General features: G+C 36.0%; 2 protein-coding genes and 1 non-coding gene across 4 annotated transcripts; 1 reads left to right on the top strand and 2 right to left on the bottom strand.

Annotated features, from left to right (window-relative positions):
• The first annotated feature begins 22,566 nt into the window (after positions 1 to 22,566).
• Positions 22,567 to 42,832, top strand: Csrp2 (cysteine and glycine rich protein 2). Its single transcript, XM_003475954.5, has 6 exons — positions 22,567 to 22,704; positions 34,845 to 34,957; positions 37,680 to 37,848; positions 41,027 to 41,156; positions 41,821 to 41,914; positions 42,529 to 42,832. Exons 2-6 carry the CDS (start codon positions 34,846 to 34,848, stop codon positions 42,603 to 42,605), a joined length of 582 nt encoding a protein of 193 aa, XP_003476002.1. The 5' UTR covers positions 22,567 to 22,704; position 34,845; the 3' UTR covers positions 42,606 to 42,832.
• A 3,458-nt stretch (positions 42,833 to 46,290) lies between these two features.
• On the bottom strand, positions 46,291 to 129,660 carry Zdhhc17 (zinc finger DHHC-type palmitoyltransferase 17). 2 transcript variants are annotated; one of them, XM_063255183.1, is made up of 17 exons: positions 129,351 to 129,660; positions 103,502 to 103,605; positions 97,947 to 98,069; positions 96,945 to 97,022; positions 96,136 to 96,280; positions 88,237 to 88,301; positions 87,456 to 87,618; positions 81,221 to 81,346; positions 73,616 to 73,758; positions 72,170 to 72,270; positions 60,189 to 60,313; positions 59,352 to 59,414; positions 57,245 to 57,338; positions 51,632 to 51,715; positions 50,720 to 50,877; positions 50,062 to 50,156; positions 46,291 to 49,085 (listed from the first exon to the last, which is right to left on the bottom strand). In XM_063255183.1, exons 1-17 carry the CDS (start codon positions 129,441 to 129,443, stop codon positions 48,947 to 48,949), a joined length of 1,899 nt encoding a protein of 632 aa, XP_063111253.1. In that variant the 5' UTR covers positions 129,444 to 129,660; the 3' UTR covers positions 46,291 to 48,946. The 2 variants fall into 2 exon arrangements, with proteins under 2 accessions (XP_063111253.1, XP_063111254.1); XM_063255184.1 differs by lacking the exons at positions 88,237 to 88,301; positions 96,136 to 96,280; positions 96,945 to 97,022; ... (1 more) ...; positions 103,502 to 103,605; positions 129,351 to 129,660 and adding an exon at positions 82,579 to 82,688 and having other exon boundaries at positions 87,456 to 87,614.
• Positions 129,661 to 135,295: 5,635 nt separating this feature from the next.
• On the bottom strand, positions 135,296 to 135,431 carry LOC111753314 (small nucleolar RNA SNORA2/SNORA34 family). Its single transcript, XR_002788132.1, has one exon. It is a non-coding gene; the product is annotated as a small nucleolar RNA SNORA2/SNORA34 family (small nucleolar RNA).
• Between the last annotated feature and the right edge of the window lie 8,748 nt (positions 135,432 to 144,179).

Below are 144,179 nucleotides of genomic sequence, written 5' to 3'. Positions count from 1 at the left end.
ATAAAAACACTGTGATGTTCTCACAATAATGAAACTAACTGATGTCTCTTTTTCATGTATCTCCATCATTAAGCAATGTACAACTGTAATTGTTCACTGAGTTTTCATCTTATTGGATAGACAAAAATTCTTTTAGAAGAAAGGAGATGAGATGAGTTATTTATTAGCAGTTTTAAAATCTGTTTGCTTCATGGAGGGATTCGGGCAGCTTATTCACCCGCCCTCTTGGTAAGCACCTGCAGTTTGGGCCTGGAAGAGAACCATTACCTGTGAGCCAACTTCCACGGGAGATGAAAATCAAGCACCCTTCTCCCACCTGCCCCCTCCCCGCTTAGCTACTGGGGATAAATATTTCAACATCTCTTGGGAGGATGACCATATGCAGTATAGCAAATATGGGGGATTTCCTTCTATCTTCTGTCTGAAGGCATAGGTTGTTTTCACTTTTTGTTATATTTCTTTTGCTCTATTCAGTATTCTCAATTTGTTTTACAATATTCTATTTTTGGTTTGATTTAACAATACGTAATTGATTGGATAGCTATTGTTAAATTAAAGAGATATACCATATTACTTAGTACTACTATTCCAGTATCCTACTGTGAAATCCTGTACCAATTTCACAGCATTGTTTCGATTGGCTTTGTTCTGTCCTCCGCTGTTGCATAACTGCTACTTTCAAAATTAAAAAAAAAATACATGTTAAGACCCATGCATGTGTAGAATCTATGAACAGTTTATGAGAACTGATCTTAAGACAATTGATGAAATGAACAGATACTTTAAAGAAAAGGAGACACTAAAATACCCAGTGCTGATCCTGGAGTGTCATAATGTGAAACCCAGCAACAGTGTTATTCTTTTTCAGAGTGATATTAGCCTGCTTGGGTTTATTGAAAGTCAACATAATTGAAGATATGGGTAACTGCATATATGTTTAAGTGTATAGGATTGATAACCATATTTCTAAGTTTTTGTTGGATAGTTGAACAGAACTGGTTGCAATCTCACTGTTTGAATCCCTACTTTATATGCTCCAATTTAGTATCTTGAATAACTATTTTGTAAGAAGACAATCTGTAATCATCAACTAGTGATTTCTTACTGTTTATTTTTCTTTGAAAGTATGTATTATTACTACCCATTTTCTTTTTTTAGTCTTTCTTTAAATTCAGTTTTAAAAAGAAGACAGTACAGTACCCAGTGCTGATCATGGAGTGAAATCCAGCAATACTATTATTCTTTGTTCAAAATGATTTTAACCTGCTTTAGTTTGTTTAATCTAAACAATAAATGAAGATATGGATAACTGCATGTATGTTTAAATGTATAGGATTGACAACCATGTTACTAAGTTTTTGTTGGACAGTTGATTAGAACTTTTTTCAGTCTCTGTTTGAATTCCCACTTTACATGTTCCATTTTTGTACCTTGAACAACTATTTGTAAAACGACAACATAACTAGTGATTTATTACTCTTTTTTTTTCTCTGAAAGTATGTACTATTTCTACCTATTTTCTGTTTTGTTTAATCTTTCTTTAAATAAAAAAAAAGAAAAAAATCTATTTGCTTCTTATATAGTTTGATAACACATATTGGCTTGAGAGATTTGACCCTAAAATTGTTAGAGGAAACTAACAATGAATTTTAAAGTGCTATCTAGAAGAGGCAGTGGAATCACAGTTGGGAGGGAGCTGTGGGCAGGCATTTTCTTTTTATTTTGTATATTAGTTTCTTTCATTTTGTATATTAGTTTTCTAGTGCGGCTGTAACAAATTATCAGAAACTCAGTGGTTTAAATATACAAATTTAGCATCCTATGGCTTAGCTCTGTGTCATAGAAGTCTGGAAAAGAACCAAGAAGTCAGCTTGCCGTTTCCTTTAGCCAGCTGTGGCCTAGGAAAAGAAGTCTAACATTCGTCCCAGGGTGCTAAGATCAAGGTGTCAGCAGGCTGAATTCCGGTCTGTTTTTTTGCCTTTTCCAGCTTCTAAAATCCACTTCCTATAATTCTTGGCTCTCTTCATGCATTTTCAAGGAGAGTTCTGATGTTACCAGCTCTCCCCTTCTCCTTTCCATAGTCACGAAGGAGTCCCCTTGCCTCCTTCCCTTTCTTCTACTTTTAGGGACCCCTCATGAATATATTTGGCCCACCTGGAAAATCCAGTGTTCTCTCTCTACTTTAAGGTTAACTGCTTGACAAATTTACTCTGCCGGCCTCCTTAATTTGCCTTTATTGTGTGACTAAACATATTCATTTAACAACAGCCATGGATGAGAAGCTAAACTAGACTTTCAGTTATTTGACAAGCAGAGTTCTTCTTATCTCTCAGTTTAGTCAAGGTGGACTGTAATCCCAATTCCAGGGATTAGCATACAGACATCCTTGGGAGTCACAATTTTGCCTGCTGTATTTCAATTCATCCTGAAAAGCTAATTAGGATCAACAGTTTAGGTCTAATACAAGATAGCAGTAACTGACCAACTCATGCACTTACAAGGCAGCCATATCCCCTCCCCTCTATACTTGATCTGAAGCAGACGTCACTAATCACAGATCTAACCTTAAAATTGCTCCCTGGAGCATGTTGAGTGATCACAGCATGGATGAAACAGACAAAAATATAGTCCCTCCATGAAATCATTTATGTACACAAATTTTTTTTAAAAATAAGATATCATATTTTGCATACAACTTATAACACTTTTTCCAAGTGCGAGGTTTTTGAATTATACCTCTACTTTTGTAAGGCTTCGGTGGTAGGTCTTCCCAGTAGTGTGGACTGAACTAAAAGAAAAGATGATCCCTAACTGCTACATAATAGATGGTCCTGTCTGACTTCTCTTTTCCCAGTTTGTTGCTGTCTGATAGGATCTTCGTGCTGTGATTACCCAGCATGCTGCTGGGTGGGGTGGTTAAGGTTAAAAGTATGTCTGTGCGATTAGCAATGTCTGCTTCAGAGCAGGTATGGGGGCAGGAGGTGTGGTTGCCTGGGAGTGTCTGAGTTGGTCAGCTACTCTTATATGGCATTAGACCTAAACTATTGATCCTAATTAGCTTTTCAGGGTGAGTTTGAACCTCTTTCCCAAAGTAGAGAGCTGTGACTAATGTACATCACAAAAACTCTTTGAAGAATTAAAAAGGTTTTTTGTTTTTTTTTGTTTGTTTGTTTGGTTTTTTTTTTGGTACCAGGGATCAAACTGATGACCTCACGCTTGCCAAACAGGCACTTATGCCACTGAGCTAAAGCCACGGCCCAAAATCACGCCGTTTTCATCGTGTTTCTGTTAGCCATTGCTGCACAATGTGTCTCACCCTAAAGCTTAGTAACTTAAAACTATAAGAAATCATTTTACGACTATTCTAGAGACGTACAAGTCTCAGTACGTCTCTTGCAGTTTTTTCTCACACAGTTTGACAGCTTCTGTTGCCAGAAGCATCTTGAAGGCTTCCTCATTTGTTTATGGCTATTAGCTGGTAGCCAAAGTTGTACCCGGGAACACTGCACTTGGCTCTGTGTGTAGGCTTCCTCACAATGTGGCATTTGGTTTCGAGATCAAGTGTCTAGCGGCACTAAGCACAATCTATGTGATTTTTTGTAACTTGACCTGAGATGTCACATGGTCATTTCCACCATTGCTCAGATCTCTCAGATTCAAGGGAAGAGTATCAGCCTCACATCGTAAGAATAACACACACGGTGGGAAGTAGGACGGTGATTCTCTTTGGGGTATGCAATCTGGTATATATCTCTACTTCCTTATGCCTTTAATGTGTGGTCAAAGTCAGGAATCACAAATTTCCAAGGCCCAAACACAACCTTGCACTTGCCAGACAGGCACCTGTGCCACTGAGCTAAATCCCCAGGCCTTTTGATAATAAATCTCAAAGATGCAATGTAGTTTTTTTAAAAAATGATAAACAAAAGCTATTCTAATTCTTCTGTATTTATCTCATGGATTAACATGTAGAAATACCAGCTGATGATAAAATAGTTTAAGATTTTCAATTTGCAAAACTTGCCTTAGAAATTTTTGCCAAATATGAAGTATGGGAAGTACCATTAACTAATTTTGCCCTTCAAGGCTATTAAAATTATGACATAAGTTAACTAGTACTTAAATATAATGTTACAAAGCTGTTAAACTGGTTTCATGAATCACTAGGTAAATTGATAAGAAGGAATGCACAGTAAACTCTAACAGATTAGTCTTACCAAAAAAAGAGCCTGATACAAATTTAGAGGAATTATTTAATAAATATTTGCTTAAAAATTGATCTTTTATCATTTTAGTCAGTAACTAGCACCTATAATATATCTGCTACAAGAAATACTAGATATTCATTATATGCTAACTATTCAGGATTCATATAAAGAAATAAAAAAGGATTGATACTATATATTTTTAATAGCACAAGCAAAATACTGTTACAATAAATACTATTATTCACAATATCTGTGTGCTGTTGACCTGATTGTGATATACTTTTTGTATGTATAGAAAATTCTATACTATGTCTTTTAAAGAAAGAATTACTCGATGGTTTCATAATTGTTTCCTGAAGTGGGGGGAGTTGAGCTGGGGGAGACCTGAAAACCACACATCTCTTTTGTCCCGATGTCAAAGAAAGACTGACTTCCTCCAACACTGTATAAATTCTTAAATTCCTCTTTTAGAAGTTGGATAAAGAAGGGAGCATTTTCCTCTTTTGGCATTTAAGCCTTTCTCCTTGTCAATCCACCACAAAAGGAATAAATGCTAATTATTTCTTTCAGGCCTATTTCTAATCATGAGTCCTGTAAAATTAAATTTCTTGTTTTAATTTTCTAATATTCTCTGGAGTTCATTGTGGGAGTTGACTGGCACAGTTCCAACAACATTGGGCATTATTTGATAACCTCAACTTAAGAAATCTGGGATTTCTATCCATGACACGCTCAACTTTGTGAACTTCATGGATCATTTCATTGTCAGAGAAAAAAAATGACGGAAGACAATCATGAACTGACAAAGGGAACTTTTTGTTTTGTTTCCCATTTTCTTTCTCTTTCTCAGGTTTTAGTTTATCTTGTTGAAGAGGAATGCTTCACTTTGTATCAAGAACCTGCTTCCCAATACTGTCCTAACAGAAAAATAAGGCCTAGAAAAACCATGTCCTCCTGCAATCTCAGATTTTTATCCCTATCACTAAAGATAGTTTGAGGAATTCACAGCATCCAGTCTTTTCCAGAAAGTTCTATTTTCTTCATTAAATCATATACAATATTTGAACACAGAGAGAAAAAAGATGAAAAATTTTTCCTCCTGTTCTCAGGATAGACTCATTACATAGGTCTATACATGGGGATTAGACGCATGTGTGGGATTATTAAGGTCTTTACTGGATATTTATTTTTACTTTCTTTAACAAGTTAGAATTTTAAATGACCTAGAAATACAGCTTATGTTGTTTGCATTTCTGCCTCAGCTTTTGACATTATTATAGTTTAGGCTTCTTTTTCTCTGGATTTTGCAAATGTACAAACCATGTAATATATTAATCACTACTCATTTCCTTTAAAAAGTTTTATACACATAGCTTTAGACTATCTTAGATCAAAGAATTGTAAGAATCTAATAGTAAAAAGTTACTGTCCCTTTTGACAGTACAAAATAAGTAGACAAGAAAAGTAATTACTAATGTCTGGTTTGTTTCCAGTTTTCCAAATCTGTCCTAAGAACCAAGGTTCTATTTCACAGGCATTAAATGTGTGTATCTGGAAAGTCAGTTCATAAAAATGAAGTTAAACTGTCCTTCTCACCACGGGTACCATAATCCCTTGTTCTGGCTTCAAGTTATATTTTCCCCTTATTTTCTCATCCATTCCCCCAACATTTATGAACTACTTACTTATTAGTTTCCATTATTGGGACAAAATTTCCAATACACAAAACTTAAAGGAGGACAGATTTATTTTGGCTCATATTTGCTTTCAGAGGATTCAGTTCATAGTCAGACTGCCCTAAAACAGTGATAGAAGAAAGCAAACAGAGCAGAGGAACCAGGGATAAGACCTGTGCGTCCAGGTCATGGCCGCAGTGACCCACCTCCAACCAGTCCCCACGTTCTAACACCATGTTCAGCTCTGAATTCATCAGTGATTAAGCCAGTGATAAGTACAGTGCCTCCATAATCCAATCACTTCAGAAGCCCTGTCCTTGAATCCTTGAGATATTTAGGGGATAATTGATAGCTAAACCATAACATCTATTCTGAGCCTTGTGTTGTAAGCGATGCACTCGAGATGAGAAAGACAGTGCCAGGCATGGTAGTGCACTATGTAATTCCAGCACTTGGAAGACTGGGGCAGAAAGAATGCCACAAGTTCCAGGCCAACCTGGAATGAGTTGAAGGCCAGCTTGGCTTACATAGCTAGACCCTGTCTCAAAAAGAAAAAAAAAAGTGAGACCAAAAAGCCCTACCCTTGAGAAAGCACAAAATATAGTAAAGAAATAGACTAGAACCAAGCATAATACAATGTGTTGAAACAGGATGCATTTAATCACGTATTCAAAGACTACTAGGACTAGGTGTGGGAATACAATACAGGACAACAAGAAGGCATAGTTCCTGGCTCCATTAAGTTTAGTCATGAAGACAAGTCTTAATCATGGGTAACGCAGGTGTAAATTGAATGCTGTATAGTTTAGAAATTCATTCTAAGTGACCCAAACCCCTATTCACACTCATCTAAGCCAAAGGAGAAGAGGAGGAGGAAGAGGGGAGGAGGAAGAGGGAAAGGAGGGGAGGAAAAGAACGAGAAGGAAGTGTATTTATTGACTCATGAGGCCAAAGGCTAGTTGTGCTGTAGAGGGACTCGAACAGTGTCACCAAGGTTTGGTCCTCTCCTTTTTTTTTTTTTTTTGTCTTTTTCGGTACCAGGGATCGAACTCATGACTGCCTGCTTGCAAGGCAGGTGCTTATGCCACTGAGCTAAATCCCCAGCCCCTGGTCCTCTTCTTTTAATCCTGTTGTTTTGCCTTTGAGTTTAGTCCCATGGTCAAATTCTGGCAGAGCAGTATCTCTCTCTTCCCCAAAACTTTTCTTTATATGACTTTCATCTGTGCAAAATAGATCAAAGCACATTTCCAAACTACTCCTGGCCTGGAGAATGTAGTGGTCTGATTGACCAGTCCTTAAGTCACACATACTTTAGAATTGGGGGTGAAACCAATCCAGGAGAAGCCAGGACAAGGTCAGTCCCCAGAAGAAATTAGTATGCCCTACAAAAGAAGGGGGAAATGAACATTGGTATCTAAACACATCAGCCACGGTCTGCTCCAATTTCCACTGAGGAACAGTCTTTTTGTGTTCTCCCATTTTTTGAGACAAACATAGCAATCAAGATTCCACTAAAACAATTTCTCTCCTTCGTGTTTCTTTGTGAAGGTTGCAAACAGGATTCAACCCATAGCCTACAGAAACCAATTCAGGTATTCTTTTTTTTTTCGTTTTCTCTTTCATATCCCACAGTAGTCCCAATGCCACCCTGTGCACCCCGTTATCCATGCCCTATCAAAATCCTAACCTCAAGCTCATATCCTCCTGCTCTTCCCTCAGTTACTGCACCTCCACTCCCTCTTTCTGGGCCCACTTTTCTATTTAGTTCTTTGCATTTTCAGTTTCTAGGCTGACTTGTTTCTCAAGTTTTCCTCCACTGATTTCCCCAGCTTACATAATACAATTTAGAAAATCACTTAAAAGGAGGTGGTGGGAGGGACTCAGAGGCGGAAAAGTGGACTATTTTAATGTAAGGAGATAATAAACGCACTTAGAATGTCTTTGTGTGCATCTCTGCTGTGCAATCATACTCCACAGGATATGATTTCAGAATGCGATTAGAGTACAGGGTGAAGGGTAAAGGTGGGTCGGGGGCAGAGGCAGACTTTTTGATTAAGATGTTGCTGATGAATGAGAGTTAACTGGGTAGCAGGAGCTGCATGTGAGAAAGTGTTCTGGGATGAAGATGTATCACTGGGTAAGAGCTGGTACCACAAGGAAGGTAGGGACCAAAAAGAAGCAAACGTGTTCAGAGTGAGGACAGTGAGTGCATCACGGCTGAGGAGCTTTTGGTCATCCTCGGGCAGCAGACTACAAAAAACGAGACACCATCCAACAAAGCACGTTTGGCCCCAAAGTTCTCTGGAGTTTGAGTCTCAGGAGAACAAAGGAAAGTCCTTTTAATACTGTTTCTAAGCCTCAGCCTTGTGGGAGAGGGAATAGTTATTGCACAAATCCCTTTAAACACTGGGCCTGGGTTGTTTTGCTAAAGCAACCTGAATTATGTAAGTGCTCTGTGAAGGAAGAAATGAAAAGTGCCTTCAGCACAATGTCTCTTGGCTGAACTTGTTAGACATCTTTCTGTGATATGCTTAAGTCAGAAAAGGGATTCCGGCCAAGACCACTTTGCTGTTGTAACCACGATTAGTTCAGGTTTCTAATCTTCTGTTGTACAACTTTGTGGGAGAAATTTAATGCAGACAGGAGATCAAAGTTAACTTGTTTACTTGCCTAAGAGTTTCAGATATGCTTGGGTTTAAGTTCACCATCTTGCTATCTGCATTTTATTTGACCAATATGTTCTTTGTTCCCTGTTTCTTCTTTTGGACTATTTTTATGACTGCTTACTTCTTTTGCAGGCTTATTATTTATAACTATTTCCTTGCTTTAGGGTTGTATCATATACATCCTTAAGACAATCAAGCTTGAAGTAATAACATACCACTTCACACATAGTATAAAAACCTTACAATTGTCGTTCCCCACCTTTAATGTTTACACTATTGTCATACATATTACTCCCACATACATTGTGAACTCTGTAATGCATCGAATATATTGTTAGATTTTCCTTGTTAAACAGTTAAATATCTTTTTGAAATGTATGTATGTATATACATTTACTGGAGATTTTACCTAGGGCCTTCACACTGAGGTATTTTTTATTTATTTAATTTTTAAATTATTTTTTTGAAATAGGTTCTTACCTGTTAGCCCATGCTTGCAATCCTTCTCAGATTGCTGAGATTATAGGTATGTACTACCATGGCTGGTTAAACTGTCAAATATATTTTAAGATATGAAAAACATTCTATTTACCTACCATTTTCACTATGACCGATGCTCTCCCATTCTTTTGTAGAGAGATTGTTTTTATAGTATCATTTTCCTTTTGCCTGAGGACTTATTTTTAGCATTTATTTAAGTCTACTGTGATGAATTCCTTCAGGTTTTATATGTTGAAAACAATTTCACCTTCATTTTGTAAGGTGGTTTTTACTGGTATTTGAATTCTAATTAACAGATTTTTCTTTTAGTACTTTAAAGCTATTGTTCCACTGTCTAGTAGCTTACACTGTTTTTGACAAGCAGTCAGCCATCACTCTTACCATATACCCCTCCTCCCCATTATATATTATGGTGTCTCCTCCTGGCTATTACAATTTCATTATCACTAGTATTAAGCAATTTATGTATTGATTGGTGTTATTTTCATGTTTCTTGTTCTTAGAGTTCATAGATTTATAGTTTTCATGCTATTTGAAAAGTTTCTGAACTCTAGTTACATATTCTAGGTCATTTAAAATTGTCTCACAGATCACTCACCTTCTGGTCTTACTTGTTTATCTTTCTTTTTCCTCCCTGTGTTTTGTTTTGGATATTTTCTGTTTCTATATCCCTAAATTGTTTACTCTTGTATTCTGTGGAAGTTAGGTGATTGTATTTTTCACCTAGACATTGTATTTTCATCTCTAGAATTTGATTTGGTTCTTTTTACTTCCTATGTGTCTACCTAAATGTGGCTAAACATTACTTTCTTCACCTATGAATATGTGGAATATAGTTATACTTGTTTTAATGTCCCTATTTATTAATTCTATCAGTATCAATTTCTGAATCTGCTTATATTTACTGAATTTTCACTTCATTGTGAAAATTTTCTTGTCTTTTTTCTTGTCTTTTTTTTCATCCTGCTAAATTGTTATTTGATAACCACTATTGTGAATTTTCCTATCTATAGTCTTAACCTTTGTTCTGGGTTGCAGTTAGCTTGTTTGGATATGGTTTGGGTCTTTCAGGATTTGATTTTGAACTTCACTAGCTAGGATCAGAGAGTCCTACAGTTGAGAGCTAATTTTGCCTCATTACTGAAACAGTATCTTCTAAGAACTTTATCTCATGTATACATTACTTTTTACTCCATAGAAGATTAAGCCTTTTGTTGGTGGGACTATAAACTATCCTCAGCCCTGTATGAATTGAAGGGATTTTTTTTCTCTTCCTTTCATTTGCATGCATCCTCCTCAGCTTTGGATAGTTTCCTCATAGTGTTGGACTCCATTGGTCAGCCATGGAAGCTGCCTGTACCTTCTTATCTTGTAAATTCAGAGAAGTAACTCCTTAAAACACATGTAGATCAATCTTTTCCAAATGATACGCTTTAGAGCACTTATATGTACTAATAAGTACTTTATAATTATGAAAGTATCTACTTTATGAAAGGTTTGTACACCAAATTGTATTAGAAAGCTATAATATGGTCATATATTTTAGGAACTTTCCTAAGGGAAAGTAGAATATGAAATATTTCCCAAATTATTTAACAATAAAATCATTTTAGTTTATAAAACACTTATTAGCAATCTGAGGAAATCCAATGCCCCTCTGAAGCCATATATTACCAGGGTAGAGGCTAGCACTTGTAATCTTACCATTTTCAGTGTTAGCTGTTTGTCAGAAGAAGCTGCATTGCTGGTGTAATTTGTGATTCTGCTGAGCAAGCGGCACTCTCAGCTGACGAAGAATAAGCTCAGCCTGGTGCCCATAACACAAAGCCCAATGTGGCTGGCTAGTTTGTTGCCCATCATTCACTAGTTTTTGCATTAATAAAAATACCTGGCTTCTAAAAATGGCCTTGAGAAAATTTCAGTTATTGATTTTAGTTATTAAAAAAAAGTAAGAGAGGAGGACAATGATGAGAAAGAAGAAGAGGCAGGGAAGAAGGCACAAGAGGAGGAGGAAACTGGGAGGAAGAGAAAAAAGAAGAAGAGGAAGAGGAAGAGACCTTAAAAGTGAATCTTAGAAAAAAATAAAAGTTTGGGAATAAATTTTAAAGGCGGCTTCCTAAATTTGCCTGGAAATTGAATCTATGTGTGAATAAGCTTATCCTGCAGCTGTACATGAAAGCACATAAAACAATTCATGAACTGTTTCAGTGGCAGATAAAACTTAACAAGATAAAACACCTCCCTGACTACTGACTGGCATGTGACAAAAGCCTCTGCAGGTGTTTCTGCAAGGGTGCAGGTGGTGAAGACTCCGCAGGAAACATTTCAAAAATTTAAAGACATGACCTTGCGTATTGTAAGAGTAACAGGAAAGTGTGGCCTTAGCTGGCCATGTTCAAAGCAAGCGATTCCCCCTGAACTCATTACATCACAGAAGAAAACATCTGAGTAATGAATATCATGTCTTAGGACACTGAGAAACTTCAGAGAGAAAGACAGGGCGGGAGGGTCACAATAATTCTTTTACAGGAGTCCAAACTGGAGTTCTCTCATTTCTCTTTCACACTCTATGTAAGGATTTTCCCTGGTAATTAACAAGACTTATCTCGCATATATAAGGTAGTGTGATAGCTACAGAGGTTGTAAATGCAATAAAACAGTGCCCTGCCTGCCAAGCCAGCCTGCAAAGCACAGCCAGCCACCTGAGTGGCCTGATGGTTTCCCAAGGAAGAACTGATGTGAACTACTATTACCGGGCTCACCGCCTAGCTGACTTCAACAGTGTCCCTCTCTTCCCCTGCTAAAAAGTGTTATCCATAGAGGGAAGTATTTGACCTGCCCATCCTTGTACTTGTGAAATACACATTTGTTAATTGAATGGAAATTTCTTACGATAAGTTTGAAAAATAAGCTAGGTGTTCAAGTGCATATAGTATAGTGGTTAAGTGAAAGTTAACACAATGAAATACTAGACAACAATATAAATAAGAACTAATAGTAAGGGTGAAACAGAAGGCACAATTATACAAATTATGTTAGTTATCTTATGCATCCTGAATTTGGCCTTCTGAGTCTTTGTTCCAACTATTCCCCGTATTTGGAATAGCTTTTTCCTTTGTGTATTTCTTGACATCCTAAGGCTCAGTTGAAACATCATATCCTCCTCCCTCAATACTGAGTTTTCCACATCCCTCCAGCCTCAGAAGCAATCTCCTTCTGAAGCATACACAGGAAATCCCCACCCAGGTGCCTGCAAGTTTACCCTCAGGACTCACAAGTGGACTCCCAGCTGTTGGCTGCCGTCCCTCTCCAACTGAAGACCATTCTGCCCCATGCTTGGCAGACTAGAAGTGCTGAGAAGTAACTTCCTGCAGAAAAGACTTCGATCTAAAACTGATGAAGGTTGGTGAATAAACGCCTTGGCTCCTTTGGTCCAATGGAGAAATAACTTTATGTTGTGTTTGTATCATTTCTCAGTTTCCCTAGGGAATTAAGTACACACTCATAGTGGTAACTGGCTTGTGAATGGACCTTCTGTGTCATCTTCTTTTACTAGTAATCCCCTACCCCATTACCTTCCTTCCCGACCAAGCCAAACTGTCTGTTCTGACATCCTTGTATCAGAGTCTCCTCCACATCTGGGCTCCTATGTTCCCATGTTATAACATCTCATGTTATAGTCTGTATTGCAGGGCTCTATGAATGCCTTGGTTATCCTAAGTCAGCTGTTAAAAAACCTCTAATTGCTGTATCTCTCAAACCCTAACAGTGTTCTTGTATACAGCATGTACTTTCAAAAACTAGATTTAATCAAATTGAGAATTTTTAAAAACAAATCACTATATAAATCAAACACCAAAATAAATAGTTCACTGAATTTTCTGTGGCACTAAGTAAATCAAATTGTTGAAGCAAAAGTTTATGGATCATAATTATATATTGCTTTAGAAAGTTTATGTTATTGTCCCAAGTTCAAAATGAGGCTCCAAGTTTATGTGATAGATCAAATATGGTTTAGCATTTTCCTACTTGGAAAAAAAAATCATCACCCATTGAAAGAATTAAAGGTGATAAAATTTGGCATTACCAGCTGGGCGTGGTGGCTTACACCTGTAATCCCAGCACTCGGGAGGTTGAGGCAGGAAGATCATTGTGAGTTTGAGACCAGCCTAGGCTACAAAGCGAGTCCGAGAACAGCCTGAACTGCACAGTGAGACCCTGTCTCAAAAAGACAAAAAAAAAAAAAGAAAAGAAAAGAAAAAGATTTGACATTACCTAACACAGTATTCAAAGTACCATCTAGAAAAAGAAAAAGAAAACTAAAAAACAAAAACAGTACCATCCAGGCTAGCCCTACCTCTATTTCTGTTCTTTCATTCTGCTTAACCATTCCCATATGCTCGCTTGCATGGTCTTCATGCAAATAATTTGTGATTCAAACTGACCTTTGCCTGATTAAAAAACAAAGTGCACTATATCACAGATTTTACTTCATTAAAAAATTATGACTTTTCTATTGTTTTAATAGGGGCAAAAGGTGAGATATTACCCTGTGTTATGAAGAAGCATAAGCATATAAATAATAAGCAACATTCTTTTTATAAAATTATACCAATAATATTCATGATAGAAAAATCAGCCACTCCTGAGAAGCAAAAGATAAAAATACAGTAATCCTTCTTACTAACAGAAGTACTACAGCAATTTTAGTGCATACTTTTTCATACTGTTTTTTGTCAGTGCTTAGGATTAAACCCAAGGTCTGGCAAATGTTAAGCAAGTGCTCTACCACTGAGCTACATCACTGGTCTGATATATTTTTATATACAGTCATATTTTACATAATGGTGCTTCATGCAGCACAAGCCCACATAGACAATGATGGTTCCTTAGGAGTACACTGCTTACCACAGTGTAGCCTTCTTGGCTTGTTTAACACTCTGGAACGTTAAAACAATGAAATCGCCTAACCATGCACTTCTCAGAAGTGTCCCAGTCATTAAGGGACAGATGACTTACCCATAAAAATAGGCTCACAGTGTCCTGTGGTTTTTTCCTTCTCTTTTTCTTTTTGTACAGCAGTGTAGCAAGTTGTGCCACCATGGACATGCTTACTTAACACACACTTAATCTTTGAACATGGTTTCCTGTACTCCAAAGGAAGTCCTCTGAGAGCAAAACATTTCCAAACTACCTGGAATCTCAAGTTCTACATACAATCTAACCCCTGATGGAAGGTATCCTCAGCCAGATAGATCGGAAGGCAAGCGAGTGATGCAAGGTGAGGGCCATGGTCAGGAATGGAAGATCTTGTTACTGAAGTAGAAGGTGTATTCTCAGGCTCTAGCATAATAGACACTAAGTGGCTGACATAGCAAGACTGGTCTCCTTTAAAATTGTATCATCCTGAGGGTGGGTACTGATTCTGGCTGCATAACATTATTTACTTTCTCCAAAAGTCTCTTATCTGCAGCTGACACATGTGAACATCTCTCTTTGTTAAAAATGCACAATTACAATACCCTATAATTCCTACTATTGATAGATGCATAAAATTTTAGAACTAAGTGAACTTTACCAATCAAGTATATTTGGTTTGATGTGCCCCCACCCCCATATACATGAACACACAAAGTTCCTGTCTTGGAAACTTCCCAATGCCACAGAGAGATGAGGCATGATTAGACCACAGGGCTTTGCTCTCATGAATGGATTAACTCCACTACTTCAGGAATAGGTTCCTAATGAAAAGATGAATTCATCTTTTCAGCAAATTAACTTTTTAGGAGAATTAAGTTCAAAGAAGTTAAGTAACTCACCCAAATTTGCAAAGATACACAGAGGCAAAGGCAAGATTGCATGCTATCGTTTCATTTCTTCTTTGTTTAAGGAATTTACACCAGTCTTATGCCTCGCAGCAGAGGTGGACAAATAGCTGGGCTGTGCTCCAAGATATACTTCTGTAGTTCGGCGTTTAACACGGCATGCTCATCCATCATCTGGAGGGCTTTAGCCCACAGAAGACCATCCAAATGTGAAGCCTTCTTATGAGGCTGCTTTTCTGCACCCACTTCATCCTCCACCTCCCCTCGGCAGAGGCTTTATTCCAGGCCAGCTAGGCTGCTTCGTGACACCACTATTTGCCATTACTAGACTTCATTAAGGTCTGCCCATGGCATGGAAACCTCCTCCAAATAAAAAGCTTTATGTTTGGTTTTCTGGAGACATTGTCTCCCAAATCTAGCAGTACATAGGGTCTTCAAGCAAAGGTACTTTTTGTTCTACAACAATAGGAAACACTCACTACTGAAAGGTCTCATTTATTAGTAGAAAGAATGTGATGTTTAGATCCAGACTACATTTGAATCCTGGTTCTGCCACTCGCTAGCTCTGTTGCCTTGGACAAGTTACTTGGTTTCCATGGATCTCAGTTTTTGCCTATTTAAATGGAAAGCAAGATTATAAACTTACAAGGCTATTATATGGACCAGAAAAAAAATTCCTAAAATTTTTGATATGCAAAGAACATTCAGTACATAGTCATGCTATTTCACTGAAACATGATGTTGGACTGAAGAAGAGCCAATGGCTGTACTTTACACTCCCTGATTTCTGATTTTTTCCTGAATTTGGATGAAAGATGGATTCAGGACAGCCCTATTATCTTTCAAAAAGGATCCAGGTGGCTTTAGAAGTATATTTGCTATGGTTTAATGTGCTCCCCCTAACACACATGCACATACACATACACACATGGAGTTCTTATGATAGAAACAATTTGCAATGGAACAGCTTTGAGAGATGGGAACTTTAAGAGGTGATTAGGTCACAAGGGCTTTGCTCTCATGGATGGATTAATGCATTACCTCAGGAATAGATTCTTAGTGAAAAGATGAGTTCAAGTTATGCCACCTTCCCTTCTTTGTCTCCCATGAGTGTTTCTTGCCGTTGTATGATGGGACAACATAGCAGGAAGCCCTCATATGATGTGGTCCCCTTGAACTTGCTGTAAGAAATAAATCTCTGTTCTTTATAAATTAGCCCATCTCAGATACTATGCTGCAACAGCACAAAATGAATCAAGACACCAAAATGAATCAAGACTGCTCTTGGCTACCCCTTGTTTGGTGTCTTGGTTACTTTTCTCTCATTGTTGAGACAAAATACCTGACATGCAAAGTGTAGCAAGGAAATGTTTATCTAACTTACAGTTTTGGAGGTTTCAGTCCATAATTTGTTGGCTCCATGTCAGGGTGGCCGAGAGACAGCCATTCATGGCAGCTGCAAACAACAAGAGCAAAACAGCAAAAGAGGGAAAGCACGCCTCCCTCCAGCCCTTACACCAGTCCTATGCCTCACAATCTTATGCCTCACATTGTATGTCGGTTCGGCCCCTATGTGGGTGCAGCACTCACACTGCCAATCCCAGTGCTACACAACAAACCAATCACAAGTAGTAGACTCAGCTGCCTCCATGATTGCATGAGGCTTGGAGGAACCATCCAAACACAAACTGTAACATTTGGTTCTGTTGTAATATTCCAGTCCACAACTGATGTGAACACAAGGACAAGCAAACCAAAACCTTAAGTCTTTTGAGTATTTAAGAATTGCGAACGAGAATTCAGTGTCCTCACAACCTTTTCAGAACAGTGTAAGTTAATAATCTTAAAATTAAATCTAAGTCTGTGCTTTTTATAATTATGTAATTGCACAGTTTTTAGTAGACTTTTAAAAAAACCTCTTTCATATAGCTCAAGGTGAGAGCTACAGAAACATGACAAGCTTTATTTTCTTTTACAAGAAAAGACTGACTTTACAAATGATTTTTAATTCCATATGTGAGGATTACACAAAAATCCTTGCAGGTATGTGCCATAAATAATTAAACATCTATTAATTATAGCATTGTATATTGCTCCCAAAATCTAGTTAACTTTCCTTACATCATTTCCCGGAGAAATACACACAACACATACACTCTTTTAAGTGGAAATTTTTATGAGGTTTTCTCTGGAGCTGTGTTTCAGTGATCAAGATACATATGGAAATCTCATTAACTACGTTTGAAATGAAATATATGTCTAATGCTAATTTTTAAACCCTGAATTAGCATGATTTTCTATTTAGCCTTTTCCTGAAGCGGGCTTTTTTCTCTACTGTAACTCTCAAATGTTTCTTGAAATTTGATGGATAAATACACATTTCTTTTTATATTATCTTTAGCAAGAGCAAAAAAACTATGTAAAAATTAGAAAATAAATAAAAGAACTTTATCTTCCTTATGGTTTCTGGTGTTTCTAATCCAAGTGAGATTTCAAAAAAGTATTTATTGTTTTATATCCTCTGTTTCTCACATTACAGTATTTTAGGGGTAAGAAAGAAGCTTCCATGTGGTTGTGGCTTTGAGAATTCCATTTCACATTAGAACAGTACTTAAAGATAGACGTTAATATTTGTGCAGAACTGCAGAAGTGTGATACTACTTAGAAGATTGTATTGTGTGAAAGTAGACACGTCATATATTTATTTAATGTTGTACAATAACCACAAGGTCATGCAGGGTGAAAACTGAAAAATGGTAATTAGTTGGCACGTAGGAATTCTCTGATCACTACGTGAGACTCTCAGGATCTCTCACAAGGCTGCAAAGTGTCAACTAAGGCTGGAATCATTTAAATTTTGACAAGACCTTCGAGGTTCCTTTCAAGTTCACTCTTATTTTCTTTGGCAGAATGCTTCACGTTCTGTGTTTATTGGCCAGAAGCCTCTGCTCCCCACCATGTGAATCCGCCTGGGGTGCTTGAGAATCTCTCTCACATGGCAGCTGGCTTCCCCTAGAGCAAGTGGTGGGGTAAGGGGAGCTGATGGGGAAGGTAGCGGGCAGAATGAGGAGGAAGCCACCGAGCTTTCTTTGACTTAGAATCATAAACTTTATTTTCTAGAAGAAAGTCACAAAGCAAGGGGATGAAGTTAAATTTCAATTATTGAAAAGAATAATATTGAAAAATTGTGGGTATGGTTTTAAACAACCCCATTCAGTTGGGAGTCTTAACTGAAAGTGTTAGAAAATCCACCTCACACTGGAAACTCATTTCCTCTTGTAATTAAAGATCTTACAGGTAGGTGAACTCTGAGTTGTATGTTCTGAGTTCTGGCTCTGTTTCTTGGTCCTCTATGCGCTGTCGTTCTCTGGCCTGCTCCTGACTGCGATAGTAAAACAGGCCGTAGCAACTGTAGGCCTCATATACATCTTCTAGAAAGGGTGAGCATCACTGAGTCTCAGCACCTGAGCAGAGCTGCAGGCTTCACTCTGGTTGGATGGCCTTTGGTTACATGTACAACTAAACCCTCCTCCACCCAAACCAGTGGCTGGAGCATCTCCACGGGTTCCAGTGCCCCATCCCAGAGGCTGCATGCATGGTGAATCATTTCAGAGAAACCACACAGACCTCCAAAAAGAAACCCAGGCCTATAGGAAAAAGACAAATGGACCTGGAGAGGCTACCACAAATAACCCAGTGCAAGAGTCAGAGAAGTTTTTGTCAGCTTTTTTAGAACATGAGGTAGGTAGCATTTCTGTCATCCAAAAAGAGAAGAAGCAGTAGAGGCATAGAAATTGGGATTATAGCTAAAGAATATAGCAAAATAAGCCTGGCATCATGGCCCATGCCTGTAGTCCCAGCACCTGAGAGACTGGGATAGAGGGTTGCTTGAACCTGGGAGTTTGAGATCATCCGGAAATATAAGACCCCATTGCAAAAACAAACAAAAAAAAAAAAGGAACAAAAACAAAGACAGAGAAAGAAAAGAGGGGGTGAACCCCATGTCCGTCTTGAGACTAAAGACAGCAAATATAAAACAAGTGGCTTCCAGGAAAGTGGAGAAAGTTGGAGGGAATGTTGGCTGGTGGCTGTGGACGTGAATCAAGGAGGAAGTGACGTCACCAACTGCAAATAAAGGAGAAAAGTCAAATAGGGAATTCAAGGGGTTAAGATAACATAGGTGGAATGAATCAGTTAGAGGTTAAAGTTAATGGTGTTTGGCTGGTGGAACTTGGAAAATTCCACTATATTATAAAAGCATAAACAAAGCTATGAAAACTAAAAAGCTCTGATCTACAAGAAAACATAAATACTACTGTAATAAAAGAAAATAGTATGGAAAGAAAATAGTACCTGCTGGGAAAAGGGTAATAAAATAAATCTGAAGGATATGTCTACAGCAGATTTTTTAAAGCAATTTTGACAAATAAAGAATAAAATAATCCTTTCAAAATTTAAGCATATCTGACTTTTTTGTGGGGGCAGAAAAAGTATCACAGAGCCTGAGGGTTGGGTATTTCTATTCACATGCATCTGATTGAGTTGTGTTTTGAAAATGTGGTATGAAATAATAATGTAAATACTTAAGAAATCTAAGCTGGGAGTACAAGGTCATGAAGAAAAGTAGTCGTAGTTCAATTTTACTCTAGGACAGCGACCTTGACAGAGGATTTTGATTAAAAATTGGTTGATGGAGCCGGGCATGGTGGCTCACACCTGTAATCCCAGCACTCAGGAGGCTGAGGCAGGAGAATCCTTGCCAATTTGAGACCAGTTTAGGTCACAAAGTGAGCCCAAGGCCAGCCTGAACTCCATAGTGAGACTCTCTCTCTCTCTCTCTCTCTCTCTCTCACACATACACACACACACACACACACACACACACACACACACACACACACACGAAGATTGGTTGATAGGTTCCAGAGAAAGAAGGAGTTGTTGGAACTATGACACACATTTTGAATGGAAAAAGGAAACTTTCTGCCAGGCACATTTGACCTTCAATTGTGCCTATTACAAGGTTGAAGTGGTCAAATAGACAAGAGCCTCATGCAATTAAGAAGGGTTAATTCTTCTCCAAGAGGGCAAATTTCTCCCATTACCTTTTCCTCAGGCACACAAATTGCTTTTTACTGAAGACTTTTTTTTTTAATCGGTATTGGGGATCAAACTCACAACCGCCTGCTTGCAAGGCAGGTGCTTATGCCACTGAGCTAAATCCCCAGCCCTACTGAAGGCTCGTAATTGTTTTGGAAAACACTCAACACCTTCTTACCACTAAACCCTTGAGAAGATAACATGAGTGCTTAGCAAAGTATGATTTCTATTTGTTTCTTAAAGGGCAGAAAAAGACATTGAGACATTCTAACATAACAACCATTAATTTTTAAATGTTTACTATGTGTCAGTTGCTATCTTTGGCATTCAACAGGCACCATGTACTTTGATTCTAACAACCCAATCAGGTGTGTGGTATCAGTGTTTCACAGATTTAAAAGAACAGGTGCAAAGAGGTTAGTACTTACTGTAGCTCAGACTCCTATAGCTAATAGGTGACTATTAGTTTCCCTTATAAAAGAAGGAAGTGATACTATGGCTTAGAGCCATTGGAGTTTCAGGCAATGACAGACTGGTCCCATTTCTCTGGGTCTGTGACAAGGTAGCACGGCACATCATGGTGGAAGCATGCAGCCGGCAAAACTTTACTACCTCAGAGCAGCTGAGAAGTAAAGCAAGGAACAAGCGGGGCCTTCTATCCCCGGGAGGACCTGGGGCCTCTTAAAGGTTCTATCACCTCCAAACAGCATTATAGGTCAGGACTAACCCTTTACCGCATGGCTTTGAGGTCATGGTTTGCAGAGCTGTATGTTGAAACCATGTTTGATTCCAAAGCCATACTCTTTCTTAACACTCTTTAAAAAAACAAATGTAGATTCTTAATGTTCACAACTGAGTAATGGCCTAGATAAATGTTTAAATAAAAAGGAAACAAAATTTTTAAACAGTAAAGAGATGTACTCAAAATCAAACACTGTAGGTCGTTCCCAGACACCCTGTGAGACTTACTAAGACAAGTGCTGTACACAAGACACAACAGAAATACTTTTAGGTCAGAAACAAGCCCAGCTTCAAATGACGGGATGTGGCTATGGAATTTAAGGACAATATGCACCTGAGCAAATGCAAACGGGCCAGGCCTCAGAAGAACTCAAGGTAGGAGAGAAACAACACGTTGTTGAAAGCCAGCGTTGCAGTAAAATAATCTAGTCTCATTCAGGAGAAACACTACATAAGGAAAAAAAACCTAAGGAAACTAAGGGAAAAAAATGTAAGTGGCCAAGCTAAAGAAAATGTGGAATCTGTGGGACAGAGTTGCCGAGTCACTGCCATTAGCTGGCATTAGGAAAATAAGGATTGCCCGTATGTATTAAAACTCCTTCCACAATATCAGAAAATGTCAATCACCACTATGTGTTTTGTATAAAGCTTGGTGGACAGAGAATAAGGCTGCTATTATAAAGACTTTATCCTGGATCGTGATCCATCTATAAAATAAAACAATAATAAGGCCGTTCCGCACTTTGTCATGGAGATGCATACCACAGCGGTGATTCCCAACCACCGTGTCCTACCTTTACCCTTAGGGTGCGCTTGGCAATGTCCGCAGACCTTTTCAACTGTCACAAAGTGGGAAGAAGGGCGCTATTTTGGCATCCAGTGGGTAGAGCCGTGCTACATTGCACAGGACAGCCCCCTCAAAACAAACAATTGTCCAGTCCAGTCAGTAGTGGTGGAGTCCAGCAGCTCTGGACCAGACTCGACTGCCTGCCTGCATTTGCCGCAGGAGTCATTTTGGTCACAGCCTTTTTTGGGTTTCCAGCTCCTACGCTATCAGTTCTCAGAGATCATTACGGATGACAGTGAGGCCGGTCACCAGAAGGCCTAGAATGTCAAACAGAACAGGAATTGTTTTTCCGTTTATTTAAAACAATGAATCATTGCCAGTCTAGGTTTTAGGTCCCCACACTTTGTCATCAGAATAGTCATCCCGGGGCTTTTCTGACATCAACAACTTGAAACCAGGGCTCTTGAGCACTTTGGGTTTCTTTCCCCTCAGCAATGCGCGGCGGGAAAAAGCAAAACATTTCAGGGAGGAGGCGTTTTCCTAACGTCATTTATTTAGTCTACATGAGAAAGTTGGTTCTCTAACAGCAGGAAAGTAGTGGATTCCCAGAGGCTGGAAATGGGACCAGTGTATCTGGGCACTAGGGGAAGTCAATCACAGAGCTTTTACTTCCAAAGATAAAGGGAGGGCCAGGATGGCGGAAATCCCCCTAGGCGTTTTGTTGTTACTGCGACAGCCCCGGGGCTTAGGGCTGCTCGCGGCGAGGACGGAGAGCGGCGCCCCGGGTGGGAGATCCGCGCCCGGCCTCCCCGGGCACCGGGCCCTCCTCCCCAGGCCTAGGGCTCCTAGGGGCTGCGGGGCCCGCGGGGCGGCGTGGGGGGAGAGCCGGCGGGAGCGACCCCGGGACGTGGGGCGCCGCCGGGCAGGCGGGAAGCGGCAGGAAGAGGCGGGATTCCTGCCTTTTGTCTGCTGGTCCTCAGCCCGGAGCCTGCCGCCCGAGCAGCCCTGCGGCCAGACGCCCGGACCCTCGGAGCTGTCCGGGAAGCGTCGGGGCGCGGCGGGGCGGGGCGGAGACAGGCCACGCCCACGCGGGGGTCTTTAAAAGGCGCCGGCGCGGGCGGCGCGGCTCCCGGCTCTCCGCGCTCCCCGCCAGTGGTCGCGCTCTCCTGCTCCTCCCGTTGTGCTCCGCCTCCGACTCGAGTGAGTACGCGCGCGGGCGGCTTCGCGCCGCAGCCGTCGGGGCCAGGGGTTCCCAGGGCGTCTGGGGGCCTCAGGCCACCCTGGCCGCGCCGGTTGTGTCTGACAGCTCCAGCCTGGCCCCGGTTTGTGCGGCCATCCGTCCTACTCTGTCGCTGAGCCCAGTTTACTCCCTCGCCCCCAAGCACACCTGCTCTGCTCGCCCCTCCCCAGTGGCCCCCAGGCCCTGCCCTCGGCTCCAGCCTGAGGGGCAGTTCTGTAATCCCGCCTGATCTTTAATTTCTCCATCGCAGCTTGGCTGGGGCGGAGGCGGGGTGCGGAGTTTCGCGTTGCTGCTAATCCTCCTTCCGCGGCCGTGGGCGCCCACCTCCTGGGCCGGCTCTGTCTGCGGGGGCCAAGGGTCCGGCTCGCGGTGTGCGCGCCCGGCCGACCTTCCCCCGGGCCGGTGCCTGGATGCAGGGAAGGGAGGAGGCTCCTAAACCCGAGCCCGGAACCCTTTACCAGTTGCTGACTGAGCTCCTGGCATTCCTATTGTTTGGTAGTCTCTGCCCAGCAAGCGCTGAACCTTAAACGTGGAAGGAATAGCGGTGAAATAAATGTCAGGTGATCTCTTTGGCTTTTTCCGGAACTTTCTGCCATTCAAAGTATAGACAGAGATGCATGGATACTTGGTTGTGAAATTCTGCAACAGGTTCTAGAAGTCACGTTCTGGGGTCAGAGCTGGATTCAAAACTCCACGTAGGCAGCCCTGGGGGTGGTGCGCTGTAAACCAGAGGTTCTCCTTTCCCCTTGGAAGCCAGAACGTTTGTGAATGATGTTTAAAAGGGTAACCCAAAAGTTTAGCTTGTTTTATTTGCAGTCTGTAAATGAAGCACATTTTTAGTGTATAAGTGCCTTTCAATGCAGGACGTCTTTTATTTGTGGTAAGTTTTTGATTGGGAAGTGAAAATGGTCTTTTCCAATTAAATTATACTTATAAAAAACAAAGAATTCAAATGGGACATCCACAAAGTTGGTTATCCTTTCCTTGTGTTCAGGAAGAGTTGGTGATAGGTTTTAAAATGAAGGATTTAACACAATTTGAAAGCTGCATACCAAAGTATAAACGATTTTTATGAAGTGGTTGCGGTTTCCATCGTTCTCATATTGATTGTCATTGAAGTTTTCGTCTCGGATTCTCAGGGTTCGTTTTCCTCTACATTCTAGTTGAAGTCATGGTACCAGAGGCAGAATCTGTATCCTACTAGTCTTTGAAACTGTATCTGCTTAGGTGATTTGAACATAGGTGGTCCAGAACCACTACTGGTTAATCGGAGAAGGAAGAAACGAAGTGAGGGGATTAAAGATTGAAATGAAGCAATAGCTAGTTGTTAAATTTTATGTTATTTTTAACAGATTCTTCCTAGTGTACTCAGTACATTCTGACCTGGTATATGCCAGGTACTGGCTGGAGGCAGTACTGATTGGAGGCCTGTTCTGATGAAACTGCAGAATCACCTGGTTTGAAGGGAAATTGTATTTTATCCTCAAACATTAAGGATGTTGATTTGAAGAGAGGAGAGCAGCAATAAATAAAGAGCTTTCAAACTAGGGTCCAGAAACAACCATGTCACTAGCTTTGGTGATCTGGGCATCTGATTTTCCTTCTACATTAAAAATGTGAAATTTCTCCTGAGGGGAAAGAGGGCTGATGCAGCAGGAAGGGTGGAACTAAAATCTATCAGGTCCTAATCAACATCCCAAATCCAGCACCCGTTGCTTTGACTGTGGTCCTCAAACAAGTTAATTTACTCTAGCTTAGTTGCTTTGTCTTGTACATTTGGTGTAATAGTACATACGTTGCAGAAATGTATATGCTTGCAATACAAAATGAACTGCAGCCTGGGAGGAACTCCCATGTGATTAGACTGCATTCTAAACTTTTCTGAATATACGGGGGAAATGGCCATCAGTGAAAGTCTCTTCAGGACACAGCTGACTCAGACTTAACTGCATCTCCTAGGCCCTGCCATGAGGCAGCTTTCCTCCTTTTGCAGCTCTTCAATGATTCCTTCAAAGCACCATGCCTTTGCCTGGGCTGACATTTGCAGCCACCTCTTGGGTTCTCTTTGGCAGGCACCACCACTCCCCTGGGGCCTTGATTACCTCTCTGTAGGTGGGACGTTTAATGGCTTCTCTTGTGTCACAGACCTCTGGACAGTTCTGTGAAGTCTTTGGACCTCCTTCTTTAAAGTGTTTCAAGTGCAAAAGAAGAAGGAAGTTCATTTATCCCCAAAATTTAAGGGAATATGTAGACCTGATTTAGTAGAGTGTTTTTCCACCTCAGTTCTAGAGCAGTGAGGCAGTTTCAGATTGGTAACAATTTTATTGTTGTAATCATAGAAGATGAACTGATGGAAGTATATGATGAATCATTTGTAGGAGATACCAAGTTCTTGCAGTTTTGTTTATGATCTCATTGAGCCAACAGTGCTGATTGTCTTTGACAAGTAAGTAACGGATAGACGTGTGATACCAGGATACTTTGCAGTTCACTATGGAGAGCAGAGTTTAGGGTGGCTTACAAAAAAGAATGAAGAGAGAACTGAATCAGTGCCCAGCACACAACTGTATAGAACATACCTGACTTGAAAGAAACTGTTTCATAGCCATAGAGGTCAGTACTACTCTATTTGTGTTGCTACCACCAGTTTATTTTTAGCAAAACATCAGTCAAATAATTTTGAGTTGAACTGGTTCATTTTTAAGTTGAACTGGTTATTTTATTTTGGATTCACAGTTATGACTCACTTAATATATTTATGCCTTAGGCTCCCTTACTCATAAAACAAGAATAATGAGAATCTGTACCTTAGTCATTATGATTACATTAATGAGCAAACTGTTTAACATAAATGAAGGATATAGTAAACTTTATGGAAGTATATAGAACTAATTATCATTATTTATGTAGTGTCTTAAGTGTTTTGCATGTATTGTTTATCTCAGAATTGCCTTACAGTACAAGCAAGCATTATTTCCTTTTTTGTCTTTGTCTTTTTGAGACAGGGTCTCATTATACAGTTCAGGCTGGCCTTGAACTCACTTTGTAGCCCAGGCTGGTCTCGTACTCACAATGATCCTCCTACTTCTGCCTCATTATTTCCATTTTTAAATTAAGAAAACCAGCAGATCATGGAACCAATCTGTGACCATTTGGCAAAAAACAAACAAAAAAACCCAAAACAACAATCTAGGCATTTAAATCTAGGTTTCACTCCCTGTGGAAACCATGCAAATGATAGTGTTTGAATAATTAAATATCTTACAGTTTGCACAGATTGTGGATTGCTATGGCAGATGCTGGAGGTAAGGATTACCAAGTTTATATCATAGTTGCATTTTAATTACTAGATGTGATTTGCTAGTTAGTGGTCCAAATCAGTGTCAAGGGTTTTGCTGTGCTCCAAGTTAAAAACATAAATGGTAACATGGTACAGAATTAGAATGGTGAAGCTGAGGTGGACACAGGAAAGTTTACTAGGTAGAAAAGAGGTTGGACTTAGGAGAGAGGACTGGCAGAGACTTTTCTGGTGGGAAGTAGCAGTTTGGGTGTGGAATTTCCACAAAGAATCCACTTCTAACTGCTTGGTTGGAGGGATGAATCCTGAATGAAAGAGAATGCATTCTTGTACACATAATTTGTCAGCTCAGGATTGGTAATTCTCACTGATTTAATCGGTCTTCTTTGCAGAGCATCAGATATGAGAATTTGGGCAACAGCTTGTGCTTTTAGTCAAAACATCAGCCTGCTTTGGAGATGAGGGACCTTTGAAGTAGATTGAACTGGATGGTCACATTATTTCCAGTAGTCAGTCCTGTTGAAGGAAAAAGGAAGCCAACACTTTTGGAGGCCTGGCATTTTCCCAGGTACTTTATAAATGCTAGCTCATGAAATCCTTATAAACACCCATGAGACAGTTCTCATTCATTTACAAATGGAAAGGAAAGTTGATGCTCAGAGATTAAAGACCTTGGCCAGGATTACAGAGCTGATAACTGGATTTCAGACATGAGCCTGCCTAATGGTATGTTCCACATTCATTCTGTTATACCAGAAATGTCTAAGAGGTAATATGTGTACTGCAATTTCCATGGCAGACCCTGTGTTCATCACAGTAATTAATCTTTAAAGTAGAAACTGGACTGAAATCACTTTCTCAACATAGTTCTAGGAATCTACTGTCAGTGGATCTGTAAAATAATACATTTGCAATTCCTGTAAAATTAAAGCCATGAAGAATTCTGAAGCCCTTTCTGCATGACTCTGTAGAGTTAATTACGTTGTATTACCATTTGCTGTAGTTTGGGGTTGTGCAGAGAACAATTAGAATCAGGAAATGGAGTATATATTATTTTTATGATGGTTACCCAGAATTAACACAAGAAAATGAGGGAAATCTGTCTACAACACTAAAGACAGAATATTTAGCCAAGGGCCTGAATCCCACAGCAATGTCCCACATGAGCGCAGATGAAGACTCAGAGCTCATGACAGTGCCTCCCATGAATCCAACTGGAGGTCTAGAGCCCACAAGAAGAACTCATGCCAGTCTGTTTTATGGATCTGTGCTGGGAAGGCCCAAAGGTCAGCAGTGGAAGCCAGGAAGTCTATGCCAGCAGGGTGAAGGAGCTGTGCTGGTAGGTTGAGGGTTCTGCGCTGGAGCCGAGAAGTCACACTCACAGCAAAGACCAGGGCTGTCCTGAAAAGCACCACAGCCATCCTCAGTGACATGGAGGCCACGAGCTCCTCCTCCCAACAAGCACAGTTGAGTACATGCCAGGAAGCTGGTGTAATGAGTTCATCCTGGAGACCAAGCGGCACACATCTTCCCCTCCAGAGCTAGGAAGCAATGCTCGGTGTGAAGATGGGAGCTTTCTCCAGGAGAACCTAATGGCTCAAACAGCAAGACATAGGAGAACTCACAATGACTCTACACCTCAACACATCTCAATGCATGACTTCTTCTCCGCATCTCTCTATGCTGGCAACTTTCCTCAGGTGGAACATCTATGCTCAGCACCATGCTAATGTAGTCCAGCTGGCATTAAGTTGCCCACCAGTTTTTAATCCATAACACCATTGTTTACATAATTTCCCCACCAAAGTAGAATACCCTGAGAAACAAGTACTCTTCCTTGTAACCCTTTTATCCTAATTCAGTATATGACTTGTAATACTTTTTTTTTCTTTGTGGTGTTGGGGATCAAACCCAGAGCCATGCATATGCTGACCTATTTCCTCAGCCTCCAGTGTGTCTTATAAAATTATGAGAGCTTCATAAATAGCAAGGCATCATACAGTGTTTATAAGCTGTCCCTAACCTAGAAAATGACTGAGATATGAATTCAGGAATTAGTTGGATGAAGGAAGGAGTTGCCTTGATGGGGAAGAATTAGCAGCATAATGAGAAAATAAGTTATAGGAGATGAGAGGGGGGAAATGAATATTGATAACAAAAGTTGGACGTTACTGAATACTTATGAAAAATATTTTTTGAGCATCTACTATGCAATCATTATCATACTAAATTCTTGTAACTGTATAAAAGACCTCATTTTACATGTGAGGGAAATGTAAAACCCATGTTCTTAATTCATGCTGAGGCTGGGTAGAAGATGTGGAGCAAAAGGTGAAGCCAAGTGGAAGATGGATCACCAAGACTTGAAGAGCTCATGCATGGTTCAGTGGAGTTTACTAGTGAAGTAGATCAACCAAGAAAAATGAGGCACCAAGTAAAGCTTAATTTCTAATTAACTACAACTCTCAAACTCTGCCCTCGTTAAGAAAAATCATTGTAATTGAGGACAGTGGTGCTGATGCTCATAATTTAACAAATGTCTCTTTTCTGGATGTGGTACAAGATGCGATGAGTTTATAACCTCTTCCCATTTGAGAAACTGGACTATAACCAGGTCCTAGTGATTAAAAAAAGCCTTATATGTAGTAATAAAATGTCTCTGGAAGCGTTTAAAATCTAGGTACATGAACACATTTATTCCAAATTTGCAAATCAGATGACTTAAACCAGAAGTGGTGACATGTAGACTTGAAATGCATGGCGTTAGGCGAATCATTCGGAGTGAGTGAAGACAGTAAATGCGGCACTGGTGGTGTGACAATAATCTGTGTAGTCACTTCGTAGCTCTCAGTTGGTTGTCTAGAGAATATAGTAACTTGACCACAAAGTGAATCACATTTAGACTGCATTAATTTCCCTGAAGTGTAAGTCTTGGGAATTTTGGGTGGTGCCCAAGGCTGGGGAGAAATGCAAAAGAATGGCTCGTAGGTGTTCACATGAAAACCAAGCTTTTAATCAGTCTATCACAGTGGCTAAATTCTGTGCTGGAACTCTGTCAGACACTGAAGGCCAAATAATAAAACTAAAAAAACAGAGAATAGCCTGTTTGGCCTATTTTGTGATACATGTGTAAAGTGGGATTTCATTTCTGCTCTACCATTCTGTAAATTAATGCACAAGATTTGGAAAAGGCATGCAGCCCAGATCACTCAGTTCAGATCCAGTCTGCTGTGATTAATGCCAGCTGTTGTGGAGTAGAGTGGCCAAAGGCTTGTAAGAAAAATGAAGCCTTGCACTTTTTTTCTTAGTATACATAACAATGCCAAGACAGCAAAAGGAGATCATCATGTATCTTTCTGCCAAATTCAGGAAAAATCCATAAGGTTTCAGCCTAAAAGTATAAATTTGACTTCATTTCTTAGCCATCACTGTAAGTGGAGCTGTTTTACTTATAGTACATTTTTATTAGTGACCAATCAGCTGTGGCTTTATTTTGTGGCTTTTGGTTTTGGGGGTTCTGTGAATTTTCCTAATAGAGTACCAATTTTATCAACACTGTGTCTATATGGTAGCAAGGGACCACAAGATGAGAAAAGTAGCCAGGTGTGGAGTTGTATGCCTAAAACCCCAGTACTTGGGAGGGCAGAAGCAGGAGGATCCCTGTGAGTTTGAGTTGAGCCTGGGCAAATAGTGAGTTTAAGCCCAGCTTCCTTACATAGTGAGACTCTAAAAAAAAAAAAGAAAAAAACACTAAGCCCAAGTTTGCACAACTGTTTTAAATCTGTCTAAACCCTCTTTAAAATAAAAAAAAATCTGTTTAAACCAATCAACTTACCTACGCATCTTCCTTCCTTCCATTATGAAATATTTGAACCATTCAAAATAGAAAATAATATAAACACCAAATCACATCTACCCATTCTCCATCATGAAAAAGAAAGGATTAATCCAACTAAAACTTTCTAAGGATATGTGGTATCACATTATTTGCCTGTATCACAGGAGATGTTATGCAGAAACTCTTAGGCGCACCCTTAAACTGGATGGAATTTAAAATGGTTTGATATAAGCCAAAGAATGTGGGAGGAGGTAGTAGGGCGAATACAGAAATGACTTGACCCTTGATGGGCAACTTGGTGGACCTTTGATAGAAATGGCTTTGTAGCTATATTCATAAATTGAACTGGCTTTCAGTTTAAGAAAGAAAGAAAGAAAGAGGCTTGTATAGCATATATAGTAGAAATTAGACCAGACTCTCAACAGTGAATTTAAAGTAACCTTGATTTACATTTAAAAAAGGAAAATACAGTATTGCCATTTTTTTTAAACAATCCATGCTGCTGTTCATTGGCAAGAAAGAAAATAACATAAAGTAATTAGGTTTTTTTAAAAACGTATTTTCAGATGTTGCTTAGGGACAACTTAGTCTAACCTTGGCCTTCATAGAAATCTGACTCCGTATTAGTGATTGCTCCAAAGTAAATATGTGTGAAAATGAGGTACTATGTTGATACTAAATAGTTGACTTTTTTGGGTAACTTTTACTTTAAAGAGAATAAAACCAAGTAAAACAAAACAGAACAAAGCCAGTCAAAACAAAACAGTGCAAGACACAGGACCTCAAAACAAGACAACAGGAAATCAACAATGGTCACCACAGTGCCTCTTGCCATCTTCAAAATAGCTGCCCATGCCATCAGACAAAATAAATCAAGACAAAACAGAATAAAACCCAACCAAACAAAACAATGAAAATGATACAGGAATTCAAGATTATAGGGAATCAACAATGGCTGCCACCCCCAGAAGGAGATGCTACACTGCCTGTTGTTATCCTCTGAATAGATGACCAGACCACTGGCTTTAGGTCTGCAAAGTCGGTGAAACACTAAACACTACAAGCAGTAAGTTGTATTTTACTTCAGTAGTCATCATTGCAGCCTGTGTTTCTCTGGATCAGCCAGTCACTTACGGAGTTGAGGGGAACCTTGCTCTTCTTGTCTCCCAGCCTGCATGCCAGAAGGGGCTGGTGTCTGATTGTCCCCCCAGCTGCACTGACTGGCAGAGAGGGCTTGGCTCCCCTTCAGTCTATAAATGGCGCCAACTCCCAGGAAAGGGGTGGCATCTGGTTCTCCCTACAGCAGCCTGCATATGGCACTAACTTGCCAATAGTTGACTTTCCAATACAATAAGAAATGTCTTGACAGAAATGTCTTAATAACAGCAAAGTATTTTAGAGCCAGTTCATGCTGGGCCCCAATATAAGTGATTGTAGTGCCATTTTCCACAAACCTGGACTCAGCCTTTACTTGCCTTAGGATTTATGAAGGAACCTCTGTTGTATCCATGAGAATTCCAAAACACAAGTAATATCGGGGTGAGGCACAAAGTCAGTATCACTGATTGCTCTTCTAACTCAAGCCAGCACAGGCTGTGGGAGCCAAAGCTTTATGTCTTAGGTATCAAAGTCAGATTCAAGGTTCATTCTAGGTTTAAGCAATGAAGCATTGACTCTAGGAATGAGAATAAAAGATTTATGTATCTATAAAAGGAAAGCTTGCAAATGGGCCCTGTTGTTGCACAATATTGATCCTAGGTGGTTATCTTCACAGCAGTTTAGTGGTAGCTAGCCGTTTTAGTCAGCTTTCCCTGCGTGTGTGGGCTTGTGTGTTAATGTTGTTTGTTTCAAGGAACAGGAGCTCTAATTCCAAGTGGCTTAAAAGGGGAATTTATTGGCTCCCATAACTGAGGAGGGCAGAATAAGATGAAGCACAGCTGAAAGGGGCTTTAAAGGATCTAAGCATCTCTTGAAGTGTCATTGTTTTCCTCTGCTCTATAGTAGGTAGACTGCTGCCAGTTCCTCCACTTCTATATTAACACAGTTCTACGTTAGAGCTCTGAGTTTAACCTTATTGAGTTGGAGTGGGTTATGTGTCCCTTCCTAAAGCAACAACGTGGCAAGAAGGGGAGATGCAGTGAACTGACTGACCATGAGTGAGTCCTACGTCCATTCCTGAAGCCAGAGTTGCTTTGATTTGAATGTTTTTGTCTCCTCCAGAACTCATGTTGAAATTTAAAACTAATGCAGCAGTGTTGAGAGGCCAACAGAAGAAACTGAGAAATGAATGGATTTCTGGCACTACAAAATGGGCTTGTGGGAGTGAGTTTTGTTCTCTGCTCTTCTGCCGCATGAGGACAATGTTCCTTCTTTTTGAAGGATGCAGCATTCAAGACACCATCTTAGAATCAAAGACTGGGGTCTTATTGGATGCAGATCTGCTGGTGTCTTGATCTTGAACCTCTCAGCCTCCAGAAATGAGAAATTTTTGTTATTTATAAAGTACTGTCTCTATGCTGTTATAACAACAGAAAACAGACTAAAATGGGAGTAAAATGAATACCATCTAAAGCAGTGCTTTTTATATTATTTGTGGTGAAAGAATATGTAGGAATCTAGCTTGATGTAACAGTGGCCATATTGATTATAAATTCCATTTTGCAATCATCTAAATTCCTATTGGGGGAAAAAGTCATAATCAGCTGAGCTGGCCATTGATGTCTGGACTGTTTCTTGGCACTGGACATGCTAATAGTTTTTAAGAAACATTCTGGTCCATAGCCCACTTTTATCGACCTTATAACTAACCTGCCTCCTCGGTCATAGGGATCCTTTTTTTTTTTTTTTTGCTGTCATCCAATACATGCTTCGGTCCATAATTCCTGTATTACATTTTATGCAGTCCTGGACCTGTCCACTTGTTCAGTCTTTTGTTCCCCTTCCATATTTGGTGGCTAGTTCTCATATACTAGGACCAGGTTTTGCAAAACAGAATTTTTTAAAAAAAATTTCTAAGTACAGACTGACTCACTGATGCTATATTCAATAAGGTGAGTCCACTGATCATGCCTTTAATTGTGGCATAAAATTATTAAAAATTTTGTCTTGGGACATTTTCTTTCACTATAACACAATATCTGTGACTACGATAATTTATAAAGAAAAACATTTTGTATTGGCTAACAATTCTGGAGGCTGGGAAGTCCAAGATTGAGCACCAGCGTGTGCCTAGCTTCTGATGAGCAGCCGTTAGCTGCTCCATGCATGGTGGAAAAATAGACAAGTAAGCACCAGTGACCAAGAAGAAAGGCTAAAGGGTCCTGGATTATATATAACAACCCTCTATTATGACCCACTCTTGAATGAACTACCTTAATCCTTTCATGAGGTGGAGCCTTCCTAAGTCAGAAATCTTGTATGAGGCCGCAGTTACCAACATTGCTACACTTAGGAATTAAGATTTTTATGTGTGTTTTCATGCAGATAAATTATAGTCCAGCCATAGCAAATTTCTAAATGTTCACCTGAATGTTGGTTTGATAACAAGCATGGTGAACCAGCACGAGGATGCTATATTTTAATAAATACGTCTAAACCACCTGAACTAAGGAGACGGTTATCTGGGAAAGTATTACCAGAGGAAGGGCAACATGCCCAACACAGCGATTAATTTTACTAATTTTTCTTTTGGAAAGCTTCAGTGTTCAGGAAATTGTTGGATTCCAGACCATCTTAATGGGATAGGATGGGAATTCACTCTTCTTATGTTAAGATTTCTTCAATCCTTTCCACTTAGAAGCCTTCCTTTTTTCTTCTTTTATAGTCCTTAGTGGGAAAGTCTCACTTTTCTTTTCCAGCTATTTCTTAGGCAGATAGTTCATCCAAAGGAATTTAACAGGCAGGGGCTGTGAATACTGCTTACAGAAAGGACATTTCAAGAGGATGATCAGGGAAAAAAAAAAGAGGGATTATTTTACAGTGTTTTTAGGTAGCAGCAGTGAAGGGCAGATATAACACATCTTAGTAAGGTGATTGTATTGCTAAAGGCAGCTGAGGATGCAGGCCATTTAGAAGCAGTTGTTTAAATGTCTGCCCAGCAGTTTTGTTGAGAAGGGAGATTAGAAAATGTTCAGAATATTAAGCTAGTTTAGGATTTAAACGTTCTGCTCAACCATTGTATTAGGCCATGTTGTTCCAAGGTTGTTCCGACATACTCTTACAGACAATTCATGTTGCTGGGAAGGCCTTACGGCCTCACGGTCCTTTTGGTGGGGAAAGACACTTGTTGGCTAGACAAGTGGACTGTGGGAGTAGTGAAGCGTAGAAAGTTGTCGAAGTCATTTGGATGGCTGTTTGTTGTGGTTACCACAGGACTCTTGCATGTAGTTACTCTAGTCACATAGAACTACGTCTGCTTTAAACTAGCATAATTTTAGCAGACAAATACAAAACTTGTTCTTGCAAGGCAGCACTTTCTTCCCTAGAAAGTGTTAGAGCTTGTAGATGTTAAATGTTAAGAATTCAGTGTTGTTACTATGAACTAAGCATGTAGTAGCGACTTTCACCCAGGAGCAAGATATTAAGCTGAGTTAAAAAAAAATTCATTACAGTGTGGGGTGTAAAGGAGGGGGCAGGGTTTGCCTTTCCATTCCCCACACAACCTTATCTCCTGTGGATTCTAGTGGCATAGTTTGTTTTATGCCTGGCGACCTGTAATGTTCCATTGAAAGCAACTCCTTTGTCTTGTAGGGGGAAAAAATCCTTTGCATGATAAACCAGAGCTTCCTAATGAAAGAGCTATAATTTGGGAGAAGAGATGGTGTTATTTTGCAGGAATGCAGGGCTTCAAAAGATGTGGTTTGAGTGGTTCATAAAGAAACAAGATCTGCAGCTGTCTCCTGAGTTTATAACGCTACAGAGGAGCACGGGGGCCATTCTGACTGAGGAACGCTTTGTTTCTGCAGAATGCCGGTCTGGGGAGGTGGAAACAAGTGCGGGGCCTGCGCCAGGACTGTGTACCACGCTGAGGAGGTGCAGTGCGATGGGAGGAGCTTCCACCGCTGCTGCTTTCTGTGCAGTAAGTATCTGCCATGTGTGAAATGCTTCAAGTTTGCCTTTTTAAGGAAAACAAATTGGAGTTTTGCTACCAAAGATTGCATAAGTACAAGTGTTTTTACCTGTCTGAGACATTGTAAGTGATCAGGCTAGCGGCAAGGACAGGACTATGGCCCTAGACATTTTGCTTCTATCTGGCTTTTCCATTACCTCTCTCTTGCTTCACTGAGAGCTTATTGTCATATATTGAAGCCTGGCACCTGGCATAGTTTTTTTTTTTTTTTAAATGAACTGTCCTTTCTCCACCCAGTTTTCTGTTTCAAATGGGCCTCCTCTTTTTTTTAACCTTCTAATTTACATCATTCTCATAATTGAACATCAGATACCAAGAATTTCTGTGTTAGTTCGAATTGTTTCCGTGGTGATAAATACCTGGAGTTACTTCTGATTATTGATAGTCTAAGTTTAAAAGAAAGCAGCATAGGATATGCTTACATGCACATCGGGAATTACTATTGCTGCTAGATTTCTGCTGCCAAAAGGAAGCAGGACATAAAAACAACACATGCCTACCTGCTCTAATGCCAGTAAATACCCAGTAAGAAAATACACAGAACAGAAGAAAAGCTCCCTTCACAAGCCTCCTCTATTAGCAACTAATTCTTCAGTTTTAAAACAGTGAGGGCTGAGGATTTAGCTCAGAGGCTCAAGCACTTGCCTGATAAGTGCAAAGTGGTACCAAAATAAAATAAAGTGCCAAAGTTCATTAATTATCTTCTGATTTAAATGATATAATTTTTTTCAATGAAAGATCCATTAGCTATAAAGAACCTCCCCATAGAAGATATTTACCTTATCTATAGTATTGAGAGGTGTAAGTTATTATAAAAAGCAATATATTAAAAAATAAACTTGCTTACATAATCTTCACAAAAAATTCTTTGGTAGGAGCCAGCATTCAAGGTGTCTGAACCTCTTTATACTATAACTGCTTCACATATTAACTAGAAACTGATGACAGAAAGTTGCATTTATGAAAAGTAATACATATAAATATTTGCTATATATACTATGATAGCTACTATTTCTCATAAGATTTGGTTTAACTATTCTTTTAGAAGTTAGTGACTTTAAAACATTTTAAAACCTGCTTTTCAGTATGGTTACAGCCAAGAAAATATGGAAACAAAAATTCAAATACTTAGAAATGGTTCAGCTTCATTCAAGTTAAACCATGATGTCTACACTGCAATTAAGTTAATGTTTACTGAACATCAAGTTCATAGTCATCATTTTTACTCCTTTCAAATTGTCTCTGCTGACTAAAATCTTTTAAGGAAATAATTTAGTGTAGTTTACAGAGCTTTAAGAATTTACTGTAGAAAATTAGGGATGAGCCCTGAGGAAAGGAGGGATGATAACAGGCTAAAACTTCATACAACTGAACTTGCCTTGGTTAACAAATGCGCTTCAAAAATTTTTACATTTATCTATATTCATACTGTTAAGAGTAGTAGGTGTTTAGCAGATGTTTCAGTATTTGGAGCTCAATGATTAGGTTCCAGAGTAGTTGTTATTTTATTCTAAAATAATAAAAACAGTAGTTTATATTTTTAGCAACTGGCTAGTCATCTTTCCTTCTTCCTTTTGTCTTCCTTCTATTCTTCTTTTAAATATGGGGTAAAATTCCCTTTTTAACTAAACTTCTCTTTGATTTCCAGCTGCACGGTTGTGCTACCAATGAGTTCTTTCACAATTTACTTTTTTCTCAAGTTTAATTGAAGTTTTAGAAAGTGAAATAACATCTGGATAAAACATGATAATATTTGGCAGTTTTATGAAGTGGGATACACGGAAATTTCTTGTGGCAAGAAATCCATCAAGGAGGAATGTACTCTTCCTTAAGACAAAGGAAAACAAATGCCAACTTGAAACCACTTGATGATTTTCAGACATACTTATCACTGCTGGAGAGGCTGGTGGGGAGGATGAAAAAAATAATGTTCTCTCCCATCCTGCTAGTGATGAAAGCTAGAAGGCTAGACTTAAAACTTTTTTTTTTATCAGGGCTGGGGATTTAGCTCAGTGGCATAAGCGCCTGCCTTGCAAGCGCATGGTTGTGAGTTTGATCCCTGGTACCGGTAAAAAAACAAACAAACCAAAAAAACCACTTTTTTTTTTTTTTTTTTTATCCCAGAGGGTGCTTTTTGAGTGAAGATGGTCTACAGAGGCACTCCACCACCAAAACACTATCCTTTCATTCTTTGTCAGGTTGTGATGTAGTAGTATTTGGTATGAAAAGGTTGAAAGGACTGAGAGTTGAATGTTGAGACAAGGGTTTGGGTGTAGGACATTGTTTTTTGTTCATGTAATTAATAGCCATCTCAGAAACTCCTCACCTTCCTGCCATAGAGGTAGACTATTTGGAAAAGTAGACATTTTGGGTGTTAAAATTCTGATACTTTTTTAAAAGCCATCTTTATTTTTTTGGTTCTAATTTAGGTATACATAGTGGTAACATTCACCACAGGGGCCTTACACATTTCTTAAGTAACTATCATGGTATCATGGAGTAAAGGCTTAAAAAATTTCCAAATGTAGCTGATCTAGATGCTCTCATAAGTTTTGGCAAACCATAAGCTAAACTATGAATGAGATAGCTTGCACTTTTACCATTTGTAGACTCTGCTGCTTTAAGCAAAGTGTATTGTTGGAATTTATAAAACCTAACATTTTCCCCTCAGTGGTTTGCCGGAAAAATTTAGACAGCACAACAGTGGCAATTCATGATGAAGAGATCTACTGCAAATCCTGCTATGGAAAAAAGTATGGGCCAAAAGGCTATGGTTACGGCCAGGGTGCTGGCACACTCAACATGGACCGTGGCGAGCGGCTGGGCATCAAGCCAGAGAGGTGAGGGGAGAACGTTTGTTACCTTCAGATATGAATCCCAGCAGTTTATGTGCTTGATAGACAGGAACCTAGGTGTTTCCAGATTTTTAGCTTAAATTAAGAAAAAAATAAAAAAGATAAATGATAGTTTTAGACCTAAAGTCCTTACTGTTCTAGTTCTGGTTTTATAGCATCTTGGAAAGTATCAAAGACCTATAATCCCAGCACTCGAAAGGCTGAGGCAGAACTGTCACGTTTGAGGCTGGTATGGGCTCCACAGTTGAGTGCAAGACCAGCCTGAACTACACAGCGAGACCTTGACTCAAAAAAAAGTATTAGAGTCATCATATTCTCCAGAGCAAGTGTTTACTTCTATTTATAGCACTTTAGAGACCAGATACCACATCTCTAAATTAAATGATAAGGGAACTATGATATCTAACTCATCAGGCATTTTTTATATGCAACTAAGTTGTTAATAGAAATTCCTCGAGTCTTAACAAGAAATTACTTTCCTCTAATTTAAAATTGAAATTATTTCTTGTTTTGATTCCTTTAAGACAAATGTGGCAGACTTGAGTATCAAAGTCATGATACCAAATTTATTAAAGTTCACTTAGTATTTCATATTTAGGCTAAATAATCTCTTCACTTGGAATTTCCTCTTAACTCCTACTATCATTTGAACTAATCATTTTATATATCCATTTTATATTGAAGCCAAAACTGTTACAGTATTCCAATAAAAAGGAGCAGGAGGTTTTCCTTGGATAGTGCAGTAAATCATGCCAGACTCTGCAGTGTTAACATGTTAACTCATTTAATCACCACAGCAGATCGCCAGGTAGTATTTCCTGTTATACTGCAGAAAAAATTGAAGCCGAGGTGGTAGCTGAGATAGAAGGCTCACAAGCTTGAACCCATCCTGGGCTTAATGAGTTCATCTCAAAACAGAAAAAATAAAGGGCTAGGAATGCAGCTCAGTGGGGAAGCTGTGGGTTCAATGATTCAATCCCCAGCCACACCATCACCCCTAACAAGTAAGTAACTTTCCTGAAGTCACATTTACTTGTAGAGCTCTCTAACACTGCATTCTGGCTTGGGTGAAATAACTTTACTGAGCAGCTATCTTCATTCTGTATAGTCCACACAGTGTACCTCTGGGGTATAGCTGCCCTGTCCCTATTTTACACGTGAGGGTACTAAAGGGCAGGTCACAGAGGAGCCAAGATTTGAATCAATGTTTGGTTCCAAACTCTGGGCTCTTCTGCTGTAGTGTGTGCTACCTTAAGGCTCTCCTGTCTTCTTTCACAATTCCTTGCACACTCAGTTTCTAGGCCATGGTGTCTTACTCCAGTTGTACAAAAGCTGTCTCTCACTGCCACATATTGTCACTCATGGGAGCCCAGCCTTCCTTTGTTAAAATTCATTGTACTTTTCTGTTCTTTTCCAACTTGCAATCCATTGTTTCCAAAGGTTGCATTTCAAACCCTTTGAAACACATATACCTGTACACCATCTTTTCAACTAAAGCTAAATTAATCCCTGACCCCAAAAGTTTTAAGTCAGTGGTTGTGACCATAATTCAAAGTCACAAAAACCTGCAGAGCTTCCTATAACTCCTACTTCTCTGCCTTCTCCAAGAACTGACCAACCCTCTGTGCTGGCCTGTACCCATCTGCAACCTTGCCTGTTCCTCTTTACTCTGGTCACGTTCTGACACCCTCCAGGACCAGGTGTAGGATGACTTCCTTTTCCAAGAAGCCTTAATGATTCTAGTGAGCACCCTATGGCATGCTGCAATTGTAACATTCACAGAGATTCAACATCTTTACAAGGATCTCCTCAGGAAGCACTGAGTTGGAAGAATATTTCCCTAACAGCAGACCTGCATTTTCAGTTCTGGCTCACAATTTCCTAATTCAGCAATAATTTAACATTTGAGTCCCCATTTCTTTATCTATAATATAAGGTATCAGTTATTACCCACTCTGTATGCAGCTGTTAAGAGATCTCTGATAGGTAATCTACTAGAAGTTCTTGTTGATATTGGCAGATTTAGAAATTCTTTGGATTCATAACTGAAAGTGCTGGAGATCACTGTTAACAATCTTTTAAAGAACAGTTTTAAAAATAAGCATATCAGGTTGTGAAGATATTTTTAAAATACACCTAGAGACAACTGAAGAAGCCTATATTGTGAATTAATACTTTGAATTAGCTTTTGTTGCTTAAAATATTCACAGTGGCCACACAAGTCTAAGAGTGCTGTATTAAACAACTGTGGTGGATATACAGAATACTGTTAATATAAAAAAAATGGGTATAGTGGAGATGAAGACACATACTGGCACTTAGCTACTTGTTCAGTGTTGTCATTATGGCTTACCTGCTTAACCTCTAAGGTTCTAAAAAGCTCAATGAATGTTCTGTACATGTTAAGTATACCTAGTTTTTTTGTTGTTGTTGGTATCAGGGATTGAACTCGCGACCACGTGCTTATAAGGCAGGCGCTTATGCCGCTGAGCTAAATCCCCAGCCCCCAGTATACCTAGTTATTGAATGGAAAAGAATCCATGCTCCAGTATGGCTTACCTTGGTAAACCTGTAAATAGTAACAAAAATAAATTCTACCTGGAGAAAAAGGGAAATTCCTATTTTTCCATGAACAAACTAGTTTATTTACACTTTACCCCTGACTAGGACAGTACAGAATCATTAGACATAATTAACTTGTATAGACCTATTTTCAAGATTGCTTAACACTAATTTTTTTGGTGCCGGGGACTGAACTCACAACCAAGCTGGCACTTACGCCACTGAGCTAAACCCCTGGTTTAACACTTTTTTTTAAAGTTTATTAAGTAAAAAGCTATATATGATTCCAGTGGTATTAATATAAAGCTGATGTAAAAATGTAATTGCATAATTGAGAGGCTAGCACTGGAGATGACATGAATTGTTTAGACTCATAAATACTCACTTTGAGGGTTTGGCCATCTTTTTGTAGCAATCATGAGTCCATCAAGGTTAAATAACTCTAGGGGGGAAAAAAGTCACTCTGGCTAGCACCTGAGATTAATTTCTTTTTGTCCTGTACTGGTTTGGAGACAGGGTAGCAGTTAACTCCAAATTTTGTTGTTCCTTATAATGGCCTTTTGGGAAATCTTGCTTCATTTATTCTTTCCTTTTCCTCAAGTGTTCAACCTCACAGGCCTACAACAAATCCAAACCCTTCTAAATTTGCTCAGAAATTTGGAGGTGCTGAGAAATGTTCCAGATGTGGGGATTCTGTATATGCTGCTGAGAAGATAATTGGAGCAGGAAAGGTAAAGTACTATTTTGAGTAATAGTGAATGACTCCGTTCTGCTTTCTATCCCTCTCACCATTCTACTCAACAGCTTTATCTTTCGCTTTGAATTAAACTTTTTAAACCAAATTTTCATGAGAATTATCCATTTTATGAAATGATGCTGTTATTTCATAAATCTCTGGTTTTTCTAAGAAATTTTTCATGGAGATTGCCCCTAAAGGTTACTTAAAAAGGCTAGTCTTTAAAAACCTGGAATATGCAAGTTATTCAGTATTACCAGGATCACCACACTATATGCAAGTTATTCAGTATTACCAGGATCACCACACTATATGCAGTGTGGATTTGAAAAAGTTATCACATCACCTGCAGTGCCCAGTGTAGCATACCTTAAAGAAGCAGACTGGCTGTTCAGCCAAGGTCTGGTAACTGTTCTTAGGGAAATAGCCCTTGTGTTTCAGCTCTAGTCCAGGTTGCCTGTGAATGAAGTGTAAAGTCAGCCCTTGGGTGGCCAGGGATGCAGATGGGAAGGACAGCTAGTGGCAGTCTTCTTGCTGAACAGAAACATAGCAGTCAGGAGCTTGCTGTAGGGTTGATCATCCTAAACCACTTTTGCCACTTGTAAATTATAATCCAGGAAACAGTCCTCTCAAAATGTGGTAATACATTTCTCTTCTAGCCCTGGCACAAAAACTGTTTCCGATGTGCCAAGTGTGGGAAAAGCCTTGAATCAACAACTCTGACTGAGAAAGAAGGTGAAATCTATTGTAAAGGTAATATTAATATGTTCTCGCTATGTGTATCTCTTACTGGCCACTATTCAATGAAGTGCCATCTGTACAAAACAAAACAAAAAATTGTACTTGGAAAACAGGAGACTGTGTCTCGAATATACAACAGCCAGAGATGCTAAAAATGACAGAACCACAGTCTTTTTCTGTTCATTTAAAACTTATCCCACAAAGAAAAAACACAGGTAATCTTCTTTCAACTTCATGTTATAAGCAAAATATATGAATATATGCGGGTAATACCAAATATGTAACTAAGCTGGCCTACTTTCATGCTTGTGACTCAGTAAGACCATGAGCTGAACAGTAAGGACTGAACATTTGCATTTACCTTCAGTCTGAAGCTATTTATCACAAGGCATTTTTTTTGTATCTTTTTTTTTTTAATCTTTTTCTTTTTTATCGGTACCAGGAATCAAACTCAGTACTGCCTGCTTGCAAGGCAGGCGCTCATGCCGCTAAGCTAAATCTCCAGCCCCCATTTTTTTGTATCTTAAGTTGAACTCTGGCATATCCTGTTTTGTTTTTAATTTATGGGGTCTGTCTTACTAGCAAAACTTAATTGACTTGTACTACTTCTCCTTTTTCTTTTGTAGGTTGTTATGCAAAGAACTTTGGGCCCAAGGGATTTGGCTATGGCCAGGGAGCAGGAGCCCTTGTCCATGCTCAGTAAAGGTGCAGCTGAAAACTAAGCATCACACACTAAGAATCTCTTCATAACCTAGACACAGATAGTCTTGTAACACTAAACTACTGTGAAGTTCTACCAGCATTCAGTACTGTATATTACCCTGTACTTGGATAGGCTGGCTAACTTGTAGAAGAGAGCATTATAGCCTTTTATTCACCAGCATTTTCAAGAACCATTTCTTTTACATTTTAAATAAAATCTTGGCTTGATTTTTTTTTTTTTTTTTTTAGTTTTAACTAATCTTTTGGGTGAACCGCTGATTTGAGTTAGTGAGAAACCATTGGGGTCTTTACCCTCATTTGTATTTGTTAAAGACAATCAACCCTTCTGCCTCCTTAACACTGTGGGCTAATGTTCACATCTTAGGTGAATATCCTTTTTGAACCAGCAAGTATGCTAGGTACCAGGCATTACCTTTCAGCTCTTCAGAGCTGGCATTGTGCTGTATATCATCTCTTTCCTTCCTGCCCCACTATAGCCAGTTGGTTAACTCCTCTGATGGAATGTACACATTAGACAATCGGGGTTCCAAAAAGACAGATTTGCGAGCTCTATTTTAGCCCTATTGACGCACAATCTCTAGAGGCAGGTTGGGGTACTTTAATACATTCCTCAGAGAGAAATCCCAGAATGGGCACATTATTAGAAAACAGGTATTTCAGATTTACACTTACAGATCATTACAGACTAGCATCTAAGGCTTAGCATGATGCTTTTTAGAAATTCCCAGGTATTTAGGTTAGTGGCATAAGTGCCTGCTTTGCAAGCGCGAGGTCATGAGTTTGAATCCCTGCTCTAATTGGATATTGATTCAAGTACATCCTGGAACCAATGTGAAATGGTTCTTTCACATTGTTTCGACTCAAAACAGCAAAGAATGTTATGTTGTCTGAATGCATTCAGCTGCCTCAGGCAGAAAAGCAGCATTACACTAAACAAGAAATATTTTCATTAGACATCCCACCCCAGAACATTGTAGTTATCGCCCAGGCCCCCTTTCACTGCCTGTAAGGGTGAAATTGGTCTGTAATGTATATTAACAGGAATTAAACCTGCCTGATTGTGAACATGTCTTAATTTTCTCCAAAGTCCATTTTTAGACACTATAACTTATTTTGAAAGGCTAAAAGGGTTATGTATGACTTATGGGGAGAAAGTTGACTGAGGGCGCACTGAGAAGCAGTGATTATTTTATATCCTAACCTGGAGCAGCTTCAGGTTTATAAGGCTTATCAATTCCACTGTGTAAGGAGAGGGCCTTTGAGGTTAGCAGGCTGGAAAACAGTTAATTGGCAATGGAAGACTGAACTGAAAGAAAAAGTTACTGAGCAACTATGTGATGGTTTTAAAACATTTCTACACATTTCTTGATATTCCCACTAGAGAGCTATGATTACATACATTCCTGTAGATTAACAGCACACTAGCATACTGAAGGCCTTGAGATGCTACCACTGGTCTAGCTGTCCATGGAAAAACACCTATGGAAATAATTAGTTGGTGGTGTTCAAACTATTTTATCTCATGACCTCTTTTCATTCTAATTAAGTCCAAAAGATAACTATTTATGATAGTTGTGTCTATTAATATTTTCCAATTAGAAACAACTTTCATTCAGACTTCCTCTTACATCTATGATAAAATAGAAGGCAGATTTACACTTTAACTAGAAACAAAGGCAAATTATTTCACTTTTTTTTTTTTTTTTTGGTACTAGGGGTTGAACTCATGACCTTGCACTTGCCAAGCAGGTGCTTATGCCACTGAGTTAAATCCCCAGCACAAAGGCAAATTATTGAAAAATGTTTCAGGACTTTAGATACCAGGCAATAAAGGATAGTTATAGGACAAAACAGAATTAGCCTTACAAATTACCAAAGCCTACTGCTTTGAGATTCTAGGAGGCAGTACTAGGAAGGAGAACATAAGAGGTAGAAGCCACCCTGAGTTGAGACAATTTGGGGGTGGGGTGTGGTGGCTGCACATAACTTGGTAGTTGTGCAGAGAACTCAGGGATTATGTCGCAGATTCTCTTAACCCTACGTTACAAGCCTTCAGCCGTGCTCTGACCAAACATGTATGCTGCATAACTGCCTGATTCCAAGAGAAGAAACTCACTACTATTTACAGCAAGATGCTTGTTCACACTACCAAGACTGGGCAACACTGCCAGAGCTTTGGCTTTAGGGTATACAGTGTAGATACCTTTTACCTTAGTAATGATGATTAATGAAGCAGCAAGACAAATCTAAGTGAGCAACTTAGTGGGATCTTGTCAATAAATGGATGTGTGTGTGTGTGTATGGTTCAGCATTCCCTAAATTCAATCCCCTATACGAGGGGGCAGGGGCACATAAAGGCAAAAAAAAAAAACCTATCAAAATCAATCCAGAATTGGCAGATGTGAAAATTAGCAGGTAGGGGCATGAAAAATCAACCATTATATATGTATTTTCAAAAAGAGATACTAAAGACACAAAAAGGTCCACATGAAACACAATAAAACACTGAATTGTATTAATAAAAGACTACACATAATAAAGAAACATCAATGAACTAAACACAGAGACTAGGCAAAAAAAAATACTCCAACTTAAAAACAAAGCTCGGTAGCAGGTAAGATGTTACCAAGTGACCCAATGTTTGTACAACTCAAGTATCTGAAAAAGGAAAAATACTTCAAGAAATGACTGGAAAGCTTCCACGTTTGGTGAAAACTAAACCTACAAATTCAAGCAGCAGCAGCAACAAAAACTTTCTCATGTAAGTGGAAGTGTACTTTGAGTACTAAAAACATGGCTATTTATTAAAAATATTATCAGCTGGGCATGGTGGTGCATAGCACCACCTCCTAGCACTCTAGGAGACTGAGGCAGAAGGGCTCCAACTTTGAACCCAGCCTGGACAGATGGTATTCTGGATTTCCACTTGGAATTACATATTTTTCTATTTTAAAGGTCACATAAATATATTTAAAAACAAAATCCTGTGAAAAGCACTTTAATAAACTGAAGAATGTTTTCTGATACACATGTTCTGACATGTACTGTGTTTCTAATTATGTCCATGAACCACTAGAAACATAAACCACCACATGAATAACAGGAAAGGGCCCCTTCATAATTTTTTTAAATTTTCAAAGGTTTCTTTGCCATACATACCTTTTCAACTGAGATTGATGTAGCAGTATTTTAGGAATACTTACATTTAAAACTTAGGATTCATATAGTTTTAAAGGATCCTAGTAAATTCTATAGAATAAAATTTATTAAAAATACATACAAGTCAAGTGTGGTGCCACATGCCTCTAACTCCAGCAGTCAGGAAGTGAGGCTGGCGTGGGCTATATAGTGAGTTTAAAACCAGCTTCAATTAAATAAGAAGATTCTGTCTCACTAAAAGAAAAAAAAGGGTAGGAAAGTACACACACACAAGAGGCATACACAAAAAGTTGGAACTTGCAGCACACACACACACACCACACACACATACACAAAAAGTTAGAACTTGTTGCAGCACCCACCTTTTACCTTTGCAAATTTCTATAATCTTATACCTCTTGATTCCTAGTAGACCAAGGCATGAGTATATAATCATTTCATATTATTGGTACCATGGCTTCAATTTCTTTTAAGTGAACTGCATGAAATTATAAACAAGCACACACTTAAGAGTCAATATTTATTCTGATTAATATTTTACAAAATTTGACAGATTTAATTTATGTAAGGAGAACTAATTTATTAAACACTTTACAGGTTTTTCTTTCCACAGAGTAACACAGTAAGTAGCAAAATAATACTTGGCACAGTTATAAATAAAATACAAAATAAAAACATTCATAGCCTAAGTGTAATGATGTTGTTTTATGCCTATTAATATTTCAAATAAACTTACAAACAAAAAATATGAAAAAACCTCCAAAGAAGTATTCATGTCAGAACTGAGAATTAAGTTTCTATTTGCTGAAAGTGTCCAATGAAGCTGATATGAACTATTCCCAATTACCTTCATTCACAACTTCAGAGCTGGATTAAATCCTGTGTGATTCTACACACAGGACCTACAAAATAATTAAACAGATGGTACATTACTGCATAGGTGCTCCTTACCATCTGACCATTTTTCTAAGTTATAGATTTGAGTGGTACTATGAAATAATTAGTACTATTACCATTTTCATTGCAATTATTTTCCATGTAATTATACATTTAGGGTTTTTTCAATTTAATTGAGAGATAATTCTTTGTACTGAAAAGAATATTGTACCACAAAGAAAGACAGTAACAACATTCTTACCCAAACTCTGAGAAAACTACCGGTTTTTAAATGTTGATAAAAATGTATTAGACAAAAATTGCAACTGACTCTTCATGTGAACTGGCTCAAAATACAAAAAAATTAAAACAAGTCCTAGCATTGTATAAATAACTTTAAATTTAAAAATTATCTAAAATCTTCCCCAATTGTTAGTCAAAACTAGCAGAGACATTTGTAAAGTTAACCAATTTTTTTACAATCTATGACATGGCACAATGCTATTGCCACCCCACACCCATCTCTTCCCTTTTCAAAAATAAAGTACATATGCCAATTTTCTATTATTAAAACACCCAGGTACACTAAGGGTAATCTTTTTTTGTGTGACTTGTGATCAAAGAAACTACTATATAAAAATGGTAGTACTTGGAAATACTGAACATCAACTATATACATTTTCACTGCTCTTCTTACTAAGGCAAGGGTGGGTATACCAATAGATTGCTTTAATACCTGTAATCTGCAGTTTACAGGACATTCTAATTGTACCAAGTATCAGACATGCAGTGAACTTGCGGGGTATAATGCCTATTAACAGCAATATTGAACACCACGAGAAGCTCATTAATTATCTCCCTTTTCTTTTTGGCTGGATAAAGTAAAATGAGCAGCTTTAAAAACACTAACACATACAGACACAAAGAGAAAAGTATTTGATAAATTATTTATATACAGATACACATTCTTTACACTGGTCTAGGATCTGTCATCAGTCTGACTTCCCTTCCTCCCCCTCCCTCACCCGATTCCCTCTCACAGGTTTCCCACAGGTTGCTCGAACCACATTTTGCTACAGCATTTAAGAGGACTAAACCAAGTCTCACTCTGTAAACAATATTCATGGAAGTAGTGAGGGTATGGAAATGCTGCAACAAAAATTGATCAGTGCATTACATTTAACAGTAAGAATATCTTTCTCAAATTATTTCAGCATTTAAAAACATCAAAACATACTCAAAACTGGGAAAAGTGAAATAATCTTGGGGATTAAATCCTACTTTCTGATAGATCATTTAAAAAAAATACACCATTAGCTTTTCTTTTATTCACATGTGCTATGTACAGAGATCATGCTCCATCTTTAGCTTAAACTGTTATTTTCTACAATTTATTTTGCAGCTCAGAATTTTAAAAGTATATCCATTTACCTCTATTACTAAGAATTTTGCATTAGCTTATTTGTTTTGCCTTTAAAAATCCCATCTGAACTCAAAAACTGGACTGTTTGCACATTAGATTAAATTCTAATTTATGCTTCACTGGATAGTAGTATCTCTAGTATACATTCTATGCAGTATATCATGCACTTAGTAGGGCTTTTAAATTTGAACAAAATATAACTTACTAGGCTCATGCAAGTGTTTCATTATTAGACCATAAAACCTCAGAGCAAGGTTACTACAAATTATTCCACTGGACTAAAAATATACCAGCATTGTAAAGGCTGATAAAATATTGTTAGCACATATTTTGTGAACATTATTTTCTTGTGCCTTATTACAGTAGATCCCTAATAAAACCACGATTTTTTTAATCACAGTATTTGTATGTACATTCTAAAATGTACAAAATGCTACCAATCAATTTAATTCTGGAATTAGATGCAATTCTCTTAGACTGCATATTAAAATATGGCCATATTACTTAAATTTCAGTTAGAACATTTCTGATCAATATACTATGCCTGTCAACAAAATAAATTCACTTTTTTTTATGAAATATGAGAACAAAACCAAAAAGTTGAGTATGTAGTTAATTCCCACATTAAGAACCATTAAAATCCTTTTTATGATCTTTAACTCTTCCCAGAAGTGGCAGTGTGTTCTGTCCATGTTGACTTTGTTAATACAAGTGTTGAAAAAAAAAAAGACTGTAAAATTCACTGTTAGCCCTACACACAGCATGCTATTGTTCAAGGATGTGGATTCGAGTGTGAGAGAGACAAGGACAGACACAATTTTCAGGCACCACTCAGCAATATGCTTCAAAGGATAAAGATGTTGCTACACAAGCTGGTACCCAGATCCTGATATTTGGTCATATTCTATTGTATACTGTCTGGTCCAGTCCACGATAACAGGACGAAAGAGGCCACAGCATCGAAATTCAAAGAAGTCTATTATATTCCTTACACATCCATGGCTAAAAACAGCCGCCCAAAAAGAAAAAAAATCAGTTAGTACAAATGATTTAACATGAGTTAAACATAATTTTGGTGTCCAACATATTTTTTTCAAAGCTCAAAACCTCAAGTTATTGGCAAGAACTAAGTTATCTTTACAAAATAAATATCTATTCATATGACTCCATTAAACACTGATTTTCTTTTTGCTAACTAAAAAGTTAACAATTATATTTTAAAATTATCCAAATCTGCATTTATTTCATTCCTGCACTGTATATAATTTTGATAAAAAAAAACTTCCTTAACTGCAACTTTTTTTGACAAGGAGACACACTCTCCAAAATTGAAAAAGAAAATAAAATACTTATAACATGAATTTGGCAGAAGACCTAAAGGTAACAATTTATGCAATATTATTATTATTGCTGGGCATGGTGGCGCATGCCTGTAATCTCAGCACTTGGGAGGCTGAAGCAGGAGGATCATTGCGAGTTCAAGACCAGCCTGGGTTACAAAGTGAGATCAAGGCCAGCCTGAACTGCATAGTGAAACCCTGTCTCAAAAAGATAGATAGATAGATAGATAGATAGATAGATAGATAGATAGATAGTTAAGACAGATAGATAATTATTATAAAAGCTTGACATATAATAGCTTATATAAAATTCAGTTTAAAATATTTTACATAAATGGGACACTAGGTATCAAGGTTAGATGCAATTTTAAAAATATACTTAGATATATGGTTAATATGATGAATTATATTTTATGGTGTTATGAAGTAACACACGCTACTTCTACAGAAATCTTATATTCAGTAGCATTTAAAAAGCTAGTTTTCAATATTACTAACTAAAAGATATAGCCCCTCTTATCTTCTTGCCACACCTAAATAAAATACTTCTTTTTAATGTATTTATTAGACAATTACTAAGTTTGCTGGGGAAATTTGTATGATAAAAGAAAATACTAGATTTATAAATATGTGCATACTTGAATGGGCTTTCAATAGATGTTGTTGTGACTTTAAAGTGCTTATATCTTCTGGCATTCATTCGTTCATTTGTAGTTATACCTAAACATGATATCTAAGGAGAAAGAGAAAACAACCAATTATTTTGATTAATTAATGTTCCAAAAAAGTTCATTCTCAAGGAGTCTAGGATGGAGAGAAAAATAATGAAATCCATCTCTGGCTTTCTATTAAGAGGTATCACTTTATGAAAAGTAACCAGTTAAATGTGAAAAAATTTCCAAACAAGTTATAAGATACTACACAGAAAACCTTCCCATTAGCCTCTTTCAAAAGTGAACCTTTTAAGAATAAAGACTTGAATAAACAGAGATTTTTCTTTTCATATAATTATACTGTTCTACTAAAGTTAACAAGATCATCAATTTAAGTTCACACATATACAACTATGTATATCTGAATCAGGAATAACAGAACGCTGTGCTAAAACTAATAATGAAAGAAGTTTATAATACAAAAACAGAAATGAGGAAGAGATTGAAGTAGGGAGGAGAAATAAATAAAAATTAAAATTAATTCTTGAAGTGAAGTGGTTAAGTATACATTATTATTTCTTAAGTAAGGAGAGAATTTTTTAGTGTTTCTCAGCACACTAAAGCACAAAAATAATGCACATACCTGGTACATCTGACACATGAGCAATACAGCAACCCACATGAAATGAAAAACACTGTTCAGAAACATCCAAAACATCCAAGGTGAACAAGTAGCAATCTGAGTAATGTATGTCCAAAATCCATCCTTGGTGTAAGTGGTCTCACAATGAAGTCCCCAGTCTAAAATCAGAAGACAGAAAACTTACATAATCATTAAAGTACCTCATGCTGGCATTAATGCTGACACCACTTAGCATCATCTTAACAGTCTATGTTTAACAGGTGTCAGACAATGGCAAATGTTTTTATACTCTTACATAACTTCACTATACTTTAGTGAAAAAATTATTTACCAAACTCAGAAATGAAATAGCAGCAGCAAATCATTAAAAAAAATATTTTACTGTACTTTAATAACAAATTTGGTGTTCAAAGAACATTTTCTTCAAACAAAGATAATACATGAGACTTTTTTGGAGGGGGGGCACATAACAAGATCACCTCAGTGAGACAGGCCTTTTCTAACAAAAAATCTGCTCCTTGAGGGCTACTACCATAATGAATTATTTTCTTGGCAGATGATGTGAGATGTTGGTGTGTTCGTCCCAGATGCATCTCAAAATCTATTATACCACAGTGTTTCCCAGAGGACACACATATTAGAAGGTGATTAACTGATAACTGTTTGCTTGTATTATATGTACAACATTTTTCCCTGGTAAGTCATAAAATTACCCAAAACTATATTTTTGTTTAGACTTTTTTGGGGAGGGGATACTGAGGGCAAACTCATGACCTTGCACTTACCAGGCAAGCCCTTGAACCACTGAGCTAAATCCCTAGCCCCTTAGACTTTTGTATTACATAACATAGTAAATATAATCCTGTAAGCAAATATTTATATTTTAAGAAGGCAAAACAAAATTATACTCACAAGAAATACAACCATAAATCATCCAACAGATCATAAAAAGCAAGAAGAACAGGTAGCCCATAAAGTATCTATGGTTGCCTGCACCTATGGAACACAAAAGTGATTTTTCAGCTAAGAAAAAACAATTCATCATATACTTTTTGAGGTGTATTCTATGAAATATGTGTTATAACTTGGACAGTAATAACATACATTATTCCACAAAATGATTTTCCAGAAAATAAGATGTGACTGCAATGATGTTTATTCCAAAGGCAAAGGAGTCCCAAAGAATCAAATAAACTAGAATTCTAATCTTCAATCCTAGACTTTGTTCTGTGAGTTTTAAAATAGCGCTATGGGGCTGCGGGTTTAGCTCAGTGGCACAAACTCCTGCCTGACAAATGTGAGGTCATGAGTTCAATCCCCAGTACAAAATAAAATAAAATAGCGCTATGTTATCTTTACTTTTATAAGCCTTACAACCCAACTTTTCACAGACTACTTTGCCAACATTCACACGGTTTTGTAATCTTCTTAATATGTATTTGAGGAAGAAGTCTCCTTTTGCTCATATGAATTTTTAAAACATCTTTTAATAATTTACTGTCACCTCATAAAACTCTCCAGGGCTAATCCTCAGATCACTCAGTTCATCTCCTCAGATTATACTACTCTTGAACATGAAGGTATACACAGTTCTTATTTATCATTCCTTTCTGCTTCTATAACATAAAATCATTGAGAAGAAAATGGCAGAGCAGTGATAATAGCAAAATTCAGCCTCTCCAAGATCCATAAACCAGTCAGCAAAAAATAACAACTTGTCAAAGGAAAAAGAGAAGCATATCAGAGGAAATTAAGAAACTGACAGAAAAAATTAAGAGCTACAAAGAAGTTGAGAAGATGGTCCACAACACAGGGAAAAAAAAGGAAACAAAATGGACTCTGCCCAGCTCTCCCAGCTCCTGGGGAGGGTAACTACGATGTGCAGAAGCAAGGTCAGCACCCAAAAGTAGGAGATCCAGGGAGAAACAACAGCAAAGCCCACAGTCTTAGTGAATTCTGAAAACTGTGGGGTTTTGCTCTAAGGAAATCTTTTCACATGGCAGGCAATAGCAGATAGGGTTTCAAGTAGGAATGCCTATCACTTCCGGAGTGCTTGAACAGGAACTTCTTCAGGAAAGTGTTAATACTTTGAATTTTAGACTCAGAACAACTCAAAAACAACTTCATTTCAGGGTTCCCAATGTTACCTTCCACAGTAACTGGTGAGAGACAGCTATGAGAGACAGCATAGTCAAGGAGTGAGCTAGAAAGATTATCCCCTGGGAAATTTAAACTTCGGCTGGGAAGGGATCAGGCCCCTTTTCTCAAGACTAAACTTCAGCTATACTCAGAAGCAGCTGGATCTGAAAGTGCCTGACAGGGCTGGGGATACAGCTAAGCAGCACAATCGCAACAAAAAGCCTCCTGAAACTTCGAACTCCCTCAATGGATCCATGGGACAGTGAGGGGGAAGAAAGCAAAAGATACGTAACTAAATTATTTTTTCATAACTGAATTATTTAAAAGGATAACAGATAAAAAGATCAATGAGGTGCACAACAGGTGCACAGAGAATATAATCAGTATGATGAAGGTAATAAAATAATCAAGGAGCTTATAGAAGACACTAATGAAAAGGTAGCTCAGGGAAAGAAAATGATACAAAACATGAATGACCAGTTTAGCAAGTAAGTACAGTCCATGAAAAGGTTCCAAACAGAAATCTAGAAGATCAAAAATTTATATAGTATGGGCAGCATACTATACACAGTGATCAAGGTAAGGACAAAATGACAGAATTAGAAGTGATGCTTTTAAAGACTGATTACTCAGATACCTTAAAAACAAGAAAACATAAAAATGGATTTAACAGCTGCTACACAATGCAAAGAAGACAAATCTAAGATCAACTTGAGTATGTGAAAAATCAGAGCACAGCACAAAGGGCATTAAAAAAAACCCTGTTTATAGAAATAACAGCAGAAAACTTTCCAAATTTGGGAAAGAATTATTTTACATATACATATAGCATACAAAACCCCAAACCGCCACAATCAATACAGAACTTCTCTATGTTACATCATAGTCAAAATACTTCAAGCTCAACATAGTAACAGAATCTTAAAAGCTGTCAGAGAAATGAAATGAATCACTTATAAATGTAAAACTATTAGAATTACAATAGACCTCAACACAAACCTTAAAGGCCAGGAGAACTTGGAGCAAAGTGTTTCAAGCCCTGAAAGAAAACAATTTCCAACTCAGGCTGACATCTCTTACAAAACTATCTTTTAAAACTGAGAGAAAAAGAAACACACTTTCATGATAGAAAACTCCTAAAGAAATTCATGACCACCAAACCAGCACTCTAAAAAATTCTCAAGGATATCCTAGAACAATGATGGTAGAAACCTACAGAACATGTGACACAGTAGACTGTACCGCTGAAAGCTCTAAAAGGTTCACTACCACTGTCCTCAACAGAAACACTGAACCCAATGAAGAAAGGGGAAAAAAAAAACCCAGAATGAATATAGTAGGCAGTTAAGTAGGCTGTAGTGGGGATTAGCAACGGGAAAAATAATGAAATGACAGAATAAATCAGTGTTTTTCAGTATTAACTTTCAATGTTAATGGTCTCAACTCCTTAATCAAAAGACAGATTGATGGAATGAATCAAGAAATAAAAATAAAATATAGCATGTTAGAAACACATTGAATCCAAAAAAGAAATACACTGATTAAAAATCAAAGGATGGAAAGCAGTAATCCAAGCAACAGGTACCTGGGGAAAAAAATCAGGAGTAACTATCAAAGACATAATGGATTTCACACCAAAACTGATCAAAAAAAACCAAGGTCATTACATATTGGTTAAGGGAACAATTCAACAGAAAGAGATAACAATTATGAACATACATGCACCAAATACTGGTTAACCAAGTTTCATAAAACAAATACTACTGAGTCAGACATGGTGGTGTACACCTGAAATCTCAGCACTTGGAAAGGGGAGGCTGAGGCAAAAGAGCAGCCAAGAGTTCAAGGCCAGCTTGGGCTAATTCAAAACTGGCCTGAATACAAAGCAAGACCCTATCTCACAAAACAGAAAATTAAGTCATGGGCCAGAAAGAGAACCAAGAAGTCAACCTCTGCTTCTTGTGAGCTAGCGGCAGTCATGGGCTGGGAAAAGAACCAAGAAGTCAACTTGCACGTCCTGTGAGCCAGCCAGTGTGTGGGCTGGGAGACAAAAAGATACCTGCCCCTACTCTCCACCACAGGCAACTAGCTGATTCTGAGGAACACAGGCTGGGATAAATAGCAATCGAGGAGCAAAAACAACTTAATGCTTGCACTGACTGACTGACTTTACAGGACTAAAGCCAGTAATCTGAGCATATGTTTAGAAGATAACAATATGCAAAATGTAGGAACTATGGGGGGGAAAAACACACACGGAAAAGAACAAACACCAGTGAACTGAACATTAAAAAAATCAAGTTATAAATGAGAACTTCAATATCTTACTTTACAAATAACTAGAAAAAAATTAACAAAGAAGTATCAGCACTGAATCAAACCTTCAAATAGACTTCATAGATATCTACAAAGTGTCTCAGTTAATAACAATGTAATACACATTCCCCTCAGCAGCAAATGGGACTTTCTTGAAAGAAAAGACCATACACTAGCGCATAAAGCATGTTTAAGTAAATACAAAAGAATCAAAATTATCCCATGCATATTATCAGGTCATAGTACAATAAAACTAGAACTCAATGGTAAAACAAAATTATGTAAACATATGAAATTAAACAATAACCTCTTTAATAATTAAAGGTTCATAGATGAAATCAAGAAATTAGTTTCTAGAATGAAACAATACAAACAATAATGTAATCAATATCCAGAACTCATGGGACACAATGAAAGCAGTCCTAAAAGAGAAGTTTATGGTTGTGAATGAAAACATTTTCACAAAAACAAGAGGAAGCCCACATAAATAACCTAGTGATACACTTCAAGGTACTAGACAAATAAGAACAATCCAAATACAAAGTTAGTGCAAGGAAGCAAACTACAAAGATCTGAGCAGAAATTAATAAAGTTGATGCTAAAAAATTACAAAGTCAATGAATCAAAGTTCCTTGCAAGAACAAAAAAAGAAAAAAAAGAAAAAGATGAGAAAAGACCCAAATAGATGCAATTGGGAAAAGCAAAGTAACAATAGATTCTTCCAAAATCCAGAAGATTATTAGTAACTATTCTGAGGATCTATACTCTAATAAAATAGAGAATTCAGGAAAAAAATGCAGATTCCTAGATCCATATGAATTATGAAACCTAAACCAAAAAGACACAAAAGCTCTGAATAATCCAAAATAAGACCGAAGTGGTAATAAAAAACCTACCAACCAAAAAAAGCCCAGCTCCTAATCCCAGATTCTACAATCATTTTAAGAAAGATCTACTGTCAATACTCCTCAAACTTTTGAAATTGAAAGAGAAGGCGTACTCCCAAAGTCATTCCTAGAAGCTAGGTCTAAAAACATAAAAAAGACCTAATCAATAATGAGAACTGAAGGCCAATATGTTTAATGAACAATGATGCAGAAGTCCTCAAAAATGACAATACCAAACAGGAAGCAGCATATCATCAAAAAGAGTATATTTCATGACCAAAAAGGATTCAGTCCAGAGACAGATGGATTACTCAACATATGCAAATCAATAAATCCAGTATACTGCAAAAATAGGACAAAAATCATATGCTCATCAGAAAAAGCATTTGACAAAATCCAACACTCATTCATGATAAAATCTTGAAGAAATTAGCTACAGAAGGACCTTAGCTCAATCCAATAAAATCCATTTATGCTAAACAGTCAACATATTAAATGGGGAGATTCTGAAAGCTTTCCCTTAGAAACAAGACCAGGATGTTTGCTATTCCTATTACTACTGTTCAATATAGTTCTCACATTAGCCAACAAAGCTAATGATAAAACAGCATGGTATTGCCAAAAAGAAAAAAAAGAGGATCAGTGAAACAAAACAGGGTACAGAAACAATTCAAACTTCTCTTACATGAAAAACCTAAACTATAAATAAAGACCAGTATAAAAAATAACAGGAAAAAAAAAGATATGGGAGGTAGGAAGGGTAGGGAGATCAAGGTAATTGAGATGTGCTATGTACATGCACCACCTCCTCACAATGAATATGATTATGTACTGCAACCATGTACTAATAAAAATTTTTAGAAACCATTACTGTTTTCTATAATTTAATTTTTAAAAAACAATTTGCCTCCTTATTAATTTTAATCTTACCAATGGAAAAAAGTAGGAAAGATAAGGCACCAAAGATAATGGATAGGGAAACAAAATCAATTTTCTCTAAGCAATGATTTTGTAATTCTTCCCCTCTTTCTCAATTGAGTCACTGCATTATCAACCTAAGGGCTGGGGGAAAAACGATTTAGGGTATAAGAATAAATTTCTACCATCTACTTTAATAACGTACAATGCTTATCTAAAGTAAGTTCAATGAACAATATGTTTAGAAATTGCTAATGTAACTCACCTACACAGTTACCCACCCACGGGCAATGATGATCAAATTTCGCTATACAGCGGTTGCAAACACCACAGTGTTTGGACCTTACTGGTTTCCGTATCTGTAAATAGGCACATTGAAGGATTATGAAAAACACTGTACAGAAGAAAGAAAAGCAAGACATTTATTTTCTCAAAATATAATTATGAAAACACAAAACTCTACTTTTAAGAGAACACAAATGTTTTCAATAAAAAAAACAAGAAATATGGCTATTTTGCTTTAATGAAATTTCAACTGTAGTAACAAGAACAAAAAGAGTAAGACTATTCCAGAATATAAATGCTTAAAAATGGAACAAAATCACCAATTTACAAAAGTAACAAGTACAAATTAAAACCCAATTTGATGGGGCCAGGGATTCAGTTCAGTGGCATAAATGCCTCCCTGGCAAGCGTGAGGTCATAAATTCAATTCCTGGTAACAAAAATAAAACCAATTTTATTGATGTTGTAATAAATGATACGATTATTTAACTCATATCTCTCAAATTTCTAAATAGAAATGTATTACTCTCCAGACTTTAAAAAACAATATTCTACAATTCAAAAAAATTAATGCAAGTATCTTCCCAAATTAACATACTCAGCAAAAAAAAAAAAAAGTAAGCATACACATCTATTTCTTTTTTTGTTTTTCTTTTTGTTTTGTCTTTTTGAGACAGGGTCTCGCTACAGAGTTCAGGCTGGCCTTGGGCTCACTCTATAGCCCAGGCTGGTTTTGAACTTGCAACAATTCCCCTACCTCAGCCTCCCAAGTGCTCGGATTACAGGAGTGCGCCACCACGCCTAGCATCTATTTCTTTTTAAATGCCCTCTGAAATCTCAGCTTAAGGTTTAGAACTTCCTCTGCTAGAATTCATGAATATATCTAAGAAGGCAGGATATGCTTGTAGAGTTAATGTCACTTTCTCTTGCATAAAAATAAGAACTCATTACTCAGCCCATAACTGGCTGTCATGGTTTATGTCAGTGGCCCCCAAGCCTCATGGAATTATGGATATGACCAAATCTATGTGTTTGTGATTAGTTCATTGTCTCATGCTTGGATTGGTGGTTTCACTTGCCCAGGGGTGGAGCCAGGATATAATGTAATGGCAGGAAGAAGGTGTGTCTCTCTTTCCTACCAGTTTGTGCCTTGCTGTTTGCAGCTGCCACGAAGGGCTGCCCTGCCATGCCATGCTGCCTTGGAGCCAACTGAGTATGGACTGAAACTTCCAAGAACTATAAGAAATAAACCTTTCCTTCCCTAACTTTGGGCATCAGTTATTTTGTTTCATCGAGCAGTAAAAAGTTAACTAAGACACTGGCAATAAAGAATTCATTGTTATGATGTCTGTTCCTTGTAATACTTTTTTTTTACCTTAATGCTAAATTAACCAAGGAACATAAAAATTCACTGGTGATCACAATGGCTGGCAACTATAATGCTGGAAGAGTTAATAATAACCTCATGAAAGAAATAAAATTGTAACAGCCATCACTGTTCACATTGGTGTTTCAAGAATAGCACTACCAATTCTGCATTATTTTATGTAAGGTTACACAGTTCTGAGGTACTCAAGAAAAGCTGTAGGTGAAGCATGTAGGTCTTAGATCTACTAAAATTCTCTGTGGGCCAGAGAAAAGAAGCTGTTCTTCATCACAGATGTAAGATTAAGTCTACTTAAGAGAAAGCAGGAGGATGTATCAAACAACAACCACCCTCATTTCTAACCCTCAGCTACAATCCCTCCTTGGGCAACACTAGTCAAAAATCTGAACAACAGACTAACCAGTTAAGGGGCAACCTGGTTTCAAAGTTTCTTAACTGCTATTTCCATTAAGTGACTACATAACTTACCATATGGTAAGTACATTCACGTTACATAGTTAATTTTGTGGAATGGAGTATTTTCACAGGAGTGTATCAAAATACTCTAAATGTAACAAAAGAATACCACTCAAGAATGACTGACTAGACAAACAAATTTAGTCAGTACCTGGGCTTCAATCCATAGTCCTAACCCACACTGCCTATACTGTGCTACTGTCAAAAAATGGGAAGAGGGAGGAAAGAACAAAAAATATACTACCAAACAGGTACTGCAGAATATACTGAGGTCCAGACTTCCCGTTTCTGCAAGTTCAACTATTGTCTGTGAATTAAAAAAATTTTTTTAAATTTAAAACTAATAGTGTTCACCAATGCTTGTCATCACTATGAATTAGTAAACATGGTGCTTATCTTAAAATTCTCAGTTTTAGCTCCAAAATAATAAATGAAAATTTTTTTGCTCATTGATTTGTTTTGTTATATTACGAATAGTACTAAACAACAACAGAGTAATAATTTCTATGCAGCCTAAACCATCAGAATCTGATACAGTCTTCCTATAATGTGGACAGGAATAATTTAACAAAATTTGTTTTGTTTTTAGAACTAAATAAAACAGCTCTTAAAATTATCCAAAATGGCTCTAGTCTGATTTTCTATTTATACAACATCTCTTATGAACTTGCTTTCAAGTACCTGGATTACAGGAAAAAGATGTACCAGATCACTTATACAAATAGCCACATCTGTACTATCCATTTACTGGCCTCTAATTTATAAAGTCATATGATAAACATTTGCTAAATGCATTTATTTGCTGGGGGTTTACAGAGATACTTAACATACTGCAATAGGCTCTCAAAGCAAACACCATAGTCTAATAAGCAAGAGAAACATGCAACTACAAAGTGTCATGGGAATGTAAAGATAAACATTCAAGAACAATGAGGATGAGCACCAAATAAAAAATACACATAATCTCAATTTAGTATGAAACGTCTTTATATTTAAAAGATAGTTTTTTTCCTTTGTACTCAAAATATTCTGCATAAATACTACTACTTTGGCAACTAAACCGGTAAACTGTGTTCACTACCTTTTTCTTTTGTTCTTCTGTAGCTTTAATGATCCCTGGATCTGACTTCCAAGATTTTCCAAAATTGTAGAAAAGTGCAACACTATTGGCAAGGAATGGAAGATGAATAAATAAAAAATTGAGATGTGCTTAAAGTTAAGGAACCCAAGAAAGCAACGACAAGCAAGGTGCAAATTTAGAATCCATAAAATAACCACAAAACACCTGTCAAGAAGTTACAAGTTTTTATATCAAAGTATGTTCGCATTATTCATAACTAAAACATAAAAAATAAAACTGTGACTTATTTTATAAACCTTAAACCATCTAGCCTTATCTGACACTTTAAAAGTCGGTGAATTAGCTGAGGACAGCAGTGTATGCCTGCAGTCCCCATACTCTCTCAGGGCGAGGAGTAAGGATGCCAAATTTGAGTTCAACCTGAACAATTTAGCAACTTTTCTTTTTTTTGAGACAGGATTTCACTATACAGTTCAGGCTGGTCTTAAACTCACTGTAGCGCATGCTGGCCTCAAACTCATGGCAGTCCTCCTGCTTCAGCCTCCTGAGTGCTGGAATTACAGCTGTGTACCACAATACCAGGCTAGTTAAGTAACTTTAAGACCTGCCTCAAAACAAAAACTAAAAAGGTTTGGGCATGCAGTTGAGAAGGCCCTTGGTTTGAGCCCCAGTAGCAAAAGGCACACACACACATACAGTGAGCCAACGCTTAAAAAATTCAGTGAACAGCGATCAACATTTCAAGTAATAAAACTAAAGATCTCTCATGTTTAATGTCATTAAATATATACTTTATCTATATGCAATAAAAGCTTTACATATCTTTCACACACTTTGGTTATCTTTATCCATACATTTAAAGATTACTTTCTACAAGAAAGCAATGAGATTTGAATGCATATAAGTTGACCTTAATTTTAGAAAAGATATTTTTATTCCTGGGTAAAACAGAATTAGTCTGTTAATAATTTTTAAGTGAAAATGTAAGATGTAGTAAGCATTTATAAATAAGCAAAGAATCAGACTATTTTACATGATACTATCAAAAAAAGCAATATTGTTAGAGCAATACACTTCAAATACCATTTTTGGGGAACTATTGTAGATATAAACACAGAAGAATTTTGCAAGACTTTCAACATTATCATGTATATATAGTAACACTTGTGAAGTATATATATATATATATATATATATACACACACATATATAAAAAGAAAACTTTTTAAATGCAATTATCATATCCTTTTTTGGTAAATATTAGAAGACTAAACCACTTATGATGTTTAATGAAAAATAAAGTGAATATTTACATTTTAAAAGTTAGTGTAGTAAAAAACAACACATGCTGCCACTGATCTCAAAATATTCCTCTGTACTTTGAACACAATTATCCCATCCTTGTTTCTTTCACAAGTAGTTCTCAAATTTCTCTATTGCTCTTTAATTGCTCTGTTATAACTGCCTTGATATCCTGAATAGGTTCAAAACGTTCACCTTTTAAAGGGCATTTTTTTACTTTGGAGAAGAGCCAGAAGTCACAGGGTGCCAGATCAAATGAGTAAGAATAAAGACACACTATGAAGTTTGTTTTTTTTTTTTAATAAGACCGCCTTTCATTGGATGGTACCAGGCAGCTGTGTTCACTGGATTTCTGACCACATTTTATAGATACTCAGAAAGACTTCCAGAACTGTTTCAGAAAGTGCCAAGAATGATGGGATAGGTAAATGTGTTTCAAGCAAGGGGGAATATTTTGATCAGGATTACTACCAATCTACCTTTTACTGTTATTATTTTTAAAAATTTAAACATTCACTGGATCTTCTGATCATACCTCATAGAATACAGGAATAAAAGAGAAGAAAAAAATTAGGTATCATCTGTTACATTCAAAAGTGACTTCTCTCAGGGCTGGGGAAAGAGCTCAGTGGCACAGCGCCTGACTGGGAAGCACAAGATCCTGAGTTAGATTCCCCGTACCCTCCTCCTTTCCCTCGTCCAAAAACTGATTTCTCCTTTCCTTTCTTCTCCAGGTTCCCAAACTTTACTATTCTTATTTTATAAACAATACTGGAATGGCCAGCAATTAGTAAGAAAACTTAGCTGTTCCCAAAACTAAAGACCGCTAGAGAATACAGTGGGTAAATGGGTTTTTTTCCCCCCAGTTGGGTAAATGTTATGTACAATGAATGCTCAACACCTGCATTATTCAGGGGATGCACCTTTGATTACAACTAAGGTGTAAACAGGTCAAGCCCTAGTACCCTAGGTTAAATTTGTGAAGGCCAGCTAGCTGCTCAGTGTATGACTGCACTTTTGAAAAGTTACACAAGAACTAATTAACAGCTGAACTTACAAAATGTCTTTCAAGTCACATGTGGTGTTGTGCACATATAATTATAGCACTCAAGGAGGCTGAAGCATAAAGATCACCATGAGTTTGAGGCCAGCCTGGGCTACATAAGCAAGTTCAAGGCCAGCCTGGGCTACATAGCAAGATCCTGTCTCAAAAAAAGATCTTGAGCTCTTTAGAGGTAAGATTGTCTTTAATAATTTGAACTTTTAGGCTAAACATGCTAATTTTTAAATTTTAAAAAATTTTATAATTGAAATTAAATTTTAAAAGCTGTGAAATTATAAATGGCATAGTTGTTTTTATTACTAATATGATTAGAGAAAATCAGGTAACTAAAAAATCGTAAGGACAACCAAACAGTAACTTTACACTTTTTATCCATGACTCAGATAATAGATTTAGAATTAACATAATAAATAACATTCATTACAAGAGGTCACTTAAGCCACACAAGAATCCTATGACAAATGCTACCACCATCTCCACTTAATATGACATAAGTGAAGCAAAGGTTAAGTCCAAGACTGCAAAGTGAGTTAAGAGCTAAAGCAACCACTAAAATTCTGACATTGATTACTTATGTCCTACCTCTTCAAAGTGCTCATTAGAATTTTCTAAATCAATAGTACAGGAACAATATATCTGGGGTGAATACTTTTAAGGCTTAGTGTATATACTTACACTGTCACTTATTTCTGATAAAATAGGTACCAATTTATAACCCCATTAACAATATGTGATTGCTTGACTAGTACTGAAAAAAAAAGTCTAGTAAGAAAAAGTAAAAGACTAGTAAGAAAAAAGTCAATTTTAGAGGCAAAGTGTTAATATTCTTTTAATACATATTTATGCCTTTAGAAGATGTTTTGTAATTAATTATAATATGAACTCTATAATACACGAGCTTAAAGATAATAATCAGAACCAGATAAAAAGGGTGATTCCAGAAATAAGAAACAGAGATTAAACAGAACCATTATTGAACAATGGAAATGATTTTTTTTGCGGGGGTGGTACCGGTGATCAAACTCACAACCACGCGCCTGCAAGACAGGTGCTTATGCCACTGAGCTAAATCCCCAGCCCTTTGAAAAATTTATAAAGATGAATATATGGAACATAGACTAAAACAATAACTTGAGGTAACAGTATGAACAAGATGACACAAAGATAATTCAAAGTAAAGATAATTTATCCATGAAGTAGGAAATACAACAAAGACAATTCAGAGATGATACAAGTAATTTTCAGAAAAAGGAAACATTCTTTTTTGTAATACATAATGTATACATATCACTTCCATTTGTTATATCCTCAAAAACATACTGCATATTAAGAAAATCTAAAGGACAGAGATTAACATTCTCTAAAAAGTACTTATTTTAAAGAGAAAAAACAACAATACAGATTTTAAAACAAGTACTAGAAAATAAATGATGGTTAATATATTGTGCATTATGTTTAGAGTAGTTGCTGGGTATGTAGCTCAGCAGCTCAAGCGCTTGCCTGCGAGTCTGATCCCTGGTTAAAAAAAAACAAAAAACAAAAAAACACAGGCATGCAAAATTAATCAAACAATGTAAGTATAAACTTGCATTTCTCAGATGACCAATGATGTTAAACAATGTTTCATGTGTTCACTTGTCATGTATTTCTTCATCTGAAAAGTGTGTGTTCATCTCAGATGCCTATTTTTGGACTGGGTCTTTGAATTTGGGGGGCCTGTTTTTTTTCAGTTCTTTACACATTCTACATAGAAGTCCTTTGTCTGAGGGACAGCTGGTTAAAATTTTTTACCTCTGTGAGTTGTCTTTTCACTCTGTTGACTTCTTTTCATTTGCAAAAACTTAATGAGATTCTGATTGCTATCTGAAATACTTCCTGTGCAGTTTTGTTTTTGGTCATTAACTCTACCTAAGTATGATTTCATCTACTTTTTCTTCCAGTAGATTTAATGTTTTTGTTTTAATATTTAGATGTTTGATGTCTTTGAATTTAGTTTAGTGCATGGTGATAGATGTGGGTCTAGTTTTAGTCTTTGGCACATAGGAAGTCAGTTTTTCCAGCACCATTTATTAAAGAGACTTTCTTCCAGTGAACATGTTTGGCCCCTTTGTCAAAGCTAAGGTGACTGAGTGTGTTTGTAGTTGTATCTGCCATCTTCTAATCTGTTCCATGATCCATGGGTCTGGATTTTTTGCAAGTATCATGCTGATTCTATCACAGTAGCTTTGTAGTGTAATTTCAAGTCTGGAATTATGATGTCTCCTGCCCTGTCTTTGTTGTCCAGGGTTGCCTTTGCTCTTCTAGGTCTTTTGTTTCTAAATGAATTTTAGGAATGTTTTCTCTAGATTTGTAAGATACGCCAGTGGTATTCTGATCAGGGTTGCACTTAATCTGTGTAACAGTTTTGGGAGTATGGCCATTTTCCCCAAATGGGCAAGGGATCTTTCCATTTTCTGATATCCTCTTCAATCTCTTTTTTCAGAGTAATGTAATTTTCAATATATACATCTTTCATTTCCCTTGTTATATTGATTCCTATCTTTTTTTTTTTTTTTTTTTTTGTCTTTCTCTTTTTTTCGGTACCAAGGATCGAACTCACAAGCACACACTTGCAAGGCAGGCACTTATGCCACTGAGCTAAATCCCCAGCTGCCCTATTTCATTTTTTTAGATGTTACTGTTGAGAGTATAGTTTTCTAATTTCTCTCAGTGAGATTGTTGTTTATATACAGGAATGCTATTGATTTTTGAGAGGTAATTTTTTTATCCAGTTATACTACTGAATTGCTTATTAAATCTAGAAGTTTTTTGGTGGAGTTTTTAGGATCTTCTATGTACAATGTCATGTCTACAAATAATAATTTAACTACTTCTTTTCCTATCTTTATTCTTTTCCTCCCATCTCATTGCTCTGGCCGTTTCCAGAACTATATTAAATAGGAGTTGTATGAAAGGCTCCTGCCTAGTATAAACTGATGAACATTATGGTGGTGATCCAACATGGCCAAATGTCAAAGCAGCAGCTTTTTTTCTGATGACCACTTCCTCCTTTTCTCTTCCCTGATTACAACTTCCTCTCCTTTTCCCCCACACAAAGAAAACTCCAATTAGCCCCTAATACACTGCTGACATCCACCTTAAACTCTGCCTCTGGCCAGAGTTTATATACATCTCTGCCCCCCTCCAGCCAGAGGAGCCAGTGAGCTATGCAATCCTCTTTTCTTCCTCAATAAAGGCCTCTTTTCCTTTTTTGTCTCTTTATTGTGCCAAAATAAATCTAACAGGTGATTTTGGGCATCTTTGTCTTGTTCCTGATTTTAGAGTGAAAGCTTTTAAGTTTTGTCTGTTTAGTATGATGCTGGCTGTTGTTTTATAAGATGGCTTTTATCAAATTGAGGTAAAGACCACCTATTTCAATTTTTCTAGAGTTTTTAATCATGAATGAGTGTTGGACTTTTTATCGAAAGCCTTTTCTATATCTATTGAGATGATTATGTGATTCACACTTGTTTTAATAATAAATTTCCCAGGGGCTGAGGCTATAACTCAAGGTCAGAACATTTTTCTAGCATATACATGCCCTAGGCTTGATCTCCAGGACAGAAATTCATCACTAAAAGAATGTCTTCACTAAAATTATTTTTTAAAATAATTTTCTTAAATATGGTAGGGAAAAAAATGTGGTGTTATGCTATTAACAGAAAACTCCCTGAAGACCATACATAATCAACAAGCACAAATTCAGAGGTAAGCTGGTTCCAAAATTTAACATCAACTTTTTGGGTATTTGCTAACACCTACATGCTTCTTATAAGACACACTGATAAAACTAAAGATTACAGAAAAGTTAAAAGTAAATATTAATTAAAGTAAAATGTTCTTTGTAAATGTTTTTTTTTACTGTGGGTAACTGACACTGATTCCAAAGGTTCAAGTCATTAAAAATAATTCTAAACCTGTATGTATTTAATAATGTAACCCCAAAATATGTCAAGGAAAAACTGACAACCTGTCAAAATCATCAATACACTAGAAAGTTTTAAAATAATTCTTTCAGTAAGTGATACTGTAAGTAGATAAAAATATCCTAAAGATACAGTGTGTCTTCAGTGGCTCAATTAATAATCTTAATGTCGTGTACAATATACAACTGAAATAGTACATAAACTATTACTTTTTAACTTTAAATGTTTTGAAAAATCAATGAAAAGTAGATAAATTAATGAGTTAAGTGAAAGAAAACAGAAAGGTTAATAAAATCTAAAGTTCTTTCTTTGAAAACTAAAAGGACAAGAAACAAAACAAGTAATGATAAGTACTTCTAAAATTCCCTGTCCTCCTCACTTCTAAATTTTTTCTCTGTAATACTTTTAAATTGCAATCTCTGTAAATATAACTTAGTGCTTTTATTATATCCTAATGGTACAGTATCATCATCTTTAAAAAGCATTTGAATGGTTATTTAATCCCATATTACACACAGCGTAATAGAGAAAATCTCCCTCTGTTCAGAATGGGTATTCTTTAATTTTTCCCCCTACTCTAAATAATCTTCTGAGAAACATTCTTCTAAATAAATCTTTAATCTTATTCCCTGTAAGTACTGTATAAGGTCTCATGATTTCCTTAAACAGTAAAATAAAAGATAATTGACGAAAGGAAAGGGATCAAGAGACAGAGTAGAGAGCGGGAAGGAGACAAAGGGGAGGGAGAGAAAGGGAAGGAGATGAAAAGTCAAAATGCATATATGCATATGTACATGTACAATAATCATTATACATACTATAAATATGTATTAATAAAGGTTTTAAATTGTGTTCAAAGTATAGTAGGTGGCTGTATGAAGATACACTGAATCAGGTCAAACGCTAGGTTCTATACCAATATGTATCTGCCTGCATATGAGCAAAATCTTTGTACTTTAGTTTTTCTATTATACTCCTGCATTAAGCTCTTTATGAATTTCATCTAGAATTCTTAAAAGCACACAAAGTAATATATCTGATATACACCAAAAAGTACATAATAAAAGTTATCTACAGGTAGGTACAGAGTAAGGAACTTATAAACTTCCTCCAGTGTATAAACATCACCATAAAAACTGAACTTTATTAAACTGGGTCTTACAAAAAACCAAAATAAGTTTATACAGTTCATCCTCATACCTACTCTGCAGAATTTATATTAAGTCTAAAATCAATGTTCACAGCACATTCTTAAGTTGCTTGATGAACATTGTATAAAACAGTGAAAAATCTGAGTTGTGTATATACTGAGAACAATGCAATCATCAATCATGCCTTCATTTCAGCTCTCATACTAGAAAGTGTCCCTTATGTGTTCACTTTAGTGCCATAATTTTGTGCCTTTTGTTGAATTTGGTGCTTAAAAGGGCACCAAACAGACAGTGCTGAAGTACTATCTAGTGTTCCAATGCACAATGAGGCTACGATCTGCTGTCTAGACAAAGTGTATGTTAAACAGGCTTCATTCATGCATGAATTATTGTGCTCTTGGCTAGAGTTCAATGGTAATGAATCAACCTTATATATACCATATTAAGGTTTTTGAAAACTGAAAAATGTAAACCAATACATTGGTTGTCAAAAATGTTTTGACCACATCTCTCAAGAAATAATCTTTGTATTTCCCCTATGAACACTGGGCATTTTCTAATTCAGTGCTTACAGTTATTACAAAACATTAACTACCATGAATAATGAAAATAAACTGTAATTCTAGTTTGCAAAACTAGTTAACATATAGATATGAGTCACATGAGGAAAGTGATAGAAGCAAGAGTCTGAGGTCATCAGAGGCAGTTCTTGACACCCACTGCCACTTATCCTGTACTTTAAGCATCGCCTTATAGCTTCAAGACTCTTTCCTATTACCCTTTTGTGCTTCCATTTTAATTTAAATCTGTGCTTTTTTTCTGCAACCCCTCAACCTTCTCCTATATCTTCCTTATGTTTCCTTCCCTAGCCTCAGAAATTAAGAGTATAAAATAGTAGTTCTGAAATCATATAAGGTCTTTAGAGTCCTTTTTCTAAATAATATAAACACATTAACACCTTGTGAGTAACTTGCTCTGTTAACTGCTCCACAGATGAGCAAACATTTCAAATAAATTTTAACTTGATAAATGAGCAGTCTCACAACATAGTGAAATGAGATGCTGTTTTACATCGTATGACTACAATTCAGCCTATGGTTTGCTCTTTCACTGTAAGACTGTGGGTGATCATCTTCCAACAGCAACGTTATGTAAGAGATCTTGTCTGCAAAGGGGAAGAAGAAAAAGACAGAGGAATCCCTCACTTCAAATGAGATGACAGAGATGTGGGAAACAGCGCAAAATTCTGTAGAAAAGTATCACTCAAATAAGACTGTAGCAATGCAAAAGATGAATCTGTTTTAACAAGGCAGTGCTGCATTTTCTGCAAATTTCTCAAAAGGAGACAAAAGCAAGTGTCACTGGATAGGTTCCTTGTTAAAGATGCATGCAAAGGAAAAGATGCCACTGAGCCAATAAATTCCAGTTATTTCATTAGTGACAGTGAAAACAGACCTATACAATAATCCTCCTTTCTTGTCTTCCTCACATCCAGCCAGTTTTCAAAGTGCAAGTGCAAATTAACTTAATTTGTTTTCCTTTATATTTTATATTTTCTCTATTACTCTGTATTATATTATGGTACTATAATCATTAGGGCAGTGCTTACATAATTCAAATACTTTTCTGAGACAGTACTATTATCCCTCCCCTTTGCATACAAGCAAGTAAAAAATTTACTGTTCTTCCCTCCCCATGAGCCAGCTGGTGCATGGGCTGGGAGACAAGAGTGCTCCCTAGCCCCAAGCAAACCCCACCCCAAGCAACTGGCTGATTCAGAGGATAACAGTCTGAGCTGATAGCAACTGAGGTACAAAAACAACTTATTTCTTATACTGTTTGATTGACTTTGCAGGCCTAAACCCAGTAGTCTGAGCGTCTTTTAGAGGTTTTTGAAATCCAATATTGTGTGCCATTTAAACATCTTAAATATTAATAACAATACTGTGAAAAAGAATGAAGACATCCATAAAATGTGTTTTTATTAAAATAAATTTTAGTAATTTTCCATGTAAAAATATTGAAATTGATATTGGCTTTATGTCTTTGATAGTGACATATGTATATATTGTTCACAATTTAAAATTATATGCTTTTAGAAAATATATTACATCATCAGAATCATGGCAGACTTTGCAACACAAACCATCAAGTCAAGAAGAGTTTGAAGTGTTTCAAATCATGAAAGAAAATGACTTTCAACCCAGACTGATGTACACTGCAAAACTAGCTTTCAAAATTGATGGAAAAATAAGATACTTCCATGACAAAGAACTGAAGGAATTCATGACCACCAAACCAACCCTACAGAGTGCTGAAGGATATTCCAGAGAGAGATAAAGATGACCAAGGTTCCAGAAACAGCAGGAGAGGAGATGGCCAAACAGGACAGAATTGAACAAAGGGGAAAAAGTGCAGGGCCAATAGCAGGAGGATAGTATGGGCAGAGACAAACCAATGTATGCTGGTTGTAATGTAAGTAACCTCAATTAGCCAATAGAAAGAAACGGAGACCAGATCAAGACAACAAGATCTATCAATATACTGTATACAAGAAACATACGTAACTTGAAAGGAAATGCACAGACTGAAAATCAACGAAGAAAAAACAACATACAAGAGACCAGAAAAATGCAAGGATAACTAATTTGCCATCAACCACAGAATGAATAAGAAAGATATGGTATGTCCATACAATGGAAAGCTACTTAGCTATAGAGTAGGATAATCTTGAGGCTCTTGTAGGTAAATGGATGCAACCTGAGATCACGCTCATGTGTGAAATGGTTTGGACTCATGAGTGAACACTGAGTCATCTCCCTACGGTAAAAAACTAAAGGAGTTAGTGGGATCCAAAAAGCAAAATAGGTATTATGAAAGTGATAAAAGAGGAAATGCCTACAGGAGAAAGTGGTAAGCACTGTTAATTTCCTAATACCGTGTTTGGAATTCTTATCATTTTCATTATTAGGTCTGGTTTTATTCTATCTTTTTTTGTTAGATTTTACTGTGTCTGATGGTATGGGCAGCTATTCTGAATATAAGGGGATGTACTATAGTAACCATTATTGATCCTATAGTCTTGTTTTGAAGTCCTGTGATGTTTTCATTCTTTTGTTTTGATTGGTTTTGTTCTGTTTTAATATGTGTGATGCTATAGACAGCTATACTAAAGAAAACAAGAGACATTATGGTAGCCATTGTTGTCTTGACTTGTTTGAAGTTCTGTATTGCTTGCATTGTTCTGTTCTAATTTGATTTATTGTCCTTTGTTTGGTTTGGTTTTATTCTCTTTAAAATAAAATTAAAAATTTTTTTGATTTTAAAAAATAAAAATTACACTGATAATTTTGCTGAAGTTAGCAAAATTTTGACAATATAGTCAAAGTATTTATTTGAGAATACTTTCAATTGAGCAAAGATGAATCTTAATTGCTACCACAGGAAAATAATTTATGATAGTAAGGTAATTCTTAAGAGAAAATAGCTTGATAATAAAACATGAAAATCAGTTTGGTGGTATGGTAATTAAGCTTAACAGTCAATCTGATTGGTTTTGGAACTGCCTAGCAGTGATGGCAAAGCTTTTAGCTTTCAACGCTACAATCAGCCTGCTGCAGCACACATGCCACAGGTTTGCCTCCACTGGCCTAGGGGATTAGCAAAGCACATCTCTGGGTGTGTCTGGGAGGGTTACAGAGGCATGATCTTGGATAATACATCTGGTCTCTTGCCCTTTCCTCTCTGACACTGTTCCCTTTCTCTGGTCACCATGAACTAAGCAGCCATTTTCCACCATATCATCCTATCATGATGGTCCTGGCCTTGAAGCCAGCTAACCACGGTTTGAAACCTCTGAAACTGAGCCAAATAAACCACTCTTCCTTCAAGCTGTGGATATTGTTTTGTCAAACAATGAGAAAGCGGACTAATGAAGGTAGAAAGGATTAAAGCATGTTGAGAGACAAATACTTGTTCCAATCCCACCTTTACCACAGATCAGTTAATGTGACTTTGGGTTCCTTAAGACTAAAGTTTTTCCTAAAATGGAGGCAACCCTCTTTATAGGATGCATGTTAAATGAACACTTAAAAAATGCTTTTTAAGAACTACTGTAACTTTTTGTACCTATAATCTCAGCACTCAAGAAGGCTGAGGCAGGAGGACTGTAACTTTGAACCCAGCCTGAACAGCTTATTGAAACACTATTTCAAAATAGAAAAATAAAAAGGCTTGAGATGTAGTTGGATGTAGTGCAAATATCTAAGGTTCAATCTCAAGTATCGACCAAAACAAAACCACCTCAGTAAATGGTAGCTATTATTATATAATAGTTGTTTACAAGAACTTTCAAAAGCAACCTATTAAATATAAAACATTTCATTCATTGTTTTAGAAATATTTACTATAAAAATCATGAGTTCAGTCCTAATGTTAAATTTAACATTTCTTTAAATAGCATAATTGGTTTTAGATATGCTCTTTACAACCAAAGGATATCATTCCAAAACCAGAAGAACCATGTCACATACATCCAGAATTTGGTTGCCAAATATATCCCAAGGGGCAATGCGCTATGCATTGAATGATCAAAAAAGGACCTGTAAAACACAAGTTTTATAAAATATGAACTCAACATTTCATCATAAAAATGAATATTTAATAATAAAATTTGCATACATCCTACGTAGTAAGCACTGGTTTATCCAAAATCCAAGTCTAAGATGCTTAACCTAAGAATGTCTTCACAGTAATAAAAACAATGAGTTCATAGCTAAACTGAGTCATCAAGATTTTGAAGTTCTTCTTAATTTGCAAATAATTGAAATTATATTCCATGTATTTTTCAATGTCAGCATTTCAGTGTACTATGATTGCTTTAAATCAGTAATTTACTTTAGTATAAACAGCAACTCCATTATCCAGAATAGTATTCCTCAGAGATGGGTTATAATTTCAACAAATGAGTATAAAACAATGTTCTAGTTTTTATGTTTCTTCGTTCTCCTTACCAACATACTTCAGTTAAGATTGGGGCACATCTATTAGAATGAACTAGCAGATTTGGTAAAACTGAAGTTTTGTGTTTATAATACTTCAAGTTTCTGAAAAAATAAATAACGAATTTTTTTAGACATAAACTGGATTAACTCCTCATGTAGATTAAGCAGGGAGTCTTGGTAGCTTCCTATTTATATCTCTTTTGGACCTCCTAGAAATGCTAAAATGAGGTAAGTGAACCAAAGGTCAGCCCCTTTAGTAATATTAGCACATTACTGGTTATTCACATTCCTTTGTGAATTATTTTCACAACTCTTCTCTAAACTTCAGGTAAAAATAGGACACTAAAAGAATGGAAACTAAATGGGAAGTTGTGGATCATAAACGTTTTCTCAAGTTTGCAGAATTGGGCAAAACTAAGGCATGGGAACTATGAGTAAGAAGAGAAAAAGGAAAATGGTCAAAATGTTTCAAAAAAGGAAGAAAAGAATTTTTTAAACTGAGTCTATATCATAATTATGTTTAAGCTCATCCCAGTGATAAATCAAACCTCTCCTTGTTTACTGGCTATGCCCAAAGAAAACATAGCCTATGAAAAGGTGAGGTCAGCTATTATAATTACTTAGAAACAAATAGTAAGTATATTACACTTATAGTTCAATAAATTTAGTTTGCTTCTATTGAAATTTTACTTAGAAATATTTACTTTCTAAAGCTGCGTATTAGCTTTCAAAATTACAAGCTAGATTTCAGTTATTAAACACCTCTAGATTTTAATATTTTTAAAATCTAGAAGATTTCATATATTAACTTATCAAAATTATTTAAAAAATACAGATCAAACACACTACATAAAGGCAGTGTTCTAAATATACAAAATATATAGTAGGATACAATTTACATACTTTCATGTACAATCAACATACAGTTAAAAACTACACTTACTTTGAAAGAAACTGTACTGTAGCCCAAACACCACCATACATTAGCCCTTTAATGAGCCACGAATCGATATTCAGGTCCGCTATAAAACCAACTAGCCAAATAACTAGGAATGGAGTTCCTAGCATTACTTTCTGCCGAAATTCCTATATAGAAACAAAACAATTAGAAAATTTTTGCATGTTTCAAATAACTTTAAAAAGCATCATCATCTTCGTAAAGGCCTGCACAGAAGGTGAAATTCATCATTCGAAAACAAACTAATAGATGCAAGTACTATTCAAGATACTAGTCTGGAGATAGACACTAAACAAACAATTTAAAAGGACTTAAGATTGTGAAAAATGAAAAGTTTTACAAATAGGTTCTACATCATCAGATATCAAAGATCTGTGATAGCTGTGGTCTAACAAAGTTCACTGTATGAATATTACTTTCTTCTATGAATATCTGTCTAAAGGCTAAACATTTTTAGCACCTTTTTCATACTGTTGCATCTAGGAAAATAAACATTTTTCACATTAAGTGATATTTTTTTCCCAATTTCACAACTGTAATTCATTTTCTGAACTAAATATGTAACCTTAACTTAGAATGGTAATTAAAGAGCAATTCTGAAGTTTAATGTTGTAATATAATAATTACACCAATATTTTTATATTTTTCTAGTATATGTGAACCTTATATCAACATAAAGACAACTCAGATGAAGAGAACACAGATATCATATGAAAAACTATTTTCTAAAATTATCTTTGATTTTAGTTAAAACAATTGTTCTCCCACCAGAGTAATCTTATGTTTCATTTTTAAAAACTAAAGACATTGTTTATATAGAGAGTAAAACTGGTCATTTTTCTGTGTATAGTTCTCCAAGTTTTGATTAACATGTAAGATATGTAACTTACACCAAAAGAAAGATACATAGCAGTTTCTGTTAAGTCCTAAATTCCTCCAAGTCCCCCAAGCCTCAACTATCTAATTTTTATCCCTGTAAATTGTTTGTGAGTGTAATATAAATTTGATTATAATGAATCTAGCTTTTTAGGTCTGATTTCTTTCATTTAGAGAATGTAGATTTATGTTGTTGTATATCAATAGTTTGTTACTTTCTGAATGCTTACGAGTATTCTGTCATGCACGTGTACCATGTATTTCCCACCTAACAAATTAGAACTGTTTCCATTTATGGTGATTATGAATAAAAAAAATTATAAACATTTCAATATAGGTTTCTGTGTGAATGTAAGTGTATTTCACTTAGATATTTATATGTAGGATTTCTGGGTCAAATTTGGTTTGTCAAGTTTTTTTTTTTCAAAATTTCATTTAACATGTAAAATGTTATTATAAAAATGTATTGGTGACATTCTGCTATACAGATATGAAATACTGACTTTATACTACATTTTATTGTAGAAATGTCTAAGTATGTAGTCAATTTTGAAGAATTTCATAATAAATATCCAATACCCACCACCTTGCTGGGGATTTAGTTCAGCAGGCAAAGTGCCTGTGTGGCAAGCACAGGAATCTGAGTTTGACCCCCAGTACAAAAAAAAAAAAAGCCATAATACCCACCACCTCTATTCTACCACTGAGTAACCTATTTTAGTAACCTTTTAATAATATGTTCTAGTAAATACGGACAGATGCTAGGTTTCCTACACTTAAGTTCCCCTAATGATAACTGCCTGTAAAACAGTACTATATCTTATCTAATATATTAACCCCAACCCAGTCTAAATTCAGAATACTTCATCACTATAGTCAACTTCCCTAATCACTCCATTAACCACTACACCATCTGTTCTGTCTTTACAATTTCAAGAATTTTATAAACTGTTCTCTATTTCTATATTTTCAAGAACTTTACAAAAATAGTCACAGTATCTAACCGATGGTACTGGTTTCTTTCAGACAAATAATTCTCCCACGATTCACCCAGGTTACTGTAGGTATCATTGCCTTTTGCTGGTTATGTTGAGTAGTACGTGTGATTCGGCTTGTTTAACCATTCATCCATTGAAGAACATCAAAGTTGTTACAGTTTTGGACTATAATAAATAATAGCTGCTATAAAACATTAGTATAGAAGTTTTTGTGTAAATGTATATTCCCAAATCTCTGGAATACATATTTAATTATAATTTCTGGATTATAGTTTGTTTGCTGTTTTAAAAAGGAACTGTAAACCTGTTCTCCAGAGTACTGCATTATTTTATACTCTTAACAGCAGTGTCTGAGCAATCCAGTCTGTCTGCATCCTCAACAACATTTGATGTTATCAAAATTTTTAGTTAGGTATATCATTATGGTATAGGTAACCTGTAACTCCCTACTAGCTAGTAATGTTAATGTTATCTACTAGCTAATAATGTTATCTCTTCCATGTGTTGAGCTAGCACCTGTACACCTCCTTTAGTGAAATACATCTTTAAATCTTTTGCTCATTTCTAATTGGACTCAATTTTTCACTCCTGAGTTTTGAGAACTCTTTATATATTCTGGATTCTAGCCTTTTGTTGGACATATGGCTTGCCAATATTATCTCTCAGTCTATAAATTATCTTCATTCTCTTCATAGGGTCATTAACAGAGGAAAGGTTCAAGTTCTCCTTAAGTTTAATATATCATTTTTCCCCTTTATGGACTACACTTTACATATAAATTCTAATAATCCTTTGCAGAGCCTAAGATCTTGATTATTTTCATATTTTTGTTGTAAAGGTACTAACTTTACAAATTATAATAAAAAATTCTGAGTTAATTTTTATAAAAGGTGTAGGATTTGAGATTTTATTTAGCTAGCTAGTTTGTTTTTCCCTGAAGAAGTTCAAATATTCCTAAATTGTTAGGTGAAAAAGACTATCTATTTTCATTGAATTGATTGTGCATTTCTGTCAAAAGTGGGAATATCAGCCAGGCGTGATGACATATACTCCTGTAATCCCAGCACTTGGGAGGCTGAGGCAGGCAGACTGTGGCAAGTTCAAGACCAGTCTGGGCTACAAAGTGAGTCCAAGGCCAGCATGAATCACATAGTGAGACCCTGTCTCAAAAAAAAAAAAAAAAAAAAAAAAAAAGAAAGAAAGAAAAGCATGAATATCTTTTTGGTTCTATTTCATTTCTGGACTATATTTCGTTCTACTGGTCTTTCTCCTCCTCTTTCAAGACTCCAACCACAGCAAAGTTTGACCTTCTCCAGGTTCCTGAGGATTTGCTCTTTTTTTTTTAAGCTTATCTCTCCAGTAATATTACAGCACACTGATTACTATAGCTATCGAACAGATCAGAGTACACAGAAAATAGGTGATGAGTCTTCTTTTGCAAAGTTAGTTTAGCTCTTTCAGGTGTAGTTATTTTACAATTATCTTGGTTATACATATAAAATATCTTGCTGAGAGTCTAATAGGATTGCATTATATTTATACATTATTTCATAACAATTGAAACATTTTCTATGCTAAGTCTTCTAGTTCATGAACAAATTCATTTTGTTAGATCATTTTTTATTTCATCGGCATTTTTGATTTTACTATACATTTTTGGTTGGATTTACATCCAATTATTTTAATAAAAATTTTGATAAATTCCAGCATTAAATGTATTCTTAATTTTGGTGTCCACCTTTATTCTAGGTATACAAAAAAGAAAATGGACTGTCGTATGACTTATCTTTTATCTTGTAACCCTGTTGGACTCATTTATTAGTTCTAAGTTTTGTTTTGTTTCCTTTTTTCATACTTTTCTTGGAACTTTCACAAAACAATCATGTTAGACTATAAATAGATACTTCTTCCCTCCATTCTTATATACCTTTTAATTTTTCTTTTAGCTTTATGGCAATAACTAGAACTTCTAGTACTATGTTGAACAACATAATAAGAAGGATGGCCTTCTCTTCCTCTTCATCTTAACAGTAAAAGCACTCAGTTCTTCATTATCAAGTATAATATTACTTGTAGGTTTTATGAATGTTCTTCATAAAGCTGAACTTCTCAATTACTATTTATCTGAGTGTTTTTATCATAACTCTGTATCAACTTATAGGAAAATTTTTTCCCCTGCATGACTGATACAATCTTAAGATTTTTCTTCTTTGTTGATTTTGTAGTTTACACTAGGGGAATTTCGAGATCTGTGGGGAATGGAATGAAGGGGTATCTCTACTTTCCAGAAGTTTGACTATCACGTGTTCACGGAGGATTGAAGTTTGGTTGGCTTCCTAACCTATGGGTTTGTAGTGTGTCATAGTTGTGGGCTTTTTAGCGATTATATCATTCTGTACTTTTCTAGGTCCATTCCTTTCTCCTCCTCTTTCAAGACTCCAACCACAGCAAAGTTTGACCTTCTCCAGGTTCCTGAGGGTTTGCTTTTTTTAAAAATAAATTGTATTTGTTTTTATTATTCAAAATGGTAATTTTTACTGTTTTTATCTTCAAGGTCATTGCAACTTTCCTGTGTTCTCTCTACCCTGCTGCTGAATCTATCAAATGAATTTGTTGTTTTCATTACTATAATTTTCAATGTAAGGTTTTCATTAAGTTCTTCATATTCTAGTTCTTTGTTGAAACTTTTTCATTTCTTTCAAGCATATTCATAATTACTTTTTAAAGTCTTATCATGCCTACTGTAAGACTTTTATCAAGTAATTTAATTGGCATCAGAATGTTATCTATTGATTATCTTTTCATTTGGTTTCAATTCTCCCTGCATCTTAATATGACAAATTACTTTTACTTGAAACCTTGTCATTTTGGGTACTGTAATTTGGATTCTTCTGAAACAGTTTCACAGGGTATTATGGAGCATTACTTCTTTATTCCATGTAGGAAATTCCAGGACCCAAACTTAGCCTACACTGACACTGAAAAGGGGGTTGTTATTGCTGGACAAGATGGGATTGCAGCTCTCTAGTGAAGCTCTACTGTTATTTCCCAGGCTGGGAGAGGTAGAAGTGTAGTCTCCAATAACACACGGGTAGTAGGGCTTCATTAACCGTCAGTGGGGATGAACACTCCAACTCTCTACAAAGTCTTCTCTAACATCAACCCACAATGCATGCAGCTCATTATAACCTGGTAAGGGTAAAGTCTAGACTGACCAAAGGCCCCTACTGTTCTGAGTCAAAGTGGAGCCACATTTGTTTCTGTAATGTCTGCCTATGGTAGAGTAGTTATTTTTTATAAGTATCATGTGTTGTGTAGCTGCCTCTTTGGTGGTTCTCTGGCTAAACTGTAGGCATTAGTTCACGTCATTTTTGTCTCTTCTCAGTTGTGATTCTGGGTTGCTCACTTCGTTAGTCCCTACTCTGGGATAAACGGGCCAAAAAAGTAAACCCAAGGAACTCACCACCATCAGGTCCTACCCTTCTCCTCTCTCTGAGAGTCCTACATCATTTATTCTTTGCATGGTCTTCAGTGTATTTAGAGGAAAGAATGGGAAAAAAGTACATCTATTCAAAAATCTCCCTAGATTTATTTTCACATAATAAACACTTAAAAAAAAAAAAAAGAATATGTATTCACTTACTGGGTCATTCTAAAACATAGAGAAAAACTACAGAATTTTCCAACCATTTATTAAACAGTTCATACTTGTTTCACTGTTATCTGCCTGCTTAAAATCTTCTAACCTTGGGGCTAGGAATTTAGCTTAGTGGCATAAGCGCTTGCCTGGTAAGCGTAAGATCAAGAGTCTGATCCCCGGTACAAAAAAAAAAGCCTTCTAACCTTAAAAATGCAAAAGCATTTAAAATATTTTCTAAGCAAGATTTTTTCCAGGTCTGTCTACTAACACTGTCCAAAAGAACTTCCTCTCCTTTGAAGATAACTTTCTAAAACATAAATTATTTAGTCCTAGTTCTTATTTTTTTCTCTTAGTTTTAATTACAAAACATACTTCCATAGGCTAGCAAACAAAATCAGGCTCCTAATTTAAATATTCTTAATGGAGGATAGAAAAATAAATGAAGACTTTCTCTCCTGCTCGCTGTCTGTATGCATACATGTATCTAAGTACGTTGTGTGCATATATACATATATATTTACTTAATCTGTTGCTTTTTAAAAATTTTAATGTATTTGAAACCCATAAAGGAAAGAAAAATAGGAAAAAAACCTTAACTCCTGAACTAATCATAATAACATACAAATGCTAAAAGTGCTTCATAAGTTTTTTAAGAAATCATAGCCAAACACATTAACCTTATATGGGTTCATTATACAAGTAATCATACATTTAATACATCTGAAACTTAAATCATGTTCATCTGAATATATGCATATAAACTTCAGAATACTTATATTCAACAAAATAAAACCACAAAGATTGTAAATTTTATAGTTATATAGTTTGTTACTAACCTAATTATCTTTAGGTATTAGCCACTTTTCACTCTGTTGACACAACTGCTCTAAAGTTTAGAGAACAAGATGACATCAAAATAAGTCATTTTTATATCATATCTAACAATGCACTGAGAGCATTTACTATGACATGAAAAAATTATTCATTATTCTCTATTATGGGGTCTGAAAACAGGCAAGTTTAATTGTTTGATGTCTACGCAATGGAGTAGGAACTTTTTGACTCATTAAGGAAATCTGAATTCATGTAAGTAAATGAGGCACTGACTTCATGTGTATTTCCCTTCATTCTCTTTGATAATATATCAATGTTAACTTTAAACAATTACTATCATTACCACTAGAGCAACCTGAGAAAGACATACATTAGATGGTACCCAAAACGTAATCCTACTCAAAACTAGCTATTGATAAGATACACTCACCATCAACTATTTGGGTATGTTCAAAAAAAAAAATGCTAGTTAATTAATTTTTCCTTTGGTTGGAATACTGTTTTTGTTGTTGTTGTTTTTGGTACAGGGAATCAAACTCTGATCTTGCACATGCCAGGCAGGTGCTACGCTGCTGAGCTACATCCCTAGCCCAGAAACACTGTTTTTAAGAAATCTAGATCCACCCCTTTTCAAAAAATATTTTATATTTTGAAATCGTAACTGAGTCAACAGTCTTACCAGTTTAAAAGTGAAAATATATGGAAAATTTACAATGAGTGCTCCGGAGTAGTTAAGAACCTAAGTTTTCTTTGTTAAAAAAAAAAAGTTGCACAGTGGCATAAAAGAACTTTTATAAAAGCAGTTTCAGCTGCTAGTTAAAAGAAGATACATAGTAGGACTAAAGTGTTTCACAACTCATTACCATTCAAATACACAAATATACACAAAGAAAAAAATCTTTATTTTAGTATGTAATTTAACCAGAGGCAATTGAATCAATAAACTAAAATGTATATTATAAACCTATAGAGATTTAAGCAATTTATAATAATATATGTAATATATGTTATAATATATATAATATATATATTCATCCTCTTTAACTATTAGACAACCCAGATCATAAACCAAGTAAGCATAACTCTGAGAAACTTTGTTATTTACCTTCACTGTATTCTGATAAAACATTTTAAAAATACAATGAGAAATGGAAAGAATAATAACGCGAATATCTAAGCTGAGTAAACACAGCTATGAATCTAAAAAGATTAGAGAATGAAAATTTTCAGGCATGCATTTACCTTATCAGCTTTTAGCTTTCTAAGGAAAGATGGATTGTCATATCCCTTTGCTTGCCTTGCCTCTTGCAAATGGTTGATCATCCACACATTTTTTCTCTGCTTTGCCAAATCAAGTGCTGATTCACCCTGATGATATAATTTGAAGAAATTCACATTAAGAATAAAACCAGAATATTTCAATAACTTTTAAGTCACTTCCATAAAAATAAACTGACCACAATATTAATTCACTAACATTGCTTTAATACTGGTTAAAATCAATTTAAAGACTCTAAATCATTATATATTTGTTTGATTTCTCAAAGTACAGTCAGAAAGTACATTTTCTCACCTTATTTTGTAGACTATTTTTGTTGCATTTGGACATATTAGAGAGCAAATCAAAAAATAGGTATTTTATTACCTGCTGGATCAGTGGCTGTCACTAAGTTTATCAGTAATTTTATAATCTTTAAAGATTTCTTTAGTAATACTTATTGTGACAAAACATCCTACTACATAAATTACCAGATAACTTTCAGTTTTACTTCAATGACAGAGACTTAAGAAGAGAATAAACAAGAAAAAGGAAAGTTAAGTTCCACTTCTGCTACTACGGTACTGGCTGGCATTCTTGACCTAACTATATTAAATACATTACCTCATCTACTAGAAATTTCTAAAGATTAAGAGTAGTGAATTTTTAAAAATAGTTTAGTTCAAGTGATGAACTTACAGCAAGTCCCTTTAATGTAAAGAAAAAGAATGCCTAGGACTGTGAGTAGGACTAAAATGTATGAAATGAAGTAAAAAACGAAACACAAACATTCTAATCCTAGACCTAAGTTCTTTTTTTCTTTTACTAATTTAAACTTATATCCCTCCTTTTGCAAATTAGTCAGGCACCTACATTTTCATTATATTCAGTCACTTCCACTATTTATCTACTTCTTCAAATAGAAAAATGAAATTATAATTACTGTTTACGAAATTTAAAGAATGTATAGTTTGGCTACTCAAATTGTTTTAGAAAACCAATGAGACATTTTTTTTCAAAATGCTGGCTGAAAAAGAACAATTAAGAAATAAGGAATCTTAAGAGTACCTTACTCATGAGGGATGATTACTTATCAGGAATGGATTATGTTTTACTTCTAAAAAAAATAAATAAAGCATACCACTACCACCAACAGCAACAACTATAACAAAACAACAACAAAAAGCCCACCAATCTTTAATATAAAAATCAATGGTTTAAAGAATGGGCTAATCTAGGTGAATCTTTCACAATTAGGGATGTTTAAGTATCTCTTGCTTATTTCAGAATTCCACACCTAAGTTGTCACACCCAGCTAATTAATCCAAACTATAAATATTACCTGAATAATAGCAATCCCTTGGGTAACAACTCCCAGAGAATATCCTGCAGTTGCCTCGGTCCAGCTGAGCATCCCTTCCACTAGAGGGCCATGTGACACCTAAGGATTGCCTAGACAAAAAGATTGAGTGTGCTTTAAAAAAATCTTTAAACTACTCTTCTAGTCATCTGACTATGTTTTGTATAGTTCTTTTATTCAGCTGGTAAGCAAACAATTATCTTTAAAAATTATACTTAAACCAGGGTTCTGAATTGAATCTGTATTTGGGCACTCCATGTCTCAGCAAAAATAACAGTAGTACAACAGCAACATCAACAAGAATCCACATGGAGCACTTATAGCTTTTGTACTGATTATAAAAGAAATTCTTCAAGGTTTTGGTCAGATAAACATTATAGCAGCTTTGTCTAAGTGAGACTGAATTTCACTGTCAGTATTAAGGAAAATTCCTCAGAGACCATTTAGGTCAGGTATTCAAGAGGTAGTAAACAAATATTCTCTAAAAAATTTCTTACCTCCTTTGAAGAAATACAAGATCTTTCACTATAGTAACAAAGCTCAATAATTTTCTATGTCATATAAACTAAAATTTATGTACTTTTATAATTTTAAAAAGAAAATGTTACAAAGGGCTTTAGCAGCCCTCAAAAGTTAATTGCTCCCCTCAAACTCAATTCATCTAAATTTATCTATATAACCAAAAACATGCTAAGGGATAAAATGGTTTAAAAATTCAGAAATGAAACACTACCCCTCCCCCCAAAAAGGAATATGGCATAGACCATAGTTTGGATTTTTGTTTTAATATAGCAATTACTTTTCTTCCTATTATTGTTACTTAACAAAAGATTTTATTCTATTCTACGTAACTATTATCTAGGACCACGGTTCTTAAAATTCTCTTGAGCTGAATCTAATTAAAGCTAATAATCCTCTCCTCAGAAAACGTTAATGCCTATGACTTTTTTCTTAAGAATTTCTGGGATCCATGGACCCACTCCAGCCTTGTGAGACTCCAGAGTGAGAATCAAAATATATTTTAAAGTATCTATCATTTAATATCAATTGTCTTCAAAATAAGTTCTTATTTCAACAGAAGACCCATTTATATATTAAAAGAATTTAATTCCTGCGGTTAATTTAGAAAGGTAAATCTCAAAGCAATGTTTCTAAGGAATCAGCTTAATCTTAAAAGGAAAATAATTACTTTAGAAGAGGATCAACCATCAGTTGTATAGTTTAGAACATATTGTATCATTTTTCATATTCTTTGAAGAACGTAACACTTTATTGCTCTTAAGCCAAATCCAGAGTTGCAGACTACATCCTACTGTTTCAGATCATTTTTATCAACAAGAAAAACATTCAAGTATAAATAAGTAAACTTTGCCAATTTCTGAACAAAGAATCTACGGTTTTCTTAAAGTGAATTTTTAAAAAAATCTGCAACAATCTAAATGTACTTAATTACCTTAACATAGTACACAGCTAAAAGGCACTCTTTTAAACAAAATATTACCAAAACAGAACCAATTCCTATCAGCCTTAAAAAAATTTCTCCTTCAATCTTCACAATCTCAACAGATATCACAAGACACTCAGTTCATTAAAAGAAAGCTAAGTCATCAACATTTTCTTTTACTTCTATTCTAAAATATCACATCCAAATCTCTTCACTTCATACCATTTTTACTCACTAGGTCCCAGACTAAGTCAACATCATCCTAGGCCTAATTTATTACAACAGACCAACTGATCCCCACCCTTTCCATTTTCTTAAATTCTCAATGCTTCTTCCTCAGCCAAAGTAGTATTTTAAAGATTATAAAACAAAAGCACACCCTACAACCAGACAACATAAGTCCTTCTAGCTGCTTCCCATGACTTGAGAATATGATTAAACCTTTTATAATGGTGCTGCGTATCTGACACTTGCCTCTCTCTAGTAACGTCATTTCCTTGCTCATTGCTGTAGCCATGCTGTCCTCCTTTTTTCTTTTCTTTTCTTTTTTTTTTTTTTTCTTTTTCTTGGTACCTTAATTATGGCAACCTGTTTAGAGCTTTGTACTCGCATGTTCCTCTATATAGAAAGTTTTCCCTCATATATCATTACATAACTGGTCATTTTTTATAATGTTAATGCATAATGTACTTCTCAAAGTAAATGTCATCTGAGCACTCTCAAATCTTAGATGATGTGGCCCTCTCAAATGCTACGACTCAATTATGCTTGTCTCTTCTTGCTTACTAATGGTTTATTTCCTCAACAGAACTTTATGTTCTTAGAGAAGAGAGACCTTATCTGTCAAACATTTTCACTACCCACCACTGAACAAGTATGCGTGGAGTAAAAAAATGACAGTTTCTGTTAAACAGAAGTGACTACATTCAAGTTCACTGGGAATGCCAGATCCCCGTAGAAAAGAAAACTAATATTTCACCTTTTTAATAACATGAAAAGTACATTTTGAAACAAAAATCTACTATTCAACAAAAAAGGTAACTTTTCCCTAAGTGTATGAATTCTGCCTGAGCAAATGAAATACCTTACATTTTATTTTCTATAACTAATATCACTCCTGAAGCTACCACAGAATCATATCTGAAGTAATTTTTTGTCATAGTCCACCTTGAATATATGTCAGAAGTTAAAACAATTTTTAAAATGTGTGCAGGAAAACAAATGTAAATTTAAATAAAGTCAAGAAGTTACATGCCATTTTATCTGATCTCTGTAAATTTTAATGTGCCTAAATGTATAATTTTTTAAAAATAAAAAATCACCTAAGTAGTTTAAAATATATCTGTTCTTACTATTACCATTCTAGTTAAATTTACTACAGATTTTTTTATGAAGATTAAAAGTTTATGCAATGTTTAATAGGGATCACAGGGGCTGGGGATTTAGATCAGCAGCATAAGCACCTGCCTTGCAAGCAGGCAGTCAGTGAGTTCGATCCCTGGTACCGATAAAAAGGAAAAAGACCAAAAAAAAATAGGGATCACAACTTTTCATTAATTACATGAAAAAATGTTAAAATTATAAGCCATACCTCAAATAAGACTGTGACAATTTTTTATGGAGAAAACTGTTTTAAAAACTGAAAACAGAGCCAAGGATTTAGCTCAGCAGCACAAGTGCTTGCTTGGCAAGCATAAGGTCATGAGTTTGATCCATGGTACAAAAAAAAAAAAAAAAAAAAAAATACTAAACTAAAAATACTGCTAACTTCAAATTACAAAACAATGTAGTTATCTTACTGTGGAATTCTTTGGTATTACTGAAGTTTCTATATATTATATGGCTATTGGCAGAAGGTATAACAAAGTTTTACTATTTGTCACTCTGAAACTGGTTCAGTCTTTTAAAATTATAACACTAAGTATCTTGAAATGTATTCCTGGCACACCACTACTTTAAGAATGTCTGTCTAGCAGCGAAGAGAGGTAAAGCACCAGAAAATAATTCAGATAAGAAAATATGAGCAAACCTTGCTGACTTTTCTTATGGGACTACTAACCAGGTTTAGTAAAATTCCTTCCTTATCTTTTTGACTGGAGTTCCACCTAATTTATTAATTCTAGTGTACAAACTTTTCAGAGCATCCTATTTAGAAGTTTTGGAAAAGTCAAAATTTCTCCATAATTCCTAATGGCAGAAACACATCTGAACAGAGTCATTAAATACAGCTTGGGTAAAATTCAAGATTGTGCAAAAATTCATTCAGCTGGAAAATACTGAGAATAACATCATTCATGTGTCAGGCACTAAGGTAATGGCATGTTATGGTGACTTTCCTTTCCCTATGTTCAGTGGCAGTTACTGGATAATTCAAGCACTTGAGCAGAAACAAGATGACTTGGAAGTTTAAAAAAAGAAAAAGAGTACATATATGATTTATCAATCTCCTAATTTCCTAGTTACTTTTAACTATTTATAATTTCTCATTTCTAAAAATCAGTTATAACCCTATATAAATTATAATTTAAAAACTAATGTAAGCTATTTTATTTTAGTAGCTTAAGCTTCTCTTCTTAAAGTAATCAAATCAAGGAAGAATTACCCATTGGAACATAAAGAGATGCCCCGATCCAGCAAGATACCTACTTTTTGATTGGCCATTTCAGGTTAGCATGTGGCTTGAACTCTCTTCATATTTAATTAGCTCATATCCTTTAGACATTTATGAAACATGACTCAGAAAATGCCATGAATTATAGCTAAAATATGAATATGTGCCAATAGGCACAGTCCCTTCTAACAATAAAGTTTAAAGCTATTTCACCGAAAGAGTCCTGTTACTGAAAGTCTTGTCTGAAGCTTTAAAATTGAGAAGGGTACATGTATGCATAAAATGTCTAGAAATATCTAAATATTCAAGAAAGTAAATATTAATTGTACTTGGCTGTTAGACAATTGCATACTTTTCCTGGGTAAATTCACCAGTTGGGTGTGTGTGGGGTCTCCTATAAATAGCATAAAGTTACTTATCAAATTTAAAAGTTTGACCCTACCCCTCCCAAAATCAATAAAATAACCAAGAATTAGTAAAATTCATGACAAGGGGTTTAGCTACAAACTTACACTGTCCATAATGATCTTAACCCAAAAAACTACTTCATCTACAAAAAGTTAATATAATGATTTCCAAAATCAGTATATATTCATTAAAGCAAACACCAAAATCTAACAATTATTGCAATATTGCAATATGAAAGTAAATGATCCAAGATCTGAAAACCAATTATCACTCAAAACTAAAGGGTTGAGCTAAGTAAGAAGTTTCTTTCAACTGTCAAGAGTCTATGAAAAGCTGCTTTATTGAGGAATAACAAGTAACATTTCACACAGCATCATCAAAACTGTTTGCTTTTACCTTTATATTCTGGGCATCAACGTTAGCTCCAGCTTCCAAAAGAAGACTAATGACTGTGGTATTCCCTGCTAGTACTGCCCAGTGCAGAGCAGTGTTTTTGTGATACTTGTCACCAAGGTTAACTGAAACATTGAATGTTAAAAGCAATCTAGTTGGATCCACACTGAAAAGGAAAAAAAACAAAACAAAACAACAACAACAACCCTAATTTCAATTATCGAAATCATTGCAAATACTAAACTGACTGCGGTTACATTTACATTCCATTTTTGGAACACTTCTATTCTAACCTAGTCAACAACTTTAAAATTGTAATAAGACAATTATAATAAGACAATATATTAATATTCAGTTTTAAGTATATGCAACTCATATAAGTAAAGGGACAGAATACTTGGTCTTGACATTTTTTATTTTTGATGTAAAAACTGATATTATTAACACCTAAATGATTAAAGAACACAAATTTTTAAATTTCAATCTGGACTATTCCACAAATAATTTAAGACAACTTACAAATTAATACATTAAACTTGCCAATATGTAAATCACATGAAAAATTAATAAGATAACCACTTCTTCTATTTTTAGAAACTGTTAAAAAGAGGAATAGATTATGGGAGCTACAAGTATTGAGGTAGCAGTAAACACAGATGTCAAAACGTAAGTAATTTATGTTACACAGTATTCATTACAAGTTAGTAAGTGTAACCGTTACTGCTTTTTCTCATCACTTGTTTCATATTATTATTTCAGTAAGTATTTTATAATGGTTACATACCTATGTGTTCTATAAGCTGCCCACATTAAAGGTGTCATTCCATTCTGATCCATCATATCTACATCCTGATAAAGTCAGACAGTAAAATTTTATAAGTTCCTAACCAAAATTATTTGGAAAAATCTAATTTACACATTATAGGAGAGGCCAATGTAGTAATAATCAAAGATGATTTATGAAATTTTTGCTTTAACTTTCAGTATAGTCACTAAGTATTTTAATTAACATGTTATTCTTTTATAGTTTTCCCTTTTAAATGATTTGCATTTTAAAATCTTGATATATTCTGATCTCTCAGCTACAAAGAACAGGTAAAATCACTGGAAAACTTGTTTATACTAATGTATGATAAGAGGGACCAAACAAAACCCCATTATCTATAGGCATTCCAAAACAAAGAATAAAAACCCAACTTTTTAATAAATTCAAATTTAGTATTTTGTTGTTATGGAAGTCCATTTTTAGGCTTAAGTAATTCTGCAAATCTCTGAGAAGAAAACAATGCTAAAAGGAATCCCATGCCTTCCACCAGATCCAGCTTGTTTTTAGCTCATTATTCACTCTGCATCTTTAAAAAAGGTGCTTGAATTGCTACTGGATTTTTCAGCTTCAAGTGTCTGAGGCTCTTCACTATGAAAAATGACAACCTGTATCTCTCCTTCAGCTGTCCTATCACAAATAAGCACCTTTCCTTTATTCTTTCCTCTTGAGGAAAATTGTATGAGGACTTGATATTTTCATTATTATAAGCATGCACAAATATTCTCACTGGCCAAACAATTTTGTAAGCTATGTTTTTCTTTTATTCAACTTTTTGTTTTCCCTGAAACTTTTTATCATGCTGATTTAATTTATAGCAAATTAAAATTAAAGCTATCACCTACTAAATCAAAATCTTTCCTAGTTCTCTAAATTTCCTTTTAAGACATTCTATTGTTATCAGAGATTCTACCAGTTTCACTCCATTGAATACCCTCCCTAAACCACTCCAGTGTGGTCTGATTAGCCTCACTGCCTGGAATGTCTGCCTCATTAATTAGAATAGCAATTCTTTGAGTACCAAAATTATAATAAAGTTATCTTTGTATTCTCAGCACCTAGCAAAGTAAATGATCAAAATCATGTGTTAAAAGACATGCTTACAAGGCCATTATTCTAGACTTGGGAAAGACACAACTTCACAGTAAGATAGACATGGCTCTCAATTCGTACTTCTACCTTTAATCATTAAGATAGTGGGCAAAATAAATTTTCTCAGCCTAAGTATTTTAGTCAAAAATTGTGGGCACAAATAATTTCATAAGACTCCCATGAGGATTAAACAGAATAACATATGTAAGGTAGCCAGCCCATAAAACAGACTCTCAATAAATACTAAGGTTCTTCTGTTTGCCTTTCCAGCCTCCCATTTCTTGGTTATATTACACAAGAAGCTCTAATCCAAACTGTGTTGCAAATCTACCATCAGTGGAAAAGTAGAGTTGCAGTAAGTATGCTATAAAACACTACCTATCTCTATGCAAGTAGTTCTCTGTGAACGATTATTATTGATGGAATGATGTCTCAAATATGAACATCATCCAAATGAATTAAGGAAAAAAATGCACAGTGCTAAAACTATTACAATATAGAACTGGAGTGTTGCCTTGGATAGCATTAGTTTTTCACCATGAATACTATATTGAAGATTATGTCCTATCCATTATAAACTCATTTCTGCATTTTTATAGAGTTCCCAGAAATATTTACTTTACTATAACCTCATCCAACAGTTATAAATACAGCATACTTACAGATTAATTTTAAATTATCATGTGACAATTATTTTCAAAGAAATTACACAAACTCGTTTCATATATGAGAGGTAGATAACTTGGGTGCTAGAGATCAAACCAAAGGTCTTACATGTGCCAGGTAGGCACTTTATTACTGAGCTGTCCTTAGCCCCTAAACATGTAAATTTTTAAGTTTCTTCCTGTTAGGTGCAAGTTTTTTTTATATCCTTTCTTAAAAGTAGTAATAAAATATGTAAAATGTAGTACACATCTCTTAAGTACTAAAAGAAAGTGAAATTTATACAACCTTTTCTCTTACAAATAACTATTCATCAGATTTGTCCTTTTCATACAAAAAATGTGACAGATGTATAAATCCTACCCTTTGAGAATTTTATAGCCCACATTCAATGCTGGACTTAAGATCAATAAAACCATCCAAACTGCAAAATTAGTAACAACAAAAAAACCCCATGAATACTCAAAAATTTATACCACTTTTCTTCCCCAGTTATAATTTAAAAACTGGTGCTTCCTTTCCAAATGGACATGTATTCTCTTACAGAAACAATTACCAAGCCAAGGCCAAAAGCTTATGAGAATTCCAAAAACATAAATTAGCATCTTCCCCTTTTTCTCTTAAAATCATTCAAATGAAGTGGTAGTGAACACTGAATATATTTAACAGATAAGTAAAATAAAATTGTAAAGATTGAATGGAAATGTAAAATTGATACAACTACTGTAATAATGTAAAACTGATGCAATAAAAAATGGAATGAAAATTGGAAAAAGACTGTAAAGAATGTATGCTATGAGCCTCACTCATAATAACTATGAGTCAAAGGAAATTATTTAAAGCTAAAAAATTAAGAAGCAGGAATGTAGTTACATTTATCACAATTTTTCTTAACTAAGAAAAATAATTACAAATGTCAGTGAAACACTGGAAAAGGAAAAGCAAAATAAAAATATATTAATTTTATTATTACATATAATTGAGAATTTACCAGAACTAATAAAATTTGAGCAGCCACTTGACCAAATAGAGAGGATGACCAAACATCTGAGGATGGAACATACTAACTAACAGTAGAAACAGTAAACATGAAGTCACTGAGAACAAGTAACTCAAGAGTTGCTCAAGGAACAGCATCAAGAGTAGCGAAGGGTGGGCAGGAGACAGTGGGACTTCTTTCTTCTAAGTCATACCCTTATGTTTGGATATTATAAAGTAAGCATGTGTTATTTTCTTTTTTTTTTTTTTTTTTGTCTTTTTCGTTTTTATCGGTACCAGGGATCGAACTCAGGACTGCCTGCTTGCAAGGCAGGCACTTATGCCGCTGAGCTAAATCTCCAGCCCCAGCATGTGTTATTTTCACATGCAGGAAATAACTATTCATCAGATTTGTCCTTTTCATACAAAAAATGTGACAGATGTATAAATCCTACCCTTTGAGAATTTTATAGCCCACATACAATGCTGGACTTAAAATCAATAAAACCATCCAAATTGCAAAATTCATAACAACAAAAAAAAACCCATGAATACTCAAAAATTTATACCACTTTTCTTCCCCAGTTAAAAATTGAAAGAAAAAACCTGTATCATTCATTTTTAATACCCTGTTCTAGGAGAAACTAAGGAAGAATAAGGATAATTCCCTGTTAGTCTTCAAAGACCTCACCTCAACTTTGCACTGACCCTTTCCCACACTAAATACAGGCTGGACCTGTTCTATTTAACTGACAGAAAAGTTCAGAAATGTTACCATGCCCATTTAAGACCTAAGACTGAAAGAAGAACAGCTTCTGCCTTTGTTCCTTTTGGAGCTCTCAAACATCATTCAAGAAATCCAGCTCTCTGCTGAGAAGACTGCATGAAGTGATACTGCAAGTTCTGACACTACATTAAGAAAGACAGAGGAACAGCTATCTTAGCATCATAGTTAAAAATAGTCTTCTCATTTCTACCAAGGTACAAGATAATGTGTAAAGTGTGTCAACCCTTCAGCCTAGCCAAAGAGCCTAGATAACTGCAACCCTCAGCCATTACTAAAGAAAAAGAACTACCCAGTCAATCATAGAACTGTGAGATGTAATAAATGATGGGTATTGCTCTTAACCATGAAACCTGGGGGTTAGTTTGTTAGCATAGTAATAAACTCCCCTTCCAGCAATTAGCTTACTAAGTCTATGACTCCTTTCCTAAGGTTTAATGTACAACACACAACTGCAATTGATACTGCCAAAAATACACATTTTAAGAACTCATTAAAGGAAATACTATTCAAAGTCTAAGTCAGTGTAAAAATTTAAATTCAAATAATAATAAACACATTGAGAGTGGTAAATTAAATGCCTTTAAGTTATTCTTACGATGAGATACTTATTTATAAAATTAATGTATATAAGCATAACCAGAAAAACCACATGGAAGAAAAATTGGGTGACATTACTTTTAACGTAGTACATTTATTACAAGAACTCACTGATATACTCTGGTTATATTTAACATGATTATGGTCACTGTCACACATTCAAGCAAAGTCAGGAGAAAGTATTTAAATCTTCCATTTTCTGACAATAAGGAGAATTATTTTACAGAGCAGAAAATGAGAAACTGTAACATTTATTATGATAAGAACCTTACAGAAAAACGGAATAGATGGTCTTTACCTCAATATGATAAAAGCCATCCATGACAAACCAACGGCCAGCATCATATTAAATGGCCCAAAACTGAAAACCTTTACCCTAAAATCAGGAACAAGACAAAGATGTCCATTATTGCCACTCCTTTTCATTATAGTATTAGAAATACTAGCAAGAGCAATTAGACGAAAGAGAAATAAAAGAAGTTGTTAAACTATCATTATTTGCAGATGATATGACACTCTACATAGAAGACCCAAAAATTCCATTGAAAGTCTCCTAGGTATAATAAATACATTCAGCAAAGTAGCTGGTATAAAGTTAACACTCAAAAATCAATAGCATCCCTATACACAAACAACAAAATCACTGAGAGAGAAATAAGAGAAACTACACCCTTCAAAATAGCATCCAAAAAATGAAATATTTAGGAATCAACCTAAAAAAGAAGTAAAAGATCTATTCAGGGAAAATTATAATACCCTGACTAAAGAAATCAAACACGACCTCAGAAAATGGATGGTTAAAACAAAAGACATCCTTTGTTCATGAATAGAAGAACAAATATTGTGAAAATGACCATTCTCCCAAAACTATTATCCATATTTAATGCAATTCCAATCAAAATACCAGTAGCATACCTCACAGATCTAGAGAAATCATTTCTAAAATTCATCTGGAACCAGAAGAGACATAGAATAGCATAGGCAATTCTAAGCAACAAAGACAAGGCAGGAAGCATCACAATTCCTGACTTCAAGTTATACTATAAAGTTACTGTAATAAAATCAGCATGATACTGGAATAAAAGTAGACCTGAAGATCAATGGAATAGATTAGAAGACACAACTACAAACATACTTAGCCACCTTATCTTTGCTAAAAGGCCAAACACGTTCACTGGAAGAAAGATAGCCTCTTTAATAAATGGTGCTGGAAAAATTGGCTCTCCACAAGCTGAAAACTAAAACTAGATCTAGGCCTATCACCCTGCACTAAATGGATCAAAGGTCTAAATATTAAACATTAAATCTGTTGGAAAACAAAGTAGGTAGAAATTTTGAAGACAAAGGAGTAGGTAGAGAATTCATGAACAAAAATCAAACTGTGCAAAAAATACTTCCCAGAATCAATAACGGATCATATCTTACTAAAGAGTTTTTGCGTGCTCAAAGAAACCTCCGGCATAGCGCAAAGAAAACCCACAAATTGGGAAAAAATCTTACTTAACTGTCCCTCAGACAAAGGACTTCTGTCTAAAACATAAAGAATTTTAAAAAATCAGACCCCTGAAATTCAAAGACTCAGTCCAAAAATGGGCATCTGAGATAAATACACAGTTCTCAGATAAAGACACACAAAAGGCAAATAAATACAGGAAAAAATATTCAGCATCATTGGTCGTTAGAGAAATGCAAATTAAAATCACACTGAGATTCCATCTTACTCCAGAAAGAATGGCCAGGATAAAAAAAACCACAAACAACAAATGCTGGAGAGACTGCAACGAAAAAGAACTCTTCTGCACTGTTGGTGGGAGTGCAGACTGATGCAACCACTATGAAGGTCAGTCTGGAGGTTCCTCAAAAAGCTAGGATTGGGGACTAGGGATTTAGCTCAGCAGCATAAGCTCCTGTCTTGCAATCAGCGTGGTCGTGAGTTCAATCCCTGGTACCGATTAAAAAAAAAAAAAAAAAGCTGGAATTGGAAGTCCCATTTGACCCAGCTATTCCACTTCTGGGTATATTCCCAAAATAATTGCAAACATCATATCACAATGACATATGGGCACCCATGTTTATAGCAGCACAATTTATAATAACCAGATCTTGGAAACAACCTAAATGCCCATCAACTGAGGAATGGAAAAAAAGAAGTGGTATTTTTATACAATGGAGTACTATTCAGCTATAAAGAATGATCACATTGAGATATTTATAAATAAACCTATGCAACTTGAGATCATATTCATAAGTGAAATAAATCAAACTCATATGTGTAAACACCGTATTGTCTCCCTAGTGTAAGAAATGGTATGAGTACATAAGATACAAAATCCTCTACAAATACAGTGAAGGGATAAGAATCTGCTACAAAGGGAAAAAATAACATCTCAAGGAAAAGGAGGAAAAAGAAAAAAACATGTAAAATTGTATAATCACTCTTAGGATAGCTAAGATGACTGTGCTACAAATTCTGTAAGTTCTTGGAACAAAACAGCTAACATCCACAGAATTGGAACAATTATGCATGTTAGTATCTGATGATCTGAGGAACTCTTAATAACAACCCTAGTTGTGCTCCTATCACCTTGTTTTGAAAGCCTGTATCATCACTGTTTTGGGTTCTTTGCTATTGTTATTCATTTGGGGGTTTTTTTGTTTCTTATTTTTCTAGTAATGTTTTGTTTTTCCCTCTAATACAGAAAGGATAGGTATACATGTAGAGGCTTATACATTCCTAGAACTTCTCCTAAACAGTTTATGAGAATCGGCTGTATTATGCATGATGAAATTGAACAGCTACTTTGAAGAAAAAGAGACATTATGGTATCCCTTGCAGATACAATATTGTCATGTTGTGAAATCCAGTAATACTATTATTCTCTGTTCAGCGTGGTTTTAGCCTGTTTTGCATTGTTTAATTTCAACATACATTAGACAGCTAATTTGAACAAGTACAAGAGACTTTACGGCAGCCATTGTTGATTTCCCTAATGCCTGGTTTTGAAGGTCTGTAATGCCTTCATCACTCTGTTCTGATCAGTTTAATAGTATTTTGTTTTGTATGAATTCATTATTTGTGAAGATATGGACAACTATTTGGAAGAAAACAAAACAAATTACGGTAGCCATGGTAGATACCCTTAAAAATGAAAAGAAAATGAGAAACTGCTCTTGAAGAAATTATTCCTCTAGAGATGTATTAAAATAGAAATATAACCAATAAATAACTTCAAAAATGTTAAGACGACATTAAATAATATATTCAAAAAACCTAAGCAGAGAAAGAGGAGATAACAGAATTTTTTTCCCTTATTTTCCAGGATTTATTTCTATGTTTGGAGAGGGTTTTTTCCTTTTTTCTTTCTTTCTTTCTGACATGGTCTCACTATGTAGTCTAGGCTGGCCTTCAACTCACTTTGAAGCTGAGGGTGGCCTCGAACTTGTGATGATTCTCTTGCCCCAGCCAAGTGCTGGGATTAGAGGTATGCCCCACCATGCCCTCAAAGATTTATTTCATCACTCGCAAATGAAAAAAAAAAAAAAAACCCAATGGATTCATGATTTTTATTTTAAGTGAATTAAAACCTCAAAATCAGATTAATTATACATTTATTTATTCTCTTTATTTATCCAAAAGTATTCTTTAAATATCACTAGGTCATTATATATGTTACACCAAATATATTAGGCATTTAAGCCATGAAGAATATATAATTAAAATCTATACCACTGTGATATTTTACCTGTCCTTTTGCTATGAGATAAGCAACAATTGAGGTATGTCCAAACTGAGCAGCCAGGTGAATACAGCTACATCCTTCCCCATCAATTAACGAAGGATCGGCACCATATTTCATTAGTTGTACAACCATGGATAGATGGCCCTGTCTAAAACATAAAAGAATACTAAAGTTATTTTCAACAAGATCTGGGATTTTGCGGAATTTTTGGTTTTTTGAGATTGGGTCTTGCTCTGTAGCTTAGGCTGGTCTTGAACTCATGGCACTCCTTCTGCCTTAGCCTCTCAAGTGCTGGGATGACAGGCGTACACCACCACCTCCTGCTCTGGAGTGTTTTTAAACAAAGTAATAATGGAAAGATTACACATATATTTTCCAAAGTTATTTTTAAACAGATGTGTATCAAGAGACATTTAGAATTCCATGGTTCCTAAAAGTGTTACTGGAATAACACTCTGGTAATTTATGTAGCTATTCAAGGCTTTTAAAAACATAAAGAAATACTATATTCTATTATTTCTATCCAGTGCAATCTCAATTCCAAGAACAGAACTAGTCCTAAATATCATTTATCAACTCACAATTTAATCCAATCTCGTAACTAATATTTGCATGGCTAATTCTCTAACGACATTTGGAAGTAAGCTTTACTTCCAACACAGGTAACACCAGAAAACAGTATACTAGCACATTAATGATGGTAACTATTGACATAATGAATTTCCCCATTCATTTTAGCATAATTTTTAAAATGATAGTTTTATTCTATTATAGTAACCACAGGGGAAAAAAACCCAGAAGCAAATTTGAACCTGGTGGCCCAGTGCAAAGGGGTTGAATTCAGGTCTCCTCCAAGTTGATCCACAATAGCACCTTTCGAAATATAGTATCTGTAAGACAAAATTTTTAACACTTTATAAACAGTTTTCACTTTCAACTTTAAGAATTATGTAAAAAAATAAAGTCCATTTTTGATTTCATGCTACTTTGTGCTCATGAAGACAACCCATCTTTCTTAACAGCTTAAAAAATATTAACCTGATTTGATCTTAGTATAATACAACTTTGTTTAAAGAACTGTATTTTGTTTCTGCTTTAAAATATTTAATCTTTGTCTTTTTTCATTTTTATCAGTACCGGGGATCAAACTCACAACCGCCTGCTTGCAAGGCAGGTGCTTATGCCGCTGAGCTAAATCCCCAGCCCCAAAATATTTAATCTTTAAAAAATATTGTCTGTATTTTGCACACACACAAAAAACTTTTGGCAGAGTTTTGTATCCAAAGATCATTTTTTTTTTCTTAAAAGTAAAAGAAAAATTAATTTTTAAGTTATAAAAAAACTGAAATGTCAAATGATTGCATAAAAAAGGTGGTCAAAGAATCTTGAGTAGGAGCACACAGAAACATGGAATCAGAACATTCATGGAATAGCCAAGAGATGCTCTATTTGGAGAGCTGTATTTTAAACTTTACTTTCCATATAAGATTGCTATAGATTAAACAATATACACGAAATAATTCTATAAAGTATACACCATAATATAAAGGTCCTTTATTATTCTTCATTGTACCTTTAAAGCAGTTTTTTTTTTTCTTTTTCTTTTGCTTTTGGGAATTGAACTCAGGCAGTTCTTGCCAGGCAGATGCTTATGCCACTGAGCAATATCCTCAGCCCAAAGCAATTTTTTAAGAAAAGTACACTATTTACACTTTTACAAGTCATAAATTTTAGAAATAATTAGTTTTTAGGATACTTTCAATAATCTGATAATTAGAAATCACTGACTAATTAAAAACACAGAAAACACATACTTGACTAAATCTATCCTGTTATTGATGGCAGCCCAATGAAGGAGTGTGACATTTTCTTTGTCTGGTTGCCGAACATCATAACCTGCTTCTACCAATTCTCGGCAGCGTTCATATATTCCGTATCTTGAAAACAAAGAAAATATGGCATTGTCATTATTACTTAACAAATTCAAAGCTGCAAATAACATTTACAGAAGGAAACCATGGTCCATTTCATACTCTGAAACTGAAATGTATCCCTGATCATAAAATATCACTTCTAAAATATCAACATTTCAGCAGCATTCAATAATCCATTTTAGAATATTCATGTATCTCACTTTTAAGAATGGAAAACCTCATAGAAAAGGAAACTAGAAATAAAACAGTTGCTCTTTTTCTTTAGAGTACCACATTCCACAATTAAAACAGACTGAGGTAAACTTTAAAAACACACATAATTAAGCTAAAAATATTAAACATATGAAAGTATGAGTAGAGAGTAGATTCCTGTCATTCAGTTTAGCCAGTGAGACAAGACCAAGTCTACTGGAAGAGCTACATGGAAAGATATTCGTATCAGACAGGACAGACAAGTGCACTTGGAACCTGACCCTCACTGCTATGTCCTATCACTGTGGAAATTTTTTAAAAATTTCTTAATTGTGGAAATTTTCAAATATAAACAGAGTAAGAAGAAGAGTACAACAAATCACTAACAATACATCATCAAGCTACAACCACCATTACCTTTTGCCTAAGCAAAATACTGGGCCTCTGGAAGTATGCACCACAAAAACAAACTGAAATACACCAGACAGTATTTGTAATCTCCTAATTAGAGTGGTATCCAAAAAAGAAAAGTAACAGAGGATGTACGATAAAGTGACACTAGAAACAAACTAAAACTTCTGCAATAGGAGCTACACAGTAAATTGTGACAGCGGGCAAATAAGACTGGTGACCAAGGGAAGAAAATACATTCCTCTGGAGGCAAACCACCACTACAGCAACCTTATTCCATTCCATTGAGGTAAAATAGATCTCAGACTTGACTACGTCATATGAACTCACCCCGTTCTTTGCAAAAGAAAACAAAACAAGGGGTCCTGAGCCCATTTGAGTCAATATGGCTCAGAGACTTGACCTAAGGTAACCAATATCCTCAATCACAAACTTAGAGACACCCAAAGTGAGGAACTGCATGCTGCTAGCATTAAAAAAATGAGTATAAAATCACCCCTATACATTTGACTACTGCTTCATGTGCATGCTTACGTATCATATGTTATATACTCCTTATATATATGCTGATACTTTTATAGAAAACATACACAATCTCACTGTACCTCAACCACAGGGTTACTCTGTCTGTGGTGTATCCTTTGCTGCTTTTTCCTAGGCTGCTTTCTCTATGGCTAGCAGGCACCATCATCGTATTTGATTCTAACAAATTCTTCTTAATTCCTGGTGGCCATGTCTAATTTACCTCTTTTACAAGTTAAAGAGCTGAACTAGCGATACTTTTAGCTACATTCGTATCTAGTAGATAAATGTTTTACTAATACTTAACACAGCCTTCACAATGCTGCAGGCTCGTTTTCCATATAAACACTCGCAAACACACCCACACGCCACAAATCAACCTAAGGAAGGAGCAGGAAAGGATGACAACAGTACCTTTGGTTGGTTGTTCTCTTTCATGAAGTTGTTTACATTTGTGCAGTTACACAAACTAGGCATCTTCAAAAGCAGTCGTACTTTGAGATGGGTAAATGAAAATCTTATACACAGATCACTGGTTAGTTTCCTTACACTTGTAAGTGCTTAAGTAAGTTCTCAGAACTGTGATTGCTTGTATTGCCTGATCTATTTTGCACACCTGTATCTTGCAATCTCAGCAACTATTTTGAAGATAACAATATGTAATATAATTACTGTTAATTTCCTATCAGTTTGTTTTGAAATCGTATATTGGTTCTACCATTTTATTTTTTATTGTTTTACTGTTTTCTTTTAATCTCTTTAAAATTTAAAAAAAAATTTAAAAGGATTCTTAGAGGATAGCAGAGTAGGAAGAATCAGAAATCTGTTTCTCCACCTACACAACACCTACATTGGCAGCTGGTATGACAGATTACTTTGGAATTCTAACCCAGTAGCAATTCCTCATCCCAAAAGGTGGCTGTGTATCATTTCCTAGAGCAACTGGTATATAATGTTTTCCAGAAACGGTGGAACAAAAGGACATTCTCCTTCAAATATCAGAGGTTTGTGCCTGTTACTTGTAATTGGGAGAAAGCAGCAATGGCCACTGTTGTTGTACACTGCCCTCCTACACACACAGTTTCAATGCTGTAAGTTCCTACCTCTCCAGCAGAAATGATTTCCCCTAATTTAAATGGCCAATACCCTTTTCTTCTGCCCTGTCACTTTTCTCTTTTTCTCCTTTCCAGAGCAGACAATTAAAAACTAGGTCATTCAAAGGCAACTGCAAATACAGGAAAAATTATAAAATTACTGTGCATTCCCCTGAGAAAAGACAAGAGGACCTTAAATTTATACTTCAGGCTAATGACCCATGAGGCACAGATAAACCTTCAACAATTAAAAAAAAATTTTTTAAATAACAAAAAAACCAGCACACCTTGTGGAAGGAGTACCTGATTTCTCAGTTACCAATTAGATTCAAATGTCTAGTTTTCAACAACAATAACAAAAAGTCTTCCATTTTAATATTATGTATCTTTGCGAGGTATTTTTTTTGGTAAGAATCAAATATAAAATAGAGTATCCAAATAAATTTAGCATTAGATGTCCATATCAGTGTAACAAAATATTCAGCTAAGATCTAAAATAATAAAACAGTAACACTATTCATCTGTAAATAGGTTAATGAAAGACATCAAAGTAAGAGCTAAAGAAGTATCTTTCCCAAACTGATGTACAACTTCAATGAAATTCTCTTTAAAATCTCAAATGAGTATTTCATAAACTTTAGAGTGAAACTCTAAAATTCAGTTTAGAAGATCAAAAGGTCAGGAATACTCAAACTTATTTTGAAGAGTAAGAAGAAAGTTATCAAAGAAATGACGTACTAAACAAGATCTAATAAATGGGCCAAAAGGGTATCAGGAAATGGACCACATATGCGGCAGTTTGATAGGTAACAAAAACAATGTACTATAAATCAGGAGAGAAAAAATGCACTGCTCAAAAAATGGATAATGAAAAATAAATGGCCATCTAGAACCATCTTCACACCATACTAAAAATAAATCTAATTCCTAAATTAAGGTTACACTGTACGCATACACATATGAAAAGATAAAAATTGTAAAACAGTATAGCTGTTTTCATTTTAAAACATTTTGCTAATATAAGTTATGACATATACAAAATATATGGTAACTTAATAGTAACTATAAAATAAATACCTAAATAATCAACAGTCAAATCAAGTAATAAAACAGTATAAGCACTCTGAAAGCGCTACCTCTTGCCTTTACTTAGGATCTGATTCTAAATTATTTAAAATTGAAAATTTGCTACTATTAGATAAAAGCTACTCAATGACAGAAGACTACAAAAGACTCAATTACAGTACACAGTTAAATACAATAAATTAGGTTAAAGTTATACAGAATTAGGTCCTTAGTGATGGGGAAAAAAATCATGAAAGTTTTTTTTAAAACAATAAAAAGCCAACTGCAAAAGAATATATACCTAGGAGGATCACTTTATATAAATTTAAGCACATATAACACTAATACATTGTTTTTAGAGAAAGATGTATACAGAAACGTGAATGAGAATTGCAGTACTCCTAGTAATTTCAAGAGAGGTTTTTTCACGGGCAGTAGAGGAAAGCACACACAAATGAGAAACCCACAGCAACTACAGTAAATCAGGATTTGCTTAATCTGAGATACTCTCCATGTTTTTCATAAGAGTGAAATGTTTAATAACAAAGGGTTTTAAAAACAAAATGTTAACGGCATATAAAGATTCTTCAAGAATTAAAGTTGACATGAACAGATTAAAAAAACAAAGTTAGCTTGAAAAACTGATCAGTCAGTATTTTCAGTATTACAGAAATTAACCAAAGTCTTTTGACAACTCAGGTAGTAAAGAAAATCATTGAAGAGCTAAAGGAAGCCATATCTAAAGAACTAAAGGAACAAAGTCTCAATTAATAAAGAATATCAACAAATGGAAGTCATGAAGAAAACTCAGAAATTCTAGAGTTGAAAAAAATACAACAGCTAAAAGGAAAACTTACCAAGGGACTCAAAAGCAGACTTAAGCAAACAAAAGAAAAAATCAGTGGGAAATCAATGGAGGCAATCTAGTTAGATAAACAGGGGGAAAAAAAGAAGAAAAATTAACAGAATTTCACAGACCTGTAAGATATCAAGCATACCAAAATAACAAGAGTTCCAAAAGGAGACAAAGCGACAGAAAGAATATTTGAAGAAATAGTGACCAAAACTTCCCAAATTATACAAAAACCTAAGATCAATATGGTCTATGTGTCTATTTATCTAACTACCAATAAAATTTATACAAAATGTACACATAATCCCAAGAAACTCAATGAAATTCAGAAGGATACTCAAGAGACCCACATATCAACACAACACAAATTGTCAAACGACAAACAGTATTAAAAGAAGCAAAAGATTAGGGACTAATCACATACAAGGGATCTTCAATAGGTAGTACATGGAAACTTCATCAGGCAGTAATGGAGGGAATTCAGAAACAACAAAAACATAGAAAACAAGGCAAAAATGGCAGATATATATCTTACCTAACACAAGTTACATTATATGCAAAAACATTTAATTCTCCAATTAAAAGAATGTGGATTTTCCTGGGTGTGGTAGCACACACCTATAATGCTAACACTTAAGAGGCTAACGCAGAAGATTGCTATGAATTCAAGGCCATTGCAGGCTACAAAGTGCCACTTTTCTTTTTTCCTGGTACTGGGAATCAAACTCACAACCTCACACTTGCCATGGAGGCACTGTGCCACCCAGCTATATCCCCAGCCCCATCCAATCTTTCTTGCCACTTTCTTTTGTATGTGTCTCAAAACATTTTTTTAAAAAGTGGTCTTCTTGAAGTTAGATGTATGAATTACAGGTATAGTTTCTCCATTTTATCTGCTGATGAAAGTTTCTGCTGTATTCCAACTTCCTCATGATTCTGCATTGTAAGATTCCTACATTTACCATTTCCCTTGATCTAGCTCAAAGACTGACAATCTAGCATTTTGAAGATCATAGCTCTGATATTTCCCTCAATATAAGTTAAATACATGACACTGACTACATTCTATTTCTAATTTGTATACTTAAACAGAAAGGAAAAGGAGGATGTACATATTTTTCTCTACAGGTTCTCTTAATACCTATATTTTCTAATTTTCCAGTCCATATTAATATTCTCAGGACATAAATAACAACAAACCTCTAGAAAGATTAACAAATACTAGAAGTAGGTTAAAATTAAGAATTTTAAATATTCATATATGTATTTTATTATTCATATTACAGAAAAATACTTACTGTGTAGCCTTGACAATGTCCCATGTGCTGTAATCATCAATATGAGTTTTGCGTCCCAGAGGTTCACCATACCCATGGTTATAATGGCTTTGGGGTTTGATTTCCTATTAAAAACAAAACCACACATAGGCAAAAAAAAATTTTTAAAGTATAGAAAATATTTTAATATTTTTGCTTTTGTTGTTGTTTGAAGAATATTTACTATTAAAATAATTAAGTTTCAACTTATCCTGAAGCATGTACTCTGGAGAAAAAGCATGATCAAATAAATACACCCTGTACACATTCTCAAAATTATAAAGTTGTAAGACTAGAAATCAGTGACAAATTAGTAACTGAAATTCATCTTTAACACCATAGAACGCTCTTACATCTTCATGACATCAGTTCTCACTAAACTCAATTTTCTATTCCTCTCCAGTTTCAACATTTTATTTCAACCTAGTCCCCAAATGAACTCCTAAGGGAAGAAAAGAACTTCCACATTCTTACAGAAGAATACAGTATCAAGAAGATTATTCTTCTATTTGCAGATATTAAACTACTTCATCCTGAGAACTAGAGCAGTTCTAATAAATTAAATCTTCTTGAATATAGTCAGGTGCCACATACCATTTTGATCAACAGAACGTATACAGAAACTGCAAAAAAAAAAAAAAAAAAAACACATACACATTTCAGCAGTTCACTGTACTAACACATGTGTAGAAGCTAAAAGCCACCCTCTTTGAGTACCTCTTATCATCACGGAGGCCAAAGGTAATCTGTATTAATCTCATGAATGTCTCAATAAATTTAGTATTAAAATATTTATGTAAGTTTTGCTTTTCCTAATACATATAATTTTTTGTGAACTCTGTATGACGGTGATCTCAAAGCATTGTGATGCAGCTGAAATTTTCTCATTACCTAGTATTTTTACTGTATCTTTACTATACAAATACTTAACACTGTACTTCAACTGCTTAGCTACATGCTGGGCAGGTTTGCAGTCCTAAGAGCAATATAGTATTGGGGACCACAAATTCACAATGATTGGTTTTGTGCATTTCCTTGTGGGACAAAAGGAAGGATTAGGACTGTAGATACCACCCATCTAGGATTTCCCATTAACTCTTCCAAGCATAAAATCATCTATGTCTTCTTAAATCATCTCAGGACTATACTCAAGGACAAGATACTTCTAAGCAAAAGATCATCTACATCTTAAATCATCACAGCATTATCCTTGGGTCAAGATACTTCAAACATAAAATTATCTACACCCTCTAGAATGGAGCCTTTGCTAGCCCCACCTATCACTGTATAGACCAAATAAATAGTGGCTGTTTTGGGAGTGGAGAAGTCGACCCGGGGACACTGACTTCCCAGCCTTGCTGGAATACTGTTCCTGTTTTCTATTTTTCTCACGACATACTTGAGACTGACAATCGGGATTCTTGGCCGGGTTCTAGATATTGACAATTGAGACTCTACATCGAGTTCCTGATAACATAGCCTGTGTGTGTGGTAGGGTATTCTACCTAAGATTAAGTTAAGTACATTCCACAATGCTTACCACAAAGTCACCTAAGCAATGCATTTCTCAAAACATGTCATATTCATTAAGCAACACATGATCGTAATTCTAAACGTTCAATATCTTTTACAAACTACATATATATAAAATTAAATGACAGCAACATAGAATATATATGTTCTACATTCAACAACAACAAAAATGGATATTACAACACATTTAAAATTTATGTGCAGTTCACGATTTTCTATGTAAAATACAAAATACACTAGGCACTCTGGAAGGCTGGGGCAAGAGGATTCCTACTTCCAGCCCAGCCTGGACAACTGAGTGACAGCAAAACGCTTGTCTTAAAATAAAAACAGAGCTGGGGATTTAGTTCAGTCAAAACGCCCTATCTTCCATCCCCCATACCAAAAAGAAAAAACAAAAAAAATTTTTGCTAGTATAAAACAGCATTAAGATACACTTACGTTTCTTTTCTACGAAAACAGAAAAAATAAGCCTGGCATGGTGGTTTCCATCTGTAATCCCAGCACTTAGGAAGCTAGGTTAGGAGGAAGCCCTAGAGTTCAAGGCCAGTCTGCACTATATATTGAGTTCAATACCAACCTGAGCTACAGAGACATCTTCTTTCAAAAAAAAAAGACAAATGAACAAATAAATGAAAAAAATGAATGAAAAAGAATTCTTCTCTAAAAGCATCTCTTCAAACTGTATTATTATTATTTCTGATATTTTTCACACATATGTAAATAAAGTCATAAAATACTTGGAAAAACATAGAATAATTTATATTCTCTTACCTCCGATCACATCACTATCAATAACATTTAATAATACAAAATTAAAAGAACTTTATTGGTAAAAGTATATTATCATTATTCTACCCTAGCCATGCAAATTGTAGCAGAAATTTCAAAACTACTTTGACCAGGGGCTGGGGATTTAGCTCAACGGCATAAGCACCTGCCTTGCAAGCAGGTGGTCTTGAGTTCAATCCCCAGTACCGATAAAAAAAAAAAAATACTTTGACCCATAAATTTAGAAAACTATCTACCTGAATATCTTTGACAACTGTAAATATATTTTCAACCAAAAAATTCTGAATTTTATAAAAGCAGATTATGCTTACTGTAACATTTTTCAAGTACTGAGTGCTAATATATAATCTGATGGAAAGTTCTAAATTAGTAGTTCACTAGCTGTTTCTGATTGGTTTAGTATTTTTTTGTCCCATCCTCCCCCTAGCACCAAGGACTTAAAAACAGGTCTTCATACTGAGGAAATGCCCAGTCTTTTTGAATTTCTTTTTTTTTGAGCCAGAATCTCACCAAGTTGCTAGCCCAGGCTGGGCTAGAATGTGATTCCCTGCTGTCTCAGCCTCCTAGAGTGCCAGAATTACAAGTATATACCAATGATGATTGTTTTTGATCGGAAGAACTGAAGTTTAATTTTTTTGTTTTTGTCAAACTGGGTTTGAGTTTACATATGTAGAAACTCAAGGCAATAGAGCCGTCTCAGTCTAATGACATAATCAAACCTTTTTTAGCTTAGGGGTTTACATAAGATTTGCTCAGTTGACAAAAGATTCTGTCACATTAAAAAAAAAAAACCTAGAAACCTCTGGATTAGAAGTCTTCTAAATCCTTTCTAAGACTAACATACAGCAATTTTATATAATGGAGTAGAATAGTAATAGCCACTTAGAGTTATTTTCATTAGTAGGATGTTGCAGTAGTTACATTTGTTATTGGGAGTTGATTCATGTGTATAACATATGTAACCATTTTTTCAATCCCTTGACACTCCCCCTCAAAGGCATTTTCCCTCTGGTGTGAAGAATCAAACCCAAGGCCCAGGCTGCTAGGGAAGTGGTGCTCTATTCACAGGGCTACACCCCAACCCCCTTGAAAGATCCTTAATGTACCTATTAGTAGTCAGGCACAGGTTTTCACAGTTCCGACTTTGCCAGCTATGAAAGAGAACTGAAGGAGATAAATCCTCCCAAATCTGCTACTAAATGTGTAGACAGGAAATAAGGAAGGCAAGCTGAGATTAGAGACCCTGCTACGTATGTATACACACTCGAGCTAAGAGAAATCAACAGAATATGAAATAACTCAAACTTGTAGAGCAAGTACAGGGCAAACACTGTCTATGTGCCTCGACACTAACTTCACTTTTCTCATCTTTTACCTTCATTCACTCATTCATTCACTCACTCACTGAAGACTGAACTTATGGCCCTTACACTGAACTACATTATTTATTCTGAGAGTCTTATCAAGGATGGACTTCAACTTGGGGTCTTCCTGCCTCAGCCTCCCAGAGTGCTGGGATTACAGATGTACATCACTACTATCTAAGCACTTACCATACCGACTGTTAATTTCTTTTACTTCTTCAAATTTCAAGAACAGAAGATTCACTCTTACTATAGACTTCAGCAATCTCAGCATTCAATCTCTTTTCAGTCCATATTAAGTCAAAAACGTTCACCTTTTCAGGCTGAAGTTTAATTCAGTGGCATGACATTTGTCTAGCGTAGGGAGGATCTGAGTTTGATTCCCAGAAAAGGGGGAGAAAACCTTACACTTTCTCACTTAAAGTACTTTATAGCTTCTCTCTGACATACCCAAATTACCAACACTTCTCATTCTTTGGGGCCGCTATTAATTTAGGATTACTTGGACAAAAACATTTTCATACCTGAGATAAATGATCTAGTAAACAGAGGCAGCTCCACTAAGTGAATAAGGGTTGGATAGTATATAAAGTATGCATACAAGGGAGGATTTAGTTCCAGGAGGATGAAGCTGAAACAGCACAAAATTTCACCATGCTACTCAGAATGATACACAATTTAAAACTTATGAATTATTTATTTCTGGAAGCAAAGTATAATAAAGAGGGTAAAATATAATGGCAAATATATGTATGAAAAGATGTTGCAATGCTCAAATAAATGAATTCCAAAACAAACCAAAGGGGAAAGCAAGAAAGAAAAACTAGTTCAGCAAAACTCTAGGCACAAAATGCTACCCATAAGACAGTGCAGTCACAGTGAATTAGCAAAGCAAGTCAATGGATCTACTCATATGCTTATGGCTTGTACTGTATAAAGGGCTACTCCTGGGGATCACTCCAATACATCAATTTCTGAACCAAGAAACTAATTTAATTAAATGACTTCAGTTGCTGAAACCTAACCTTACTAAATTTGTAGGATGCTACTAGAGCATTATTCAATAAAGCAACGGCGACCAAAAATGGAAAGGTCTTTATGGGTACCTCATTTGCTTTTAAATCCTAGTTAATATTGATGAATTAAATGAGACCTTAAGATAAAATGAAACACGCTGTGCAAGCAGGTGGTCCTGAGTTCGATCCCCGGTACTGATAAAAAGGAAAAAGACAAAAAAAAAAAAAAAAAACTCTTTACATTTTTTAATTGTAAAAAAAAAAAGGCACCATGTCACAGTCATAAATCCATGCAAAAAAAAATTGGCAAGGAAGAAAAAACCCAAAGTAGTAATGAACTAAATTCTAGAGATACCATAAAATCTTTTAAAAGGGAATGTTGATTGCTTATAATTTTGACAAGATAGCATAAGCATAAAACGTATAACACAGTGAACAATGAATGGCAAAGAAAACCTGTTGCCAGTACAAAATTACTGCTAATTCATTTATAATATAAAGAGTTAATAAATAGGGCCAGCAGATGGCACTACTCACAAGACAGAGTCCTTAATGCATCACCTTTAAGGGAAAATCGGATAAAAATACCTTAGTTAATTGATTATACGTAATGGAAAGATTATACAGTCAAAACTGTATTTTCAGTCAAAACCAGGTTCCTTATAGTATAATATGTATTCTGCTGTGGTCCTACTCTGGGTAACGGTGTATGACTGCTGGCTCTGGTGGGGTCCAACTTGAAGCACTGGTTCTCTTATGCTACAGTACCATCAGCCGCAATTCAAAATATCAAATTAATTTTGTTTCCAATCAAAGTTTGACATGGTGAAAATAAAGGAAAAAATTTTTAAGTACAGGCTTTCTGCTGTTTAACCAACTATGGTTATTTTTTTCTGGTACCAGGAATCAAACTTTGTGCTTACCACGCAGGAGCTTATGCCACTGTGCTGCATCCCCAGCCATATAAAGGAAATTTTAAAAGTAGAAAAACATCCATCAACTTTTAGCTTCTTTAAAACTGGCTTTCACTGCATTTCCTTAACATGCATTTCCATATGCATGGTTTTTTTAACAATATACAAAAATTTAGCATGCCTGAGTGGTCATCTACTGCCTGTGGAAAAAAATTCACATTTTCTTGCAAATTTCTTTCAACATTGCAATGAAATATTTATCTGCCCAAATGTTTATATATTTAAAAGTCTGTAATCACAGTAGTCCTATTTTATAAGCATAGGTTTTAGCTTCAGCATATACAAGGTATACTGAAATGCCTGAATTATACTGAACATTTACAGTATTCTTACATGCCCTAACTAAACTCAGATGTTATTTCATAGGCACTTCCCTATATCTTCTCTTAACATTCTCTTTTACCACAAGACTGCAAGGGACAAGAACAAGAACCCTATCCCTGGTTCACAAGACAAAAAATGGCATAATGTTGGCACCCTTAAATGAAATAAAATAATGAAATTTTTTTCTCACCATTGAAAATTATGTCTTTGACTCATTTAACATTTCTTTTTAACTAGCATAAACATTCAAAAGAGTATGAGTATTATTAGGGCTACTGACACAGAACCGTAACTTGTGTTTGAAAGGATAACATTTATATCAATTCTTCATAAACTGACTAGCACTGGATTTTATTTTTAAACTCTCCCCTATTCAGAATAGTAGGTACAATTTCAAGTATATAATTCCTAATCTATTTCATCTTTTGAGAATTTTCTATTCATATTCTATGGCCATTTAGTTTACCTTAAGTCCTGAAATTTGTTCGTTTGATACATGTGAAACAGTACTGGGGACTGAGTTGTGGGACTTGTGCATGCTTGCTAGCCAAGTATTCTACCACTGAGCTAAATCCCCAGGCATTTTAAAATTTTAGTTTGACAAGGCCTTGCTCAGTTACCCAGACAGCTCTTATACCTGCAATTCTTCTACCTCAGCCTCTTGAGTTGAATTAAGACTTTTATATATGTATAAAATTAGACAATAATCATTTTCAATACTAATTTAAAGATTTCATTCCATTCTTAGATTGTTGATTTTTAAGTCTCACATATTTCAGATACAGTATTATATTCTTTATAGTCACATATATCAATCTTTTATTTGGGCTTTTTCAGTGTTTCCTTTATACTTAAATATTCCCATAATTACTGGTGCTATTCAAATATTCATAGTTCTCTTCTCAGGCACATGGCACGGTATACATAGGTACCTTTGGTTTCTGAAAGATACATGTGTCTAAGTCATTGGCTTTAGTTTTAGCCAATGGAGTAACAAAAAGGTCTTATTTCTCACTCTCTTCCTGTTATAATGACCAACAATCTTTCAGAGAGTAAAGATAATCATTTCAGGTCCCCGAGTAACCCACAACACACGTGCAGCATGAGCCACTAACATTTTAAGCTATGAAGATCTTTGGACTAGCTGAGGACACTGCTCAGTGGTAGAGCACTTGTCTCGCATGCATGAAGTCCTGGATTAAATTTCCAGCACTAGGGTGGGGGGCACCAAGATTCCTGGGTTTACTCCAACAAAATTTAGCCTATCTAAACTAATACAATTATAAAAGTTATTTACTTTAGTATACAGCATCCAGGTGGAGCTGCAAAGCTGTTTTCATTGTATTTTGGAGCTGGTTATAACTAGTTTATGGTTTTACAATGAAAGTTCAGATTCTTCATATCTGGCCACAATTGTAAAACTACATAACAGTCTCAGAACACAATCAAATCTGCATATAAGTGCTTGCCTCCCTGCAATGCCTACAGCACTGACAAGATGATACAATATTAAGAAAACAATGAGATTATACTTTTAATCAGCTATATATCTCTCCATTTTCAAGAGGTCTCCATTTTAATAGTGTCTTTAGTGCTCCTCTGTTACATATAAAGCTGTTAATCCATCCTTCCCCAAATATACTACACACAACAAGGAACACTGTATTTGGGTAAAAATGTAACTTGAGCACCACACTCTTACATTATAGCATATATCTATCATCTTATTTCACTTAAAAGTAATTCTCAATTTTACTCTCCAACACTAGGATACAGATTTTTATCCCCTGGACATAGGTCTCGACTGAAACACTCGCCTCAAGCAATTCACTTCCCCTCCCTCTCCTCTCAGCTGGCCCCTCCCCACCACCACCACAGGCTAACTTAACTGCTCTTCCCAGCTGCCTAAATTCAAGTCTTGGGCATATTTCCAGTTAGGACCAAGATAGCCCAAGCAGACACATGCTTCTGGAAAATTCTTAGGAAATACCTTTTAAGCATTGTAAATTTTTACTTTTCTAAAATAAGTCATGCACACACATAAATTACTTAATTTAATTACTAAAATGTAACTTCAATGAAGAAAAAAGTTCTGAAAAGCATGTGAACATTGTTTCTTCGAAAACAAGCAAAAAACTCATATTCTATTAAAAATAAAGACAGGGAAATACTTCAGTAGGCAATAAAGACCAGTAAGAAAGTTTTGATTAAGAAAATAATAAAATTAAGTATGCAATTTTAAAAGATCACCTATGTAAGGCTCCAAGGAGACCTGATTCTCCCAGCCCCAGGCTGCCTGCCAGCAGAAGCACTACTCTGCAGAAAACTCAGCTCAGCACAGAAGCTGTCATGGACAAGTACAAGATGAAGAAGAGATAAGACAGGGCAAGGAATTCTGCAGATCCGCTGGACACAGAGTATTTCCTTCTCATTACAGCCACATGTATTCTTTCTCCTTCCTACTTCTTTTGTATTTTGTGGTGCTGGGGATCAAACCCAGGACTTCACACATGCTAAGCAAGCACTCTTCATTGAGCTACGTCCTCAAATGATAGCATGTATTTAAAGCATTTCTATCGATAGCATTTATTTAAAGCATTTCTATCAAGATATACAAGTTTGAAAACATTTCAACCTTGACGTTTTAGCTCAAAATTTCCAAGTACAATTAATTTTGTGCCAAGTCTCACTCCTTTTCACAAATCCATATTGTCCTCTGTCCATGTTACTGCCCCATTCTTAAAGTCCTTAAAGTCATGTACGTATACAAGGTAAAAGGACACTATTTCACGACCAATCAGACAAATCCTTCATGAACCAGTCCCAATGTACTTTTTTCCAGCTTTAGTATCATTACCTTCTACACACTGTACACATTTAAGTGCACCAACTATTTCAGTAAGTCGTATACCCAGTCAGGCATGCTGGTGCACACTTGGGAGGCTCATCCCCGCACTTGGGAGGCTCAGGATAATCACCAAGTTCAAAGCCAGCCTGGTTACTCTTAGTACTCAACCAGTCTGAATGACAAAATGAGACGTCGTCTCAATTCAACAACAAAAACGGTTAAGTCGTGTACTTTGAAAACCTTACTACTTTTGTTCATGTTAGCTTTCTAGTTAGAAATAAACCCCTTCAGGTTCAGGCAAACGTTTTTGTTTTGTTTTGGTGATACTGGGCATTGCACTGAGCTATATTCACAGTTCCTTTACTTTTTATTTTGAGACAAAGTCTTGCAGAGTCACAGAATGGTCTAAACTAAGCTCCAATTTGAGAACTTTCTGCTTCAGTCTCCCAGAGCTCTGGGATTTCTCTCAGGAAACAAGGAATTAACTCTCACACTATGTGCTCCACTGTTATGTAAATAAATCATTATTGTGTGATGGTACATTGCTGCTGTAATAAAATGCCACAAACTCCATGGCTTAAAGTAACACAATTTTTTTTTTTTAAATCGGTACCGGGGATCAAACTCACTACTGCCTGCTTGCAAGGCAGGTGCTTATGCCGCTGAACTAAATCCCCAGCCCCAAAGTAACACAAATTTATAGTTCTAAAGGTCAAAAGTCTAAAGTCATCATTGGGTTCCAATCAAATAATCTCACCATCTTGAGATTGTTTAATTAAATCACTCCTATACTTTTTCTTTATAAAGAAATAATTTCCAGAGATTAGAAAAAAGGAGGATTGGGGGCATTATTTTGTCTACCATGGGAAGAAAATAAAGGAGAAGACAAGAGACAATGTCCAAGTTACAGAGCTAGTGTTCTAAGCTATTGAATACAGTATCACTGAAGAAGCTTGATGATTAGATCTCTCTTGTGAGACATTTTGGGAGTTCTGCTCATTTTGGGAGTCACCCTGTAGGGACTGATACTGACACTGTCCTTGTCCAAACTTTCATCATGCTTCTCTAAGCCCTCTTCTTGAGGCATCAACCCTGACCCTAGTCCTTGTTGGACATTCAAAGTTTAGCAAGAATTCTGCTAAGGCAATGTAAAGAGAATATTCTTATTGGTCACTCATACAGAACTCTTTCTTACATTAAATTCTCTTTATCTTGGAGATGACAGAGTTCTAGGACAAATCATGGCCACTTAGCAACAAGCTCGACACTTCTTTTTATAATGAATGTAGGGACCCTCTGTTAGCTACTGTTCTTAGCTTTGAGGTCCAGGAAAAAACTCTGAGAAGTCAAGACATTTTCCACTAACATTCTTTTACACAAATGTTTCATGTACAACAAAGGCAAGACAAGGTATCACAATCCCTGATTTGAAGTTATACTATAAAGCTATTATAATAAAAACAGCATGGTACTGGCAAAAAAAAAAAAAAAAAAGTAACAGATCCAAAGATCAATGGGACAGATTACAAGGTACAGAAACAACTCCGGACACATTAAGTCACCTTATCTTTGACAAAGATACCAAACACATTCACTGGAAAAAAGACAGCCTCCTTAATAAGTGGTGCTGGAAAAACTAGACCCCTATCTTTCACAATGCACTTAACTAAATTTGGAATGAATCTAACATCTAAATATTAAAACAGAAACAGGAAGTCTGCTGGAAGATAACAGTAGATAAACCACTTAAAGACACTGGCGTAGGCAAAGAATTTATGAACAAAACCTCGAATCCACAAGAACTATTTCACAGAATCAACAATTGGGATCTCATCTTACTAAAAAGCTTTTGCACAGCAAAGGAAACCACCAACAGACTGAATAGACAACCAACAATGTGGGAGAAAACGTTGGCCAGTTGTACCTCAGACAAAGGATTACTATCAAGAAATACAAAGAACTAAAAAAAAAAAAAAATCAGTTCACCCAACTTTAAAAACCCAATCCAAAAATGGGCATCTGAGATGAATACATACTTCTCAGATGAAGAAATACAAACAGCAAATAAATGTATGAACAAATGTTCAACATCACTGGTCATTCGACAGATACAAATTAAAACAATACTGAGATTCTACTTCACCCCAGAAAGAATGACTACTATCTAGAAATCAAGCAATAACAAATGCTGGAGGGGCTATGGGGATAAAGGACCCCTTCTCCATTATTGGTGGGAGTGTAAACTGGTGTAACCACTACAGATGTCAGTATGGAGATTCCTCAAAAAACTAGGATTGGAGGTCCATTTTGACCCAGCTATTCCCCTTCTGGGTGTCTTCCCAGAAGAATTAAAAAAACATCAAACCACAGCAATATATGTATTCCATGTTTATAGCAACACAATTTGTAATCGCTAGATCTTGAAAACAACCCAAATGCCCATTAACTGAGTAATGGATAAAAAGATGTGGTATTTTTATGCAGTGGAGTACTACTCGGCCATAAAAAGGATAAACATGAGACTTTAACAGGTAAATGGATGCAAGTTGAGACCATACTCCTAACTGAAATAAAGCAAATACACATATGTAAACTTTGTGTTGCCTCACTAGTGTGAGAAGCTGAAACTACACATGTATAGATATGTATGTGTTTGAGATATATATACACATATATATGATAGTAAGATAGTTATACCACTAATTTCTCTGAGCTCATTGAAGAGTAAGGTTTGTGGTAGTATTGTTCACACAATTAAATGCAAATGTCTTGAACTTTGAGTAACAGATTTGAAACTAATACACAATGTATATATCATTGTTATCCCCTATTTATCAAGTTTTGAAATTTTGTTTTTTCTTTTAAAAATATATATATAATATAGTGCTTGTGCTTTCATGTCTAACATTGTACTTAAGAAATTCACCTATACAAGGGCTGGGGATTTAGCTCAGCGGCATAAGCACCTGCCTTGCAAGCACGCAGTTGTGAGTTCAATCCCCAGTACCAATAAAAAAAAGAAAGAAAGAAAGAAAGAAATTCATCTGTACCAATAGACAGTTTATACAGTACAACCACTAAATGGTATTTCAGTACATGAATAAACCACATGTGTTCCCCTAGTGAGTCAGGTTGTTTATACTCCTACTATTATAAACTGTCTTGCACAAATCTCACCTATAAGTTTCTCTAGGATTAGCACTTAACAAAATGTATGGATCAAAAGACTGAGTAGCTTCAATTTTATTAGCATTAAGCTGTAGTAAGTAGCAGTAGGTAGCACGAACATACTCTTTACTCACAGTGTGTGCGTCTTCCTTGACTGTGGATTTGCCAGACTTCTTAATTTGGTGAGAGCAGATGGTATTGTCATCCGGGGTTGCAAGAACAATTACATACAGGACACGTAATTTACAGTATTATTTACACTAAACACTCAAAAAATCAAATACAAAGAAAGTGGAGGAAATCTGTGATATTTTGTAATAAATAGCCCTAGCAAACTAGCATAGACAAGAAAATGAGCATATGAAAAGATATTTAACATCAATTACCTACCAGAGAAATAAAAATTAAGGGCAATGGCATATTATCATGCACTTATTAAAATTAAACAGTACATAAATTTATTTAATAAACTTGCTGCCCTGCCATCCACTTTTAGATCTGACATAAGTTACCTAAAACATAAATCATACCCTGTGTCACAAGTGGCTTAGGTAAAAACTTTGCCTCACCTGTGTGACAGCGTGCAACAATAGTGAGATGCTTATTCTGCATCTCACTAAACCAAACCCAACACAACCCACAGTTGCTGACCATGGAAAACCCTACCTGTCAGCACCAATGTCATATAAATAAACTCACCCTTTAATGCTGTTTGCTTTAAACTATCCAATCCACAACCCCTCACAGGAAAATCAACAATATAACTCCTGTAGACTTCAATAAAGTAATAATCCCTAAGATATTAGTAATAATTCCTTTCCATCTCCTTCCCTCTTTCTACTTCCAAATGGCACCCTTAACCACTTCGGAACTTGCAAAAAATTCTTCTCTTTCATGAATTTCGCCTTCATTTCCTCACTTGTTTCACCTGGCACACACTCCCTATCATCTCTGCCCTCGCCAGAACTAACCTAAACATTCAGCACAAAAACCTCAAGACCAAACTAGAAAGAAGCCATACCACGGACATAATAAAGACCACCACCAGTACTAGTGAGGATGCAGAGATCTGATCATGAGTAATTACTGGCTGAGCTTGATGTATACCATCCTAGAAAACAGTTTGGCAGTTTTTTTAAAATGTTAACACCAATTACTGTAGTATGACCCAGAAATTGCACTTCTGGGTAATTTATACCAGAGAAATGAGATTTTATGCTTAAAAACCTATATACAAAGTTTAAAACATGGAAACAACCCAGGTAACTTACAATAGATGAAAAAACTGAAGTATATCCATATCATGGGATACCATTCAGTAATATAAAGGACTACCTGAGAAATCTCCAGCGTTATGTTGAATTTTAAAAAGGGCAACACTATGTGATTATATACTACACAACTCCAGGTAAGTCTTAAAATTACAAAATTTAGAAATGGAGAAGGAATTAGTGGTTGCCAGTTAATGAGAGGTTGGGGGATACAGAAAAGACCATATGGCTGTCAGAGGATAATATAAAGGATCTTTATATTATGGAAATATTCTGCAACTTGACTGTTTTCAGTACCCAACTTCTGGTTGTGGAATCGTACTATAATATTGCAAGGTTTTACCATCAGAATAAACTGGGTAATGAATATGTGGGATCTATCTGTATTATCTGATAACTATATATGAATCTAAAATTATTGTAAAGGATAGAATGTTTAAACAAAAGCTATCAAGTTGAACATTTTCAATTTGTTCAATTTTTCTCAAATATGCTTAAAAAGATGCAGTAAAAAGCAACTTTAAAAAATGAAGTACCAATTTTTTTAAACCTTACATTATGTTGTCTAACAGAACTTTCTGCAGTGAAGAGGACATGTTCTGTAATTCTGTGCTGTCTAAATCAGTAGTTGGTAATTACACGCAGTAATAAACAACAGAAATGTGGTAGTACAACTGAAAAGGGAATTACTATTGGCTACCACATCACACAATGCAGACCTAAACAATATAAAAACAGAAAAGGTCCAAACTGTAAAAAGAGAAAAACACAAATTCTCTACCATATTATAATGTAATAAAAACAAGAAAATATGTGTATGAAAATAAAACATATTTGCACAGAACGTTTCTCTGTACACTAGAAATCAGTGATTGAAGAATGGGAGATGAGTGTTCACAGCAAGGAACTTAAGGACTTTCACTTTCTACCAAAACTTCTTCCATACTATTCAAATTTTTATAATGATGTTATCACTGCTTCTTAAGGCTAAAAACCATGCAGATGTTCAAATGTATGGTACCTTGAAAATTCATATGCTATTCAATAATGTATGATAAATGAGATGTCAGGACAATAGTTCAGAAAGTTTAAGTTTTTATTTGTTCAGCTATTCATAATACTACTATGCCGTAGTGTTAGATTGTAGTCTGTCACTTATTTGCCATGTGTGCCCCTTGTCTTGGACTTAGTTACATTGAATTCCCACAAGAAAAAGGATACAAATAAGTTGAAATAACAGAAACTTCCAAATCAAGTTAATTAACTTTTTCCATATACACAAGAGAGAACCTGGATATTTAAGTGTTCAAAATGAAAGCAAAATTTCAATAGAAATCAATGCCTAAAAATTTATTCTCTATTACACTTACTAACCATGAAGATTTATAATTTCAGTGAAGGTACATAAACAGATAAAATCTCCAAGGTAAGATTTCTTAAGGGGAACAATGATAGTCATCCTCTCCCGTAAGACTGAACTGAAAAAAAAAAGTAAAAATTACAAAGTAAACAGCTAGTTCTATTTCCTAGAAACTGTTCTAAACTTTAGACAGCAAATGTAAAAAGCACCATTATTGTGTACACCACAGAGAATAAAAATATTGTCACAGGAACTACATTATTTCCTCATCACTTAGAATTACTATTTACTACTTGGAAGGATTTTTACACTAATTTCAAACATTTGTCTTATAGACTTATTTAGATAGATTTTTATTAATTATCATTGTTTTAGACATGTCAAAAGGCAAAAAATAAAATAAATTGGTTATTCTATTGCTAAAACTTCATGTTTAAGGTTGGGCTGTTTTGTATTACAGTACTGTTCAACCTAGTTTTCAATCCTATATTGTTTATGAGCCACCAAAAACTGGGATATAGAATTTCCTACAAGAATCTATTACTTTTATATCTCTGAGACTTCCATCCAAACTATTAACATACATTTGATGTTACCATTTTCTTGATCTTACCAAAAGTTATCCACTTAATCTTCCCCACTGTCAGAAAAAATAATGGAGAACTATACTTTTTCAAATATTCCTTAATTGACAGCTGATTGAAATGAGGGGACTGCAAGTACACAATTGTATTATCAGAAAAAAACCGTAAAGATGGCCCATGCACATAGAGTGACAACTAATCAAACCACTGCTACCTCTCAAGGAGCACAATGAACTATAAAACTAACCCCAATTTCAGAGACTAAATTATGTAAAATTAATACACATTAAAACCTACAGCATATGGTACATAAATGCATTTACTCTCATGAGGATCGTAAAAGCAGTAGGTGCCGTTACTCCCATTTTTCAGGTAACAAAACAGAAGACACCCAGAGGTAACATAATTTGCCCCAGGTCATACTATTACCACCAGACGGATATGGCATTTGAACTACATCATCCTCCCTGAAATGTACCCCAAACACTTCAGTAGGAGAGCGTAGTTCAGCAACAAATCTTTAGTTTTACAACTATTACAAATGTCAGTGCGGCTTTCTAAAAATGTTTAAACCCAAGTGAGGCGGCTATAAATTAAACCAGCACCACCTGTCCTCTTAAACAACTATTGCTACAGATTCAATATTGAGAATATCCACTTCCAATCCTATTTGCAAAACAGGGTTATTCCAATGAAAGTCCTCTCCTTTCAAACAACGAATGAAAATGTTACTTTATTAATTTCCACAAAGCAGGAGAAATGAACTGAATAAAAGAAAAATTGTGAAAGAATGTTTAAGGAAATATAGTTTCATTATTGCAACTTAAAGTTACTCAAAGAAATGCCTTAAAACAAATGTCAAAAATGAATACTCCCCTAACTTCTTTAATACCAAGCAAGAGTTTTTCTAGTTTGTAGTAAAAAAATAAGAAAAAAATTGTGCTTTGACCTAACAGTTTATATGGTAAAGGATAATAGATTTGGGAGTCAGCGTGTTTAGGTTGTAACACAAATACTGCCAACTATGAATGGTTTGAACCTAAATAAATTATTTTATTCCCTTAATCTGTTTCTTAATCTGTAAATGGCTCCATATGTACTTTGCAGAACTACAGCAAAAAGTAAATAAGCAAATTTAGAAGCAATCAAGACACCCTTTAGTAGAGATGAATAAATATATAAACTATGGTAAGTCCAAACAATGAACTCAGTGCTAAAAAGAAACGTGCCATCAAACCATGAAAAAATATGAAGGAATCTGACATGAATTCATAGAAACCAATCTGCAAAGCAATACACTGCATGATTCCAATTATATATGACATTCTGGAAAAAGTAAAACAATGGAGACAGTAAAAAATATCAATGGCTACAAGATGCTGGGAAAAGGGGACAGACTGAGTATTTACACCAGTGAAACTATTCTACATGACAATCTACACATATCTTCAACTTACAGAGGGGGTAAGCCCCAATAAATGCAAAAGTCAAAAATACTTTAGGTTCATTAAAAGACCCAAGTCAGAGAACTAGTTACCCCTGTGACTGCAGAGTTCACGGTGGCTCACTGCCACTACACAGCATAATGAAGAGTATTCTACCTATTGTTGTCCCAGGCTTTTGCAGCACGATAAACAGAAAAAATTTTAAGGAATCTTTTGTAATGTTACATATATACTACACATTTGTTAAAGCCTACAGAATGTACAACACCAAGAACCATGAGGTAAAGATGGGAGTTTCAGTGACAGTGATGCATAAATGTAGGTTGATCTATCATAATAAATATATTACTCTTACTGGTCACTGGCACTGGAGAAGATTAGTAGCTGTAGAGATAAAAGTTGTATTGGAACTCTCTGTAATTTCTCAATTTTCCTATTAACTTTTAAAATGGCTCTTTAAAAACTATTAAAAATTTAAAAACAAAATATAATGACATTTGCAACCACAGCTAGCCAGGGCCAATCAAGCTCTTTATCATCTCTGTACTGTACTGTACTCTACTCGGTACTGTACTTTAAAAACAGGAACTATCTTGATTTAAATATAGTTGTATTACTTTCTAGCCAAGTTTCTGCTACTTTCTAGGTCAAGTTACTTTGACCTTTCTGTTTCAATTTTCTCGTTTGTAAAACACAAAGCTGTGAGAATAAAGTGAATAAATATGCCAAAGTGCTAGGGATAGTGTCTCATTTATTATTATAATATGATCAATTATTACTTTTATTATTATTTATCACACTGAGGACACAGTATAAATCATACATTAAGTGTCAAATCTGCATCTTTCTCCATCTGGTAAAATAATTTTTCCCATCCATAAAAGTGAGTATTAAGGAGTAGAAAATAAAATATAGAAACTTGTAACAGAATCACTATGAAACTTTTTTGAAATATACATACCATAAACCCATATACTGAATTAGAAATTTTGAGGTGTTATACACAGGAAGCACATATATTCTTGACAAAGGTCTCCATAAGATTCTAATGTATACACACACATATATATTCTTACTTCATCCAACCCATCTCCCACCTAAATCCAATTCTGATGAAGTTATTATATACCACAGGTTAAGGGAAGTCAACGTGTTTGTCTTGGTTACTTTTCTCTCGTTGCTGAGACAAAATACCTGACACCCAAAATGAGGAAAGGAAAGGTTTATTTAGCTCACTGTTCGCAAAGGTTTCAATCTATAATCTGTTGGCACCAAATCAGGGTGGAATGGCTAAGGGGCAACATGCTGGGTGCGGCAGATACCAGAAGCAACCAGAGCAAAATGGCAAAAAGGGAAGAGCAGGCCTCCCTCCCTTATGTCGTATGACGACTACTCAACCCTGGGTGAGTGCAACACTCACACCATCAATCCCAGCACTAGACAATGAATCAGTCACAAACACTAGACTCAGCCACCTCCATGACTGTATGAGGCTTTAGGGGACACACAAACACAAACCAAGTATTCAAATATTTTTACACAAATTTCTTGGAGATTCTGTATGTTGTTTAGATTAAAAGTTGGCAAACCATGACCCACCACCTGATTTTATGAATAAAGTTTTATAGAATAAGAACATGTCTATTCATGTCCATATTGTCTATAGTTTTTATACAACAGCACAGTGAATAGTGTTATAGAAACCATATGGCTCACAAACTTAAAAATATTTACCATCTGGCCTTCTACCAAAAAAGTTCACTAAATCCTGGCCTATTATTCATAATGACCACTATTCACCAGTTCAATGAGAACAGAAAGAAGAGTAAGTTCAATGGATTGTAATTATCTCTTAAAGTACGTTTAAAAAAAAAAAGAAGGCTGCCGGAAACAAAGCAAATAAAGGTTACAGAAGACAGAACTAGTTTTGGCTACTTATCTCCTCAAAAGAAAACTATTCCTTCTCCAGCTCTAAGTGACCTTGGCCAATTATGATGCCTAAGGGCCGTAAGCCTAGACACTAACTCAGGACTGTCCAGTGCCACTTTTCAATGTGGAAAGAAAAAGATATGCAGTTCCTCTTTAATGATTAGATTGGAAACACATGGCCATAAAATAAAAACAAATAAAGCTGTCATGCTTGTCCCTTCCACACAGAAGAAAGGTGCTCTCTATTAGAAAGAAATGAAGCTGAAAGGAAAAAGAAACAGACAGATAAGAGATGAAGTCTCAGCAGTAGTCTCATCTCAGGTTTCAGGTGTCCTTCAATCCAATCCCACGCCTACCATTCTGAGTATTGGTAACCTGAAAAAATTCTCTCTTTTAGTTTAGTCAAGTATGTTTGAACAGGATTGCTACATTCACAATAAGAGGATTCTAACAAAATAAGCAACTTCCTGTTTGCAGCTTAAAAGATCTACTTTTTCCATGAAAACAGAAACAGTCATACCAGTTTTGCTCATCCCTCATTTAATCACTCACAAACTAACAAGTATTCAAATCAAAAAATTATTCTTGAAAGTTAAACCAGGGATATTTAAAAAAAAAGTTAAACCAAGGTACGGTATAGTAACAACTCAGTAAGGGTTTCTTTTCCATGTGATTTGTCATAGAATAAAACAAATGATAAATATACAAGCCATTTGACATACACACCAAAAAAAGGCTTCCATACACAGTTAGCCAGACCATCTTCAACAATATCAGTGATTATCAGAAAGGTGATCCTAAGATACAACACCACCGATTTATCAAAAAGGCATAATTATATTTGTATACATACAGTAATTCATTTTGGCAAATTTCAACACAAAAAAAGTGTAATTTAAACCTTTGTAACCCAGGAAATAATAGTATTTCCTTCAAAGAAGGCTGAAATTTCATCAGGCTTTCAAATCAGCTGCTTATAGCTCTATTTTAAGAAAAATCTAAAAACAAAAGGAAAGAGAAAAGAAAAAAATCGAAAAGAAAGTATTACCGTAGGAGTAGATAAATACTGCACTGGATAAAAAATTTTCTGTATTTAACAAATATTGCTTAATCCAAAGATTAAATATTTGATAGTTTCCTCTTCAATTATCTATTTGTAATAAAATATAAACACAAAATACAATGAGATGTTTTAAAAGAGAATTTCACATATGCTTGACAACGAAATATCTCTTTGATTTATGTGATAGTTGGCAGTTCTGTTAAAAGCACACTATATTTTCAGACATCTTCATTTAGCAAGACATACTAGGACTGGGGACTTAGCTCAGTGGCGTAAGCACCTATCTGGCAAGCGCAAGGTTGTGAGTTCGATCTCCGGTACCAAAAAAAAAAAAAGCTCAAAACATACTGATGCATATCTATAATCCCAGCACCCTGGAAAACTCAGCCTGGACAACTTAGTAAGATCCTGTACGAAAATAAAAAAGGGCTGGGGCTCAATGAGAAAGTCCTAGAGTAAAGTTCCAACACTGCCCTCCCACAATAGAAAAATAACTTTTAACTGCTCAACCTTTATTATCCCAATATACAAAGAATGATCAAAATATCCAGTGAATGATTAAATTTTTAAAATTATAGTAAATACAGGTCATTAATCTCCCTCAAAATCCACCCCATCCTTGCTTCAACATACTCAGTCCATCATTCTTACCAATATCTGAAGCAGTTCTCAAAGGACTCTGTAAGTCTTTATGAAGTCTGACCTAAAAATACAGTGAATGCTGCTGCCACAACCCATCCAACAGCAGGATTGCAGAAACATTATAGTGTGTCTTCGTTCACCTTCTTCAGCCAATCTGACACAATGTGATTTCTGGCTTTTCTCCAAAGCAAATGAGCATAAAAGGTAAATAATTTGAGATGATTCAGGAGCCTGATACAGTCAGTATAGTGCAATTAAAGGCTTCTAATAGTACTTCCAAAAGTGGAAGGAAGGATGGGACAATGTATGTGCACTGGAAGTGAAGGAGAGTATTTTGTGGCAGATTAATGACAATGTCTTTTACTATAACAATTTTTTTAGAAACTTAAATGTTCACTGTATTTTTTAGATCACACCCCTTACTTTTAGGACAGGAAAGGACTACAACTCATTTTTAATCAGAACAAAAATAGACACAAACACATATACTCACCTTCATGTGTCCTGAGGTATCTAAAAGTACAATTTTCTGTTATTTTACAACGTGTTATTTTGTAAACTTCATTTTTTTGATGCCTTGCAGTCAAAGACCACACTCACAGTATCAACAAATACCACCCAAATCAAAGCACGCATCACTAGGATCAAACTGTACAAAAATATAGTTTTCTGTCCATCCTCTTTCCTCCATCCCCAGAGACAATCAATATTATACTAGTCATTCAGTTAGCGGTCTCCCATATACAGTATGTATACTACTATTTATCAATTTGAGACTTTACTAGCTACCACAACATTAACAGCTTCCATTTATTTTATCTATCAAATGCTGGACATATACTGTGTATCACCTTATCTAATTAATCTTTACAATTTCTTCATATAGTCAATACTTTTATATGCTCATTCTGGTTTGGAAAACTGAGACACAAGAGTTCAGTAACTGTCCCAGGGTCACATGTTTAGTAATTTGAATTCAGGCATGTTAACACCATTGCTCATACTTCTAATCTAATTATTTGTTGCATTTGATTTTTTGAGGTACTAGGATTGAATTCAAAGACTTTCACTGAGCTAAATTCCCAGTTTTTTGTTTGTTTGTTTTTTTTTAAATCCAGACAGGGTCTTGATGAATCTCAAAACTTCCCAGGCTGAGCTCAAATTTGCAATCCTGCCTCTTGTCTCCCAGAATGCTAGGATTACAGATGTGCACCATTGTGCCTAGTTAACTAACTTCCTACTTACTTCATCCACCACTCCACAGTCTACTCTTAACACTTTTGAGGTAATTCTCACAAATTAAACTAAAATGTGGGTGGTAAGAAAACGGCAGTTCTCAAACCAAGTAAAATTTTTTGGTTCTACATGTCAGTAATTTTCAACTGTGTATTTCCAACAACCCATAAACTCACCAATTAGTACCATTTAATTTTATGTATAGTGACTCAGTAGACTAAGATTTCATTTTAAAATCTAAATATATGACCTATACCATTTTTAATTTTTTAAAAAAGAAAGCATCAGGTAAATACTGCAAAAGAGATGTGCTTTGAAGGAAAAAAAAGAGTTGCCAAAAGAGTTATCAGAAGAAAAAACTTTCTAAGAAATTTTGTTTGTTTTCTAAAAGTGAATGCGCAAACAGTAGAAAAAGCTCAAACTGCTGAGTGTGGTGGCATACACCTCTCATTTCAGTACTGGAGAGGCTAAGGCAGGAAAATTGCCACAAGGTCAGGATGGGCTACATGGGGAGTTCCAGGACAGCCTGAACTACACAAGCCCCTGTCTCAGAAAGGGGGAAGGGAGCAAAATCATTATCACCATAAAGATTTCGATGCCTTGAAAAGTACTTTATGACATCTGTGCAAAGAATAAAGCAATGCCAGTTTCAATATTAACACCAGTATTAATGCATGTAAGATGACTGTGATATAAAAAGTGTTATCATTTAAAACAGGGGGAAAAAGCATTGCGAGTTTTGAAATTTAGATGGAGGAAAAAAAGGTAGTATGAGATGAAAGCCCAAGATAATCAAGGTAATCTAGTTCAAAGCTGTGAGTCAGACCCTTCTGAAATACAGAGCTCCTACAATACTCTGTAGAAGGGGTTACTGTGATCTCATTCAATTAGAGAGCTGAGAGGATTTACTGAGGATGTACTAGTGGGTGAAAAGAAGACTAGCAATTCAAGCTTGAGGGACTACAGACCAACATACAGTCTCTGTCCTGCTACTAAATTAGTTCTTCTCACCATCCTAAGGGACAAAAATCTGACACTGCTTACAAGCTACACTACCCAGTACTTACCTGGATTTTGCCAAGTGTTCATGTGTATATATGCTTCCAGCTAGATCATTACCTTCCGAAAAATATATACTACCCTTTTTATTTTAACTCAAATAATACAACACAAAATTATGTATTGTATAGTAACATGTTCAAGTTGATTATCTTGGGAAACCACAACTTACGATGGAACATTAGAATTCAAAGACAGTTAGTTTGGAGATCATGTAGTGTAACTACTTTGTCTTACAAGCAAAGAATCCAAGAGCAGTTAAATATCTACTTGTCTAAGGCCAATGAGCTAGGACCAACACTATCATCTCTTGATAACCAGTTCATCTTTTTCTAAATAGCATTTATTTCTTCCATATGATAAAATGAATAATCAGCAAAAAGCAAACTAACAGCAACCTCCCTCTCAGTATTCTGTACTATATATGCCAGAGTATTTACATGGTTTAGTCTATTAGTGGCCCAGGTCTGTAATGGCTATTTAAATATTATTCTACTTAATACTGATAACTCTAAGGAGTAGGCAACATTAACCCAATTTAACAAATGAAGAAAATGTAACTTTACCATAATGATAGTAACAGGTAAAATCCAGATTCTCAGTTTGTTACTAGAAAAACTTGGCTCTTAACGACTTTCCTTTAAAGTCTCTTGGTGAATTTACCACAAAAATTCTGAAGTCTCAGAGTCCAGCACAATGCCTGACTCAAACATGATAAGCAAATATTTACATGACTCATTAAATGGATTATTTAATTCATTAAAAATTAAGGTTCTCTGACCCCCAAATACCGTACGACTAAAAAGATTTCATTTTTCATCTAATTGCATAATCCTCTAAGAAACGTTTTAACGGTGGACAGTATGCATACTAACAAGAGATTTAAGCAGTGGCTAATTTCTTTATCCTACAAATAACTGATCTGTTCAACAAATACTTACTGAGGAACTGTGTGACAGTGTTAAATCTTAACATAGAAAGTAAAAATGTTCCTGCACAATTTTATTCTACTGAATTAAAATCCATGTAATTTTCTAAATCACTTACCAAATTAGAAATAAATGTGTAACATTTTCCCCCTTTTTCTAGTAAAGGAAAAAGAATGTCAACTGAATATCTACAATGTGCCAGTTCTTGAGCCTCAATATATAGTTTCATCTAATCTCTTACAACAAAGCAAATTGAAGCAACATCTCAATTTTCTGATGAGCAAACTAAAGCTTAAAGAAATTAAGTTCTCATTTCAGGACGTATAGCTAGTCACTAAAGACTCAGAATTAAAACCCATGCCTGTTGGACCCAAAGTCTGTGTTCTCTCTAAAAGGAGTTAAAAGTACTATTACTACTGCTCACCAAGACAAACAATGAGTCTCTTTCCAAGGGAGACAGAAATAATTATTTTAACAACAAATTCTCATTTAATCCTCTCAATGGCCCCTTAATTAAGAATTATCATCATAATATTATAAATGGTGAAGCTAGAATTCAAAAGTAGCATGCCAAAAAACATACTGCTAGGAAGCAGCAGAATATAATACTGGTATAATAGGTGCAAGACACTAACCACAGAAAAAATATAGAAAGGACTTCAGTCCATGTAATCATGAGTTTAAGATCTAAAACATTTAAATAGACCTGTACTTGCTGGGTAAAAAAGAATGATCCATCATTTTTACCAATTATCACTTTTAATAATGAGAAAGTTTATTTTCTACTATCCATTGCTTGTTAATCTGAAGACTGGTCTCTAAACTTCAAGCCTACAGACCATTCTACTATAGCAAGCAATCACTGAATTTATTATCAGTTGAAATTATTGATAAAGTAGCAAAAACATACTATTTTACAAAGCAAAGATTTAAAAAGAATGGTACATTGAAATATGTAATATAACGTTTAAGTACTTGAAAACATCCACAGGAACAAATGAACAGAAAAATTTCTTAGAAATCTTTTCAAGGCATCATCTGAAAACTAGTCCATGACATATATATAGTACCTAAATGTAAACCTAAAGAAATGTCGCCCCAATATCAGTTCTGAAAAATGTTTCTACTGAGGTCAAAAGAATGTTTAGTCTCGCTGCACAGTTCTGTCAGAAATCTAAAGCTGTGTTTTCTGAGCTTTGCCCAGATACATATTTCTTAGTAACTACCCCATCTGGTTTTGATAAAGAGATAAATGAGAGGCTGGTTGAGGATCAGCATTATAAGGTAAAAGGACGCTTGCTGGTATTCACATTTTACTCAAAAGTAAGGAGCACTCTACAGAATCCAGAGACAGATTAATTCTAATGCAAAGCAATCAGGTGGAAGACTTCCATGTTTGTGCACCCTATGATGAAGACACTGATTTGTTTTCATCCCTCAATTTATTCAGGAAACTGTGCCACTCCTTCCCACACATCATTTTAAATTATTTTTTAAAAAGATATAAACAATTGCTTTCGGACCTTAATTAGCATAGCACTAGCTCGGCTACAAACTTCAAAGATAAACAAGTACAGAATACGACTGTGATCTGGGGCAGAAAACTGTTTACTTACACGGTAAGACACTCAGATTGTAATGAGAAACGTGTTGCACTGTCCTCCTCTGGCTCCTAAAAAAGCGGCATTTGAGCGCTAATGTGTGCTTGGGTCTATTCCCAAAAGTTCTGACCTGTCTTTTTAACCACTTAAGGACAAATGCTCAAATATAGGCAATCGACACAAGATATCCCGCGGTGCTGCCTACGGCACAACCTGGAAGGAAACCACTTTGCCCAAGTAACTGTCCCAATACAATGAGCTAAACGGAATAGTCCGCCTTGGCGAAGAAGAAAGAAAAAACAAGCAAAACCCGACGCGCTTCCTCTCGCCCCCTCGAGCTCCTGGGCTCTGAGCGAGACCCGGGCTTAAGAAGCGGAGCCCGAGCGGCGCGAGGCCCCCACGCCGCTGCTCCTGCGAGGCGCGCGGCGACCCGGCAGCGCCCTAACATCCCCACCTCTGTCCTCCAGGCACCGGCGGGGACGGCGTCCCAGGGCCCGCCCCGGCCGGCCCGCCCCGCTATCTCCTCCCCGTTATCCGCTCGCAGCCGCGCTCGGGCCTGGATTCGCTTCCCCGGCCTCCTCAACTTCGGCGCGTCCCGCTCCGCTACACACGTCCGCTACCGCCTCCGGCAAGTTCAGAGCAAAAAAGGTGGATGACTCCCAGGCGAAGAATGCGATCAGCAGCTTCCCTCACCTCAGGATGGAGTAGGGGCACGCAGCCCGCTTCGCTCTCGTACTCATCCGGGCCGTCCGCCATCTTAGTGTTAAATCTCTCCTCCCGCTGCATGCCGGGAGAAAGCGTTTCCCCCTGGCAGAGCCCAGGCAGGGAGGGGGGCAAGCGCGTGGGCGACCGCGAGCCCAGCCGGAGACGACGCAGCCGCCGCCCCCTTCCTCTCCAGCCCCTGTGACGCCCCCGCCCCCCCCCTCCCCGCCTTCGGAGCGCGCGTGCTCCTGGGCGCGTGCGCGGGCCGGAGCGGGCGGGAGCGCGCTCTGCGGCACTGCGCGGGGCGGCGGACGGCTCTGGGCGTGGGCGCCCGGCGGGGGCGGGTCCACTAGAGGCAGCGGTGCGCGGCTGACCCCGGCGGGGCGGCGCGGCTTCTGATAGGTTCGCTCGAGAAACCTGCTGTGGCGGCGGCGCGGGGTGAGGTCGAAGTTCCAGAGGTGTGTGTGCGCCCCTCTTTCTTGCCCCAAGACCTCCCCCCTCCTCAGAGATCCGGGCCGAGCAGTCCTCATCTGCTGCACTGGGAAGAAGCTTGCGGACCCTCAGGCGTGAATCTAGGCTTGCTTTATCCGTGGACGCTGAAAAAGCATCCCTTTTTCCACACTCGAAAAGGTCACCTCCCAACCTATGCCTCCGGGGGTCGCCGGAAACGGGCGAATAAAATTTGGAGCGTCCTCTGGGAGAAGCTGTTTCAAAGGTATCGCAACGAGACTTCATTGGCTTTCAATTAGTGCAGCGTAAGAAATTTAAAAGCTCAAAGCAAGCACACACACACACCTGCTCTGGGCTATATTTTTATAATCCCATTTACACCTGATCCTATAAATGTGCCACCCAGATAAAATGACTAAAGCCATTTTTAAAAGGATATTAGAGTTTTAGGAGGGAGCCATAAGGGGAAGTCACTTGGTAGAAATGCACTGATTGAAAATTTTACAAAGCATTTGTTTTTAGTTGCTAAAAATCATAAATCTAAAACGCGCAAAGATGTGGCAGAAATCAACTTGATCGAGAAGAGACCGTCATACTAACCCGACTTCTGTTAAAAGTCTATCAGCCAAAGACCATCAGAAAGAATTCTGCAGTCCAGCAAAATCACATTTGTTTGTAAATCGAGAAGAAAGGCACTCCAGAGAAAGCGAAGAAGGAAGGAAGAAACCCTCTTTCTTAAGGGTTAGGTCCCGTCAAAGGAGCTTGAGAAGAGTCCAGGGAAAAGAAGTCAGTTCTGGATTGGATATCGTTGCTGAGGCGAAATGAGAAAAACTGGGAAATAAAGGAGTAGGTGTTATCATGGGGCTAGAGCTGTTTAGTAATTGGGTACCCGCAATAATAAATGAAAATTACATAGTGGACCTGGAACTCTTTAAAGTGATATTCAGAGAGAAGTACACATGACATTTTATAGCTGTTTCATGTCGATAGGAAAATGATTGCCCTGTTAACTTCATAGATACCTTTAGCTGTCCTCCCAGCTGTTTTCATTTATTTTTTTTTTTTCCCAGTCTGAGCTGATTTTCATTCTTTTACCCCTGGATCAAACCAGGAATCATAGCTAGACAGAATCAAACCATAAACCTTTCAAAATGCTTAGAGATGGGGCTGGGGATTTAGCTCAGCGGCATAAGCGCCTGCCTTGCAAGCAGGCAGTCGTGAGTTCTATCCCTGGTACCGGTAATAATGAAAAAGACAAAAAAAAAAAAAAAATGCTTAGAGACACATGTTAACACGGACAGGGTAATTTTTACTTCAGTATTTCATTAGATGCCAAAGTCAGTAAGTATAACTTCACATTAAAAATCCAATCTGTTTTTCATCTGGAAAACATAAAAAACCTGTCCTTCTTGCTCAGCCTCTATTGGGCCTATAGCTTGTTTTACTCATTTTCTCTACCTTCTGAATTTTATTGTAATTTCTGAGAATCCTACAGAGTAAACATAAAAAAATACTAAAAATCACCTGAAAAGAAGTTAAGAGATCAACTAAAGTCTTGTCTGCCTTCCTTACTGTTTGTAAGACTGAAAGAGTTACTAAGCTGAGAACTGAAAGAAGAAATTAGGGGCTGGGGATTTAGCTCAGCATCATAAGCACCTGCCTCACAAGCAGGCGGTCCTGAGTTCAATCCCCGTTACTGATAAAAAAAAAAGAAATTAGGAGTAAAGTGGCAATTCTTCAGAAAACACATTCAATTGGGCTGGGTTCAGTATGAACTGAATTTTATGCCAAAATAGTAGTTAAAAAAATTAAGGAGAAGATCTGGTAAGAGATGAGTTGTGAAATGGATTTAGAAAGATTAGTGGGATGGAGAAGTGTGTAAATATGGTTCCATATGTAACCTCAGAGACTACCACATTAAAGGCAACACAAGCCATTATTCAGCTCTAATCCAATTCTGTCTTTTCACAAAATTGGCAAATGATTAGAAATTTTACATAACCAGTTAGTAGCAAAATCATATCTAGAAGCCTCCTGAATTTGCTCCATCTACTACTTTTATTACTAACCCATCTTTCTCCTAATGTAATTATCCTCAGTGAATTGCATAGTGCATTTAGTAATTTTTATTATGCTAAGAGCAATTTGCCTATCTACCCTGTCAGATTTTTAAGTGCATAGTAGAGCATTGTTAACCATTGACACAGCACTGTGCAGAGATCTCTAAATCATTTCATTATCTGGATATGGTGGCACACACCTGTAATCCCAGAACTCAGGAGGCTGTGATGACAGGATTGCCCCAAGAGTTCAAGGCCTGGGCTGGGGATTTAGCTCAGTGGCATAAGCACCTGCCTTACAAGCAGATGGTCGTGAATTTGAACCCTGATATCAATAAAAAAAATTCAAGGCCAACCTCGTCTACACAGTGAGACCCTGTCTCAAATAAATGTAAATAAATAAAATCATTAATGAAGTCTTTATTTTGTTTTGTTTTTTTGACACAATGTCTCACTAGATAGTCAAGACTGCCCTTCAACTCAATGTGTAGCCCAGACAGGTCCCAAACTCTTGGCAATCCTCCTGCCTCTGCCTCCCAAGTGCTGGGATTATAGGCATGAGCCACCATGCTTGGCTAACTGAAATTTTACACCTATTGAAAGGTAAACTATTTTTCTCCTACTCTAACCCCTGCTGTTATAGGCAGCTGAGTTAGAAATATTATAGGCAGTCAGACAGGGCTAGGCTCTCAAAGGAGCCAGTGTAGAAGACCAGATACCTTGCATCTGTGAGGGAGACAAACACCTCCTGCTGTGGACCAGGTTTCAAGACAAAAGACAAATCAAATGCACCTATATCCTAAGGATAAATATCAGGGATTGATAGTCTACATAGGTATCCATCGCCTTCAGGAAGCCAGAAGAGCCACTAACATTGCAGGCAGAGACCCTGTTCTGTATTCCTGCCCACTTGCTATATGACTCACTTCCCTATTTGATCCTGATTTACCAATTTTACCTGAGCAATTATACTTGTAATCTTATTGGTTGACCATAGTTCTGTCCCACCTCACACCCACCTTGTGATTTTCCCGTTTTCCATGGAGACCCACCTGATCTTGTGGTTTTGCTCTATAAAAATCCCTAGAAAAGGTGAGGTCTTTGGCAACCCACTTGGGACCCCTTCAGTCTCTCAATAAATATTCTACTCTTAACTTCATTGTTCCTAAAATTCATTCTTCAATTTTAGAGAACATAAACTCATACTAGACATCTAGTAGGCTGGTAATTTGTTTTCCCTGTATCACTGCCAATAACCTTATAGTATTTATTTCTATCAATTGAACTGTTTTTGATGCCTTATTTAATTGGAATCATGTTCTTTCAATACTGTCTTATTTCACCTAATGTAGTGCCCCACCCCAGGTTATTCATGTTGTGGCATGTGGTAGGATTTCTTTCTTATTGAAGACTGAATAATGAATAACCACTGTATTTACCCAACATATTTGCTTTAGCCATTCATCCATCAATGAGCATTTAGATTGTCACCATATCTTGGCTATTGTGAATAATGCTACAATGAAAATAGGAGTGTAAATTATCTTTCTAAGATCCTGGTTTCAATTCTTTTAGCTGGGTGCCCAGAATTGTGATTGGTAGTTCATATAGCACTTGCACTTTTTTTTAGTTTTAAGACATTACTATATTGTTTCCATGCTGTACCATTTGCATTCCCACCAACATTGTATAAAGGTTCCAGTTTCTCTGTATCCTTGCCAACATTTATTAGCTTTTGTTTTTATTTTTGTTTTGTTTGCTAATATGCATTCTAACGGCTATGAGTGGAATATCATTGTGGTTTTGATTTAAATTTCCTTATAATTAGTGATGTTGAGAATCTTTTCATATATCTATTGGACATTTATGAATTTCTTTATAGAAATGTCTACATAAAGTTAGACATGGTAGTGCATGCCTGTAATCCCAGCACTCAGGAAGTAGAGGCAGGAGGACTGCTGTGAATTCAAGGTCAGCCTGGCCTACATAATGAGTTCAAGTTCAACCCAAACTACATAATGAGAACCTGTCTCAACACTTACCGAGTGTTAATTTGGTTCTCTATGGTTTTTTTCAAATTTGAGTTTAAAGAGTCCATTGCATGTTTTGCGTATTGATCCCTTATCTCATATATGATTTACAAATATTTTTTCCCAGCCTGTGGGTTGTCTTCTCAGTTTATTAATTGGTTTCTTTGCTACATAGAAATTTTTAACCTCATTCTGCGAATATCTTCACTCCACTCTTGAATAAGTCCTAAAATCTCTGCATAGTAAAACCTTCCCATGCATCTCACTGATGCAGCCTGAAAATTCTTTTTCCACTGATAATTAAAACTTTTTATGGCAATAAACTATAGACGCAGCTACAGACTGCCAGAAGGGGCTGCTGTAGTATTTGGAGCCCCTTTTTTATATATAGCCTAGCTGTTAATTTAATATTAGCATTATTCACTTTTTCTGTATATTTGGTTATACTTCTTTTCTTGGCATTTAAGAACAAGTCAAAATGAGACCTGTGTTAATCAAAATTAATCTTTCTATATATATTTTTCAAGATCAGTTAAGTCTCCTCAGGGGTTACTTTTGAGACCCTGGGAAGAATATATTCACTCTTAGTTTTTTTCTTTTATTTTCTGTTACCAATTGTGGTATCTGTCAGTATGGATCATGGTTTTTGCTTGACCAAATGGCTTCCCTTGAAAGCATGGAGACATTCCCCCCTTTAATGGTCTTCCTTTTAGCACAATGTACTCTGATTTCCTCCTATTCTCCAAATTCCAACTATCTTCCTATTCAGGAGGTTGGACAACTCACTAGAGTTGTAGAATGCTTTAGAGGAGTCTCATTACATCCTGGTTTCTGGCTGACCTTGCGGGGCAGGGATCAAAATATTGGGTTAATTTCCTTCTTTAGCTTTGATCCCCATCCTAGGTGTTGCTTTTAAGGGGGTAAAATTAAACACAACAAAACACAACAAAATAGGACATAAGAAAGCAATGTAAGAGATACACATTTCAAAGCTAGATGACCTGAGATCTTTACTATCTATCATATTGTCTCTTGTTTTCTTCCACATAGTTGTCCATGTTTTTGCATACAGAGAATTCATACAAAACAAGATAGTATAAAACTGATCCAAACAGAATGAGGAAGGCATTTTAGGTCTTCAAAACCAGACAGTAGGGAAGTCACTAATGGTTGTCATAGAGTCTCTTGTCCTCTTCAAAATAGCTGACCATATATATATTCATGTATGTTGAAGTTCAACAAAACAAAACAGGCAGGAAAAGAGAGGTTTCTTGGTTTCCCGGTGCTCCAGGTCCCAGCATGGCTCGGGTCACTGTAAACGCTGGTGGCTCCAGTGCTGGGCCGCTGCAGCCTGCCATGCTCACAGCCATTCACCAGGGGAGCAGGGGTTGCTTCAAGCTGTTTCTTTCTAATGTATTGACCATTTCACTGCCCAAGTTCTGAAATGGCCAACAGATCATAGAAAGACATCTCTTAGGCTCCTGTTTGAAACCAACAGCGTTAGGAAGATGCCAGCCTTGATTCAGGGCCAACCTAAGTGTTTCTTAATCCAATTAATTTTATACTCCAGGATTAACTATCATGATTATTCATTTACAGTTCATATGAAGCCTAACAGGCGTTACTATTTTCTCCCTATTACAGATGAGTTAACACCTTACAATGAATTAACATGACATTTTCACACTAGCTTTGCAAACAACTAATGATATACCAACAATCCTCAACCATATATATGTGGACTATAGTTTAAGGCCCCCAGCTGGTTTATGCTAGTTGATTATCATGACTAGATTAAAAGAAATACTTTTGTTGCTTTAACATTATTCCTCTGGGGCCAGGGAAGTAGGTCAGTGAAAGAGCACTTTCCTTAAACACAAGGCCCTAGGTTTGAACCCAGCACTGCAAAGATGGAAAAAATCAAGATTACATCTGTGGCCTCGTATCAAATATATTAATTTAATCCCAGAAAACTATTTTATAGTTGAGAACCATTATGGCTTATATTTTTGTTTGTTGTTGTTTGTTTGAGGCTGGGTCTTGCTGTGTAGTTCAGGCTGGCCTTGAGTTCACTACATACCCCATGATGGCCTCAAACTTGCAGTGATCCTCCTGTTTTAGCCTCCTGAGTGGGGAGATTATAGGCATACACATTATGGCTTATATCTGAATGTCCCCCAAAAGCTTCACAAGCTTATAAGTGGGGTTCTCAGGAAATGGGTTGATCACTGGTGTGTAATACTGGATTAGAGGTGTGATAACAAGATTAGTCCACTGATTGGTTTAACATAAATCTGGGTGTGAAGAGCCACCTTGGGTGTTGCTGAATGGATTTACTGAACATAGGAGCCCCACTCTCTATGTAGGTAGCACCAGCCAATAGGTTTCCAGCCTGGATGGACTAAAAAGGAAAAGCAAGGCTTGCTGCTTCCCTGCCTCCTGCCTGCCTTGCCATGGACTGTTTCTCCTCTGCCCTGCCCCACTGCCCTGCAGTCAGCTGACTATAGACTGAACCCTCTACAAATTATGAGTTTAAATAAAGCTCTCCTCCTTTAACTTATGGATGTCAGAAATTTTGTCTCAGCAACAAGAAAAGTAACAAAGATGGCTACCATTATAATATTCATCATTAATGCATAGTTTTATCTATTTATTTGATTTTTGGAGACAGTCTTGTTATGTTGTCAGGCTAGCCTCAAACTCAGAGCAATCCCTCTGCCTCAGCCTTTCAAGTGCTGGGATTTTAGGCCTGTGCCACCACACCTGGCTTACTGCAGAGTTTTAAAGGGAAATTAAATTAAATTAATCTGAAATAAACTTTCTGAGCTGGGAAACATCCTGATTGGTTTATGTCTCAAAGGTTATTAGGAACAAGAGGCTTCCTTTTACTACTTTATTTACCTGAGAGTTGGACATCTTATTTAGGGGATAATTTAGTAAATCAAAACATTTTTCTATCCATATTTCACAAGTGAGCCAGACTACTTGGGTTTAAATTCAATTTTGTCCTCTTAGTTCTCAGAAAAATTGCAGAAGTTCTCTGGCTATAATATGTTTGCTTAGTTGCCAGGCCATGTCCTTCCTGGTTGTTCAGGAATGGAGAGCTCTGTGATATGGGATAGGTGCTTGGAGGGTTTTTGTCTTTGTTTTAAATTCACATTCTCAGTTTCTCTTGAAGACAGAATATTTAATCACCTGTTTACTTTTTGGTGCCTCGGAGAAATGATATGAGAGAGAGAGAAGCTTGGTCAAGAAAATCATGATACAAACTGCATTAGAAAACCTATGCCTGAGTTTCTGCCCATTCTATCCAGGTAAGAAGTATATCTCAGCTCTGTAAGGAAATATCCTCAGACATCATTAGTTCCCAATCTTAGTATCTCCAGAGCCTTTAGTTTCATCATATTTTTCCTTTCCTTATTATACCACACTGTCTTACAGACATTTCTTTTAATGTATAGTGAGAATATAAATAAAAAAAGAGATACTCGATTTTCCACAATTTAGGAATATTAATAAAAATATCAGAATTTAGAAATAACAGTGTAGCTTGGGATGGGTTGGTGGATGAAAGGACAAAGTTAGAAAGTAAGCCCCTTAATTTTTCTCTGTTCTGCTTCAGACAGTTAAGTCTTTGTGCATCCGCAAATCTTTTTTCTTTTTGTTATCTGTAAGGGATACATCTTCATTTAATGGTTGCTGAGTTGGGACATTTTCTACACTTTTTGTTTTTGAGCAGATATGACTTTCTATGATGCAATGGTAATGGATTGTATAATTTTTCCTAATTTTATTCTGAGATTAATTAAAAGTAAACCATTTAAGCCAGGATTTATTCTGATTGATTTATGTCCAACAAACATGATTGTGATATGTTACAGCTTTAGTCTTTGACTAATGTTCTTAATCTATAAAAGACTTTGGGAAGTCATCTAGTTTATCATGTCGTCAAACAAAATAAATCTCAGCAAATGCAGTGTAGAAGAAAGACTTATTTTTAAAAAATGAATACTAGTTTTGAAGCTACAGTGAATTAACAGTATACTTTTTTTCATTTCCCTAACTTCTTAGCCTCAGTTTTACCATCTATGAAATAAGGACTAGGAATAGTTATTCTCCAAATCTCTTTCACTTGTGTGATTTTACTAATAAGATAATATTTTCCTTTTAAACTGTCATAATGAAAAGCCCCCAATCTCTATAATCAATATCTGGTCTGTTCTGTCTGTGACGGTTTTTACTATCAGAAATTTTTCCTGATTTTTATCTTAAGTTCCTCATTCCATAGGTATTTTATTCTTTTGTCAATCCTCTTAATATTCTTTATACCTTTCTTACCTAAATCATTCCTAGGCAGCTTTAAGTGTTACCAGTAAAAGCTAAGGAAAAACATCCATTAGCAAAACCTTTTTTCCCACTTCTAAATCATTAATGCATGTGGTAAATGAGACAAGACACAGTGTTAACTCTTGAAGACAATCTAATCAAAATTCTCTCAGAGAAATAAGGAGAGCTACTGTGTTTGCTATTTTCCTACTCTTTGGTGGTGCGTTATATCTTTCTAATGTATCCTCAAAAGGAATAAAATAAAAGTGAAATCATCTGTCTAAATTAAGGGCTTTATTCCTTTTTAGGTATTGGCAATGAGTTGCCACATCCTGAGATTCTCATAAAATCCTATTCAAAATGCCTGCTCATGTATAAAGATCAGTTTGTCTTTTTTTAAGTTACTTTTTAAATTCTAGAAGTAATCATTGCACATGTTCCAATTTTTAAATAATAAGGTAAAACATAATTAAATCCAAGCCTCTTTTTCTTTTTCATTCATTCCAGTATTTCCTAAAGTTAATCATGGTTACTTCTGGTCTTTCCAATACCTCAGGGTTTATGTAGCCATATGTCACATAACAATGTTATGGTCACTGATGGACCACTTGCGTAACAGGTGATCCCAAAAGAGTATAATGGACTTGAAATATTCCTATCATTTGGTGACATCATAACTACCGCAGCGCCAGAGGCAGTGCATTACTTGTGTTTGTGGTAATGCTGAAGTAAACAAACCTACTCTCACAATGCCGAGCGTATAAAAGTCTAGTACATACAGTACAGTTATGTATAGTATTTAATATTCAATAGTAATTACAAATTACTATGTTAGTGGTTTATGAAGTAACCATACTATTCTTTTCATTGTTATTTTATAGTTTAGTCCTAACGCTTGTAAAATGTTCACCATGAAGCCATATGCCACGTTACCGGCAGCATTCTCACATCTCATGTTTATTGAATTTCTTAATTGCATAAATTTCTCCTGTGCACTATTTAATCATATGTTATCTTTGTTCATCATGCTCCTAGGAGCAATAAGCTATACCATATAGCCTAGATGTATAATAGGTTTGTGTTCATAAACTACGATGTTCACATACAGTGATGCAATTGCTTAGCAATGTGTTTTTCAATGTGAAATGTCTCTCTCTCTCTCTCTCTCTCTCTATATATATATATATACATATATATACATATATATATGTATATATATATATAAAACCTTAAACATAACATTTTATGTGGTCAAAGTGTTTCACACCTTGCTTTATCACTTTAATTTAGATCAGTGAGAGAAAAATTTTAGAGCGCTCAATGATACAAACAGCTCACTGTGGCATGCATGCCATAGGTTTGTCACCATTGTTGTAGACCTCCTTGGATTTCTTTTCAAGACAGTATTTATGACTTATATTGCAGGGCAAACAGAAACACTGAAACATCACCCAGGATTTGGAGGCAGATCTATTTAACATCAAAGGGCCTGACAGGTCCTTAAACATTGTCAGACCCAGATCTCTGGTACTCTAAGGCTTATATAGGGTTTGCAAGTGAGAAGTACAGAAGTACTTCTGTACTTGGAGTTATTTATCCATTGATTACATCTCAGCTCATTATTACTGATTGGCCTAAAAGAAAACTACATCATATATGTTGCATACTAAGACAAGTTCAAACTTCCTGCAAGCTTGGGGTTATGAGAAACACACAGGTTTAGGGCAGGAGCAAGCTTGGAGTTGCGGGAAGCAAGTGCTTGAGATAACATAGGGGGTTCAGGATACGGTCGGTTAGATAAGGGAACTATGTACCTGGGATGGGTGGAAGAAAGAAAGACAAATTTGCTCACATGAGCAGCTAGTTGTAGGAAATTTAACTCTAAAAAGTTGACAATTTTCCTCTTCATTGCAATAATATGTATAGTACACATGTATTCTCCTGGGTGCATTACACTATTTAGAATATTTTGTGGCCTTAAGCAATAGAAAATTTGATTAAAAGTGGTTGACGTAACAAGGATCTCTGTTTTGTGTTAGAACAAGAAGTCTAGACAAGAAGGCTAGGCAAGAAGGCTAGAGAAGTATAGAACAAGAGCACTTCAGTTCTGTCAAGTAGATTGAGTAGTATCAAGTATTTTTCAGTTAACTGGCTCAATAATGTCGCGAAGATTCTAATAATCCTCCCTCTGTTTTGCTGTCTCAGATAAAAATGGGAAGCTGTGTTTGCAATGCAGCCACAGCCGCTGCAGACCTCACACAGCAGCAGTAACAGGCAATACGGGGACCGTTTCTTCGCCTGTGCCTCTTTTCCTGAATTAAGAAACACTTGCAGGTATCATCGATCAGAATTTAAATACATGTGCTTGCTAGTCAGTGTTTGACGAAAGAAATGAGATCACCCAAATGATATATATGAAACCAGCAAACCATGGTTTATGGACTCAATCTGACCCCTGTCTGTTTCGCAGGTGCTATAAGCTATGGCTTTTACATTCTTAAATGGTTGAGGAAAATCAAAGACATAGTGTAAACCCTCTCTATCTAAGGGTCTCCCATCTATACTAACCTCAGATCAAACGTATTTGAAGTAGAAAAACTTTATCTGTTTTAACATATATAGACATTTTCTTTTCATTATTCCATAAACAGTACAGTATGACAAATGATTCCAAGTATACAGGAGGATAAGTGCTGGTTATATGTAAAGACAGAAGTACTTTGGTTATTTCTTTTACAATTTAGGGGAAGATGACCACCTTTGTGTTTGTGTGGGGAAGATGGCTGTAGTTGCATTTGCCACCTGATACACAGTCTGGAAGCAAAATTTTGTTCAAGGCTCTTGTTTGAGAACCAAATTGTTTGCAAACAGAAGTATTTGTAAACCAGAGTATTATTGTACCATGTCATTTCGTATGTATAAGGCACTCAAGCATCCACGGATTTTGATATTCAAAGAACTCCTAGAATTAATCCTCTGTGATTACTGAAGATAATCACAGGATACAATGTAATATTTTGTGATGTAGGAAAATTGTATGAAATTCAAAGTTCAGTGTCCTTAGAAAAAAATTAGGTTTCTTGAAAGATGCTTTCATACTTAAAAAGTTTGACCTGAGGGGCTAGGGATTTAGCTCAGGGGCATAAGTGCCTGCCTTGCAAGCAGGCAGTCGTGAATTCAATCCCTGGTACCGATAAAAAAAAAAAAAAAAGACAAAAAAATAAAAAGTCTGACCTGAATAGTTAGAACACAAAATGCCTACAAAGACTAAAATATTTATAGGAAAAGATTACCACTCTCTTGTTTACATCATCATGTAAGGACAGAGACCCTTTCCTCTCAACACTGGCCTATATGATCAGTAAACACAAATAAAATTGGAGATCTTCCAAGTAAGAATGGAAAGAAGGAGAATAAATGGATTTGATTAGTCAACAATGTCTGTTTAACTTACCACACTTTTTATCTAGAAATTTCAATCAGCCAAGAACAGATTCATTTTTAAATATTCATAGGTAGCAGTAACTCATGTCTCAGTGCTGGAATGTGAAATGGTTTTCAAGTTGCTTCAGGTTAGGGAGAAGATTTAGTATGAGAATTAAAATAATCATTTCTTCCAGGTACATGCCTATAATCCCAGGCCTTGGGAAGCTCAGGCAGGAGGATTGTTATAAATTTGAGGCCAGCATGATATGTGGTGAGTTCAAGGATAGCCTGAACTATACATGGAGACCTGTCTCAAAAAACCAAAAAGATTTTTAAAAATCATCTTCCTCTTAGTCACTTCCTCATTGCCCAGAGAAAATATTCGATACCCACAGTTTAAAAGAAGAGAGGTTTGTTTTGCCTTACAGTTCCAGAGATCTCAGTCCTTGTATGGTCAGCCAAATCCACCACAGGAAACCACATGATGGAAGGACCTGAGCAGAGGAAAGCATCTCACATCAGGGCTCCCGGGAAGCAGAGAAGGAAGGAGTCAAGCAGGAAGGTGTTCCCTTCCAGGTCATGCCCCAGGGACCTGTCTCCCACCAGGCCCCACCTCCTAACCATGTATTTAGCACATTCAGTGTAATATCTCCCTGATCCAATCATCATCCAAATACATGAGATTTTTGAGACACACCCTGGATCGAAACTATAACAACTATTGATTACTAAGGGAGATTCCAACTGACATGTCATACCAAATCTTCTGCATTTGGCTTCTGTTCACTTCTCTACCATCAACTCAATATCAACTGCATGACTATTGTTCCTTCTATTGTAGGACACTTAGAATTCTGTGAATCTACCAAGACTTTTACTACATCTTTGCCTTTGTTGAAACTGTTACCTCTGCCTGGAAGGTTCTTCATGTTTATCCAGCTGGACAATGTCTTAGGTAAAACTAAGATGTAAGTCAAGCATTATTTCCTCTGGAACATCTTACAGAACCATACTTGGGGCTTTCTCTTACTATATTCTCCTTACTTGGGTGCCCTAAAAGGAAGAAAATGAGATGAAATCTTCCTCACATCCATTTATTTTGAGATGCAGACCCAGGAAATAAGATTTGGGAATAGGAGGCCAGGAGTAAATCATAGTAAGAAGAAAACCAATATGGCGGTACTTAGCTAAATTGGCTATCTTTGTAGCAATGGGGACTCAGTACTGCTGCAGAGCTTCTGAGGGACTTGAACTCAAAATTGCTTGTTGAGACAAGAAGTAATCTCATCCCTGTTACTATATAGTTGCCCTAGGGAACATTCAATCCCTTGTACTTCAGTGTTTGTACATAGAGAAGCCCCAGGGTAGAAAACAAGAAATACCTAGTACAGTTATCAGCTGTCATCTTAGCTCAACTGATAGCTCAGGTTACAAAGAAGCATGCATGAAATGTCTGATTTATTCCACCATGTATATTACTGAGCTCTGCTATTACCTTCGTTATATATAGTCTATCACAAAGCCTTCCAGCTCTGACAGAGATGCCTATAAAAAAGTCAATACAGGGGCATTAGAGGAACAAGTGTATTCTGTGATGCTATAATTGGGCTCAAGGCCATGAATGATACTTATTTTCTCTTCTACCACTCTGTGATCTAGTCGTTTGCCTGGTGGGTTTCCCAATTCTTCATCCTAGAAGGACTAAACACTTGGTATCTTTACCCTTATTGAGTAATGGCTGTTGCTTTTGCCCATTTATGGTCATCATTAGAAGTAAATGCACTGAGAAGTCCAACTGGCATCATGTAACTAACCAGTGTCATTTGATATTCTACAGAATGTCAATTTGACCAATGTCATGTGAACTATTTATATTGTGACAGAGAACAAGAAAGTTAACATAGTCCTATAGCAAGAGAATACATATGTATGGCTGTCTCTCCCACATAAAAGATAACTTTGGTTCCTTTTTACTAATGGGAATTGAGATGGACCTATTCACGAGAGCAATAATCACATACAATGTAGCAAAGCCTATGTTGTGGTTTTATAGGAAATATGCTGCATGTGGCACAGCAGCTGAGATTGGAGCTATTCATAGGTTAGATTTACAACAGTTCATCATTGCTATGATGGATATGGGTTTTGTGTGGCCCAACAAGTTAAATAAGTCACTTGAACAAGGATCTGATGGATCCCAACACATCTACATCTGTAAATATTTGGTGATAATGTTTGTTTCTGTATTTTCTCCCAGGATGTTGTCTTCCTTTTAATTTACTATATTAGCTACTCAATCAGGGTGTACAGTTTTAGGGGTTTTCATTGGTCCTTCCTATGACAATAATTCTTGCTGCACAATTCAGGAAGCCAGGGTGAGGGTTTAATTCTTACTATAAATATGCTTTAATTGCTGTCATGGCAACCAGAGATATAATCTTAAGGTGGGATTATGACTCCTTTAAGCCACAGGGAGACAAGCCTGGGCCATCTCATCTCCGTATCACTGGCTTTTTGGTCTACAGTCA

The sequence above is a fragment of the Cavia porcellus genome, unplaced genomic scaffold (assembly GCF_034190915.1).
Source record: "Cavia porcellus strain 051 isolate PalLab524CR breed Dunkin Hartley unplaced genomic scaffold, mCavPor4.1 scaffold_8, whole genome shotgun sequence".
In the NCBI taxonomy this organism is placed as follows: domain Eukaryota; kingdom Metazoa; phylum Chordata; class Mammalia; order Rodentia; family Caviidae; genus Cavia; species Cavia porcellus.
Note: the sequence above shows the minus strand (reverse complement) of the source record. Positions and strands in the feature narration are given on the sequence as shown.

What these genes read in the sequence shown, in the direction of transcription:
- Csrp2 (XM_003475954.5), top strand. Translation starts at nt 34,846, where the DNA reads ATGCCGGTCTGGGGAGGTGGAAACAAGTGCGGGGCCTGCGCCAGGACT. An exon ending in CTGGGCATCAAGCCAGAGAG is followed by an intron (nt 37,849 to 41,026) that starts GTGAGGGGAGAA and finishes CTTTTCCTCAAG; the next exon opens with TGTTCAACCTCACAGGCCTA. An exon ending in AGGTGAAATCTATTGTAAAG is followed by an intron (nt 41,915 to 42,528) that starts GTAATATTAATA and finishes TTTCTTTTGTAG; the next exon opens with GTTGTTATGCAAAGAACTTT.
- Zdhhc17 (XM_063255183.1), bottom strand. Translation starts at nt 129,443, where the DNA reads ATGCAGCGGGAGGAGAGATTTAACACTAAGATGGCGGACGGCCCGGAT. An exon ending in TGCCCCTACTCCATCCTGAG is followed by an intron (nt 103,606 to 129,350) that starts GTGAGGGAAGCT and finishes TGTTTTTAATAG; the next exon opens with GAAATCAAACCCCAAAGCCA. An exon ending in TTGATGCCCAGAATATAAAG is followed by an intron (nt 81,347 to 87,455) that starts GTAAAAGCAAAC and finishes TTATATCATCAG; the next exon opens with GGTGAATCAGCACTTGATTT.